Below are 132,015 nucleotides of genomic sequence, written 5' to 3'. Positions count from 1 at the left end.
GCGGATGCCAATATTTTAATGTTAAAATTTAATATTCGTCCTTTTTGTCTTGCAAAGAATGACAAATCTATAACTCTTTAGTCCTAAATGTATGAGTACGTCGTGGTCATGCATTCATAACAAACTGAGTGAGATGCCGGATACCCGGAGAGGAGAGTGTGGGTGGGGGGGGGGGGGGGGGGGGAGGTGGCAGCCTCATCTATGCAATGCCGGGAACTGACCACATCAGCAACCATCGGTATAGAAAGTACATGCCAGTATATATTTTCTCTAATACAGGCGCCAACATCGATTCCTTGTTTAAAGACTCTAAGCCAACTCTGATAAAATGGTTTTAAGTGATATTCCTGTCTGTACTACAGTTGACCTGGTGCTATATGTTATCACTGTGAATGTATAGCTGTCTATCATTTGGATTCTGTTATACCAAAAATATAGAAATATACCAGTATATAGAGGTTATCACGCGAGTGTGTTTGGGGATGGTAAATATCCACCATTAGGAATAAACATTGTATTTAGCGAGCCTTGACGAGCTAAATACATAGTGTTTATTCCTAATACAGGATATTTACCACCCCTAAACATACAAGCGTGATAACCTCTTTATCATATAATGTCATTCTTCAATTCTGTGCTTGAAAATCGCTTCCCATCACTCACAAACATCACCGAAACATTGCGAGTTTTCCTGGAATGCGCGCATTAATATTTATTACGTCACAGGGTTAAGTGATGTGTCAGTCGGACAGTGAACAGTAGCCAATATAGTTCTAAGTGTAATCTGTTTCTTATCAGAGGCGAACAACATATACGCAAAATAACAATTGTTTTTTACTTGCCTTTCGCGGCAATCCATCGGTCTGTCCGCTAGAGTAACTGCCCTTTGTCAAGGGAAGCTACTCTAACCCTAGTCTATGAGACGTCACGGCCACGTTCAGACGTTGTTGACAGTCGGCCTGTTCTGCCTTAACGTTAAGAAGTTCAGTCAGATGTACACACAGCGCCAAAACGAAACAAGGTAACAATTCATACATATTTCGCCTAAATCCAACTGTTTTTATTTGTGGAAAAGGTTTCAAGCCGAAGATGTCTACAAGCACAGATATGGCCTCTGATCCCGCTTTGCTAGGCCTAGTGCCCTCGCAAAATTGTTTCGAAATTTATATCTTCAATGTTGCCAAAACTTATAAAATGCCTTAGTTACCTCGCAGTTCGACACTGATTTTCAGTATATTAGACAGTTCTTTTGATAGTTGTAGAAATTATCCTGTAGTTTATCCAGATTCACGATAGTTAATTTATGACTCGATCGCCGAATGACAGTGCGACGCCATGTTTGTTTATAAACACTGAAAGTAGTCCCTACTTGACCTTTGATATTTGCATCTCTATCCGCATATGATCCCAACGGATATCGTTTTTATCCGTTGTCTTTATCCTGCCGAGAAACCTACCCATTATATGATAAATTTAAATATATGGACAGTATGCACGTGGACTTTGTATGCCTAGTTACAGCTTCTCGAGGCAAGGGAGTTAACTGTCTGTAAAACTGGGCTTTTATAGTGAGTTAACTCCCTTGGCCTCGGGAAGAAGACCGAGTTAGAATCTCGTCAACACTGAGGGCTGATTAGAGTGTTGTAACAATCCACAGTCTGCAATAACGTATTTTTTATTGGTATATTCAACCAGTTCAAACAAACCGCTATTTTATTGGCAACTAGATTTGTTTATGTAGCAGTAGGGCGTGATGTCTAGTTTTGTTCTGAATCCATTTTCTTTAAAACGGGAAGGGTTTGTGTTTTTTTAGTTTTAGCAGCAATGGCATGCCAGGTGTTGTTTTTTTCTCCGTTGAGTTGCTTTTAATTTGTAAAGAGATAAACTGATATATCTGCGCATGCGCACATTTCATTGGATCTCAAACTTGGGAAGAGAGGGTGGGGTCGAAGGGGAATGATGGAATTATGAGGCTGTGAATTCTGGGAAGTCGTTGGATTAAGAGGGCACCTGTCAGTTCAGAAAGCCAAATACTATTTTGATTTATCTGACCCATGGAAAGCATCTGAGACCAACGGGCATTTATCCAGTCTATTATTTTTGTTATTGTTTGCCTATTCGTTGTTATAGCTTTGTTTTCAGTTCGATTCCAAACACAGGACACATAACGTTTCTGTGGTAACTTACTGATACGCGAGATGGAGAGAGGACATCCTCGGTCACCAAGGGAATTATATCTACATTTCGGCTGCGTTTCGAAAGTGGCGTCACGATCAACCTGTCCCCTATCCAGCTTAACAGGAACCTCACGTCGCCCATGTGAGTTACTTGATTGGGTGGCAATCTTAAGCGTCGTGCAATCGTACTCACAATGAAGCTATGGAAGGTTTTATGGGTCCAAGGTTTTTATTCCAACGAAATGTAGATATAATACCCTTGACAACCGAGGATGCCGTTCGTCACATTTATCAAGTTGCTTAAATTTCTACAATCAAGAAGTCTTGAATATTGTACTTATATTTCTACTTTGTACATCCCTTGTTGTGGAGTTTGTTTGCACATATATACTTTTTCATCCTGTTATTCCAAAACGTATTTTAGTTTATACATGTTATTCATCTTTACCCACAATACTCCAGCATGACAAACATTTCACTTGTTGATTCAAACACACTCAGTACTTGCTTTTGTCTCAGTGTAGAATTGTTGTAACACCAGGTATGGTGCATATCTACCAAATTAGCCTATCAGGGACTGCTGAATATTGCAAGCATTGGTAAGTGTCCATGGTTAGTTGTTAAACCTGTTACTTTCTATGCATATTTACTCCTAGGAAAACTTCATACATTACATCATCCTACGATCACGTGTCACTTTACCAGGAGTTTTGACAAATGAATATGACTGGTCAATAATAGGTTTCAAGTAACATGTCTTTGGCAATGAGTTTATAAGTCTGTATCAGCTTAAGTCAGTGCCTGCCATTCACATACAGAAATACGGATAATCATCGTTACGACTCTCTTACTGCTTAGTTCGTTAAAGCGGTCGGCGGCACAGCATTAGAAATTGGCACTAGTCCTATAGTCCTTGACAAATTGCCCAATAGTTAAGGAATCATAAGGACAAGTAGAAATTTGCCAATTTAAGGGTTTTGCTATATGTTATATCATTCAAAGGAGTAGTGGAATAAAAATGTTAGTTTCTATTGCTGCCGCACCAATATCGAGCAAAACTAGGAATGTTCTACAGTAAACGTACCGAGTCTGCCATCTTGGTTTTGACCGATGGCCCGTAACACCCGGATGGCATATGTTCTCGTACGGAAAACAAACTCCGGACCTTACGGTTCTTGAGAACATTTTTGTTGGAATAGTTTGTCCTGATTGTTTATTCGGGGTGGGGTATAGAAGCATTAAGACCCATATCCTCGGTTTATCGGCCAATAAATCAACAGTTGCGTTTGTGAAATTTCGTCGCTAACACCTCGGAGGCACTAAGACGAGACATCTTCTCAAGGCAAGGCAGTTAACTGACTTTATAAACCTCCAGTGATGCATTTAAGTCAGATATAAACCTTCTCCTATGGCTATCCGTGAAAATAATGCACTCCAGCGCAGGAAAAGGGCTTTTCCTTTGCCGGACTGCATTATTTTCACGGATAGCCCGCGGAGGCGGTTTATATCTCATACATAAAAGTATATTTTATAGTCAGTTAACGCCCTTGCCTTGGGAAGATGCGACGAGACTGTGTGGGCATAGACCAATACGCCGAGTATTTGTATAACTCTTGATTAAAGTGACACGTGCATTCATATCTTCTTTGAAGTGAGCATGTATTGCCATCATGGACAAAATAAACGTGCCAGCATTAAACGGTCTCTTTGTTAGTGTTTTTTTTTTTACAGCATAAGATATTTGTATCGTCTTCATCGTGGTTTTCGATTCTTCCAGATTCACCTTACAAAATGTGGCCTGTTCGTCTTTTGTTGTCCGTCTCAATCAGCACTGTTCCTGCAATACCAAGCCGTCGAACAATAAATCGATTCCGGGCAAGACAAACCAGTGATTGTTATTATGATTTTTTGTTTGTTGTTTAACGCCGCACTCAACAATATTCCAGCTATTTGACGGCGATCTGTAAATAATCGAGTCTGGACCAGACAATCCAGTGATTGACATCATGAGCATCTATCCACGCAATTGGGATACGATGACATGCACCAACCAAGTCAGCGAGCCTGACCACTTCTTACGACAAGCAAAGTCGCCTTTTACGGCAAGCATGGGTTGCTGAAGACCTGTTCTACCCCGGATTATGAACAACACCACATGCCCCCCGAGACAAGCAATAGAGAGCTACGGATCTTATCTAACCCGGGTCTTGACGGGAGACAAGCAATAGAGAGCTACGGATCTTATCTAACCCGGGTCTTGACGGGAGACAAGCAATAGAGAGCTACGGATCTTATCTAACCCGGGTCTTGACGGGAGACAAGCTGTAGAGAGCTACGGATCTTATCTAACCCTGGTCTTGACGGGAGACAAGCAATAGAGAGCTACGGATCTTATCTAACCCGGATCTTGACGGGAGACAAGCAATAGAGAGCTACGGATCTTATCTAACCCGGATCTTGACGGGAGACAAGCAATAGAGAGCTACGGATCTTATCTAACCCGGATCTTGACGGGAGACAAGCAATAGAGAGCTATGGATCTTATCTAACCCGGGTCTTGACGGGAGACAAGCAATAGAGAGCTACGGATCTTATCTAACCCGGGTCTTGACGGGAGACAAGCAATAGAGAGCTACGGATCTTATCTAACCCGGATCTTGACGGGAGACAAGCAATAGAGAGCTACGGATCTTATCTAACCCGGATCTTGACGGGAGACAAGCAATAGAGAGCTACGGATCTTATCTAACCCGGATCTTGACGGGAGACAAGCAGTAGAGAGCTACGGATCTTATCTAACCCGGATCTTGACGGGAGACAAGCAATAGAGAGCTACGGATCTTATCTAACCCGGATCTTGACGGGAGACAAGCAATAGAGAGCTACGGATCTTATCTAACCCGGGTCTTGACGGGAGACAAGCAATAGAGAGCTACGGATCTTATCTAACCCGGATCTTGACGGGAGACAAGCAATAGAGAGCTACGGATCTTATCTAACCCGGATCTTGACGGGAGACAAGCAGTAGAGAGCTACGGATCTTATCTAACCGGGTCTTGAAGGGAGACGAGCAATAGGGAGCTACGGATCTTATCTAACCCGTGTCTTGACGGGAGACAAGCAGTAGAGAGCTACGGATCTTATCTAACCCGGGTCTTGAATGGAGACGAGCAATAGAGAGCTACGGATCTTATCTAACCCGTGTCTTGACGGGAGACAAGCAATAGAGAGCTACTGATCTGATCTAACCCGGGTCTTGACGGGAGACAAGCAATAGAGAGCTACGGATCTTATCTAACCCGGGTCTAGACGGGAGACAAGCAGTAGAGAGTTACGGATCTTATCTAACCCGGGTCTTGACGGGAGACGAGCAACAGAGAGCTACGGATCTTATCTAACCCGGATCTTGACGGGAGACAAGCAGTAGAGAGCTACGGATCTTATCTAACCCGGGTCTTGAATGGAGACGAGCAATAGAGAGCTACGGATCTTATCTAACCCGTGTCTTGACGGGAGACAAGCAATAGAGAGCTACTGATCTGATCTAACCCGGGTCTTGACGGGAGACAAGCAATAGAGAGCTACGGATCTTATCTAACCCGGGTCTAGACGGGAGACAAGCAGTAGAGAGTTACGGATCTTATCTAACCCGGGTCTTGACGGGAGACGAGCAACAGAGAGCTACGGATCTTATCTAACCCATGTCTTGACGGGAGACAAGCAGTAGAGAGCTGTGGACCTTATCTAACCGGGTCTTGACGGGAGACAAGCAATAGAGAGCTACGGATCTTATCTAACCGGGTCTTGACGGGAGACAAGCAATAGAGAGCTACGGATCTTATCTAACCGGGTCTTGACGGGAGACAAGCAGTAGAGAGCTACGGATCTTATCTAACCCGGGTCTTGACGGGAGACAAGCAAAAGAGAGCTGTGGACTTATCTAACCCGTGTCTTGACGGGAGACAAGCAGTAGAGAGCTATGGGGGCTTTATCTCACCATGGTCCACACGGGGGCACAGATGTCGATGAAAAAGAATAAATATAATGAACTACATGGTCTCCGTCTAGACAATATTATTTTGTAAAAGAATCGATAGAGGTATGAAATTTTAAATAAAGAGAGCACATTTAACAGCAGTTCCCATTGATTTTAGTGCCGACCTATGTTACCCGGGGCTACGTTACCTGTAGATGTAACCTGCTTAAATCAAGTGACGGCTCTGTCACCCGTTGTGAATACTGGGTTGTGTAGGCATTAGGTGAGTGAGTGAGTTGGTTTCACGCCGTTTCTTAGCGATGTTCCAGCAATATCACGACGGGGAACAGCAGAAATGGGTTTCACACATTGTACCCATGTCGGGAATAGAACCCGCGCTTTCGGCGTAACGCGCGAACGCTTTAACCATTAGGCTACCTCACCGCCACCGTACAGGTCAACACACACCAATAATACACGTCAAGCTTAAACATCATCAGTGTGTGTCCCTGTACTTTGGGGGGGAACCAAAATACTGGTACCTATCAATGAATTCCACCACAGCTCTTTTCTAAAATGGGTACAATGTGTGAAGCCCATTTCTGGTGTCCCCCGCCGTTTAATTCCTGGAATATTGCTAAAAGCGGCGTAAAACCATACTCACACACTCGTTGAGGTGGGGGAACACAAAGTGAGGCTGTAAATACTGTCCAGTCAAAGCCGCGATATGTTTGTTTGTTTGTTTGTTTGTTTGTTTGTTGTTTACTCCGCACTCAGCAATATTCCAGCTTTATGACGGCGGTCTGTAAATAATCGAGTCTGGACCAGACAATCCGGGGATTAACATCATGAGCAACGATCTTCGCAATTCGGATGCGATGACCTGCATCAACCAAGTCAGCGAGTCTGACCACCCGATCCCGTTAGTCGCCTCTTACAAGCATGTGCTGCTGAAGACCGATTCTAACCCGGATGCAAGGTTCTGCCGAGGCAGCGACCTCGGAGGACCATCGCTATTATTTATTGATTGGCGCATCGTATTAACGCTCAGTGGGTCATCGGAAGCATTCATGTAGATGAGTGTATCTTATATAATTACTGGAGTCAATGACTGTCTCAAACATATTTTACATCACTCGGAAAACCGCCTCTGTACTGAACCGCAAAAAAAAACATCGCTTCATGAAAGTTTCCCTTGAAATATCAAGACATTTTTGTTTGGAGGTGACATTTGTCTGTATCCAAATTTAATGTTAACGGCCAAAACGTGACACAAATATGCACATATGGGCCGCCAAAACGCAACTTAACAAAAGAGAATGGTACCAAGTCCCGAATGATTTCCATGAAAATAAAAAATTACTTGCGTTTTCTTGTGCCTTTTCTAATAAACGGCACCCCAACACGTGGATCCAACATTCTTGTATCGATACCAAGCCTGACGAAAATCAGAGAACCAGGCTTCAGGACGACTACACGAATGGTTGCCAATGCTTTTAATGTCCACGTGAGAACCATCTACAGATTACAGCAACCACACCAGGTCACCAACAACATGCAGACGTCATAAAGCCGTGTTTCTCTGATTCTTCGTAAGTCTTGGCATTAAACACGAAATGTAGGAAAACTGAGGAAGGCAGAAATTAGCAACGAACCTGGCTTCGTGAATACTCTTGGTTGCACCATAATTCAGAATAAAATACTACGTATTTCAGTTTTGTACAAATCATGCGAAAGCTAATTCAATGTCAAAGCTAAATTCTGATTTTAGAACCAGTACCATGAAGAGACATGCTTACGACAGTGATCACAAACTGTTGAGGCTCAAGACTAGTATAGGACTTCGGACGTTGTTGCTGGAATACATGTTACATCTGAGAAAGATGCCCTGCGAAACATGGTGCGTATTGCTAGCATCACTGGTTGATTGTGATTCTGCATCAATAACCTATATATGAGGTGAGGTGAAATGGGGTTTAACGTCGCGTCCAGGATTATTGCACTTATATAGAGACCTGCATGCACGTGAATATGTGTGCGTGTGGCTGCTTGTACTAGTCCGGACTGATGCCGATGTATAGTGCTAGCCCACTGAGATACCATGCCACAGTTTAACATGAATACCCCACTCAGACACAGTTAACTGACTCCGAACAGTCCTTGTTTTAGTCGAACTCCGGACCTTCCGCTCTCCGGGCGGACGCTCTACCATTAGACCACGGAGGCGGTCAACCTATATATGAACTCACAGTGTGTGTCCCCATAATTTTTGAAAATGACCCCATGTTTTTATGCTGCAGGGGTCCTTGTCCCCACTAGTTCAGTTTCTTGGCAGAACACTGCCGGATGTTCACGGTTCCGTGATATGATTGTTTATTTGCCTAGGGTGGGGTATAATTAAGTTATACCATGTACTGTGTATCAGCCACCAAGAGTTGCACAGTGTGTGGTTAACCCTTCAAAGGTCCAGACACAACACTCCTACATATCCAATTATACAAACACAACTCTGTGTGTGTGTGCGTGCGTGCGTGCGTGCGTGCGCGCGTGCGTCCGTCCTTGTCCGGACTGGTGCCGATTATATAGTGCCAGCCTTCTGAAATACCATCCACAGTTTAACATAAATACCCCACTCTGACACAGTATAAACATCATCAGTGTGTGTCCCTGTACTTTGGGGGGAACCAAAATACTGGTACCTATCAATTAATTCCACCACAGCTCTTTTCTAAAATGGGTACAATGTGTGAAGCCCATTTCTGGTGTCCCCCGCCGTGAAATTCCTGGAATATTGCTAAAAGCGGCGTAAAACCATACTCACACACTCGTTTCTTAAAATGTTGGAAACAATAACACTTACATTGATACATGTCATTTCATTGTTTCGTCATCTGTACATGAGGTGGGGGAACACAAAGTGAGGCTGTAAATACTGTCCAGTCAACGCCGCGATATGTTTGTTTGTTTGTTTGTTTGTTGTTTACTCCGCACTCAGCAATATTCCAGCTATATGACGGCGGTCTGTAAATAATCGAGTCTGGACCAGACAACCGGGGATTAACATCATGAGCAACGATCTTCGCAATTCGGATGCGATGACCTGCATCAACCAAGTCAGCGAGTCTGACCACCCGATCCCGTTAGTCGCCTCTTACAAGCATGTGCTGCTGAAGACCGATTCTAACCCGGATGCAAAGTTCTGCCGAGGCAGCGACCTCGGAGGACCATCGCTATTATTTATTGATTGGCACATCGTATTAACGCTCAGTGGGTCATCGGGAGCATTCATGTAGATGAGTATATTTTATATAATTATTGGAGTCAATGACTGTCTCAAACATATTTTACATCACTCGGAAAACAGCTTCTGTACTGAACCGCAAAAAAAAACGTCGCTTCATGATAGTTTCCCTTGAAATATCAAGACATTTTTGTTTGGAGGTGACATTTGTCTGTATCCAAATTTAATGTTAACGGCCAAAACGTGACACAAATATGCACATATGGGCCGCCAAAACGCAACTTAACAAAAGAGAATGGTACCAAGTCCCGAATGATTTCCATGAAAATCAAAAATTACTTGCGTTTTCTTGTGCCTTTTCTAATAAACGGCACCCCAACACGTGGATCCAACATTCTTGTATCGATACCAAGCCTGACGAAAATCAGAGAACCAGGCTTCAGGACGACTACACGAATGGTTGCCAATGCTTTTAATGTCCACGTGAGAACCATCTACAGATTACAGCAACCACACCAGGTCACCAACAACATGCAGACGTCATAAAGCCGGGTTTCTCTGATTCTTCGTAAGTCTTGGCATTGAACACGAAATGTAAGAAAACTGAGAAAGGCAGAAATTAGCAACGAACCTGGCTTCGTGAATACTCTTGGTTGCACCACAGTTCAGAAAGAAATACTACGTATTTCAGTTTTGTACAAATCATGCGAAAGCTAATTCAATGTCAAAGCTAAATTCTGATTTTAGAACCAGTACCATGAAGAGACATGCTTACGGCAGTGATCACAAACTGTTGAGGCTCAATACTAGTATAGGACTTCGGACGTTGTTGCTGCAATATATGTTACATCTGAGAAAGATGCCCTGCGAAACATGGTGCGTATTGCTAGCATCACTGGTTGATTGTGATTCTGCATCAATAACCTATATATGAGGTGAGGTGAAATGGGGTTTAACGTCGCGTCCAAGATTATTGCACTTATATAGAGACGTGCATGCACGTGAATATGTGTGCGTGTAGCCGCTTGTACTATTCCGGACTGATGCCGATGTATAGTGCTAGCCCACTGAGATACCATGCCGCAGTTTAACATGACTACCCCAATCAGACACAGTATACTGACTCCGAGCCGACCAGTCCTTGTTTTAGCCCCTTAATGTCGAGCGCCAGACAGGGTAAAAAGTACCATCTTTTAACGTCTTTTGGTATGACGCGGCTGGGGATCGAACCCCGAACCTTCCGCTCTCCGGGCGGACGCTCTACCATTAGACCACGGAGGCGGTCAACCTATATATGAACTCACAGTGTGTGTCCCCATAAGTTTTGAAAATGACCCCATGTTTTTATGCTGCAGGGGTCCTTGTCCCCACTATTTCAGTTTCTTGGCAGAACACTGCCGGATGTTCACGGTTCCGTTATATGATTGTTTATTTGCCTAGGGTGGGGTATAATTAAGTTATACCATGTATTCGTGTATCAGCCACCAAGAGTTGCACAGTGTGTGGTTAACTCTTCAAAGGTCCAGACACAAGACTCCTACATATCCAAGTATACAAACACAACTCTGTGCGTGCGTGCGTGCGTGCGTGCGTGCGTGCGTGCGCGCGTCCGTCCTTGTCCGGACTGGTGCCGATTATATAGTGCCAGCCGTCTGAAATACCATCCAGTTTAACATAAATACCCCACTCTGACACAGTATACTGACTCCGAGCCAGACTTTGATTCATCCCCTTAATGACGAAACCCGGGCAGGGAAACAACAGGTACCAGTACCATCTTTTAATGTCTTTTGGTATGACGTATTTGGGGATCGAACCACGACCTTCCGCTCTCCAGCAGACACTCTTTCCACTACATCATGGCGGCGGTCTACAATCAACAGTCAATAAAACTCTTACCTACACTCCCAGATAACAAGAAGTATTAAGTCAATCTGTTCGTGAATTGGTGTTTCTTCTACAGACAAAATGAACATTTAATTAACTTTCAATATTTTTTATTCCAAATATACACAACCTCCTGAAATACTGATTGTCTCATGGTCAAAGTCACATGGCCGACATCGATCTGTGACCACATGTATTTCAAACACTTCAGTCACTTGAAAAACTTATATCATCATAAGTGATTACTTATATTACCTTACACATGAATGTCACAGTCTCATTGGCTGAGACCCTTCTATTATTGTCAACGTACCCGCTATTACCTAAGGTACATTTCGTATTTTTCCTCGCTCGAATTTCCATTTTTTTTGCATTACATTTTCAACATACCAACTGCAATTCTGTGTCTCACATTACGGTGTTCGACATAATAAGCGACAAGGTCGCTCTCAAAATCAGAAACAGGGGGCTCTTATTAGAATGTTTTTTTGGTGAGAGAAAAAAACAGAGTTGAAAGATCATTTCGAGGTTAATGCTGACATCCTGAAATGTTTATAAACGACAGATATATTTTTCCAGAATTTAATTGCCCATAATTATGGGTGCATATAACACACGAGTGCGTATTATACACGAATATATGTCTTGTGTACATTGATCAATCGGAATGGGTGCTGATTGGGATTGTTCACTAGCCAATATATTAGCAAATATCGCTGTGGGCGCTTATTACGTCGAATACGGTAATCATATATATATATATATATATATATGACACCATCCTCTCAGGATATTTTTAACATTTTCCGAATGATGTAAATCGAGGGGGAATAACTCTAGGCTTGTCTTCTGTCAACGCCTACAAATGCCTAACTGTGATATTCTTACTGATTCAGACAATGTATGCATAAGACAAACCTGCAATATTATTAGGAGCGGGGTATGACAAATCATTGTCTACCTGTCCGGGCTCGGCAACATAAACTAACATAGAGGGTGTGTCAAGCCATGTCCCCTCCCCACAGCTTATAATTCATGATATATCGAAACAAAACAACAATGTATGCTCAACATGTTAATTTAATGCATTGTTGGATTAGGGTTGGGACGTGTAATTTGGGTACTCGGTCCGGTGGGTACTGAGTAGGACCCGTGTTCCCACATGACTACCCAGACCCATGGATATATTGTTTAATGACAAAAAATTATCTAGAACTCTACGGTTACACTATCAGTGACTAATGTTTGCATTTCTTTTTGACTATGCACACATTCCTTCTGACTTTATATGTATGAATATAGATAAAACTTCAGTCAACTTCAGTTTATGCATGACGTGTATCTAAATACATTTTGCCAGGGCTACGGTCGAACTATTCCCAGTCGAACATTTGGACCTATCTCTTGAGACCTACAGCGGGTACCCGTGTAGGGTCGGGTAATAGGGGGGTGGGTACCCGTGTAGGGTCGGGTAATAGGGGGGTGGGTACCCGTGTAGGGTCGGGTAATAGGGGGGTGGGTACCCGGGTAGGGTCGGGTAATAGGGGGGTGGGTACCCGGGTAGGGTCGGGTAATAGGGGGGTGGGTACCCGGGGAGGGTCGGGTAATAGGGTGGTGGGTACCCGGGTAGGGTCGGGGAATAGGGCCTTGGGTACCCGGGTAGGGCCGGGTTATAGGGTGGTGGGTACCCGGGTAGGGTCGGGTAATAGGGGGTTGGGTACCCGGGTAGTAAATGGACTGGTCCCAGCCCTGGTCCGGATGCAGCCAATGTGGGTTTCATCATGATGGGTCACTGGTTTTATTCAGCCACATCTTGATGCTGTCTGTTTCCGAGTCAGTTTTCTTCAGAACAGCATCCATCCTGCCATCGAACAGTCCGAACACCCCACCTGCAACATCAACACGGTGAGTGAGTGAGTGAGATGGGTTTAATGCTGGTTTAAACAGTACTTCTGACATATCATGTTGTGGGAAGAAAGCCTGAAGTGATGCAGATCTCTGACGTTTATCATCTTGGTGAAACCAACAAGCATGGATATGATGCCGACATATGTAGAAACATAATCAAGGTGAAGGGATTCGAACCCACAATTATAGATTTCTGGTACACCTAAGGGAAGCAACTCTGCACAGAGAAATTGCAGCGTGAGACGTCTGGGGCTTCCATGCCCCCAACAGTTTGAAGCAAAATATATATACTGAACAAATAAAGTAAGGGATCATGAATATTTCTGGGGATGATTTGTGAAAGTGTATGCTCAGTTTTCACTACACCACATGTCCCAAAACATTTACATGATCTTTTTTGTTTAATAAATGATACCGTATTTGACATAATAAGCGCCCAGGGCGCTCTCAAAATTAGAAATAGGGGGCTCTTATAAGAATATTATTTGAGTTAAAAGATCGTAAATTTCGTTGTTTATGCCGACAGCCTGAAATGATACAAAAGAAAAGTCTGTGCGTATTATACACGACAGATATATTTTCCAGAATTTTATTGCCCATAATTAAGTTGGTTGGTTGGTTTGTTGTTTAACGCCGTTCTCAGCAATATTCCAGCTATATGACGGCGGTCTGTAATCATCGAGTCTGGACCAGACAATCCAGTGATTAATATTATGAGCATCGATCCACGCAATTGGGATCGATGACATGCATCAACCAAGACCAGGGCGCTTATTATGTTGAATACGGTATGTAATTTTTAATGATTGCTATTTTCTTGATAACAGTGTTGGATGGACATCAATGGAAAATGCGTTTCACACTGTAAATGATCATTCACACAAACATTACAGCCAAATGAGAGAGTGTGTTAGGGAGTGAAGTTGGAGACTATGTTTTCAATCTAGAGAATGGTTACCTGTTAAAGTAACTGTGCTTAATTAAATTTGGAACGGAAAACACAGCATTGAATTTATATAAATATTAGATTGCACTGTGAGGCTTCTGTCCAATCGGGTATTTAAATCTGAGGTTGTTGTGATTTGGTACCTCTCAAAGACCAGTCAGATATTTCCAAATCCATGGTAGAATGTAACAAATGTTATATTTGGGATATCACTTTCCTAGTAAAGTACAAATTCTAGTACTTTTCTGGGTTGAGTCCCATCCGGGATTCGAACCCACACTCTCAGGGTGAGGCACACAAAGTCAGCAAACTAACCCACTCAGCCACAGAGGCCTCCACGCGGCAGAATGTTGTTAAACACAACAGTTGGCAATATTCAGTGGTAGAAACTAAATCATTTGTTTCTACTAGTCCTTATAATGATAATATAAAGTAAAAAAAAAAAAATGACAAATTTCTACTTGTCCTTATGATACCTTAACTACTGGGTAGTTTGGCAAGGACTACAGGACTAGTGCCAGTTTGTAACGCTGTGATATCTTAACTAATGGGTAGTTTGGCAAGGACTACAGGACTAGTGCCAGTTTCTAACGCTGTGATATCTTAACTAATGGGTAGTTTGGCAAGGACTACAGGACTAGTGCCAGTTTCTAACGCTGTGATACCTTAACTATTTGGTAGTTTTGCCATGACTACAGGACTAGTGCCAGTTTCTAACGCTGTGATACCTTAACTATTGGGCAGTTTGGCAAGGACTACAGGACTAGTGCCAGTTTCTACTTGTCCTTATGATACCTTAAATATTGGGCAGTTTGGCAAGGACTACAGGACTAGTGCCAGTTTCTACTTGTCCTTATGGTACCTTAACTATTGGGCAGTTTGGCCAGGACTACAGGACTAGTGCCAGTTTCTAACGCTGAATATTCCAGATTGATACTGATGGCATGTACTGATCAAGTTTGGACCAGACAAGCCTGTGACTGAAAGTATGGATTTATCATCAAAAACTGACTTTCATTAAGAAATTATGAGGAGAGACAGAGTTGTTTATCATACAATGAAACACTGCAAGGAGAATAAACCATGAGGCCACAGGCCCGAGTGATTTTTTCTCCCTCTGATATTTTATTGTACGATAAACGATTCCTTATGTGAGATATCAACATTATGTACAGCCTCTTTAGGATGTTTGTAAAAAGTACAAGCTTAAAAAATATTTACACAAATTATAATGATGGACTCCCTGAATAGAACTGACCTCAGAAATGTTGGACAAGTCCATTTTATGAACAAGTGGGTTAAGTTTGGAATTGCCCGCATATTCTCACAATCCTCAATTTTGGATGTGATCTCTCGGGCACTGCGTGTATCTGTGTAGCCAAGCTACATCTATGGCAAACAACTTCCTAGACACGCCCCTCTCAAAAATAACATCGTCCAGGATATCACGTCATCGAGCTGCGAGAACCTTTTCGAATCTCCAGAAATGATGTCATGATAGAACAATGTCTCATCGTGAAAGAAACAACGCTTCCTCCTTCATTGTTCTTTGCGATGTATTGCGTAGGTATCTTATTTTAAGAGATAATGCTTGTTCTTGGAGATGTCGCTGCAGAGAGATTGCATCACAATGCTTTGCAGGCCATTGTGCCATCATCAGTTACCATGAATCTCTCAGCCACTGAAGCTAAATGGCTGGACTTTTTACATTCAAGACACTGGTTATTACTTTTTACAAATGAAAAATGTTGGAAGAAAGATTTTTATGATAAATAGAATCTCACCCTTTTGTCTAAAGACTTTTGTCACTAAATGTCGATATATCTGATATCAAAAGACACTCTCATTGTAGGTCCAATCATCTTCAGAAAGAAACCGGAAGATATTGTAAAATTTCAAACAATCATGGATTATGTCAAGTTATGAAACTCAATTTGTAATGCCTCATTTACATAATGGAGGTCTATAACAATACATGTACTTATTCTATCATTTGCAACGGTGCTGACAACACACTCTGACAAGAAAAAACAGAAACAAGAGCCTGTCCTCCTTGAATTTACCTGTGTGAAGAAACAAGAGCCTGACCTCCTTGAATTTACCTGTGTGAAGAAACAAGACCCTGCCCCTCTTGAATTTACCTGTGTGAAGAAACAAGAGCCTGTCCCCTCTGAAGCGCTGTGGGTTGGCAGCGAGCTCCTGCACCATGCCGTAGGCCGCCTTCCCCGTGTACGTGGAGTCCAGCATGATGCCAGACTTAATGCTGACATCGGTGATGAAATCTGCAATGTGGATATTGTGTCGTCATCTGTACATGAGGTCGGGGAAAACAAAGTGATGCTCTAAATACTGTCCAGTCAACGCTGCGATATGTTTGTTTGTTTGTTTGTTTGTTGTTTAAGCCTCACTCAGCAATATTCCAGCTAAATGTCTGTAAATAATTGAGTCTGGACCAGATAATCCATTGATTGACACCATGAGCATCAATCCACGCAATTGGGATACGATGACATGCATCAACCAAGTCAGCGAGTCTGACCACCCCATCCCATAAGTCGCCTCCTCCAACAAGCATGGGTTGCTGAAGACAATAACCCGGATATTCACAGGAGTATTTGACTTTGTAGATATGCTAAGCATCTTGTGAGATAATGATGTGCAACTCAGTGGGCTCCAGTGTAAGATACACGACATGCCACACCCACCCAGCTCCTCCTCCGTGGAGATGGAATAGCCCTTCCCTTTGTACCCAGGAACGATGTCGACGATGTCTCGGGCGTTGACGTGGGGGAGGCCAACCTCCTCCAGCGTCTGCTGGATGTGATCGTAGAAATACACGTCATCGTCACAGACCAGGAACCCATGACATCTACAAGTGAAAATACAAAAAATAGATTACTTCCTAATTGAGGTGTACCAGAGTTTTGATAACCGATGTATTTACCGTATCTTCTTGAGTATAGTGCGCACCCATGTATAATGCGCACCCCCCTCTAGCGGGTTCAATATTTTGGAAAAAAAAGAAATTTGAATATTATGCGCAGAAAAAAATTACACCGTGCCCTTTCAGCGAAGTCCGGCAAACGAACGAGTGATGAGAAACTTCGTCAGTACAAATTCGAAATTTGAGATAAAAAATCACCAGACATGTTTATTTACCGTTTAAATATTATTTATTGTTCTGCTAGGCATTGTTTTATTACTCGGACTACATGAAGGGATAGAAATGTATTTTATTTTCCAGTGTACAAGGACACTACTGTAGATGTAACCAAGGCCATCACTGTCGGTCTAACCTGAGCGTGTTACCTGTCAGATAGTTTGCGATACTCAGTCCGGCCGCTGTGCCCCCACTGCCACACATAAACACAAGGTCATCACTGTCGGTCTTACCTGAGCGTGTTACCTGTCAGGTAGTTAGCGATACTGAGTCCGGCCGCTGTGCCCCCACTGCCACACATAAACACAAGGTCATCACTGTCGGTCTTACCTGAGCGTGTTACCTGTCAGGTAGTTAGCGATACTGAGTCCGGCCGCTGTGCCTCCACTGCCACATGTGAACACAAGGTCATCGAACTTCTCCAGTGCCCCCTGAATGTGATGTTAAAAGTGCAGTCAACATCGGTAAATGTTGGAGAGGAGGGAGGGGAGGAGAGAGAGTGTTTGGACCCTCTCTTCGCAACATCATTAGAAATAATTGGTTTTCATTGGTCAACCAATTGGACTGACAACAAGCCTCTCTTCCTCTTTAGCATTTGCACGTTTTGGACATTTGCGCGATGAATGAAAAATGTGATAGGTGAAATTGGTTTTTAACATCGCGTCCAAGATTATTGCACGTATATAGCGACGTGCATGCATGTGTGGGTGTTTGTGTGGCTGCTTGTACTAGTCCAGACTGATGCCGATGTTATAGTGCTAGCTCACTGAGATACCATGCCACAGTTTAACATGAATACCCCATTCAGACACAGTATACTGACTCCGAGCCGACCAGTCCTTGTTTTAGCCCCTCAATGCCAAGCGCCTGGCAGCATAACAACAAGTACCATCTCTTAACCACATTTTGGGTGTTTGCGGATGGGGATCTAAACCCTGACCACGGAGGCGGTCCAATATAAAAAAACAGATATCTGGATTCAGAACATTTCACTTGTACCTGCAGTACTGCGAGCTATCAGATTAGATAAAGAACTCAAAGAAATATAACAAAAAGTCCTAAAAGAGTGTTTTCAAGTACTTGCATCTTCTAAAAGCAGACCCCTTTACTGCCATTTCCTCAAAGCCCGAGAAATCAACATACCTACATACATGCATTTGTTGTTTCATGACTTAATTTGAATGTACATGTAGTCTAAAATTTTAACGTCGCACTCCTGGGTTATGAGTAAGTGAGTGAGTTTGGTTTAACGCCGCTTTTAACAGTATTCCAGTTATATCACGGCGTGTCAGCTTAATGTGGGAGGAAAGCCGGAAGTGATGCAGGTCTCAGACGTTTACCACTTCGGTGAAACCCACGAGCACGGGTATGGTGCTGACAAACCTAGAAACATAATTGGGGCGAACCAGGATTCGAACCCACAATCATAGGATTCTGGCGTGCCCAAGGGACGCAACTCTGCACAGCGAATCGCGGCGCCTTAGACGACTGGGCCACCCGTGCCCCCTCCTGGGTTTCGAAGAAGCAAGGTACAACAGATACAGGTCACTCCTATTGGTTCAATCAACGCTTGTGTGATAAGATGTCATACGTCACATTTAGATAAGGAAATGTCATACGTGGACATTAGGGCCACAAAGCTCTGTAGCTCACCTGAATTATGATCACAAGAATATTGTATTAGATCAGAAAGGTCAGACTAGGCAGGGATTCAAACTAAGTGCCCTTTTGAAGGCAAACTGGGAAAACTCAATTTCTTGTTTTCTCAAATTAGGAGGTATTTTAACATAGCATTCAATACATTGGTGTAAACTAAGCTCTAAGCCTTTCTAACCCTCTTTCCTGGACCTGTCATCAGTGAAATGCAAGCCACGTCTACAAAGCCGTAACACTGGTTATCATTGGTTTTAACTAGAAGGAACTCTGGCAGCTTTGGTACTGTACAGTTAGCTACGGTCATGTTGCATCTAACTGACGCCCAATGTACATACGAAAGAAAGTGACACATTGATATATCATAATGACTCTACGGACATATTTGCATATGGGGCGGTGGGGTAGCCTAGTTTGTTAAAGCGTTCACTCATCACGAGATAAAACCATACTCACTCACTCACCCTATCAGTCTTTTGCATACAGATTGGAAACGTATTGATTCAGTATTGTACCCAACCAGATGTAGCCTTAAGCTGCTGGAAAACAGTCAACGTTATCATAAGGTTTCAGTTGATGCATGTCACCGTATCCCAAATGCTCATGATGTCAATCACTGGATTGTCCTGTCGAGACTCAAATATTTACAGACCGACGTCATATAGCTGGAATATTGCTGAGTGCGGCGTTAAACAACAAACAAACAAACATGGCTGTTTGTCTTCAAGACTTAAAATATCCTTTTCCCGTTGCATGCTTGGACCTTGATTATTAACTGCATCCCACGTAGCCCAGCCAGGGATACATTGGTACACATTGGGTTGCAGAAGAAATTGAGGTTAATGAAAGCAAGAAGCTGGTACAAAGTTGTTTTATCTCAAGTAGTCCAGTAGATGATGTCAATCACTGGATTGTCTGGTCCAGACTCGTTTATTTTACAGACCGCTGTCATATAGCTAGAATATTGCTGAGTGCGGGGTTAAACAACAAACAAACAAAAAAAACAAAAAAGTACTCCAGTCAGTGACTGAAAGTAGGGATTTTACTGGCGCTTCCTACAATAACTAGCATGTTTTCCAAGACATGTATGCAAATCAATGAACAACCTTGAGAGTGAATTCCATTCCTTATTGAAACGTGTTATAGTACTATTCAGTTTTCCAACTATGCTTGATATTTCTTTTATATTTTCTGCTGACCAAGTCTTCAAGTATTAAACTCCTTACTTGTATATGGAGCGTAGGGGCGGTGGGGTAGACAAGTGGAAGCAAACCCAGGCCTTAGTGTGACGAGCGAACGCTTTAAGTACTAGGCTACCCTTCTCTGGACCTTTCTCTTGATGAGGGGACAAGGGAGGCCCACTCATCCAGGGTGGCACAATTCGCTGTGCAGAGTTACGTCCATTGGGCACGCCAGAAACCTATGATTGTGGGTTCGAATCCTGGTTCGCCCTGATTATGTCACCACCACACCTGTTCTCGAGGGTTTCACCAAAACGGTAAACATCTAACACCTGCATCACTGCAGGCTTTCTAAACCATTGTCTACCATTACTATCAATGTATATAAATTATGTAAAATTATGTAAAAATCTATCTTCAAAACACCTGCATCAAATTTATTTAAAAAAATAAAATTTCCAACCGACTTTTCATTTTGAGGAAATTAAAACATGAATTTGAACCAACAATATTTTTTTTTTTTAAATTCAAAAAGAAGTCTGTAGGAAGGAGAAATGCGTGGCAGGGGAAGACGGTACCTGTGCCTGGAGTTCCTGGAAGGCGGAGATGTAGCCGAACAGCCCCACTTTGTTGGACCCCCCGACTGGTATCAGGTAAGTCGACTCTCCAGTCTGCTTCCTGAAACATAATATTCACCTCAGCTTCTGTTTGTTTGTTGTTTAACTCAGCAATATTCTTCACTGACACCACTGCTGGCATCAACCTTGCCGTGCTTCAACATCACAGGATGAGGGGCTCCCAGGAGAATGAAAACAATGTTAAGACTCAGGTCAAATATATCATGAATCTCTGTCAGTCCCTCCTTTCTAGATACAATGTTCATGTGTGCCCCCCCTCCTCTGTACATGTGTGTCCCACACCCTCTCTACATGTGTCCCACCCCCTCTGTACATGTGTCCCACCCCCTCTGTACATGTGTGTCCCATCCCCTCTGTACATGTGTGTCCCACCCCCTCTGTACATGTGTGCCCCACCCCCTCTGTACATGTGTGCCCCACCCCCTCTGTACATGTGTGTCCCACCCCCTCTGTACATGTGTGTCCCACCCTCTGTACATGTGTCCCACCCTCTGTACATGTGTGTCCCACCCCCTCTGTACATGTGTGTCCCACCCTCTGTACATGTGTGTCCCACCCCTCTGTACATGTGTGTCCCACCCCCTCTGTACATGTGTGTCCCATCCCCTCTGTACATGTGTGTCCCACCCTCTGTACATGTGTGTCCCACCCCCTCTGTACATGTGTGTCCCACCCTCTGTACATGTGTGTCCCACCCCTCTGTACATGTGTGTCCCACCCCCTCTGTACATGTGTGTCCCATCCCCTCTGTACATGTGTGTCCCACCCTCTGTACATGTGTGTCCCACCCCTCTGTACATGTGTGTCCCACCCTCTCTGTACATGTGTGTCCCACCCTCTCTGTACATGTGTGCCCCACCCCCTCTGTACATGTGTGTCCCACCCCCTCTGTACATGTGTGTCCCACCCCCTCTGTACATGTGTGTCCCATCCCCTCTGTACATGTGTGTCCCACCCTCTGTACATGTGTGTCCCACCCCTCTGTACATGTGTGTCCCACCCCCTCTGTACATGTGTGCCCCACCCCTCTGTACATGTGTGCCCCACCCTCTGTACATGTGTGTCACACCCTCTCTGTACATGTGTGTCCCACCCCCTCTGTACATGTGTGTCCCATCCCCTCTGTACATGTGTGTCCCACCCTCTGTACATGTGTGTCCCACCCCTCTGTACATGTGTGTCCCACCCCCTCTGTACATGTGTGCCCCACCCTCTGTACATGTGTGTCACACCCTCTCTGTACATGTGTGTCCCACCCTCTGTACATGTGTGTCACACCCTCTCTGTACATGTGTGTCCCACCCCCTCTGTACATGTGTGTCCCATCCCCTCTGTACATGTGTGTCCCACCCTCTGTACATGTGTGTCCCACCCCTCTGTACATGTGTGTCCCACCCCCTCTGTACATGTGTGCCCCACCCCTCTGTACATGTGTGTCCCACCCCCTCTGTACATGTGTGCCCCACCCCTCTGTACATGTGTGTCCCACCCTCTCTGTACATGTGTCCTCGCCCTCTGTACATGTGTGTCCCACCCTCTCTGTACATGTGTGCCCCACCCCTCTGTACATGTGTGCCCCACCCCTCTGTACATGTGTGCCCCACCCCTCTGTACATGTGTGTCCCACCCCCTCTGTACATGTGTCACACCCCCTCTGTACATGTGTGTCCCACCCCCTCTGTACATGTGTGTCCCACCCCCTCTGTACATGTGTGCCCCACCCCCTCTGTACATGTGTGCCCCACCCTCTGTACATGTGTGTCCCACCCCCTCTGTACATGTGTGCCCCACCCCCTCTGTACATGTGTGTCACCCCCTCTGTACATGTGTGCCCCACCCTCTGTACATGTGTGTCACCCCCTCTGTACATGTGTGTCCCGCCCTCTGTACATGTGCCCAACCCTCTGTACATGTGTGCCCCGCCCTTCTGTACACTCACTTAATAATCTCTGCTAGTCTCTCCTGTCTGGGTCTCAGTTCAGGGAGATACGGCGACGCCCGGGGTACGACGTACATGTGTGCCCCACACATTCGGTTCAGCAGGACGTTCCCATCACAACCAATATCTGAGGCTGACTGAAATTTCAAACAATCAGAATCATGCCACAGCCACAGCACTGGCTATTATATAATTGTTATTCCTGGTGAGCCTGACACTTTAGACCGATGTCTAGCAGCATAATCTCATTAAGATTTGTTCATGGCATTAGCAAGAGTCATCAGATGACATCCTCCCCCCCCCCACCTCCCCGGTCTGGTGCAAGGGAATGGAGTTTGGCAACTTATTCCCCATGTCTGGTTCATTGCCACTGGATACCTTCAGTACAGTGAAAAAATAATGCTGTTCAATTTTTACAATGTTTTTCAAACCATCAAAAAGCACCAGTTCACCACTAGGTTGATCTGTATAGCCAGTTCATCTAGAAATACTGAACAGCTTTGGAGTTCTGCCCTGGAAACGAGCATGTCTCTCATTTTCAGTAAAGTCAAACTTATAGTCAAAATACCACAAAAAAACATAAAAATATCCCACATCATCAAAGGCACCAGTTCACAACTAGACTGATCTGTATAACAAGTTTCATCAAGAAATAGTCGAAGTTTTCTTAGTTCAGCTCCGGAAACGAGCACAACCCTTATTTTCAATATAAGTTCAACTTGTCCTCATGAAAAAAAATTAAAATATAACAAATACGTTGTAGTAATCAAAACACACCAAAAGGCACCAGTTCACGACTAGACTGATCTGTATAGCAAGTTTCAACAAGTAGTACCCGGTATTTAACAATTTAGGAGTTTTGCTCCAGAAACTGAAAACGGACCACTGAGGGACAGAAGGACATGCTGATCACTATATCCCCCCATTTTTTTAACCAGGGAGATAAAAACGAAAGTAAGTCAAATTGAGCAAAATCTTCTTTCAAGGAACCGCCCGGTCCAGGTTTTCGGCCTAACCACGAGGCTACCCCACCGCCCCTCAAAGCAGCACAGCACTAAATCATACAATTTGGTTTGTTGTGTAACGCCACACTCAGCAATATTCCAGCTATATGACGGCGGTCTGCAAATAATGAACCTGGACCACTCAATCCAGTGATTAATATCATGAGCATTGATCCACTCAATTGGGATTGATGACATGCATCAACCAAGTCAGCGAGCCTGACCACCCGATCCTGTTAGTTGCCTCTTTCGACAATACGAGAAACTCACTACAAACAGACTGAGCTGTTATCTGGAAGACTAGCAGCTCATACCTTGGCGGAGCTGCGTAGAATTAAATGTGGTACAAGACCGAGCTGCCGTGCGGCGACAGCCACGGCCCGACAGTGATTGGACTGAATCCCTCCCACAGTGCACACGTGCTTGCAGCCCTGATCGATGGCGTCGGCGAGGAGGAACTCCAGCTTCCGGACCTGGACAGAAACAGAAAAAGATAATTCAAGGCATCGATGTACATGAGTTGAGATGAGGTGAAATTGGGTTTAATGTCTCGTCCAAGATTATTGCACTAATATAGCGACGTGCATGTACGTGTGTGTGTGTGTGTGGCTGCTTGTACTAGTCCGGACTGATGCCGATTTATAGTGCTAGCACACTCAGATACCATGCCACAGTTTAACATGAATACCCCACTCAGACACAGTATACTGACTCCAAGCCGACCAGTCCTTGTTTTAGCCCCTTAATGCCGAGTGCCAGACAGGGTAACAACAAGTACCATCTTTTAACGTCTTTTGGTATGATACGGTCGGGGCTCGAACCCCGGACCTTCCGCTCTCCAGGCGGACGCTCTACCACTGGACCACGGAGGCGGTTTTGATGTGCATGAAGCATGTCAGGTGTTGATGGATGTGGTTCACATGACGCATGAATGTTTTAAAATACTTTTTTCGTCTGTCATGGGATCATAATTAATAACAATTTTGCATTGAGGTGGCAAGGTTGAAAATCTAATAATGGCCTGATACAGATGGACTCCACACCCTGCTACAATGACAAGGTAAGGATATCATCTGTGGGATGACTCCACACCCTGCTACACTGACAAGGTAAGGATATCATCTGTGGGATGACTCCACACCCTGCTACACTGACAAGGTAAGGGTGTCATCTGTGGGATGACTCCACACCCTGCTACACTGACAAGGTAAGGATGTCATCTGTGGGATGACTCCACGCCCTGCTACACTGACAAGGTAAGGATGTCATCTGTGGGATGACTCCACACCCTGCTACACTGACAAGGAAAGGATATCATCTGTGGGATGACTCCACACCCTGCTACACTGACAAGGTAAGGATGTCATCTGTGGGATGACTCCACACCCTGCTACACTGACAAGGTAAGGATGTCATCTGTGGGATGACTCCATGCCCTGCTACAGTGACAAGATAAGGATGTCATCTGTGGGATGAATCCACACCCTGCTACACTGACAAAGTAAGGATATCAAAGTAAGGACATCACATTCAAGATTATTTCACTTAACATGCTTACCACGTGTGTGTGGCTACCAGTTATATAGTGCTAGCCCACTGATAGCATAAATTCCCCACTCAGGACACAGCATACTGACTCCGGCCGACCTGTGTTTCATTGTTTGATGGCTGTGATTTTTCTTAAGTTAGAGTGGCAGTCGTAACAATGCCCTCATGGTGACACATCATAGTTCATGCATATACTCAAGTGATCTCGACTTCTAACCTTGTTCCCAGAAAGAGTACCTCCTGTCATGTCGTCCCGCTTGATGTGGATGCTGAAACGTTCTGGAACACCTGGAATATTCCACTTGTGAATAGGGGTGTTTGGTTGTGCCAGCTGAAAAATGCACAAACTGTTACCATGGTTACAGTTCTAAATGTAGAACTACTGTGGATGGAATCTTCAGGTTCCCCCTTCCCATGGTTCATGATATAGTTTGTTTGGTTCTGTTTTATTGATATATTCATACAAACCATTAAATTTCAAAACACATCATCTTTTCGTATTTCCAAACCAATACCTTTGCAGGCAATTGGGAAAAAATTGTAATTTTGTTCAAAATTAGATGTTCGTATTTGTCTAAATTCTCAGGAACTTGGACATTATTTATTCAAATTCAGTCATTTACTGGGGACCTGGGGGCGAATACTGGCCACTGAGCAGGTCTTGACAAATCTTGGTAATGGTTGGTTGGTTTGTTGTTTAACGCTGCACTCAGCAATATTCCAGCTATATGACGGCGGTCTGTAAATAATCGAGTCTGGACCAGACAATCTAGTGATTAACATCATGAGCATCGATCCACGCAATTGGGATCGATGACATGCATCAACCAAATCAGTGAGCCTGACCACCCGATTCTGTTAGTCGCCTCTTACAAGCACAGTCGCCTCTTACAAGCACAGTCGCCTCTTACAAGCACAGTCACCTCTTACAAGCAGTCGCCTCTTACAAGCACAGTCGCCTCTTACAAGCAGTCGCCTCTTACAAGCACAGTAGCCTCTTACAAGCACAGTCGCCTTTTACACCCTGTAATGTATCACAATAAACATTATAAAATAATACATTTTTAAATATTTTCTTTTAAACATAAAACATAAAAATCATTAATGCGTTGTCATGATTAAACAATAACAAATTAAACTTTATGAAAAAAAGGTAGACAGACATAAATTTTGTTCTATTGTGATCTATTTAAAGGGGGGCTATATGTTCTATGTTTAGACTGACAGAATGTCTCTGTGTAAAGAGAGTATGATTATTAACTGACAGAATGTCTCTGTGTAAAGAGAGTATGATTATTAACTGACAAAATGTCTCTGTGTAAAGAGAGTATGATTATTAACTGACAAAATGTCTCTGTGTGAAGAGAGTATGATTATTAACTGACAAAATGTCTCTGTGTAAACAGAGTATGATTATTAACTGACAAAATGTCTCTGTGTAAAGAGAGTATGATTATTAACTGACAAAATGTCTCTGTGTAAAGAGAGTATGATTATTAACTGACAAAATGTCTCTGTGTAAAGAGAGTATGATTATTAACTGACAGAATGTCTCTGTGTAAAGAGAGTATGATTATTAACTGACAAAATGTCTCTGTGTAAAGAGAGTATGATCATTAACTGACAGAATGTCTCTGTGTAAAGAGAGTATGATTATTAACTGACAGAATGTCTCTGTGTAAAGAGAGTATGATTATTAACTGACAAAATGTCTCTGTGTAAAGAGAGTATGATTATTAACTGACAGAATGTCTCTGTGTAAAGAAAGTATAATCATTAACTGATATATTGTCTAGTGTACTGATAATAATGATATACTGATAGATTAATATACATCAAACAACTTGAGCTGGCAAACAAAGACTTGAATCAAACTTGTTTCGGTTGCCAGTGTGCTTGTTTCTAATTTAATCTGTTACCTGTACTCGGAACTTGGGTGTAAATTTCAAATCTTTTGCCCATGATGGGGGGTCGTAGGGTTCAAGAAATGTTGTCATATTCTGAACTCTTTGATAAATGATCTGGGAAGATTCCAACTTCAACGTTTGAAAGCAACGATGGCTTGTCTGTGTCCCGACGAAGACAGCTACACTTGACCTCATTCCCTCAGTCTATACTGGTTGACCTTGATACAGAGATCACACAGATAGTGAAGATAGCAGGTTCCACATCAGGGTCAGGGCATTACAGATCAGTACAGCACTGTCGTAGTTGAAACAGCATGTTTATGTTAATTTAGTGAATACAGTGGGTCATGAATTTGTTCGGAATTGATTATTTTTTCAAATGTCCCATACATATATAGAGATGGTTAATGTCAATATGGACAGCTATTTTTCTGTTGATATGTGGAACACATTCAGCTCCATGATCGAATGAATCTATCTGTCATAACAGAGATATTTGTTGTAATCAAACAGACGATGTTTAGGAAACAGACGCCGTATACCATTTGTTACACTATTCGTGAAATATATCGCCAGATATGATTCAACTTACATCATACAGGAAACACTTTCAACAACCTTCTAACTCTCACTCTCAGCAAGATAACATCATGTTCGTGAAAGTTTAATTGATTATATTTAAGAAGTGTCACTGTTACCACATGCTGTAATGGGAATATCTAGGATATATTGCATATTTTAACGGCATTAAATAAAATCCAAAGTGAAACTTAAAAAGGCAGTTGCTCTGTGACAAAATGTGTAAAATAAGTGCGGTCTTCCAGGGGACGATAGTTTGAGAATTATCTGCCCTTGGATATTAAAAACATAGATTCCCAAACAACGAAATAGGAATATCGTAAGAGACAAAATATATGATTTCATAATTTAATGTTTACACGCGAATTTAAAAAAATATGTTTTGTATGTTATGTTTTTAAGAGTTATGTGATAACATAAAAACTATTTACAGTAATTTATACGGTGTTTATACTGGTTCCACTGTTAGTACGCACTGCAAACTTAGCGCTTTCAGCTGGACTGGTCACCTGCCTCTGTTGCGCCGGTTACACAAACTGTGTGCAGTCGGCGAGATGAGGCGAAGTCCTTGGGCAGGGGGTTTCCACCAATCTCATTAAAATCAGATCTGAGTTTTCGCTACCGCTAAACTTTGTTTAGCACAGGGAGAACTAAGATCTGATTTTAATGAGATTGGATTTCCACGAGCATCGCCTACTTTACGGATTACCTAGCTATTACTGATTGAGGAAGCCAAAGGTCACTTCACCTAAAAACGGGCATCGGATGAAATATCGTTCTGAAGTGACCTGTATAATGGGACATCCTAAGATCTTTGTTTTGGCAAAAAAAGTGGTAGGAATCTGTACCTTATCCGGTTTTAGGAGCGCATGCGTAACGTCCATATAATACCTTTGCCGGGTTATTTTTTTTTTATGCAGGTTATAAATTCCGAACGTTGTGCAATTCCACCACTTACTATAAAAAATAACGCAGGACTGTAGAATATCCGAGGATGGAAAATTAGATGCAAATATATATTAAAACAACTGATGAGGAAATCTTCGAGATTTTGTTATGCGTAAAAAAACCCAGCAAATTTCGCCACTTTTTTTTCGTACAGGGCTAAAAGTACTGTGCAACGACAGGTTTATGTAAACTGTGAACAAACAAAATAAAATCTAACATCTGAACGTTAGAATTGTATTTAAAATGGGTTTGAATGCTTATGTATAAAGCTCGATACCCGAAATAACAAGCAAGACATGACGATAATTTCCGATATGACGTCAAAAGACGACTGAGAGATATATCCTAACTGAAAAAGTAACTGTGAATTTACTCGCACATATAGTAATTGTATGTGAACAGCACACAATGTTTGTTTAGCTATCAGGTGATCATAAAAGCACTTTTGTTTAACTGTAAATGACCGTCTCCGTGGTCTAGTGGTAGAGCGTCCGCCCGGAGAGCGGAAGGTCCGGGGTTCGATCGTTAAAAGATGGTACTTGTTGTTACCCTGTATGGCGCTCGGCATTAAGGGGCTAAAACAAGGACTGGTCGGCTCGGAGTCAGTTTACTGTGTCTGAGTGGGGTATTCATGTTAAACTGCGGCATGGTATCGCAGTGTGCTAGCACTACAAATCGGCATCAGTCTGGACTAGCACAAGCAGCCACACACACACACGTACATGCACGTCGCTATATAAGTGCAATAATCTTGGACGCGACGTTAAACCCCTTTTCACCTCACCTTTAACTGTAAATAACGCTTACGCAATGTTAATTACGCAATTTGCAGCAAGCCGTAAATCAACGGCTACGCGCCTTAGGTATGCTGCAAACAGGAATAGCGCAAAACGAAATTGCCAGAAATTTTAATGTTCATCGAAACAATATCATCTCTTTGGAGACGTTATCTACAGAAGGGCGACACTCATGACTTCGTCCACGTGTGACGTCACAAGACAACCATATTCGGTCGGTGCATCTAAGGAATCGACACCAAACTGCACGGACAGTTCCAGGGTTGAGACCAATTAATGGAGCACCACATCCAGCCCCGTCGTCCAGCGATACACCCACTTGTGCTTCGGCGTCACCGTCAGGCACGTAGAGTGAGTGAGTGAGTATGGTTTTACGCCGCTTTTAGCAATATTCCAGCAATATCACGGCGGGGGACACCAGAAATGGGCTTCACACATTGTACCCATATCGGGAATCGAACCCGGGTCTTCGGCGTGACGATCGAGCGCTTTAACCACTAGGCTCCCCGACTGCCCCTCAGGCACGTATGGCTTGAGACATGGACAGTATACCGTTCATAGAGTCCAGGTTTCGTCAGGACACCGCGACACCTCTAACAGCCCTGCCAGGGTCTACATGCATACAGGGCAACACTGATCGTTTGCAAAGTTTACGAACCAGTTAGTACCTTACTCGTTAGTGAATTTCAATGTCCACCCAGGCACCAACATGTTAGTTGACTTTACTAATCAATTAGTATTTTTTCAGTAGGTGGCCTATCGCCACTAACTAAAAAGGGTTAAGTAACAATCAGATATACTTTCATTGTCAGCTTCCTGTATGAGAGAAATACTATACACACCGCCCAAAGAAACGCGAATACTATAAAAATTGGTTAATATATGTAATAATTACTCATATTCAAGAGATTTTGGATTGGTTCGATGCACTGCTTACTGTTATGTGATGTGAACCGAAGCTCATGAACGCATCACATGTGACGTCATAGATCCATGATTTTGATGTGCACCATTTGTCTCGTGCTGGATTAGCGTGTAGAGTTTGGAAATCATGTGCAGCATATCGTGATGAGAATAAAGACGCTCTTCAGTGACACGTGACTGATTGTTAGTTTTGTCATTAATTGGTACACATAAGAAACATCTCTTCTTAACGTACAGAGGCGGTCGGGTAACCTATTGTTAAATCACTCGTAGTGTCCCCCGCCGTGATATTGATGGAATTTTGCGGAAGCGGCGTAAAATCATACTCACTCATTCATAATATACACACTTCACCAATTTCCACCCTTGCCGAACTAGGCTGCAATTATGGACTTACATTTTGGCTGGACTTACGAGTCTATGCATCGTCCAATCAAAATCGCTCAACGAACAAGACATCCGGTTCCTAAACAAAATGGATTTCAAGTGGAGATTTCGGTCGACTGCAGGACTTGCAAACCATGTATATCATCAACTGGGCGTCGACAGATATTTTCCAAATTATTTCCCCCAGGCTGTATTCATTGCTGTGCCGCTGCGTCACCTGTACTGACGCAAATGGTGATTACACCACACATTGAATCCATAAAGGGCGTGTCGCTGTCTCCTGTTACCAGGCAGTATGATATTGCTGTACTGCCACGGCTGGCTGCTGCTCCAGACCTCTCCCTTACAGAACATGCCTGGGATGGGATTAAACGACGCATACGACAGGACCAGAACTAGCCGGTAACGCAAGCTCATCTGGGCCAATCTTTGGTGGACATTTGAAACAACATCCCCCCAGACTGTTCAATCATCTGGTGTCTTCAATGCGCCTCCGCTGCCTTGCCTGTATGAACGCAAATTGTGGTCACGACCGATATTGAGTTGTTTTACCACCCCACTTTTAGGTCGTGTCGCTCTGTCTCTTGTTACCAGGTATGGAGTTTGTCAATGAATTTGTTTTGATAAAACTTTGATTAGACTAATGACCAAATATTGTGTTTTTATTTTCATTGACAATACATTTACACCACTTTATACGAAGCACAGTTACTTTTTACCGTTGGTATATCTGATGCTGATTCGAAGAATTCAGTTACCAAAGCATCAGATTACGGGTATCTAAACTGTCACCTATAACCTTAGAATTCTTCAGTATGTTTCGTCTAAGGAGCCGCGATTCGCTGTGCAGAGCTGCGTCCCTTGGGCACGCCAGAAACTTATGATTGTGGGTTCGAATCCCGGGGCGCGCCGATTAAGTTTCTAGGTTTGTCAGCACAATACCCGTGCTCGTGGGTTTCACCGAAGTGGTAAACGTCGGAGACCTGCATCACTTCGGGCTTTCCTCCCACATTAAGCTGGCACGCCGTGATATAACTGGAATACTGTTAAAAGCGGCGTTAACTCCAACTCACTCACTCACTTTCCATCTTGGCAGAGTCCATTGTATTCACTTTATCGCGAGCATGTGTTTATGAATCACTATCAAACAGTGATGATACAAAGGAATGCCCCCAACATGTCCACCATGAATGTTGTTACCTTGATCAAACAACCTCTGAGCAAGAGTCGTATGACGCTCTTTGGCCATTCATCTGAAGGACATTCCTCAGGTTCTTCTTCACTTTGGGCCCATTCCAGATGAACACATCCAATTCCAGATTTTGCATTTTCTGCTATTTTGAGAGATCTCTTCGTCTATTTGTCGCATACATGCACTGGGTCATCCTATTCAGAATGTGTATGGGAAGAATATCGTAGGCAGAATTAAGGGACTGAAAATAGGTACATTACAATGATTTTGTAACACAAACAAAATTGCCAAAGTCCCGCGTGGCGCCATGATAGTGAGTGAGTATGGTTTTATGCCGCTTTTAGCAACATTCCAGCAGTATCACGGCGGGGGACACCAGAAATGGGCTTCACACATTGTACCCATGTCGGGAATCGAACCCGGGTCTTCGGCGTGACGAGCGAACGCTTTAACCACTAGGCTACCCGACCGCCCGGCGCCATAATAATGCCACATAGAAAAGAGAGAGATCGCAGTGCGTGACATTAACCACCTTCCCGTGGCAAGGGAGTTAACAGACTATAAAAGTCCAGTTTTCACCCTTGCCGAACTGGGCTGGAATTCCTGGGCTCGATCGTAGCGCCACCAGTGGCTATTACGAGTTATGTCCCTTCTATGCCTCTCCTATGGACCAATCAGATTCCACCTCTCGTATCACTTGCATTTGTTTCGATCAAAATTGCGGCACCCAGTCAAGACGATCTGATCGATAATCAATATCTATATTGCGTTCCTTATAAGTGTGGAATGGACTTTTATAGTCCGGTAACTCTCTTGCCTCTTGAGATAGCATGAAAGGAACAGCCATATTCTAATAACACACATTTACGTCCGATATTAAAAATATATATTTGTTTCTACGGAATGTGTTTAAGTATTTGAGTTATTTGATAAAGATCCCTTGTCAGTTTAATATAAACGAACAACCTATATAATTTTTTTTATCGATGCAAGACATTTTTTACATGGAATAAAATGTAATGTGATGTTTAGATATATAGCAAAAACAAAGTAACAAATTCTTCATATGCGAATTACTTTCGCTTATTCATGGAGTTCATCAGCGCATAAATATGACGTCATCATAATGTGAATAAAAAAAACTTGGAGTAAATTAGGAGATAAACATACTGTGTTTTCAATGTAGAGCTAGGTTACTTGTAGATTTAACCGAGCTAAATTGAATTTGGAACCGAACGCGCAGCGTGAGGTTTCAAGTGTTAAATTTAGCGCGGTTAAATCTACAGGTAACCTAGCTCTACATTGAAAACACAGTATGTTTATCTCCATTCTACCATGACTAAATAAAACGCGAACTCTTTGGTGTCAGCAAATATACTGAGTGAAGCGGCATGGGTTGAGTCCAATGTTTTGAGTTGGTTCTCGATCTGAATTACGGAATCACCGAACAAAATAAGGTGCTGTATATACTCAAGCAGTTTGTTTACACCGTAATACTTCACTCGAACATATGACAGGCATTGAAAGCATATAAGCACGGCAACTTGGTAAGCTAACATGAGGTGGGCACCCTAAAGAAAACAAAGCAAGCTTTGCAAGGCTTTCCCTCTACATCGCGCGTCACCATTATGACGTCATATCGCTCATTGTGACGCAAAAGATATGACGTCACAGTCGTATATAGAAAAGCGCCAAAATTCCAAGCTCTCTGTTGTCTCCAAAACGTAAATACATTCCCTTTGTTGATTTCTGTCGTGTTTTTCTGCACGAAATGTATTGCCACACATCCTTTGAATATTGTAGTAACCTCATCTTTGCATTTTGTAACCTGGAATTGTATATATAATTATTTAAATATGCCTACCGACAATGACTGAAAATAGTACTTTTCTATGAATATTAGCTTCCGCGGTGATGCGGCCGTCAAACCAGCTGTTTCAATCAGAGGGGGTTTATTGTGATTTAATAGCCTCTGATTGACCAATCAGAATCGAGTAAATTCCAAATTCATGGTAGAATAATCCTTATGCGAGCGCTTTCAGCTACAACGAGCCTCTGACAGATAATGCTTTGCTGTGTGTGACGTCATAATATCACAGAACAATGACGTCACATACCATTCTACCATCAATTTGGAATTACTCGAATCTGCATGGTCATTCAGAGGTTGTCAATTCTTAAATTCTTTTGTATCACTATTTGGTACCTCAAAGGATCTAGATCTATACGCAATATTTAGTACGTGTGACTTCATGTTTACACTAACAGCCATACAACAACCAGCTTTATCGCGGAATATTTTAGTTCCTCAAAACGAGAGGTGACAGGAACGTATGTATGCTCAACATGCTCTACAGGAACAATTTTTGTGGTTTCTTTACAACAAACATTGTATGAACGTTATCGCAAGCTCCGACGTTCATACAGATTGGCCCTCAGTTTATGATGTTGATGTTTATTGTTGAACGCCGCACTCAGCAATATTCCAGCTATATGACGGCGGTCTGTACATAATCGAGTCTGGACCAGACAATCCAGTTATTGACATCATGAGCATCGATCCAGGCAATTGGGATACGATGACATGCATCAACCAAGACAGCGAGCCTGACCACCCGATCCCATTAGTCGCCTCTTACGACATAGGTTGCTGAAGACCTATTCTACCCCGGATCTTCACGGGTCCCTCAGTTTATGAAGGTTCATACTCCAATGAACTCACACAAACTGAAAGTCAATATTTAAATATGCTCTCTCTGACTGAAACAGGTGGTTTGGCGGCCGCATCACAGGGGAAGCTAATATTCATATAGAATAGTTCTTTTTCACTCATTGTCAATAGGCACATTTAAATGGGGCGGTCGGGTAGCCTAGTGGTTAAAGCGTTCGCTCGTCACGCCTAAGACCCGGGTTCGATTCCCGACATGGGTACAATGTGTGAAGCCCATTTCTGGTGTCCCCCGCCGTGATATTGCTGGAATATTGCTAAAAGCGGCGTAAAACCATACTCACTCACTCACTCACATTTAAATAATTATATCTACAATTACAGGTTACAAAATGCAAATAAAAAGTTGCCGTTACTAAAATATTCAAATGATACATTTCGTGCAGAAAACACGATAGAAGTCTACATGAAACATAATACGTATTTAGCAGAGAGCTTATGCATGGACGCTTTTCTATATATACGACTGTGACATCATATTCTTTGCATCTTCTTTAGGAGTGCCCACCTCATGTTAGCTTACCAAGTTTCCGTGCTTCTATGCTTTCAATTGTTTGAGTGAAGTATTACGGTGTAAACAAATTGCTTGAGCATTGAGCGGCTGTTGTCGGTGATTCCGTAATTCAGATTAATAACCCACTCAAAACATTAGACTCAACTCAGGCCACTTCACTCAGTATATTTGCTAACACCAAAGAGTTCGCGTTTAATTAGTCATGGTAGAATGGGATAAACATGCTGTGTTTTCAATGTGGAGCGATGCTACCTGTAGATTTATCCGCCCTAAATTTAACATTTGAAACCTCACGCTACGTGTCCGGTTCCAAATTCAATTTAATGCGTTTTAAATCTACAGGTTGCCTAGCTCTACAATGAAAACACCGTGTTTATCTCCTAAATCTTATAAGGGAACGAGTGAATAACTATGACGCTTTCTACTCCAGAATGTACTTCGACGAAAACAGTGTAATGAACCTGTTTTCCTTACTTCCTAACAGCTTATCGTTGTCAAAATTTGTCAAAGTGTGTTGAGTAGAAAAACTGCAAACTGCTATTCTTGGAATGATTGCAGATGAGTTGTTTGTAGACAGTCAAGGCCCCGTTACACAAAACGACCTTAGCTAAGATTAAACTTAACCACTAAGTTTAGCACTAAGGTTCACTTAGTCTGAAGTTACGCCCATGTCACAAAGGAACGGTGACTTGATCTTAACTCTGTCAGTTCTCAGCGCTAAGGTTGCGATCGTAAGTCTAGGACATCGCCCACTGAAACCATTACTTGTTGTGCTGTTAAAACACGACTATTTAGGATTTCTTTGGCTGTTTTTTACACAATTTCTGAGTGCCAGTGTTTTAGTCCGATGTACATAATCGTCAAATGTAATATCTAAACACCAACAGTTACGAATTAAATTGTCGCTATCTCCCATTACATTGTAACTTACCTTTCTTATAGCATGAGGGGCGGTCGGGTAGCCTAGTGGTTAAAGCGTTCGCTCGTCACGCCGAAGACCCGGGTTCGATTCCCGACTTGGGTACAATGTGTGAAGCCTATTTCTGGTGTCCCCCGCCGTGATATTGGTGGAATATTGCTAAAAGCGGCGTAAAACCATACTCAATCACTCACTCTTATAGACCCGCGAAGATCCGGGGTAGAATAGGTCCACAGCAACCCATGCTTGCCGTAAAAGGTGACTATGCTTGTTGTAAAAGGCGACTAACGGGATCGGGTGGTCAGGCTCGCTGACTTGCTTGATGCATGTCATCGTATATCCCAATTGCGTGGATCGATGCTCATGATGTCAATCACTGGATTGTCTGGTCCAAACTCGATTATTTACAGACCGCCGTCATATAGCTGGAATATTGCTGAGTGCGGCGTTAAACAACAAACAAACAAACAAATAAACACTCTTATAGCATGCCGGCCTATAGTGTTGTTGGAAATCCATGTGTGGGCTGTATTTTACTAATCCTAAGTAAGATCATATAGCACAACGATTTCTGGATGAACAAGTTAAACTTAATCCAATAGCGGAAATAATCTGAAGACAAAAAGAGACATATGTTCGGCAGTTTATCTGAATGATCATAACACAGTTCTTCCTAGTGTCAATTTTCTGTGTATAAAGCAGATCAGGGGAGACAATTCTCAAATACGGGCAGCAAAACCGGCTGTCACTACGTGGGTACTACGAACATGTACAATCAGTCTTCTCTCACTGATATTTCCTTTGATCTTATTCAGATATTAGCAGTAAATTCACTTGCATAAACACTTTTTAAAGGCACAGCCTTTGTATGTGAATTATTGAATACCGATTGGGGGAGGGGTGTGGGGAATTGGTCACCTCCAAAACAAGGTATAAAGTTCGCTTCACAGGAAGTTTTAAAAATATAATATTGTATAATTCTAAGGTTTCGCTCAAAGAATTGTTTTTCAAGCAACCTGTCATTCAAGTTTTGTCAAAACACATGCCTCTGACATTTATAAGCAGGTGAAAAACTATCCGTTGGTGACATTGCAGACCAAACAACTCCCCTGCTCAAGTGTTAGAAGGTATACCCAAAAAATACATTTCCTGATATAATGAAATAACTGCTTTGTTGCCAAAAAACTTTCCTTAAATTTGTTAAGATTTTCATTCGACACAGAGGACCAATGGATGCGATGTTTTGTGTCGTCCAATCGTAGCCTACGACAAATCGGTCACCGGCTGTCTCAGGTAGTAGGGATCCCAGTCAACCACAGGACCTCTGACAAGATGGCGGGAAAGTACGAAAAGCTCTGTCTGCTCGGATCTGGCAGTTTTGGCCAAGCATGGCTTGTCACAAATAAAGATCAATTGAAAAGTGTCCTGAAAGAAATCAAATTGACGTCACTATCAGAAAAAGAAGTTGACCAAGCGTTGGTTGAAGTGACTGTTCTTGCTAAGTGTCGACATGTGAATGTTGTGAAGTATCGAGAAACATTTGTGGAAGAAAAATGCCTCAAGATAGTGATGGAGTATGCCGATGGAGGTTAGTTCACGCTTGTAGGGTGGTGAGTTTTACGGGAAGCACTTTCGCACATGTCATTTAGCGCCTGGTGTGGCTGAGTTAGCCGAGAGCCGCGACGGCGTCCTGACACATGGCGGCAGTCAATACATTGGCCTGCAAAAGGCTGCATCACGCGTTGCTGTGTAACGACTTGACGGTCAGTCAACACATCGGCTGTGGTTGAGGCAGAACTAACCTGTGTGGCTCCAGTAGCTTCATGTAATGCACGCAATCGGAGGCTCTTACAGATTGTGTTCGCCACTGTTTCCATTTCAAGATTCATGGGTTAAGCGTAGAAATGGGCGTAACCTGTTCTACACAACTAGCCTAACCCTATAGAAAGATAAAAAATTGAGATCAGTTGAGATAAAAAATAGTTTTTCTTGAGATATGATATTATTTTTGAAGTGGCATTTTGATTGTGATATGATGAACAAGAGAGATAGTTCAATGGAAATACTTTATTATATTAACGCACACGTTTGAAGATTCCGGGGTAGAATAGGTCTTCAACAACCCATGCATGTTGTAAGAGACGACTAACGGGATCAGGAACACAGGCTCACTGACTTGGTTGATGCATGTCATCGATCCCAAATACGAAGATCAATGCTCATGATGTCAATAACTGGATTGTCTGGTTCAGAATTGATTATATACAGAACGCGGCCATATAGCTGTAATATTGCATAGTCTGGCATTAAACAACAAACAAACAATAAATGCAACATTTGTGTAGATACTAACACTGTTATCATTGTAATAAAGAAGTTGTAATTCCATTGAACCATCTCCCTTGTCTATATTTTGATATTTTTGGGTGGTGAACAGATTCTTTCATGCCGGAGTTCATGCTTGGATGCATCCAGTATGCATCATTGACTGATTGTTCTATAATCCAAAAAAAGTTTATATTGGCGTAGTGCACTTGACCTAGGGGTCCTATTTCATTTGGCATGTTTACCGTATTTTCTTGAGTATAGTGCGCACTTTTTTTCCAAAAAACACAGCTGTGTAGAAGGGGGTGTGCATTATACACGAAATAATGAGTTTTGATGGTTTTTTCCCCATGGAAAGATATTACCGTGAGCACGTAACACCGGTAATACCATCTCAACAAATCCATACTGACGTATGCAAATTTATCATGTAATTACACTGTCTGGCTATAAAAAGTGTTCTTTGTATATCTGGTCTTATGTATGTAACTTAGTTCATTAATTTTATTCAAAATTCCTTTTAATATTGTTTGAATTAATTTCGACGAAATTGTGTGTGAAGCGATCAGAAGATTGCCTAACTCATCGTTATTAACAGCAACCACGGTCAGATTACCGCTATTGAGTCAGAGGCCTTTCAAATTTGTACTGACCAAGTTTTTCATCACCCGTTCGTTTGCCGGAATTCGCTGAAGGGGTAGATGAACGGTGTATTTTTCTTCTGTGCTTGACATTCGAATTCTTTTTCTCCAAAATACTGAATCCGCTAGAGGGGAGTGCGCATTATACATGAGTGCGCACTATACTAAAATACGGTAGTGTAAATTGTACACTAACCCTATGTTGAGAATTGCTAGACCACATAGAGGTGATGAAAGCCAGTGGATCTGTCATAACCCAACTGTTATAAGTGAAGCAGTCGGGGGTCCCTATATTAAACTAGAGACACAACATAGGTGGATTCAGAGGGGGGGTTCCAGGGGGTATGGACCTGACTTGGGTGATGCATGTCATCATATCCCAATTAGTGGATCGATGCTCAAGTCAATCACTGGATTGTCTGGTCCAGACTCAATTATTTACAGACTGCCTTCATATAGCAGGAATATTGTTGAGTGTGGCATTAAACAACAAACACACAAAACTTGGCCAAACCACTTGTTCTACTAGGTAATACGGTCATATTATTCGTATCAGACTGTCAACAGAATATGGGGACCATCACATACCCTACCCTATTCATCAGCCTTGATGTAGTGTATCTATTTAACAATGTTCCAATAGGTCCTGCGGTTTCTTTGCTACAGTATTTTGATCCATGGAGCTATTTGTTCTGACAAAAGTCTTTGATAGACATTTAGAAGTTGGGGGGCACGGGTGGCCCAGTCGTCTAAGGCGCTGCGATTCACTGTGCAGAGTTGTGTCCCTTTGGCACACCAGAAACCTATGATTGTGGGTTCGAATCCCAGTTTGCCCCAATTATGTTGTTAGGTTTGTCAGCACCATACCTGTGCTCGTGTGTTTCACCGAAGTGGTAAATTCCCGAGACCTGCTGCATCACTTCGGGCTTTCCTCCCACATTAAGCTGACACGCTGTGATGTAACTCAAATACTCTTAAAAGCGGCTTTAACCCCAACTCACTCACTCACTCGGGGTGGTCGTGTAGCCTAGTGGTTAAAGCGTTTGCTCGTCACGCCAAAGACCCGGGTTCGATTCCAGACATGGGTACAATGAAGGCCATTTCTGGTGTCCACCGCCGTGATATTGCAGGAATATTGCTAAAAGCGGCGTAAAACCATACTCCCCTCACTCACTCACTCACTGTAATGATGTTTCAGGGCTGCTTCTTTCCCCTTGTCGCTCTGATGAAGGGATGAAGTTACTCTGAAATGTCATCACAAACAATATAGACGTTGTTATCCAAAGTTTATTCTTCAAGTTGAAGTCAACTTAATCCTGTCCTTTTTTCATTTTCATCTCACGAAAACTTGCATCGTTGAGTTTTATTTGTTTCAGGAGACCTACAAAAGAAAATACAAGATCAAAAAGGAATTCATTTCTCCAAAGAAGTAAGTGCCTGGATAACAATAAGTTTTGATGATCACTTCTGAAGATTTCCCAAGTAACCAAATGCCAAATTAACGTCAATTTCATCTAGGTCCTTTAGATTGATACTTAGAACAAGGTTTTTTAATTTGATAGGAGTCACAGCTGGCCCAGTCATCTAAGGCGCCGCGATTCGCTGTGAAGAGTTGCGTCCCTTGGGCACACCAGAAACCTATCATCGTGGGTTTGAATCCCGGTTCGCCCCGATTATATTTCTAGGTTTGTCAGCACCATACCCGTGCTCGTTGGTTTTACCGAAGTGGTATCCGTCTGAGACCTGCATCACATCAGGTTTTCCTCTCACGTTAAGCTGACACGCCGTGATATAACTGGAAACTTGAATACTGTTAAAAGCAGCGTTAAACCCAGCTCACTCATGTAGAAGGTCCTTGTAAAGATCTGTGTTGGAATTGGTCTTCAGCATTCCATGCATGTCGGAAGCTTCAGGCTCAGTGACTTGGCTGAATGCGTGTCAGCGTTCCCTGACGGTGTGGATCGTTGCTACAGTATCAATCACTGTATTGTCTGGTCCAGACCTGTTTATTTCCAGATTGCCATCATATAGCTTGAATATTGCGTGGCATTTAACAAACAAACCATTTGAAAGACCGATCTAAGACGTATGGTTGATTGCTTTACATGTCATAATCATGTTTAATTAGATACAAATTATATTCTGTTTCAGATTGTGTTTGATTGGTTTGTTCAGATCGCTTTTGCTCTGAAGTACATTCATGGGAAGAATATTCTCCATCGAGGTGAGCACAAACCGTCATGGAAGACCTGCCTCAAACTGTGTTTTCACATTGGTTATTGAGGCCAGACTTTTTTTAATACTTTGTTTGTGAACCTGCAACACCTGAAAATTGAAATGTTCAAAATTAAGATTTAGTTAGAATTTAAAGCAGTGGATTTTTTATTCCACCAACCAGAAATAAGTAAAATGATAACAAATAAAAATAAATAAATTGAAGGGCATCTTGTCTGCTGTCTGTGCTTGTGTAAGTTTTGAAGAAGTGGAAACAGTAGATTTTGGAAAGTGTAGATTCAAGAATCTATTACCGTATTCGATGTAATAAGCGCCCCGCTCTAATAAGCGCCCAAGGCGATATTTGCTAATATATTGGCTAGCACCCCTTCCAACTGATCAATGTACACAGACTTCTTCATTCTTGTATAATACACACTCGTGTGTTATATGCACCCTTAATTATGGGCAATTAAATTCTGGAAAAATATATCTTTCGTATATAAACATTTCAGGCTGTCAGCACAAACCACGAAATTTATGATCTTTTAACTCAATTGTTCTCTTCTGTTTTTTCCCCTCCTTCAAAACATTTTGAGGAAACCAAAAAAAGTATATGAAATTGAATTTATGTAATTTTAAATTCTGACCGAACGACCTGAATGTTTAGACACAAAATCCGTAACTGAGAGCGAAAGAAAGTTTAGCTAACTTTTGAAATACAAACTTGTTATTTCAAACTTATACGTCAGTGTTATAACAACCGAGCTGATTTTCTTCATGCTTGTAACAGCTGACTAAAATGTGAATCGGGTACTCAATATACAAGTCCGGGTGGTGAGGTAGCCTAGAGGTTAAAGTGTTCACTCTTCGCGCCGAAGACCCGGGTTCGATTCCTGACATGGGTACAATGTGTGGAGCCCATTTCTGGTGTCCCTCGCCGTGATATTGCTGTAATATTGCTAAAAGTGGTGTAAAACAATACTCACTCACTGAACAGAAGTCAAGGTTAAGCCCTGCTTACTAACGTTGCAGTGTGTCACACACACTGAGGGGATTCTGGGTTAGACGTTGTCATTAGTAACCTATGCTTGTCGCAAGACGATTTTATGGACTTAGTTTATTGCGTGTCATTGTAACCAGGGATGAGAATCTTCCACAGATCTGCAAATTTTAGTGAACACAAATTTGTTAAATTCCGATGAACACCCTATAAACACCCTAAAATTATGGACCACGCTCTTTTGAAAAGACATTTCAGCTGAAAAGGAAAATAACCCATTCCCATCCCTGTGTAACTCAACAGTGTAAAGAATTGATCACAATATCAACCACTGGATTGTCTGGTTTGGACTCCGGTATAAGCTGGAATATTGCTGAGTGCGGCATTAAACAACAAGCAAGCATACTAGGCCGCAAAATTATGAAGAAATAGTTTCTTTGTGTGTCGTGTAACTGTGGGAATATGGAGTATGGAGTGTCATAGCTTCTCTAATCTTCCTTGACAGACCTGAAACCGCAGAACGTGTTCCTGACCAGCCAGAACATCGTGAAGCTTGGTGACTTCGGCATCTCCCGCATCCTGCAGAATACCATGGACCACGCCGTGACCACGATCGGCACGCCTTTCTACCTCAGCCCCGAGATCTGTCAGAAACGACCGTATCCTTCTAAAACAAAACCGGGCAATAACTCTGCCTGACAATAACTCTGCCTGACAATAACTTGTACGTTCACCAGCCCCCACACATCATTTTCAGTTAATTTGCCTCCTACATTCCAAGGGACATTTAACAAGGGCTACATGGTTCAAGCATTGATTGCTACCCAGATATTCCATCTTCAATCTTCCATCTGTAAGAGTTCAGTTTCCACCCTTGCCGAGACTAGGCTGGAATTATTATGCTTGATCGTAGCGCCACCAGTGGCTATTAGGAGTTCTGTCCCTGCTATTTCCCGCCATGTGGAACTCAGGTTGTGACTAGGTCACAAACCCATGCTTGTACGAGATCTATGATATGGCTAACCACAGTGTAAGACAACATTCACTCACCTGCATTGTTTTGTGGTTAAAATGGGATCATGCCCAGGGTTAGATCTAAACACTAGCCCGCTGGCCAGGGTTAGAACTAAACACTAGCCCGCTGGCCAGTGTTAGAACTAAACACTAGCCCACTGGCCAGGGATAGAACTAGACACTAGCCTGCTGGCCGGGCGCTAGTACAAATTCAAGTGGGCTAGTACAAATGTCCTTATTTCCCCATGAAGTTTACATTACAAGGGCATTTTATCTTTACCTGGGCTAGTAAGGCTTTAGTTCTAACCCTGCATATTGCCAAGTCCTGGGTTTGAATCCCAAACTGGGTACAATGTTTGAATCCGCGTAGTACGTCTGTGTTATGATGGGTCCCCGGTAACCTCTGCTGTCATGAGGATCAGGTGGTTAGACTCAATGACTAGACTGATAGCATGTCAAAGTGTCTAATGGCGTGAATCTCTGCTTTAGAATATCACTGAATTGCCTGGTCCAGACTTGATTATTTACAGACCGTCGTCATAGAACTGGAATATTGCTGAGTGGGGCGTTAAGCAACAAATAATAACTGAAGTTATCCTTGGAACTCCATGACTTGATATGGCGGGGAATTTAACTAATTAGTTGCCATGGTTACCAACATCTCTAATTGTTTCCTGACCCACCTCCAGCTACAATCACAAGAGTGACCTGTGGGCCCTTGGCTGTATCCTGTACGAGCTCTGCTGTCTGCGAGTGCCATTTGATGCCCCCAACCTCACGTCCCTCGTCTTGAAAATTGTGGAGGCAAAATATCAGCCAGTTCCCACGTATGTATCAGGGTGTACTCGTACGTATCAGGGTGTACTCGTACGTATCAGGGTTTACACGTTGGTATCAGGGTTTACACGTACATATCAGGGTCTACAGGTACGTATCAGGGTCTACACGTACGTATCAGGGTGTACTCGTACATATCAGGGTTTACACGTACATATCAGGGTCTACACGTACGTATCAGGGTGTACTCGTACATATCAGGGTTTACACGTTCGTATCAGGGTCTACACGTACGTATCAGGGTGTACACGTACGTATCAGGGTTTACACGTTCGTATCAGGGTTTACACGTACGTATCAGGGTCTACACGTACGTATCAGGGTCTACACGTACGTATCAGGGTGTACTCGTACATATCAGGGTTTACACGTACATATCAGGGTCTACACGTACGTATCAGGGTGTACTCGTACATATCAGGGTTTACACGTTCGTATCAGGGTCTACACGTACGTATCAGGGTGTACACGTACGTATCAGGGTGTACTCGTACATATCAGGGTTTACACGTTCGTATCAAGGTGTTGTAGACAGGAGCTGCCATTGTCTGAAATTAACATCTTGACAGTGAATGCTGGATTTGACTTGTGAAGATCTGGGGTCGAATAGGCCTACATGTTGTCATATCCCAATTGCATGGATTGATGCTCAATGTGTCAATCACTGGATTGTCTGGTCCAGATTTGATTTATATAATACAAATTGCCATCATAGCTTAAATATTAACTGAGTGCGTCGTTAACAACAAACAAACAAAACATGCTGGACTTGATGGACAAATGTAAAGAAAATGTTTTCTTAAAACATCAAGTCTACACTGACTGTCAATGAATACAAAGTGATGCATTTTTTAATTAGATGATCAGGCAGGTTGGAATAAATTTTGTCTATCCTGACGGTAATTTTACAAATCAGTTGATAATTTCAGACACTGGATGCCAGGACATGTCAGTATTTCAGAAACATTTACAGTGAGAACCTGAAAATAGAATGGTAACAACTTGGAATACCAATGGTAATATGTCCTGACGACAGGGATCAACTGGTATGACTTCTAGATTTTCATATTTTATTTTACCACAACCTTTTAGCATCTACCATGAAATGGAAAAGTTGAAAAGTGGGATTAAGTCTATCACATCACAACAGACGGAACATTCATATTTCATCTTTGTTTAGTTCATTGTCGATGTTAGAAAACAACTGTTAGGATCTGTCGATTTAGCTTGTCCTTATTATACCTTTTTCTGAAAGTTTCAATGTACTTATAGTGCATTGTCCAATAGTTTTTGAAATATTCAGTACGGTTGATGTCCTTTGATTTCTTTTTAAGGCACTACGGCCCCCTGATTGAAGACCTGGTCAGCGTTCTGCTCAGCCCCAATCCTGACAAGCGTCCGTCTGCTGAACAGCTGTTGACCGTACCTAACCTCCAGCCCTACATTGAGCAACTTCTCAAAGGTCATATCGAAAGAAAACGCAGCATTACTGAATCCACCCCTGAGTGTGATCCTCCTCTGCCCAAATCCTGCAAGGACAAAGTCGATCCTCCAAGTGTACCCAGAAACATTGAAAAGCCATGTCGTATGGAGAAAAAAATGGAGGGAGTTGTCTCCCCTTTGATACGGGTTGGTCTGAGGCGAGATTCAATACCGAAGGTCAAGGTCAGAGTGACGGGCAGGAGAGCGTCTGCTCCAGCTATATCACATTTCTCTGATATGCGTGCTTCAAGTTGTCACCCTGCTCGAATCTTTAACGGCAGAGTTATTTCCCCTTGCATAATGGAGGAAACAAGTAGCCCAGAAGCAAAAACACCGGAGAAAAATCCACCAAAGTCGAAACATGCAGACCGTATTCCTGTTTATAATAAACCAGATCAAAAAAAGATTATTTTAGAAAATAAGGTGAGGACTGTTCATTCCATGGTAACCATATTAACCCTATAACTTTCTTGATCCTGCAAATCTTGTTGCAGGACTACCAACCTATCCTATCCTTTCTCTTCGGCCTTGATATCTTTGGACAAGTCTGTCAGCCATGTAGCCTTGTGATTAAAGTCTTAGCTGAATCGCAACATGGTACAGTGTGCGGAGCCCCTTTCTGGTGTCTCCTGGGGCACGGGTGGCCCAGTCGCCTAAGGAGCCGCGATCTGCTGTGCAGTGTTGTCCCTTGGGCACGCCAGAAACCTATGATTGTGGGTTCGAATCCCGGTTCGCCCCGATTATGTTTCCATGTTTGTCAGCACCATACCCGTGCTCGTGGGTTTTTACCGAAGTGGTAAACATCTGAGACCTGCATCACTTCGGGCTTTTCTCCCACATTAAGCTGACAGGCCACGATATAACTGGAATACTGTTAAAAGCAGCGTTAAACCCAACTCACTCACTCACTCTCTCTCTCTCTCTCTCTCTCTCTCTCTCTCTCTCTCTCTCACTCGTCTCCCCTTTCTGGCGTCGCCCATCGTAAGACATTGTGCTAGACCTCATGGCCCAAGTGGGGTTCTGGGTACGGTCCCTATCACCGTGTTGTATGACTGTTGTCATTGTTGTAAACAAGTGTGTGATGTTACTGTTTGGCTTAGAAGGCATTTCATATTTAATCTTTCAATGTGACATTTCAGTTTTGGCAAGTGTTGAAAGTATAAGGACGTTGAGATCATGTCAGCTCTGTCTTCAATGACACTACTGGTTCTATAGGTTGCTTAAACCCACAGCCAGCAACCCATGCTTGCCGTAAAAGACAACTAACGGGTGGTCAGTCTCGCTGACTTGGTAGATGTCACTGTATCCCAATTGCATGGATTGATGCTCATGATGTCAATCACAGGATTGTCTGGTCCTGACTCAATTATTTACAGACCGCCGCCATATAGTTTGAATATTGCTGAGTGCGGCGTAAAACAACAAACCAAAGCAACCAATTAGATTTACATAAGTCATCTGGTCTAGTCTGAACTAAACACAAACTTCTCAGGCTGATTTAGAAATATGGAAAATGTTTCATTAGTTGTCTCCTCCCCAGGAGAACATCCCGTCGATGTACAAGGGGGGCCGCGTCTTGCGGCGCCACTCCCTCTTCACTCCCGCCATCAACTCCCTCGTCAAGACGCAGAGGGAGATCATGTCCTGTCAGGTTCCGAAACGCGTCCCCAAGGCAAAGAACGTGAGTACCACTTAGACCAAACAGTAGCGGACCCTTGCTGTCCATGGAGCTCTTCCCGGTCACTGGGGGCATGGATGGCCCAGTCATCTAAGGTGCCGCGTTTGGCTGTGCAGAGTTGCGTCCCATGGGCACGCCAGAAACCTATGATCGTAGGTTTGAATCCCGGTTTGCCCTGATTATGTTTCTAGGTTTGTCAGCACCATACCCGTGTTCGTGGGTTTCACAGAAGTGGTTAACGTCTGAGACCTGCATCACTTCGGGCTTTCCTCCCACATTAAGCTGACACGCCGTGATATAACTGGAATACTGTTCAAAGTGGCATTAAACCTCACTCACTCACTCACTCACTCACTGTAATCCTTGCTGGCTGACACCCAGGCAGGTTTGAAATTTGCTTGTATTATTTATAACTAATCAAAACTATCGATTATTGCATAGGCAGTACTATTGGTATTTCTTAATTCTCATCGATATTGTACATATTGTAGAGCAAACAACTACAATACATCAATAGCTTGATATATAGTTACACTCCTACTTGTATTGGTACCAGTAGACCTGTGAAGATCTACACTGTGGACCACTTTCCCTCTGATCAACAATCCCCGTGAAGATCCGGGTAAGAATTGGTATTCAGCAACCCATGCTTGTTGTAAGAGGCCACTAACGGGATCGGGTGGTCAGGCTTGCTGACTCAGATGATGCATGTTATTGTATTCCAATTGCATGTATCGATGCTCATAATGTCAATCACTGTATTGTCTTGTCCCCCATTATTTACAGACTGCTGTCATATAGCTGGAATATTGCTGAGTGCGGAGTTAAACAACAAACAAACAAAACTATTTCAGAACACATAAAATTAAGTAAAACACACAGACAACTTATGTCAGGGCCACGTCATCAACAATTCCAATTTACATTTAGAGGTATCAAATCTACAGTTAGACTACCTCAAATTTCAAATTACAGTTGGTTTATCTCTTAATTAACCCAATTCATTCAGTGGGTAGCATGTCCATCTCTTCACAGGGCCCGCCACCGACAATGAACCTGTACCGAGTTTACCTGAACTCCCAGTCTGAGTGTGAGTCTCCCGCGACTGCAGCATCGTCCGTCAGCTACACCACCGACGACGACGTGTTTGACTCCGGGCACACCCCTATGAGTGTCTGCTCCAGCAGGCCCACCAGCTCCATCAGCTCGCTCACCTACAAGATAGACAGCATGACGGTGGCCGAGACTCCTCCACAGGGTGTGCACTTTCTTCATACACAGGGGGGAGGGGGGACACGGGTGTCCCAGTTGTCTAAGGCGCCGTGATTCGCTGTGTATAGTTGTGTCCCCTGATTATGTTTCTGGATTTGTCAGCACCATATCCGTGCTCGTGGGTTTCACCAAAGTGGTAAACGTCTTGAGACCTGCATTGCTCATACTCAGGGACCAGTTCAAAAGTTTGATGGTGGATAAAAACTTCATTTAAGTTTTGAGACAAACCCCCAAACTTTTTTAGTTTAGTGGCCTCTGTGACACATTCACATGTTTTGCCCTGCTTTAACAGAAGTTATTTACTTGGTGCTGAAAATCATTTGTAGAGTTTTATCAAATCTGCCATTCTATATCATGTATATTACACACTGTACTGGAGGGAGTTGAAACTAAAGTACCTGGGTCATTTTGGCTTAGTTTAAGCAAATAATGATCATCATATTGCTGGAATATTGCAAGAAACAAATATTGTAATTCAGTTAATTTTTGATCCTGTAATATGCAATTTGTGTTTGCAGGGTAATATAAAAAAAATTAATTTAAATTTAATTTTCACTTGTCCTTTAAACTGATCTGCTAGGATGACATGGTGACACTGACAGAGTTGCACCCCTTGGGCATGCCAGGATATATATGTATATTTCTTGCTCTGTCCGCACCAAACTTGTGCTCATGGGTTTCACACAAGTGGTAATTGTCCAAGACCTGTATCACTTCAGACTCCCTCTCCCTTTCTCCTCTCCCCCTCTCCCCCATCAAACTGACACGCTGTCATATAAAAACTCACTCTCTCAATACTTGTCTCAGCCTTTGACTCACGTTGTGTTTTCAGACTCTCCGACATCAGCTGTTTCCAGCTCCTCCATGAAACAACTTCAAGTCCTGTACGAGTCCGTCATCGCCAATCATGGTAGCACACGCAAAGCTGTGGTGACCTTGACCTCCTACCTGCAGGAACAGCTGGGGGCCCAGTCGTTCCAGCACTTGTACAGTCTCGTGTTGGACAGCGCCAAGTCAGCCACTGACTTCAAGGTCTTGAGGGAGAAGGCAGGAAAGAAGATCCTGTACATGCCGATGGTCATTCAGCTGCTGCAGCTGGAGAACGCTCTGGGATAGAGGCGCGATACGACTTGGACATCTGTGATAAATGTCTTTGATATTGTTTCAGGAACTGTGTATCTCAACACAGTACCTGGTAGATTTTGACAAATTGTTTGGTTTCCACACTTGAGATTATTGTAAGTGATGCAGTGCTGTTAAGGTTGTGAATGAAGTCTGGTGTTGACTGGATGTGATACAGTGTGCAGATGTGTGTTATTGAAACCTCTTCTGTGACTTGATTGAAACCTGCTGACTCCATGAAACATGGTGTGCAAGTCCATGAAACATGGTGTGCAAGTCCATGAAACATGGTGTGCAAGTCCATGAAACGTGGTATGCAAGTCCATGAAACGTGATGTGCAAGTGCATGAAACATGGTGTGCAAGTCCATGAAACGTGGTATGCAAGTCCAAGAAACATGGTATACAAGTCCATCGTGGTATGCAAGTCCATGAAACATGGTGTGCAAGTCCATTGTGGTATGCAAGTCCATGAAACATGGTGTGCAAGTCCATCGTGGTATGCAAGTCCATGAAACATGGTTTGAGAGTCCATGAAACATGGTGTGCAAGTCCATGAAACATGGTGCTAGTCAATGACAGTAGCTATCTGTTGATAAGAATCCTAAAGCCTTATGGTATTATTTAGAAAAGGGCATATAGACGTGTTCAGCCAGCTTTTGGAAGATTATTGCCATTGAGACCTGTGATAAACCCTGTGCTATGTTCATAGTTATTATATTTATGTACGAGATTATTACTATATTTATACGGACATGTCCTTTATATGAATATATTGTACAAATATGAAGAAGTATATACACATCTGTGCTACAACAAAAATATATTTTTTTCAGTCTCCATTAAATGCTGCAGCCAAAATATTTTAGTGTTGTCATTAGCTCAACTGGACAAAAGTCAGTGAAGCTGTTTCCAGTCGAGTTCTTCTGAAATTAGCACTTTAATGAGGTCATATATACAACTGAAAAGAATTTAAAGAACACCCAATTATCATATGACTGCAGTAAATCTGTCTAATATAGTCATATGAAAAATGGTCTGTTTTTAACTTCTTTTGCGTAGCACATAAATGTTCATGTTTGACAGCTAGACATCAGATCACATGGTACACATCTAAGAACTTCCACTCAACTCTGTATATACGCATAAAAGTTGGCAACTGTTGACTCCAAATTACAGAGACATTGTCTTAGTTTGTCCCACATGACACTAACTAGTGTCTTCAACTCATGACGCATATTCCATAGTCCCTCTTGAAAATAAGTGACCACCTCCGTGGTCTAGTGCATTGAGCGTCTGCCCAAATAGCGGAAGGTTGGGGGTTTGATTCCTGGCCTCGTCATATCAAAAGACGTTATAAGATGGTACTTTTTGTTTCCCACCCCAGCGCTCAGGATTAAGTGGCTAAAACAAGGATTCGTCGACTTGGAGAAAGTATACTGTGTCTTAGTGGGGTTTAACTGCGGCATGATATCTCAGTCGAGTAAAATTATATCCGACATTAGTCCCAACTATAGATTAACCTCTAGTCTCTCAAATGAACATATTTTAGAGAAGAAAACGGTTGTTAAATTATAGAAATTACATTAATAAAAAGGAGGCCAGAGACTCTTTGTTATCAGATACTGCAGTAATCTGGACTTACCAAATGTTTGTTTGTTTTTTGTTGTTTAACGCCACACTCACCAATCTACCAGCTATATGCGACGGTCTGTAAATAATCGAGTCTGGACCAGACAATCCAGTGATTGACATCATGAGCCTCGATACACGCAATTGGGATATGACATGCATCAACCAAGTCAGCGAGTCTGACCACCCGATCCCGTTAGTCGCCTCTTACGACAAGCATAGTCGTCTTTTACGGCAAGCATCAAAATCAATTGTGCCGAATTGAACATTGACCACATGATCCAGTGATCAACATCATGAGCATCGAAACATAAATATGTACCCATGCCCCATCAGTAAATGTAAACAGATGATTTTATCAGTTTGATTAAAGAATGAAATACCTGATTCTTCACATTTCTTTTTATAAATTCGGAGGAACATCAGATAATAAGTTTCTTGTGGCCTTGCGTGAAATGGGTCCGTCTTAAGAATTGAGAACGAAGCGCTTGTAAAATCCGTCATGCCTGGGGGACAACAGTTACCTGACCCTGCTCGTAGACTCCACGCAGCGAATCCCACTCTGAACTCCTTTCAGCGCGCCCACATTAATATATACTATCCCGGTATACGCTTAGGCAGCTAACGACATTGTAGGGAACTGAACAGTGCCGAGAGTACATTGTCGCCCCGCCCATATCCGATCGGCTGATCAGGAAGGCACAGATTGATGCAAGGTCGTCGCTATTTTACACACTTTTCGAGACCGCGGAAGCGTACCGCTTTTATCGAGTGGTATAGCTCTTCGTATCTCGCGTACAACTCAGTTTGACTGTTATTCTATGTGCGTTCGGCTGATACATGTGCGCTGTTATCGCTCTGTCGCCTGGCAAACAAGAAATGTTATAATACATGGATGCGGTGAATTCGTAGACACCGCCATCTCGAAGACAAACCGGGAGAGAATTTGATCGAATGATGATAAGTAATCTTAGCAATATTATTATTATCACTTATCGGCATACCTGTCTCGTTTATGTTTCTGAGTGTTTCGTTTGCATGTTGTTGTTTTTTTTTAATTTAAAAGTGTTAAATAAAAGATATGGTAAGGCCGCTTTGTAAATAAATTAATAATCCGTAAGTGGTGAGTAGGGGATAACCGTACTTTTGTTTTGAAAGCATTAGCAGTATCCTTTGTAAATAGGTACATACATGTATATCCAAGCAGAGAGGGACAAGATGATAGCAATAATATTTATTGTCTTTTAAAACTTACTATTTTGAAATACATTTGCCACATCATAATTCAATATCTGTATGTAATAAATCAATAGTTGAGTATATTTCCCTACCATATGTCTTTTGTCTACGAGTTCCCTGAATTTTGTCTTCGATTTTGGCGTGTCTAGGAATTCTCCTTGTTCCCAATTAGTGTGGTGAGGAATATCTATGTCAGAATTTTAATGTGTATATTTAGAGGCTAGAAATATGTTTATTGTTTCGCAATTTTATGTCAAGTTGCATATTTAGGACGTTTTTGTTATTTCATTCTTATTTAAGATAGTACAATATTTCCCAATATCATTAACAACCAATAAAATATAATTTATTTTCATCATACACATTTTCACCCTGCTTTATGGAAAAAACCCATTCTAATAGGAGGGTCCGACTTTCTTTCAACGCAATATTTTCACCACATCCAACACGTCCTTTAATCATTATTTTGTGTGTAGAAGTTGAGGCAATTGTTTTTTAAGTATTTCCTAGTACAAATTGTAATCTTATAAGATTACCGTGGTTACACCTCTTATCTTACCCACAGTGGACGTCTCTACATTTTCATTTCCCAATATGCCATACATGTGTACCACCATTCTTTCTCCGACTAGTCCCCATTCAAGGGTGACAATGTATTCAATGAACACCATGTCATCTTACAGTGTCAGTTCACCCACGGTGAGTGAGTTGGGTTTAACGCCGCTTGTAATGTCAGCTTAATGTTGGAGGAAATCGCGAAGTGATGCAGGTCTCAGACGTTTACCACTTCGGTGAAACCCACGAGCACGGGTATGGTGCTGACAAAACTAGAAACATAATGGAGGAGTCGAACCCACAATCATAGGTTTCTGGCGTGCCCAAGGGGCGCAACTCTGCACAGCGAATCCCGGCGCCTAAGACGACAGGGCCACCCGTGCCCCCATTCGCCCACGACATATACGTATTGGCCATTATATGCTGTTATAATAAAATATATAAAATATGTATTTTACTAAATTTTTATTTATATATACATAATAGAAAGGAGCTAATTTTCCACATGTTCGTATATTCTTTTGTCAGGGTCTGTATGTGACACTATTTAAATAGTCAGACTTTCAGATGCCATTTTCATACCACTTCTAAAACCATCTAATAAGGCTGAATAAGGCCATCAAAGAATAAATTATGTCGTAGAGTAATATTCCAATTGTGGAAATATGATGAAACAAATTCCGACAACGCGTTTCGTGATCGTGGTGGTCATTAGCAATAACACACCGACCATACCCTCCAACAATCCTCAAGCTCCGAGGCTCACGACTCCGTGCTTTAAATGTGGTTAACCATGCATTCAGACACCCTAGACTGCATGAGAATTCTACTTCCAAACATACCTTTAATCATGAATCTAACATAGCTGCCATCCCATGTGACCTAGGACTTAAATCAAAGACTCCAAAATATCATGCATTCCCTGGACTATTTGTCAACAACACGTTAAATCAGTTTTAATTAATTAATTTATAAATATTAGGCTTAAATCTTCAGACCTTTGAGTCTGTATATAACCCACAAGGGCATCGAACATTGAGAGAAATCGGACAACTACCTCAAGAGTCACAGATGGCTGAAAAATGGTGTATTAGAGCTGAAAAAACAGTTTTTGATCCTGGAACAGATCGCAGAAACACAGCTTAAAAGGTCACAGGTCAAAAGGTTCATATACCTTTTAAGTAGTCCGACATCTTAATAGTTCTAAAAAAGATAGAAAGTGACAATATACCACGGTTTAACACCTGTTTTCCAAAGCGCCCACGCTCTATATAAATATCACCAACCTACTTTTCGAGACATACTTACTTTTCGAGACCAAAATGGCCGTCATCAAAAGACGTTTGGAGACGATTTTTCAAAGCTTTTTAACAATGAATTTAGACGAGACAAGGGTTCTTTCGGCGATAAAAGTGTAAATGGACATCTTAATAGTTCTAAAAAAGATAGAAAGTGACAATATACCACGTTTAAACACCTGTTTTTGCAAAGCACCCAAGCCCTATATAAATATCACCAACCTACTTTTCGAGACATACATACTTTTGGAGACAAACATGGCCGCCATCAACAGATGTTTGGAGACGATTTTTCAAAGCTTTTTAACTATGAATTTAGACGAGACAGAAGGGTACTTTCGGCGATAAAAATGTAAATGGACATCTTAATAGTTCTAAAAAAAGATAGAAAGTAACAATATACCACGGTAAAACACCTGTTTTCCAAAGCGCCCACGCCCTATATAAATATCACCAACCTACTTTTCAAGACCAACCTACGTTTAGAGACCAACATGGCCGCCCCCATGCAACACACTTTTGGAGACCAACATGGCCGCCCCCATGCAACACACTTTTGGAGACCAACATGGCCGCCCCCATGCAACACACTTTTGGAGACCAACATGGCCGCCCCCATGGAACACACGTTTGGAGACTGTTTTTTTCCGCTTTTCAACAATGAATTTAGACGAGACAGAAGGGTACTTTCGGCGATAAAAGTGTAGATGGACATCTTAATAGTTCTAAAAAAGATAGAAAGTGACAATATACCAATGTAAAACACCTGTTTTCCAAAGCGCCCACGCCCTATATAAATATCACCAACCTACTTTTCAAGACCAACCTACGTTTAGAGACAAACATGGCCGCCCCCATGCAACACACTTTTGGAGACCAACACGGCCGCCCCCATGCAACACACGTTTGGAGACCAACATGGCCGCCCCCATGCAACACACTTTTGGAGACCAACATGGCCGCCCCCATGCAACACACGTTTGGAGACCAACATGGCCGCCCCCATGCAACACACGTTTGGAGACCAACATGGCCGCCCCCATGCAACACACGTTTGGAGACCAACATGGCCGCCCCCATGCAACACACCTGTTTTCCAAAGCGCCCACGCCCTATATAAATATCACCAACCTACTTTTCAAGACCAACCTACGTTTAGAGACCAACATGGCCGCCCCCATGCAACACACTTTTGGAGACCAACATGGCCGCCCCCATGCAACACACTTTTGGAGACCAACATGGCCGCCCCCATGCAACACACTTTTGGAGACCAACATGGCCGCCCCCATGCAACACACGTTTGGAGACCAACATGGCCGCCCCCATGCAACACACGTTTGGAGACCAACATGGCCGCCCCCATGCAACACACTTTTGGAGACTGTTTTTTACCGCTTTTCAACAATGAATTTAGACGAGACAGAAGGGTACTTTCGGCGATAAAAGTGTAGATGGACATCTTAATAGTTCTAAAAAAGATAGAAAGTGACAATATACCAATGTAAAACACCTGTTTTCCAAAGCGCCCACGCCCTCTATAAATATCACCAACCTACTTTTCAAGACCAACCTACGTTTAGAGACAAACATGGCCGCCCCCATGCAACACACTTTTGGAGACCAACATGGCCGCCCCCATGCAACACACGTTTGGAGACCAACATGGCCGCCCCCATGCCACACACGTTTGGAGACCAACATGGCCGCCCCCATGCAACACACGTTTGGAGACCAACATGGCCGCCCCCATGCAACACACGTTTGGAGACTGTTTTTTACCGCTTTTCAACAATGAATTTAGACGAGACAGAAGGGTAATTTCGGCGATAAAAGTGTATATGGACATCTTAATAGTTCTAAAAAAGATAGCAAGTGACAAGATACCACTATAAAACACCTGTTTTCCAAAGCGCCCACGCTCTATATAAATATCACCAACCTACTTTTCGAGACAAACATGGCCGCCCCCACGTTTGGAGACGATTTTTCAAAGCTTTTTAACAATGAATTTAGACGAGACAGAAGGGAACTTTCGGCGATAAAAGTGTAGATGGACATCTTAATAGTTCTAAAAAAGATAGAAAGTAACAATATACCACGGTAAAACACCTGTTTTCCAAAGCGCCCACGCCCTATATAAATATCACCAACCTACTTTTCAAGACCAACCTACGTTTAGAGACAAACATGGCCGCCCCCATGCAACACACTTTTGGAGACCAACATGGCCGCCCCCATGCAACACACTTTTGGAGACCAACATGGCCGCCCCCATGGAACACACGTTTGGAGACCAACATGGCCGCCCCCATGCAACACACGTTTGGAGACCAACATGGCCGCCCCCATGCAACACACGTTTGGAGACTGTTTTTTACCGCTTTTCAACAATGAATTTAGACGAGACAGAAGGGTACTTTCGGCGATAAAAGTGTAGATGGACATCTTAATAGTTCTAAAAAAGATAGAAAGTGACAATATACCAATGTAAAACACCTGTTTTCCAAAGCGCCCACGCCCTATATAAATATCACTTACCTACTTTTCAAGACCAACCTACGTTTAGAGACCAACATGGCCGCCCCCATGCAACACACTTTTGGAGACCAACATGGCCGCCCCCATGCAACACACTTTTGGAGACCAACATGGCCGCCCCCATGCAACACACGTTTGGAGACCAACATGGCCGCCCCCATGCAACACACGTTTGGAGACCAACATGGCCGCCCCCATGCAACACACGTTTGGAGACTGTTTTTTACCGCTTTTCAACAATGAATTTAGACGAGACAGAAGGGTAATTTCGGCGATAAAAGTGTATATGGACATCTTAATAGTTCTAAAAAAGATAGCAAGTGACAAGATACCACTATAAAACACCTGTTTTCCAAAGCGCCCACGCTCTATATAAATATCACCAACCTACTTTTCGAGACAAACATGGCCGCCCCCACGTTTGGAGACGATTTTTCAAAGCTTTTTAACAATGAATTTAGACGAGACAGAAGGGAACTTTCGGCGATAAAAGTGTAGATGGACATCTTAATAGTTCTAAAAAAGATAGAAAGTAACAATATACCACGGTAAAACACCTGTTTTCCAAAGCGCCCACGCCCTATATAAATATCACCAACCTACTTTTCAAGACCATAATGCTCGCCTTCTATAAACATCACCAACAGACTTTTGGAGACCATTTTTCAACGATTTTTAAAAATTAATTTAGACAAGATTGAAAGATACTTTCTGCGACAAAAGTGTAGATTGATATCTTAATAATTAAAACAAAAATAGAAAGTGACAAGATACCCAAGTGTAGCACCTTTCCGTTCCTGTTTTCCAAACCCTCCACGCCCTATATAAATATCACCAACCTACATTTCGAGACCATAATGCTCGCCTTCTATAAATATCACCAACAGACTTTTGGAGACCATTTTTCAACGATTTTTAAAAATTAATTTAGACAAGATAGAAGGATACTTTCTGCGACAAAAGTGTAGATGGACATCTTAATAACTCTATAAAAAATAGAAAGTGACAATATACCCCAGTTTAGCACCTTTCCGGTCCTGTTTACCAAACCCTCCACGCCCTATATAAATATCACCAACCTACTTTTCGAGACCATAATGCTCGCCTTCTATAAATATCACCAACAGACTTTTGGAGACCATTTTTCAACGATTTTTAAAAATTAATTTAGACAAGATAGAAGCATACTTTCTGCGACAAAAGTGTAGATGAACATCTTAATAACTCTATAAAAAATAGAAAGTGACAATATACCCCAGTTTAGCACCTTTCCGGTCCTGTTTACCAAACCCTCCACGCCCTATATAAATATCACCAACCTACTTTTCAAAACCATAATGCTCGCCTTCTATAAACATCACCAACAGACTTTTGGAGACCATTTTTCAAAGATTTTTAAAAATTAAGTTAGACAGGATAGAAAGATACTTTCTGCGACAAAAGTGTAGATGGACATCTTAATAGTTCTAAAAAAGATAGAAAGTGACAATATACCAATGTAAAACACCTGTTTTCCAAAGCGCCCACGCCCTATATAAATATCACCAACCTACTTTTCAAGACCAACCTACGTTTAGAGACAAACATGGCCGCCCCCATGCAACACACTTTTGGAGACCAACATGGCCGCCCCCATGCAACACACTTTTGGAGACCAACATGGCCGCCCCCATGGAACACACGTTTGGAGACTGTTTTTTTCCGCTTTTCAACAATGAATTTAGACGAGACAGAAGGGTACTTTCGGCGATAAAAGTGTAGATGGACATCTTAATAGTTCTAAAAAAGATAGAAAGTGACAATATACCAATGTAAAACACCTGTTTTCCAAAGCGCCCACGCCCTATATAAATATCACCAACCTACTTTTCAAGACCAACCTACGTTTAGAGACCAACATGGCCGCCCCCATGCAACACACTTTTGGAGACCAACATGGCCGCCCCCATGCAACACACTTTTGGAGACCAACATGGCCGCCCCCATGCAACACACGTTTGGAGACCAACATGGCCGCCCCCATGCAACACACGTTTGGAGACTGTTTTTTACCGCTTTTCAACAATGAATTTAGACGAGACAGAAGGGTAATTTCGGCGATAAAAGTGTATATGGACATCTTAATAGTTCTAAAAAAGATAGCAAGTGACAAGATACCACTATAAAACACCTGTTTTCCAAAGCGCCCACGCTCTATATAAATATCACCAACCTACTTTTCGAGACAAACATGGCCGCCCCCACGTTTGGAGACGATTTTTCAAAGCTTTTTAACAATGAATTTAGACGAGACAGAAGGGAACTTTCGGCGATAAAAGTGTAGATGGACATCTTAATAGTTCTAAAAAAGATAGAAAGTAACAATATACCACGGTAAAACACCTGTTTTCCAAAGCGCCCACGCCCTATATAAATATCACCAACCTACTTTTCAAGACCAACCTACGTTTAGAGACCAACATGGCCGCCCCCATGCAACACACTTTTGGAGACCAACATGGCCGCCCCCATGCAACACACTTTTGGAGACCAACATGGCCGCCCCCATGGAACACACGTTTGGAGACCAACATGGCCGCCCCCATGCAACACACGTTTGGAGACCAACATGGCCGCCCCCATGCAACACACGTTTGGAGACTGTTTTTTACCGCTTTTCAACAATGAATTTAGACGAGACAGAAGGGTACTTTCGGCGATAAAAGTGTAGATGGACATCTTAATAGTTCTAAAAAAGATAGAAAGTGACAATATACCAATGTAAAACACCTGTTTTCCAAAGCGCCCACGCCCTATATAAATATCACTTACCTACTTTTCAAGACCAACCTACGTTTAGAGACCAACATGGCCGCCCCCATGCAACACACTTTTGGAGACCAACATGGCCGCCCCCATGCAACACACTTTTGGAGACCAACATGGCCGCCCCCATGCAACACACGTTTGGAGACCAACATGGCCGCCCCCATGCAACACACGTTTGGAGACTGTTTTTTACCGCTTTTCAACAATGAATTTAGACGAGACAGAAGGGTAATTTCGGCGATAAAAGTGTATATGGACATCTTAATAGTTCTAAAAAAGATAGCAAGTGACAAGATACCACTATAAAACACCTGTTTTCCAAAGCGCCCACGCTCTATATAAATATCACCAACCTACTTTTCGAGACAAACATGGCCGCCCCCACGTTTGGAGACGATTTTTCAAAGCTTTTTAACAATGAATTTAGACGAGACAGAAGGGAACTTTCGGCGATAAAAGTGTAGATGGACATCTTAATAGTTCTAAAAAAGATAGAAAGTAACAATATACCACGGTAAAACACCTGTTTTCCAAAGCGCCCACGCCCTATATAAATATCACCAACCTACTTTTCAAGACCATAATGCTCGCCTTCTATAAACATCACCAACAGACTTTTGGAGACCATTTTTCAACGATTTTTAAAAATTAATTTAGACAAGATTGAAAGATACTTTCTGCGACAAAAGTGTAGATTGATATCTTAATAATTAAAACAAAAATAGAAAGTGACAAGATACCCAAGTGTAGCACCTTTCCGTTCCTGTTTTCCAAACCCTCCACGCCCTATATAAATATCACCAACCTACATTTCGAGACCATAATGCTCGCCTTCTATAAATATCACCAACAGACTTTTGGAGACCATTTTTCAACGATTTTTAAAAATTAATTTAGACAAGATAGAAGGATACTTTCTGCGACAAAAGTGTAGATGGACATCTTAATAACTCTATAAAAAATAGAAAGTGACAATATACCCCAGTTTAGCACCTTTCCGGTCCTGTTTACCAAACCCTCCACGCCCTATATAAATATCACCAACCTACTTTTCGAGACCATAATGCTCGCCTTCTATAAATATCACCAACAGACTTTTGGAGACCATTTTTCAACGATTTTTAAAAATTAATTTAGACAAGATAGAAGCATACTTTCTGCGACAAAAGTGTAGATGAACATCTTAATAACTCTATAAAAAATAGAAAGTGACAATATACCCCAGTTTAGCACCTTTCCGGTCCTGTTTACCAAACCCTCCACGCCCTATATAAATATCACCAACCTACTTTTCAAAACCATAATGCTCGCCTTCTATAAACATCACCAACAGACTTTTGGAGACCATTTTTCAAAGATTTTTAAAAATTAAGTTAGACAGGATAGAAAGATACTTTCTGCGACAAAAGTGTAGATGGACATCTTAATAGTTCTAAAAAAGATAGAAAGTGACAATATACCAATGTAAAACACCTGTTTTCCAAAGCGCCCACGCCCTATATAAATATCACCAACCTACTTTTCAAGACCAACCTACGTTTAGAGACAAACATGGCCGCCCCCATGCAACACACTTTTGGAGACCAACATGGCCGCCCCCATGCAACACACTTTTGGAGACCAACATGGCCGCCCCCATGGAACACACGTTTGGAGACTGTTTTTTTCCGCTTTTCAACAATGAATTTAGACGAGACAGAAGGGTACTTTCGGCGATAAAAGTGTAGATGGACATCTTAATAGTTCTAAAAAAGATAGAAAGTGACAATATACCAATGTAAAACACCTGTTTTCCAAAGCGCCCACGCCCTATATAAATATCACCAACCTACTTTTCAAGACCAACCTACGTTTAGAGACCAACATGGCCGCCCCCATGCAACACACTTTTGGAGACCAACATGGCCGCCCCCATGCAACACACTTTTGGAGACCAACATGGCCGCCCCCATGCAACACACGTTTGGAGACCAACATGGCCGCCCCCATGCAACACACGTTTGGAGACTGTTTTTTACCGCTTTTCAACAATGAATTTAGACGAGACAGAAGGGTAATTTCGGCGATAAAAGTGTATATGGACATCTTAATAGTTCTAAAAAAGATAGCAAGTGACAAGATACCACTATAAAACACCTGTTTTCCAAAGCGCCCACGCTCTATATAAATATCACCAACCTACTTTTCGAGACAAACATGGCCGCCCCCACGTTTGGAGACGATTTTTCAAAGCTTTTTAACAATGAATTTAGACGAGACAGAAGGGAACTTTCGGCGATAAAAGTGTAGATGGACATCTTAATAGTTCTAAAAAAGATAGAAAGTAACAATATACCACGGTAAAACACCTGTTTTCCAAAGCGCCCACGCCCTATATAAATATCACCAACCTACTTTTCAAGACCAACCTACGTTTAGAGACCAACATGGCCGCCCCCATGCAACACACTTTTGGAGACCAACATGGCCGCCCCCATGCAACACACTTTTGGAGACCAACATGGCCGCCCCCATGGAACACACGTTTGGAGACCAACATGGCCGCCCCCATGCAACACACGTTTGGAGACCAACATGGCCGCCCCCATGCAACACACGTTTGGAGACTGTTTTTTACCGCTTTTCAACAATGAATTTAGACGAGACAGAAGGGTACTTTCGGCGATAAAAGTGTAGATGGACATCTTAATAGTTCTAAAAAAGATAGAAAGTGACAATATACCAATGTAAAACACCTGTTTTCCAAAGCGCCCACGCCCTATATAAATATCACTTACCTACTTTTCAAGACCAACCTACGTTTAGAGACCAACATGGCCGCCCCCATGCAACACACTTTTGGAGACCAACATGGCCGCCCCCATGCAACACACTTTTGGAGACCAACATGGCCGCCCCCATGCAACACACGTTTGGAGACCAACATGGCCGCCCCCATGCAACACACGTTTGGAGACCAACATGGCCGCCCCCATGCAACACACGTTTGGAGACTGTTTTTTACCGCTTTTCAACAATGAATTTAGACGAGACAGAAGGGTAATTTCGGCGATAAAAGTGTATATGGACATCTTAATAGTTCTAAAAAAGATAGCAAGTGACAAGATACCACTATAAAACACCTGTTTTCCAAAGCGCCCACGCTCTATATAAATATCACCAACCTACTTTTCGAGACAAACATGGCCGCCCCCACGTTTGGAGACGATTTTTCAAAGCTTTTTAACAATGAATTTAGACGAGACAGAAGGGAACTTTCGGCGATAAAAGTGTAGATGGACATCTTAATAGTTCTAAAAAAGATAGAAAGTAACAATATACCACGGTAAAACACCTTTTTTCCAAAGCGCCCACGCCCTATATAAATATCACCAACCTACTTTTCAAGACCATAATGCTCGCCTTCTATAAACATCACCAACAGACTTTTGGAGACCATTTTTCAACGATTTTTAAAAATTAATTTAGACAAGATTGAAAGATACTTTCTGCGACAAAAGTGTAGATTGATATCTTAATAATTAAAACAAAAATAGAAAGTGACAAGATACCCAAGTGTAGCACCTTTCCGTTCCTGTTTTCCAAACCCTCCACGCCCTATATAAATATCACCAACCTACATTTCGAGACCATAATGCTCGCCTTCTATAAATATCACCAACAGACTTTTGGAGACCATTTTTCAACGATTTTTAAAAATTAATTTAGACAAGATAGAAGGATACTTTCTGCGACAAAAGTGTAGATGGACATCTTAATAACTCTATAAAAAATAGAAAGTGACAATATACCCCAGTTTAGCACCTTTCCGGTCCTGTTTACCAAACCCTCCACGCCCTATATAAATATCACCAACCTACTTTTCGAGACCATAATGCTCGCCTTCTATAAATATCACCAACAGACTTTTGGAGACCATTTTTCAACGATTTTTAAAAATTAATTTAGACAAGATAGAAGCATACTTTCTGCGACAAAAGTGTAGATGAACATCTTAATAACTCTATAAAAAATAGAAAGTGACAATATACCCCAGTTTAGCACCTTTCCGGTCCTGTTTACCAAACCCTCCACGCCCTATATAAATATCACCAACCTACTTTTCAAAACCATAATGCTCGCCTTCTATAAACATCACCAACAGACTTTTGGAGACCATTTTTCAAAGATTTTTAAAAATTAAGTTAGACAGGATAGAAAGATACTTTCTGCGACAAAAGTGTAGATGGACATCTTAATAGTTCTAAAAAAGATAGAAAGTGACAATATACCAATGTAAAACACCTGTTTTCCAAAGCGCCCACGCCCTATATAAATATCACCAACCTACTTTTCAAGACCAACCTACGTTTAGAGACAAACATGGCCGCCCCCATGCAACACACTTTTGGAGACCAACATGGCCGCCCCCATGCAACACACTTTTGGAGACCAACATGGCCGCCCCCATGGAACACACGTTTGGAGACTGTTTTTTTCCGCTTTTCAACAATGAATTTAGACGAGACAGAAGGGTACTTTCGGCGATAAAAGTGTAGATGGACATCTTAATAGTTCTAAAAAAGATAGAAAGTGACAATATACCAATGTAAAACACCTGTTTTCCAAAGCGCCCACGCCCTATATAAATATCACCAACCTACTTTTCAAGACCAACCTACGTTTAGAGACCAACATGGCCGCCCCCATGCAACACACTTTTGGAGACCAACATGGCCGCCCCCATGCAACACACTTTTGGAGACCAACATGGCCGCCCCCATGCAACACACGTTTGGAGACCAACATGGCCGCCCCCATGCAACACACGTTTGGAGACTGTTTTTTACCGCTTTTCAACAATGAATTTAGACGAGACAGAAGGGTAATTTCGGCGATAAAAGTGTATATGGACATCTTAATAGTTCTAAAAAAGATAGCAAGTGACAAGATACCACTATAAAACACCTGTTTTCCAAAGCGCCCACGCTCTATATAAATATCACCAACCTACTTTTCGAGACAAACATGGCCGCCCCCACGTTTGGAGACGATTTTTCAAAGCTTTTTAACAATGAATTTAGACGAGACAGAAGGGAACTTTCGGCGATAAAAGTGTAGATGGACATCTTAATAGTTCTAAAAAAGATAGAAAGTAACAATATACCACGGTAAAACACCTGTTTTCCAAAGCGCCCACGCCCTATATAAATATCACCAACCTACTTTTCAAGACCAACCTACGTTTAGAGACCAACATGGCCGCCCCCATGCAACACACTTTTGGAGACCAACATGGCCGCCCCCATGCAACACACTTTTGGAGACCAACATGGCCGCCCCCATGGAACACACGTTTGGAGACCAACATGGCCGCCCCCATGCAACACACGTTTGGAGACCAACATGGCCGCCCCCATGCAACACACGTTTGGAGACTGTTTTTTACCGCTTTTCAACAATGAATTTAGACGAGACAGAAGGGTACTTTCGGCGATAAAAGTGTAGATGGACATCTTAATAGTTCTAAAAAAGATAGAAAGTGACAATATACCAATGTAAAACACCTGTTTTCCAAAGCGCCCACGCCCTATATAAATATCACTTACCTACTTTTCAAGACCAACCTACGTTTAGAGACCAACATGGCCGCCCCCATGCAACACACTTTTGGAGACCAACATGGCCGCCCCCATGCAACACACTTTTGGAGACCAACATGGCCGCCCCCATGCAACACACGTTTGGAGACCAACATGGCCGCCCCCATGCAACACACGTTTGGAGACCAACATGGCCGCCCCCATGCAACACACGTTTGGAGACTGTTTTTTACCGCTTTTCAACAATGAATTTAGACGAGACAGAAGGGTAATTTCGGCGATAAAAGTGTATATGGACATCTTAATAGTTCTAAAAAAGATAGCAAGTGACAAGATACCACTATAAAACACCTGTTTTCCAAAGCGCCCACGCTCTATATAAATATCACCAACCTACTTTTCGAGACAAACATGGCCGCCCCCACGTTTGGAGACGATTTTTCAAAGCTTTTTAACAATGAATTTAGACGAGACAGAAGGGAACTTTCGGCGATAAAAGTGTAGATGGACATCTTAATAGTTCTAAAAAAGATAGAAAGTAACAATATACCACGGTAAAACACCTGTTTTCCAAAGCGCCCACGCCCTATATAAATATCACCAACCTACTTTTCAAGACCATAATGCTCGCCTTCTATAAATATCACCAACAGACTTTTGGAGACCATTTTTCAACGATTTTTAAAAATTAATTTAGACAAGATTGAAAGATACTTTCTGCGACAAAAGTGTAGATTGATATCTTAATAATTAAAACAAAAATAGAAAGTGACAAGATACCCAAGTGTAGCACCTTTCCGTTCCTGTTTTCCAAACCCTCCACGCCCTATATAAATATCACCAACCTACATTTCGAGACCATAATGCTCGCCTTCTATAAATATCACCAACAGACTTTTGGAGACCATTTTTCAACGATTTTTAAAAATTAATTTAGACAAGATAGAAGGATACTTTCTGCGACAAAAGTGTAGATGGACATCTTAATAACTCTATAAAAAATAGAAAGTGACAATATACCCCAGTTTAGCACCTTTCCGGTCCTGTTTACCAAACCCTCCACGCCCTATATGAATATCACCAACCTACTTTTCGAGACCATAATGCTCGCCTTCTATAAATATCACCAACAGACTTTTGGAGACCATTTTTCAACGATTTTTAAAAATTAATTTAGACAAGATAGAAGCATACTTTCTGCGACAAAAGTGTAGATGAACATCTTAATAACTCTATAAAAAATAGAAAGTGACAATATACCCCAGTTTAGCACCTTTCCGGTCCTGTTTACCAAACCCTCCACGCCCTATATAAATATCACCAACCTACTTTTCAAAACCATAATGCTCGCCTTCTATAAACATCACCAACAGACTTTTGGAGACCATTTTTCAAAGATTTTTAAAAATTAAGTTAGACAGGATAGAAAGATACTTTCTGCGACAAAAGTGTAGATGGACATCTTAATAGTTCTAAAAAAGATAGAAAGTGACAATATACCAATGTAAAACACCTGTTTTCCAAAGCGCCCACGCCCTATATAAATATCACCAACCTACTTTTCAAGACCAACCTACGTTTAGAGACCAACATGGCCGCCCCCATGCAACACACTTTTGGAGACCAACATGGCCGCCCCCATGCAACACACTTTTGGAGACCAACATGGCCGCCCCCATGGAACACACGTTTGGAGACCAACATGGCTGCCCCCATGCAACACACGTTTGGAGACCAACATGGCCACCCCCATGCTACACACGTTTGGAGACTGTTTTTTACCGCTTTTCAACAATGAATTTAGACGAGACAGAAGGGTACATTAGGCGATAAAAGTGTAGATAGGCATCTTAATAGTTCTAAAAAAGATAGAAAGTGACAATATACCAATGTAAAACACCTGTTTTCCAAAGCGCCCACGCCCTATATAAATATCACCAACCTACTTTTCAAGACCATAATGGCCGCCTTCTATAAATATCACCAACAGACTTTTGGAGACTATTTTTCAACGATTTTTAAAAATTAAGTTAGACAGGATAGAAAGATACTTTCTGCGACAAAAGTGTAGATGGACATCTTAATAACTCTATAAAAAATAGAAAGTGACAATATACCCCAGTTTAGCACCTTTCCGGTCCTGTTTTCCAAACCCTCCACGCCCTATATAAATATCACCAACCTACTTTTCAAGACCATAATGCTCGCCTTCTATAAATATCACCAACAGACTTTTGGAGACCATTTTTCAACGATTTTTTAAAATTAATTTAGACAAGATTGAAAGATACTTTCTGCGACAAAAGTGTAGATTGATATCTTAATACTTAAAACAAAAATAGAAAGTGACAAGATACCCCGGTGTAGCACCTTTCCGTTCCTGTTTTCCAAACCCTCCACGCCCTATATAAATATCACCAACCTACTTTTCGAGACCATAATGGCCGCCTTCTATAAATATCACCAACAGACTTTTGGAGACTATTTTTCAACGATTTTTAAAAATCAATGTGGACAAGCTAGAAAGATACTTTCTGCGACAAGAGTGTAGATGGACATCTTAATAACTCTATAAAAAATAGAAAGTGACAATATATCCTGGTTTAGCACCTTTCCGTTCCTGTTTTCCAAACCCTCCACGCCCTATATAAATATCACTCTATAAAAAATAGAAAGTGACAATATACCCCAGTTTAGAACCTTTCCGGTCCTGTTTACCAAACCCTCCACGCCCTATATGAATATCACCAACCTACTTTTCGAGACCATAATGGCCGCCTTCTATAAATATCACCAACAGACTTTTGGAGACCATTTTTCAAAGATTTTTAAAAATTAATTTAGACAACATAGAAGGATACTTTCTGCGACAAAAGTGTAGATGGACATCTTAATAACTCTATAAAAAATAGAAAGTGACAATATACCCCAGTTTAGCACCTTTCCGTTCCTGTTTACCAAACCCTCCACGCCCTATATAAATATCACCAACCTACTTTTCGAGACCATAATGCTCGCCTTCTATAAATATCACCAACACACTTTTGGAGACCAACATGGCCGCCCCCATGCAACACACGTTTGGAGACCAACATGGCCGCCCCCATGCAACACACGTTTGGAGACCAACATGGCCGCCCCCATGCAACACACGTTTGGAGACTGTTTTTTTCCGCTTTTCAACAATGAATTTAGATGAGACAGAAGGGTACTTTCGGCGATAAAAGTGTAGATGGACATCTTAATAGTTCTAAAAAAGATAGAAAGTGACAATATACCAATGTAAAACACCTGTTTTCCAAAGCGCCCACGCCCTATATAAATATCACCAACCTACTTTTCAAGACCAACCTACGTTTAGAGACAAACATGGCCGCCCCCATGCAACACACTTTTGGAGACCAACATGGCCGCCCCCATGCAACACACGTTTGGAGACCAACATGGCCGCCCCCATGCAACACACGTTTGGAGACTGTTTTTTTCCGCTTTTCAACAATGAATTTAGACGAGACAGAAGGGTACTTTCGGCGATAAAAGTGTAGATGGACATCTTAATAGTTCTAAAAAAGATAGAAAGTAACAATATATCACGGTAAAACACCTGTTTTCCAAAGCGCCCACGCCCTATATAAATATCACCAACCTACTTTTCGAGACCATAATGGCCGCCTTCTATAAACATCACCAACAGACTTTTGGAGACCATTTTTCAACGGTTTTTAAAAATTAATTTAGACAAGATAGAAGGATACTTTCTGCGACAAAAGTGTAGATGGACATCTTAATAACTCTATAAAAAATAGAAAGTGACAATATACCCCAGTTTAGCACCTTTCCGGTCCTGTTTACCAAACCCTCCACGCCCTATATGAATATCACCAACCTACTTTTCGAGACCATAATGCTCGCCTTCTATAAATATCACCAACACACTTTTGGAGACCAACATGGCCGCCCCCATGCAACACACGTTTGGAGACCAACATGGCCGCCCCCATGGAACACACGTTTGGAGACCAACATGGCCGCCCCCATGCAACACACGTTTGGAGACTGTTTTTTACCGCTTTTCAACAATGAATTTAGACGAGACAGAAGGGTACTTTCGGCGATAAAAGTGTAGATGGACATCTTAATAGTTCTAAAAAAGATAGAAAGTGACAATATACCAATGTAAAACACCTGTTTTCCAAAGCGCCCACGCCCTATATAAATATCACCAACCTACTTTTCAAGACCATAATGGCCGCCTTCTATAAATATCACCAACAGACTTTTGGAGACTATTTTTCAACGATTTTTAAAAATTAAGTTAGACAGGATAGAAAGATACTTTCTGCGACAAAAGTGTAGATGGACATCTTAATAACTCTATAAAAAATAGAAAGTGACAATATACCCCAGTTTAGCACCTTTCCGGTCCTGTTTACCAAACCCTCCACGCCCTATATAAATATCACCAACCTACTTTTCGAGACCATAATGCTCGCCTTCTATAAATATCACCAACAGACTTTTGGAGACCATTTTTCAACGATTTTTAAAAATTAATTTAGACAAGATAGAAGGATACTTTCTGCGACAAAAGTGTAGATGGACATCTTAATAACTCTATAAAAAATAGAAAGTGACAATATACCCCAGTTCAGCACCTTTCCGTTCCTGTTTACCAAACCCTCCACGCCCTATATAAATATCACCAACCTACTTTTCGAGACCATAATGCTCGCCTTCTATAAATATCACCTTCTGTGTTCTGTAAGTACAATTAGTCACACAGCAACAACACATAACACAACACTTTATTTAATACCCGGCGTGATATAGGAACCCATACCTGCAACCTCTTGATTTGTAGTCCGGCACGCTACCACATGTGGTACGGAGATCAAATGTCAACTTTTATGTTAGCTTATCTCTTTATCTCACCATTGTCTTAGCTTGATTTATTTGAACATTATTTTGTTTATATTGGACCAAGTTCGTTGTAAATTCTGATGGTATATGTGTTATGTAAGTGCCTGTGAATCTAATTGGCACATCTGATTTCAATACATATCATACATATTTTCCATATTTGACTTATTGCCAAATGATATGTACTTTATTTAAACAAGTTTAGATTATTTGGATAAACACAATTATGTGGACTTTTACGTAAACAAGTTTACATTATAAACATACTTAAATAAGAAACATGCTTACATTTTGGAGATGCTGTGTTCAGGTGGTGTTTAGGCTGTGAGACGATAGCGGGTTCTGTGTGTTTAGACCCAAGACTAAATGTTATCCCGTTCAGGATTTAAACACGATCCTAAACATGTTTAGATCTAAATATGGCTTGAATATATTTACGTCCTAAACACAAATTTGTAGTGTATAACGGATGGTTATGTTTCTGTTACAATATATTATTCCAGGAAGAACCACCAGCTGAACACCAATATGCCAGGAAAAGAACCAGGGAGCGACTGTTCACGACACCAAAACTGGACTGTGGCGCAAAACTGCATGTCAGAGAGATGCTGTGTTTTCCATATGCAAAGGTGACACTGCAAATCCACATGTAGGATTGTAAAGTATAACAAAGTCGGTTCATGAATATTTCAGGTGCATACATTTGTCAACTTGGTCCTAAAAACATATTTGCATCCGAACCTTGATACACAATCGTATGGCAGTTATAGGCATATGTTATTAATTAGAGAATGATAAAATCATGAGCGACTTATGATATGACAGAATCGTCTATATGTTATATATATATTTGGAGAAAATTACAACAGGGGATTCGGATGAAATGAAAGCAGTTGGTGTTTTTTGTACTGTACACTTTCCAGCTGATACAGTAAACAGCACTGTGCTTATCATAACATTAAATAAAAACTATAAAATAATCTCAATTAATTTAAGAAAATTCTACTAATTGCAGAGTCAATTGTCCGATTCGAACTATATCATAAGCATATGCATAAGAATCACTATCAAATAGACTAAATCATGAAATGAGGTGTTCGCGAATGAGCGCAACGCCCTACCTGTGGCATCGTCACAAACATATGCAAAGGCAAGTCAATTGTTCACATGGAAAATCACGGGAACAAATGGCACAAGTCAAAATCGTGAATCGTATTAGACTATCACTTCCAACATATATCATCATTTTTTAATGTCTTTATTATATACAGGCCGAAAAAGGTGACAGACGGAAAAGACGGAAATACGCAGCTGATTTACATAAAGCATTGGGCGAGGGAAGACTGACCGAACATCAGTTTGAACGGCGCTTTATTGTTTCATTTCCGAGACCTGAAGACCATTTAGAACACCCCACTGGCGAGGTATAGTAAAATGTCATTTTATGTTATTCACCCATAAGAGAAACTCAGGCATCACTGACAGGATACGAACGTTAAGTATCGAAAAGTTACTGTATCGTTGTTAGGCAATGTCTTTTTCTAATCTAAAAATACTATTACGCATATTTATGTTTTGTTTGGATAATAATGTTTGTCCTGAGGTTTGGCGGCACATTTTTTTTATCCAATAACAAAATCAGATACGGATCCACGTGATCCGTTAGGTTAACTTAAATTTCTTTATTATCAATACCTTGAAAAATTTACGCTGATATTTTAACTACACGCTTTTCTAAATGGCTAGAATCAAATCATTTATTAGCAGAGGAACAAAACGGCTTTCGGCGTAAGAGAAGTACAACGGATCATATTTATACCATATATTCTATTATCAAAAACAGGAAATCCGTGAATCGCTCAACCTGTGTGTGTTATATCGATGCAATGAAAGCTTCCAATCGAGTGAATCGCGATTATGTTTGGTACAAGCTATTCAAATTGGGAGTAACTGGAAGTTCTTTTGGGCGGTTAAATCATCATATGAAATTAATCGCTCGCAGGTATTTGTAAAATGGTAAAATGACAGACAGTTTCGCTGTACTTAGTGGTGTAAAACAGGGCTGCGTTTTGTCACCTACACAATTTTCGGTTTTCATTAATGACTACTTTGGATACTCGTATTTGTAAACACTGTAATACAAATAGTATTGAAGACGAGAAACACTTTTTGATAAATTGAAATCTCTACTTGGACCTAAGAACTTGTGTTTGGAACCGTGCCTCGTCTTTGAATCAAAATTTCAGATCTTGGTCACCTACAGACCAAATGAAAATTAATATCTGATGCAGAGCGAGGATTTGTCAACCCATGTAGTCGCACTGATTAACAATATGTTTAAGCGTAGACGCTAAAATAAATAATGTTTACTTTTGCTTTTTGTGTAGCTCGGACTCCCTGCATTTACTCTCATCCTTTAACACAGGGTATTTGTATCATTTTAGCACTGTAAGTGGTTTTATTATTATTGACCGTTTAGCGGTAACTGGTGTCTAATATGCCCTAGCTGGCCGGGCCTCGTATAACATTGTGATCTGTTGATGATGTGTTTATGGTGGTTTTAAAATGCGTACACGCTAGACACCTGAATATAATATTTTTCTCTCGTAACAGTACATGTCAATCTCATGTTAATCCCTCTCAAGTATTATAATTGTTGTTACGTTCATTAGTCTGTCTTGCTTGACAACGGTATAAGAATCTATACCGGAACGTCGTTATTACAGTATTATACAGTGGTTGTTATCCATAGAACATTTTTGTCTACTTTTTCACCCGTCAACTTCTACGAAATGCCTATCAAACATGAAATATTTCTGTTGCGATGAGCGATCGATGTACATCTAAGTTTGTTAATGTCCTTAAACGTAACTTACATTTATTGCAATGATTAATTTATATCAACGTTCAGCAGTCCGCAGTATTTATGTAGGTATGGGCCTGAAAACTATGGGCGGTTCCAGGTAGTGTGGGCCTCCCCCTACAACTCTTCATTCTTGGAGGTGAGGTTTTGATCGATGTTTATTATAGAAAATAATAATTTGCAGGAGAGCGGTGGCACAAACAGGGTTGACAACATTGTGATTTACAAAATACATGAAGTCGTGGAAACTGGTGAAAGGCGGCCCAGAGAAGTTGGAGCGAGGGTAGAGGAATTCATGAAGGAGTTTATGCCATCAGAACCAAATTCAACGAATCGGCAGTTCAGTCCAACCAAGAAGGATTTATACAACCACATTCACACAGCTGTACGAAACAACAGGTGATGTCGTTAACTGCTGCGTATACATATAAGTAAATAACACTGCACAGGTTTCAAGACTGATATGTGATAAGTTGACTGACGATTTACCCAATGTGTTTTCAATTCAAAGAGAAATTGTTTTCAAATATTTGATTTTAACAGTACATTTGAGACAGTTGTAGAAAATGACCAACAGGAGTACCATTTGTTCATCTCACTGTAGTGTTTTATAATTAAACCCAATTATTCCAATTCTACGATATAAATGATCGCATAAACTCTACTCTACTAAATGGATGACGATTCAACAAACATGCACGTTTTTATTTCAAATTCGCTCAACAAATGTTTCTATTTAAAATCATACTGAATTTCAGAAATTCCGAAGAGGAACAAGGAGTCATCTCAGACTTACTGGAAAAACTGAAAAGAGATGAGACAGACTCACGTTTAGACAGCTGCTGGTTTCGACCAAGAAAGTAAGGAAATACTAGTATTCGTTTGAAAATAATGAATACAATGTAAGGTAAAAAAACTTAATTCATAAGCAGTTAATATATACCCCTAAGCCCAGAAAACATAATTGTGAAGCTATTGTGTCTATTCGCTTCTACTCCATAATCATCTATAAAATTGGTGCTGCAAAAAAGCCTTTGGATGTGACAAGTTTGCGCTGAACCCGTTTGTATACACACAAATGAGTGTGCTGTTCTGCATTTTAAACAAATAAGAATTAAAACTGTGTATATTACATAGAACTTGTGATGTCAGCGATATACAATATTCACCACACACTCGTGTATTCATTCATATGGTGCAATTGTGGTGAGGCGAGGTGATTATTGCACTTATATAGCGACGTGCATGCACGTGTGTGTGGCAGCTTGTACTCGTCTGGACTGATGCTGATTTATAGTGCCAGCTCACAAGGAATTTTGAGCAAAAGAATTGTGTTTAGTGATAAAACTGTCAGCATCTTATCAGCAGTCACGAGCTCATGGTCATCAGACATGCCGATGTCCACTCCCCATGGTACAAGTCTCTTACTATAAACAAACAGCCGCAAGGTGCTGATTAGCCCTGCTCCACGTCTGTACTGAATGATACATCCGTGGATGTGTAGTCATTTTATCTTTATAACAATGCAGACAAGCTAACAGTACACCGATCTTTTATTGGGACAACGTGTTCTTTTTAAGAATTATTCTCCATGAATGGAATAAGCGTTATGAGTGAGTGAGTGAGTGAGTTTGGTTTAACGCCTCTTTTAACAGTATTCCAGTTATAACGAGGCTTGTCAGCTTAATGTGGGAGGAAATCGCGAAGTGATGCAGGTCTCAGACGTTTACCACTTCGGTGAAACCCTTAAGCACGGGTATGGTGCTGACGAACCTAGAAACATAATCGGACAACCGGGATTCGAACCCACAATCATAGGTTTCTGGCGTGTCCAAGGGATGTAACTCTGCACAGCGAACCGCGACGCCTTAGCGACTGGGCCATTCGCAAACCCCAATAATCGTTATGTTAAAACTGAAGACATTCAAAACATTTTAAGTGATGTTACATGTGACCCATATATGGATAGATGCACCTTTCACTTGAATATATTTAAAAAGATTTAACAGTACACATTTTGATTCATACATTCGTTTTTACTTGTAATGCCAAGCATCTAGATTCACTTTCAGCAAAATCATTTTGATAATGAGCTATTGAGAATAATATCATCTTCCTGTTACTATAACCCGGACCAATTATTTCATATACTGACTGACTTGCAATGAAAAACGACCTGATTCACCTCCCGCTACAATGCAAGGAGTACTTCTACACAAATGAAGAATTTTAGTACATTTTTAGAACTATAATAGTGCTGCAAGCATATATCTTTCTTAACTGTGTTTGGTACAGCGAAGTTTGTTTGTATATCTAAAAATTTGTTGTTTCAACCTGTAAAAATCTAGACCAGACAATCAAGTGACTGACATCATGAGCATTGATTCACTCAATTGGGATACAATGACATGCATCAATGTTCCAATGTGCCTTAATAAAACCAATACCATGCAGCCTTTGTTAAATTGATATTTGTAAAGATATTTGTGTATAAAGATATCTTGCCATTTCAGCGACACCTCAGGTGACACCTTCTTACTTGTCATGTCAACACACTGGCAAAGGACTATGCTTGAAAAGTTTGGCAGTGCTGTTTTACTGGATGCGACATACAACACTAACAAGTACAACCTACCTCTGTATCAACTGGCAGTACGGACAGATTCAGTGTATGTTCCAGTAGGTTTCATCATAACAGAAGACCAGACCACTGATAGTCTACAGGAGGGCATGGAGAAGTTTGCTTCCTTACATAAGGAGTGGAAGCCAGACATATTTATAATTGATGATGACCAGAGGGAAAAAAATGTCATCCAAAAGATTTTTCCAGGTAGTTATTGTGTCAAATTGTCCACCTACATCATCACTCATGCATGCACACGCACACACTACCTATTTGAAATTTTGCAGCTTTTACATTTCTTTAATCATGGCTTTTACTGGTAGCACTGACACTATTTCTTATACCAGATTTCAACCACTTATGAAATACTAGCAAATGCTTATTGTTAAAGAATGTATTCACTTATGTAAGTTATTGTGATAAAGTACATGTTGTTGTTGCAGCATTTACAAATGGAACAAAGATGACAAAGTAGACAAAATTTATAGATAAGCACTTCTTAGTTATGCTTTAATAGCTTTACAATAAAAAAGTTGGTATTCATAAAATTTGGTCTAATTTGTCATCTGTCAACTTCTCAGATATGCCCTTCAAAAAAAAGAGGATCAAATTTCATGATAGAGAAATAACTTTAGAAAGTACACACGATGAAGATTTCTGTTTGCAGAAAGCAGTTTTTACATCTGCCATTTCCATGTAAAGCAAGCCTGGAAAAGATGGCTGCAAAGGATACCATCAAGGACAGATCGGGAAGCAATATTGTCAGAGTATGTTCCTGTGCTACTTTCTGTGTAATGAGTCAACAGAACTTTATTAAGTATTAACAATAGTTTGAAAACACACTATCATAACAATACAACATATACCCTGAATGTTTCATTACTACTGAGATGAATTTATGTTACAAACAGAAAAAACAAGCATATTTTTTTATTTAAATGTTTTTATTTTCACAAACATATGAAAAAATAATGGTAAACAAGCGAATTGCTTTTGTTAATACTGCTCCATGACGCATAATACAAGAAGCAATTATGATATCACATAAGGTTCAATGTAATAAATTAATTATACCTGCCAAGCTAGACGTGTACATATGATAAATATATGTACAGTTGATTCATTTACTAGTACTTCATTGAAAATCTGTCAGTTTTTAATATGATGTTTTAAATAGAATATAATATTTGGGTTTAATATTCCTTACTCAAATTCAAATTATTGTATAGCACTGTTTGGGAAAATACATTTCATATGAATGTGGGCAACATTGAGTAGGTGGGAAATAACCCCCTAGTCCTCAGCAAGCCTGTCCCCAAAACCAAGTCTACTCTTCCACCAACGAGTTTGAAGTTTTAACATTACAGAACTGACAGCTATCGTTCACTTGCGTTTCAGCTGCCGATACCTTTGGATTATGGGTCTGTATGGAGGTTTCACTCAAACACTAATGCTGTGATGGCTGTAGTAGATGGACATAAACTGACGGGAAGAAGCTTTGGAGCACTGAAACCAGGGCATGAAGTTACAGATGAGGTACGTTCATAATAACCAATTATTTTCAAATCTGATGAGGCACTAATTATTTGGCATATGATACATCTATTGATATCTTTTTTGTTTTGGTAATTCTGATGTTCATGTCACTGATACCAAGTTGCAGCTTCCCCGAAATTATTATGCTTAGTCTGTCATGACCCTTAAGACATGGCTTTCTTGGAAGAATATTAGTTTGGGCTTTACTGACAGGAAAAGCAATTACACCATTGCCATGATAACTTAGCTGAACCAGTGTTCAATGCAACATTAACCATTCAATTACATCAAAATATCAGAAAGCATGAAAGCAAAAATGGTTGTTTCTTGTTTCAATGCTGCACTCTGTTTATAACAGTGGTCCGTCAATAATCACATCTGGAACAGACAATCCAGTAATAAATTATGTGAATGCAACACATGTATTATAGTTTGAATGCATTGCTTTCTAATTTTACAGGTACTCAATGCATACTGCGGGGCTAAATGTCGAGATCGAGATGATGTATACCTGATGGATTGCCTTGTTGCCACACACGTTATTCTTAATCATGGACAACCACCATTATTCAGGAATGTAAGGAATACAATGATTGTCAAAAGTTTGTAATGGTTCTAAAATCAGAGCAAATATGAGCATTACAATTCATGACAAATCCTTTCCTCTAACAACAGTGAAACATTCTACTCCCTCCAAGGGACATGTGAAGCAAGATTTAATGTAGAAGACTTATGTACATGTGACATATACACCTGTTATATCTGTACATCTAACATTATCTACACCTGCGGGGGATTACAGTTGACTTGCTATTTAAAGAGTGTATAACTGACTTAGCAAAACTGACTTCAGAAAGAACACATCTTCCTGCTCATTCATCAATACATTGAATATATATATAAGTAAAAAAGATGGTCATAGCAAAGAATAATGTTTAAAAGACTGAATTTATTTCTTGAACAGGTGGATCTGCTTCTGAAAGAAATGATCCTAGCTCCATATGTCACAGGAAAGCACTGGCACATGTTTGTGGTGTTCCCACAAAGAAATGAGATTTTATACTTAAATCCTTTGGGTGAAGATACATCTTATAAAAGTAAAGAAGCAATTTTGTCAGCTTGGAGGAGAATACTCCAAGTGAGAAGTGAAAAGGGCCTCCTCGACAAGGAAATATTAAAGAAACGATGGAGGCTAATAACAGCAAATCACCAATTGCAACAAGATTCCACAAGCTGTGGAATATTTGTGATGAAGGTAGGACACATACTTGACAGCTAATTACTGCTAAATGACCTTAGTAACAGATATTAACCTTTTTCAAGCTGTTCAATATAGAGAAATGGCAATGCATAATTTTTGTTAGTAATATTCAAACTGATAAACGCTAGTTTACCCTTACTGATAACTTGAAATTTCAGTTTGTTGACTTCCTTCTTGATGGGAAGAACATGTCCACCCAATTTGACACAGATGAATTCAGGACACACATAGCATCATATTTGCTGCAAAACTCTGGTAGGTACAGATTCCTGAAATTAATCATGAGCAAACAGAAACATACCACTCTTTATAACCCAAAGGGTTAGAAATAACAGAATTCATAAAATTTGCATGTGCACAAGGGCAAATATTACTTCCCATACACCAGAATATGGTTTACATCATTCGGACATCATTGTTTACTTCCTTACGAAATAAGGTTAGAATGACATTACACTAGAACTGACGGAAATGATGGAATACACATCAAATATCATATAATACTCTCTATAAATGTTAACTGGTTGATAGGCATTATCACTTAAGAATATAGAGTGAGTTAATGACACCACTGACATGGAGGTACACCATTGAAAAAATTAAGAAAAGTAATTAAATGCAATGAATATTTCTAAAGAAATTGGAACATGAGAATGTACTGTTTCAGATTTACCAGCAATGGCTGACATCTGTAGAGGCTGCTCAATGCATACACAAGTGGATACCACTGGCAAATGTGTCAAGACAACACAAGGAACCAAACAGAGGGAACAAGATTGGGTAAGAATTCTTGACCAGTTACAACACAAAGTACTCAGGAAATTAGGGCTGGGACGGGTAACTCGGGTACTCAGGTCGGCTGGGTACTGAGTAGGACCCGGGTACCCACGGAACTACCCGGACCCGAGTTTAGTCACATAATTATATATATATATATCGTTTAATGGCAAAACTTATCTAGAACTCTATGGTTACACTATAAGTGACAAATAGTCACATTTCTTTCTGACTATATATGTAAACATACCTTCTGGCTTTATATGTTTGCATAAAGATAAAACTTCAGTCAACTTCAGTGTATGCATGACCAGATCAGTTTATACATGTATCTAAATGCATGGTGACAGGTGTATGGTCAAACGTTTCCCAATCGGACATTTTGTGCCAATCTCTTGAGGCCTACAGCGGGCAGCCGGGTAGGGTCGGATAATAGGGGGGTGGGTACCCGGGTAGTAAATTTGGACTCGTCCCAGCCCTACAGGAAATAATGATTAAATGAATCACATAAGTGAACATGTTTTAGCAAGCTTATAAAGTAGCACAACGAAAAATATAAGCATGAATAATGATATGTTTGACTGTGAGGAAAAAAAACAACTGAAATGAAATAACAAACAATAGAAATAACAATTTTGTATTGCACATGTTGCAGGTGCAGTGTGAGAGCTGCAGGTATTGGTATCACTTTGAATGCTCTGGCAGCAATGCATCATTTAGAACACTGCAAAAGGAAACCTTTGTGTGCAAAGTGTGCCAGGTAGATGAAGACTATGTGGGCAATAGACCACCAACTTCAAGTGTAGTTCTGAGAAAAGGCACACAACCAAACAAATCATCAATGAATAATCCTCACAGATATCAAACTAGGTTTGGTGGGCACACAGAGAACAACTTCCAGTTGATCGCTTTAAATGGTCGCATAAAGAAATGCCAAGAATGCAAAACTAAATTCATTCATACACCGAGGGCACCATTTGACATGGTAGTGAGGCATCTGGAATTAAGACACTTTTTCAGCCATTGGGCAAATAAGCAACAGGCATTTTGGACAAATTGTCATTACCACTGCAGGGCTCAGCGCATTCTGACAAATAATCAACATTTCACACTTAGTAGGCTAGTAATTGATCCAACCCTAATATTAACAGATGACCATATACAACATTTGGAACAAAATGGCATAGACATTATGCAAGTTATAAATTCAAAAGTACCATATTTCTAAACAAACATATTTAACAAAGTCAAGAAAAGAAGCTGAAATGAACCGTAACTCTCCACAACACTCAACCTAGAACAGATGCCAGAAAGTCAGGATAACATGACAACCAAGACCTTCACAGCAGCCCTCAAACCAGTTAGGATAACATGACAATCAAGACCCTCACAGCAGCCCTCAACCCAGTCAGGATAACATGACAATCAAGACCCTCACAGCAGCCCTCAACTAAGTCAGGATAACATGACAACCAAGATCCTCAGAGAAGCCCTAAACCTAGAACAAATGCCAGAAAGTCAGGATAACATGACAACCAAGACCCTCACAGAAGCCCTCAACCCAGTCAGGATAACATGACAACCAAGACCCTCACAGAACCCTCGACCCAGAACAGATGCCAGAAAGTCAGGATTACATGACAATCAAGACCCTAACAGAAGCCCTCTACCCACAACAGATGCCAGAAAGTCAGGATAACATGACAATCAAGACCCTCACAGAAGCCCTTCTGCCAGAAAGTCAGGATAACATGACAATCAAGACCCTCACAGCAGCCCTCAACCCAGTCAGGATAACATGACAATCAAAACCCTCACAGAAGCCCTAAACCTAGAACAGATGCCAGAAAGTCAGGATAACATGACAACCAACACCCTCACAGCAGCCCTCAGCCCAGAACAGATGCCAGAAAGTCAGGATAACATGACAATCAAGACCCTCACAGCAGCCCTCAACCCAGTCAGGATAACATGACAACCAAGACCCTCACAGCAGCCCTAAACCTAGAACAGATGCCAGAAAGTCAGGATAACATGACAACCAAGACCCTCACAGCAGCCCTCAACCCAGAACAGATGCCAGAAAGTCAGGATAACATGACAATCAAGACCCTCACAGAAGCCCTCTACCCACAACAGATGCCAGAAAGTCAGGATAACATGACAGTGAAGAAAATTTCACACTAATACTTTTGGGGTATATGTTGCTGTTGTAATCAATATGGCACATTAATGATCTATAGAAGAAACAGTAAGACTTTACTAAGGTATTGTTTTTTTTAAACTGTTTTTTTGGGCCAGATACCCTGGGCCTCCACGCGGCCTGGCCTGGAAACTATCCCATTCATCTGTGAAATGCTGACACCATTACAGGTGAATGGGATAGGCTAACACAGGGTGATTCAGTTCCCTTACAATAATATACTAACAGAAAAATTGTAAAGGGAATTCATAACAATATTCAGAGAAATGTTTACTTCTGTGTTTAAGAAAAAGAAATGTAAATATGCATATGCAACATTTCCAAAACAGTTAAAGCATAACCATACTATATTTCATATATCAGGAATTCCCTTGCATCTTTCTATCAGTATAGTCATTACTTATAACATTGAAAGTAAATTCTATTGCTTCATGCAACAGTTCATTTTAATAAGAGTGACTGAGTGACTGAGAGCAATGTTTCACTATATTACAAAACACATTTAACAGCCACATTATCACCAAGTACCAAATGAGCGAGATAAAGTGGAATGAGTTGGGTTTAATGCCACTTTGAACAGTATTCCAGTTATATCACGGCATGAAACCCACGAACACAAAAATGCTGACAAACTAAGGAACATAATCAGAGAGAACACCAGGATCCCAACCCAACAATCATAGGTTTTTTGGCACACTTTTGGTGATGGGAAACACTGATGGGTAAACACTGATGGGGAAACACTGATGGAGAAACACTGATCGGGAAACACTGATCGGGAAACACTGATCGGGAAACACTGATGGAGAAACACTGATGGAGAAACACTGATGAGGAAACACTGTTGGGGAAACACTGATGGAGAAACACTGATGGGAAACACTGATGGAGAAACACTGATTGAGAAACACTGATGGGAAACACTGATGGGGAAACACTGATGGGGAAACACTAATGGGGAAACACTGATGGAGAAACACTGATGGAGAAACACTGATGGGGAAACACTGATGGAGAAACACTGATGGGGAAACACTGATGGAGAAACACTGATGGGGAAACACTGATGGGAAACACTGATGGAGAAACACTGATGGGGAAACACTGATGGGGAAACACTGATGGAGAAACACTGATGGAGAAACACTGATGGGGAAACACTGATTGGGAAAAACATGGGAATTAATGAGCAACTATACTCATCCAATGATGAACCTCACGGTGAAACTAGCAAAATATAAGCCAAAATCAAGACACCAATACTGGGTAAGTGAGTGAGTTTTACTCCACTTTTAGCAATATTCTAGCAATATAACAGCAGGGGACACACTAAATGAGTTTCAAACCCAAGTCTTTAAGCAACCCCACCACCTGACAACAAGACTGAGTAATTCAATTGCTGACAGTTTGAAAAATAACCATTGAAATGCATGAACTTTCCTAAATACCCATTTTCTGTTGATTTCTTTAAATATTTATCAACAGATGTGGGTATATGGGTATAAATTTTGACTGCCAATTTCAATACCTAACTTTAAATAAATGCTTAGGACATATGAAATCAACACAATTGAAAAAACAACATTTGGCATAACAATTCATTCCAATCAAACTGCATGCATTCCTGTATAAGTGAACATGAGAGACTAATGTGTTATATTATATATATATGAAATCAATTAGACAGGCCAGGCTTATTATTTTTCACTGATTTTGAAAAGACTTTTCATACTGTCTCCAAACCATTCACTATAGTTTTTTTTGGAAAAATACGACCTAAGGGCTAATATACTCAAATATATGTTTCTTTTGCCAAATAATAGAGGTTGTGTAGGTGATCCAGTGTCACCTTATCTCTTCTTCTTGGTAGCATGTTCTCGAATTAATGATCGAATTAATGGAATAAAGCTTAATAATGAAGAGTATAAACTTGAACAATAATAGAATAAGCAGTTAGTCTGTTTAGCACTAACAACATTTGTATATAATTGAATAATATTAGAATATAATCAAATTATGCAAAATATTCCTAAATCATCGAAAATAATAATAAGAGAGAAACATTGAATATTAATAACCAAAGTGTCAACACAAGTGTATGGCATATTTATGATAAACTTATTACCACAGCAAAACAGCAAAAAAGCCAGTGTATTGTGAAAAATGGTAAAGAAAGTTAAGCTCAAAATAGACTTAGAGTACAGATTCAATTATAAAGTTATATACTGTAAATGTTGAAATTAACGTGAATTTGTTTGCATTGATGAAACTTGAAAATATGATGATAGGTGAAATACCAACTTGAATATAAACACAAACACAGTTTTTGAGCAGCATTTTCAAATACATAAAATTGTTATTAAAAGAAACAGGAATTACACAATAGGCATCCGTTGAGTTATCATTGCTTGGGTCAAGAGTTTTACGCACTTGTGTCCAACTAGGCATCACTGACCACTCCAGCAGTCAAAGACGGACGCCACCCAGACAGACACTCCGTCTAGGGACTGCATGACCTAACGCGCACCGATAGGCTTCACCTCACTCCTCAGCCTTTGTCACATGCCTCAAGTTTGTTGACACCTTCTCTGCAGTCCAATCAGTGAACAGTTGTTGGTTCAATTATATTATTGCCTTTGAACTTCCTTAATGCCAGTCAACAGGAATATACATAAAAACTGTGTGTTGTTTTTAGGAAAACACTGTTGTTTTTATGGAAGTGCTCTCCTCAGTGCCAATAAGCAGTTACTAGTATATTCGCTGTTTGACTGGATTAAGGTAAGGTTGGAATAAGGTAAGGATATGTTTCATTTCACTGGGGATGGGGGGGGGGGGGGATTTGGAGATGCATTAATTTCAATATTTACAGTATGCTAAAAGACAACTGTTGAAAATGAAGTAAGTTTGTGAGGACATTTGCTCTTTTAAATTGTGGAACTGTATCTGTGAGTTTACGTAATGTATATTCATGATATTTAGAATATAGACATTTCGAAGAAGAAAGAAGAAAATGGAAATATTAACCTTCCATAACCCCAAGCAGTTTATTTTAAAATCCTATGATTCATATGGCCAAACAATAGGACAGGCAGACAGACATACAGATATAGTTAAACATGTTAAACATCGAACCATATTTTGGCTGATGAGACACTACATATTGATGACATTTTGCAGGGTAAAATACTATTTACAATGATATCATCGTCATAAATTGATGTAGGACAATAAACAATGCAAGTATCAATAATTGTCGTCTTAAAAACATGTTTGTTATTATAGAAGCAATGCATTTGAAATAATTTCATGCACTTAGGATTATTTTCAGAAAAAGTAAAAAAAATAAATGTGGGTTACGCACTTTAGAACAGTAACAAGATAAATTAATGCTGTATCTTAGGTCGTTATAAAAATTACCCTCTGTTTTGTTTGTTTGTTGGTTGGTTGTTTAACACTGCACTCAGCAATATTCCAGCTATATGACGGCAGTCTGTAAATAATCATGTCTGGACCAGACAATCCAGTGATTGACATCATGAACATCGATCCATGCAATTGGGATCGAGGACATGCATTAACCAAGTCAGCTAGCCTGACAACCCGATACCTTTAGTCGCCTGTTATGACAAGCATAGTCGCCTTTACGGCAAGCATGGGTTGCTGAAGACCTGTTCTACATCTTCATGGGTCAATTAAGGAAATGAACTTCATTTTCCTGTTTCTTACACAAATAACAAGTTCTGAGCTCTAAGGGATGGGGGTGCATTGTGCCGACCTATCTCAACTTGTAGGGTGAGACTTCCAAACATAGTCTGGGGAGATATTTTCTGAGATTCATGGACATAAAAGTTTGCAAGTTAAGTTCGGGGACAAGATCTTTTTTTTAAACATGTGGTAGCTGAGTAGCATATTTCCATGCTGAGGATTTGATGTATCATTCCAGAGTTGTTCAAACCAAGTACATGTATATCCATCTACTGTCTTGAGTTTTTCATTTATAAGAGACGCCACATACTGAGTTGAGCCTGGCATAAATATCAAGTCATGGTTATCCAGCTGCTTGCTTATATTAATGACAGTGTGAACGATATTCTTCTTTTTTTCTTCTTTTGCCATATTATAAAATTCCGTGTGGCAGTCTATCACTTTCCCTTCTATTGACTATTTGACAGTGATCGACATAAAGACCTTTTTTGCCATAGCTGAGATTAATAAAGATGTGAACAGCAACTTAAGGTTATAACATGAGCATTACCCTATTTCATGATGAGGCACAAAGTGAAACAGATGGTAGATGTTCACAAAGCGTGGTAGTGCATAGACTTTATTATAACAATGATGAGACCTCAATAAAATATTGAAAGGAGTTTAAGTATAACAGCAGAGTTATGCAATGATCGTATTCATTGCCTTTGGGGGCACATTTGATAGGCATTCAAACAGTTAACAGAATGACAATGTTCAATTTATGTAATTATGAAATTACATTGAAAACATAATATGCTGCCATACAAATGTTATGTACATCCAAAGTGTCATATACTCTGTGAAGAATGAAGAATGCAATAAGATCTGCTCAGAAATATAAATAGAATTGGTCCTATTTGACTGTTAATTTTTAACTGTCATATATAAGCCTGTTGTTTTATTATGGATTAACTGCCACTTTTGGCAGTACTTCAATTTCAAAGAAGTTTGAAAAACTGTTATTTAACAATTATGAGTCAGGTGGCAGTCTTGTAGTTTACAGGAAGTACTTCTCTGAAAGATATTACAAATCTTTCAATTCCCATCCAATTTGACCAACGACAGAGCCTGCCTCATTTACAACAGATAAAGACATATAATATTTGTGACCTGAGGCAGCGGAGGTGAGGTGAAACAGGGTTAAAGGTCGGATTCAAGATTATTGTACTTATATAGCAACATGTATGTGGCTGCTTGTACCAGTTCAGACATTACATAGTGTAAAGAGTAGAGTTCGTGCCCACCGAGTTACCATGCTGCAGTGTAACATGATGGATACCCCATTCAGACACATCATATGGACTCCAAGACAACAAGTGCCCGTTTTACTCCCCATATGCCAAATGCCAACCACCCATCGCACTACCAACCTACACACATAGAAAAGACCATAATTACAATAACTGGCCACCTGGATAGTTTCCATGGGAATGGTACACCCAATAACAAAGCTTCACTGTGCTGCTGTAATCCATTTATAAAACACACAATTGGTAATTAGATTAAATAAGTTAAAGCTAAGTCTGTATGTATTGTAACATTTATATTCCAGAAACAAACGTCATGGCAGTACTATACTATACACAAGACACCCAAGGCCTGCAAAGGTGGTGCTTGATACTATATATAAAGAAATAAAGCAAAGTTGATATATTCCAGAAACAAACGTCATAGCAGTACTATACTATACACAAGACATCCAAGGCCTGCAAAGGTGGTGCTTGATACTATATGTAAAGAAATAAAGCAAAGTTGATGTTGTCTGTGTTATAAGCTCAACTCAGTATATAGTGAGTTTGCCTAAGCTGGATATTGTAAACTAGTAACCTATTTTCTGTTTACACACATTTGATGTCTTAATGCAGTCTTTCTTTGAAGTGTCCAATAATCATGATAATAAGTAACTTGAAGAAACTTTCAAATTGAAACAAAATAGATAGGCCTATAACTACTGTTTAATAATACCTAACCTAGGATAAAAGTCTCCATATAATTTTTATGTGGAACATTATGATATAAATCTGAAGTAATATTCAAAATATCAATCAAGAACTCAACCCCAAAAAGTACAAGAATCTGTACTTTACTAAGAAAGTGTTATCCCAAATATAACATTTGTTACAATCAAATAGAAGCTAGATCTAATTTTGTACTTATAAACCCACTTATTGTCTAACATTATGGGGTTTTAACATTACATTAGGCCATGGCGATGTTTACTGTGTATGAAGATACATTATAATTGCTCATATCATATTAACTGTCAGTACAAGATGCTAGATCTATGTGATATCTGATTAAAACTTTCTCAATCACAACTTTGTAAACTTGACGTAAAGGGGGAAAAATCAGAACTGTGAAGCATATCAAGGTAAAATCAACCATTCTTTGCTGAACGAGCAACCATTTGATTTCTAAAAAAACAATGAAGCCTATTTTAATGAAACAAAATTTGGGAAAACAAAATATGCAAATATGGGAATACAAGTGTTCAAAGAACATGGGCGGTAATATCGATAACATTAGGGTAGCTGGGTTCTGTCTACAAATGTCAGACAAACTTATCGCATGACTACCGTCTGAATACAATATATGACGCCCGCCACGCCTAACATAAACATATAAACGACATGATCACTCAACTGACGATATATGCGCTGATTAATATCGGAAAACTGATGACATGTCCTTGTATCCAAGTGTCATAAGCAGTCGTAAAACACGCGAACTTTCTGACTTTAATTGGTTTGTAACATTAGACGCGAATTGGACAGTTGCGATGAGTTGTCTCCCTTGAAAAGTGCGATAGTCGATAAAACTAACGCATACACACGGTCTCGAAAAGTATGTAAAATAGCGACGACCTTGATGCAAGTTTAACATGCGGTGACGAGCCAGCAGGTCAAAGATTAGTTCGTTTTCGATAAGAACACTGACAAGCAGAGCAGCTTCACATGCCGAACACTAAATTCGTGGATTTATTGGACAGTTTCCTTGAAAGTAAGAACATTTGAGTTAAATTTCCACTCAGTCATTGCAGTTGTTTTAGAGTTGGCAGTTGTAAAGAATATGGCTACTAAAGTTATTCGTGGTTTAGTTACTTCTTAATATGTCTTATTGTATTAGTTATGATTTGTTGTCAGACGTTTTCGATGAAAAATATTGCGTCAATCGGAAAGCGGTATTTGGATAACTGTTTTGTCATGCGTTTCGGTCACTAAATGGCCTCAGTGTTAAAGGGGCACTGATCTAACGCAATTCCCCGGGACTGGTTGTTGCCTTTGTTATTGTTTTTTCCCAGTGAGTACCCGGATGTAGAGCAGAAATCTAGACTAGCTCGCGACCACTGTTGCGCCATTCGTAAGCGCATTAGTCACTTTTATGGATACCGGTAGTAATAAGAGCGTATGGTCACATTGATCAACAAAATGAAATACAGTTTTCGAGATAATAAGGAAATGTAGGTATTTTTGTGGGTAGCATCGGTAATGGTGACGAAGTTTTGATAAGTCACTTGCTTGGTAATTTTGAGATTTTCGTTTACACTATTTTGACTTGCAACACAAAGTAAATATTTCATCTGAGCATTGCTTTTTTTATAGTGTGTATATTTTTTTACTGTCAAAATGTGTAACATATTTATTAAACGTATAAATATTCAGTTATTTTACAAAGTGACTGAAAAACATTTCCATCTGTATTATTATGATAACGAATTCCAAACATTTTGATGTTTAATGTCATCACCAAGAGACTGAAAATGTTACGTTGAAAAGTACATTTCTATGTTGTTTGGCTTCTAATCCTACATAATAATCTGTTGTGATGTTTGTAGGCCCTTTTGATCGTCTTAATCAATCTGGACAGATTTTTTAGTCAAAGTGACTGAAATATTTACACATTTTATAAATTGTCTGAGAGAATCACTGTTTACAAATTGACGGTAATCTCTACACGCTTACAAAGGAAATGACCTGTGAAAACAACGTCTATCGCGCATTGAAGAATTTCCCAACCAAGACGTAGAGAAACAAGAACGAATCGGTTCAAATGAAGGAAAACAAAATGCAAATACCATAATTACAACTAACCAAATTTATGTGTATAAATAAGCAGCTTCCTTGTTCGAGGAATGTATCCGTGAATATCCACACAAAGGAATAATGTCCTACTCATCTGCAGCTATACAAAATAACTTATTCGATGTCACGTGTCTCTGTAACTATCAAATATTCTAAAAGATATATATTGTTTCGGGATATTATCACCAGTGTTCGTTTCTCAACTGATCACTTGGATTGTTTCAGGTGTTTCACATAGGTGTCAAGTCTCAAGGGTTGGCTGAGAAAGGCCACGTGACAACTATTTTCATAACGTCCACGGTTCCTAAAAAATCCACTGAGTTTGATAACAATGAGCAACCAATCAACGTATTATCAGTTAACCCTTTGAACAAAGTATGTTGTTTTTACATCGGCACTTCACGCCATGATATGAGTGTATTCCCTTTGTTTTAGTAAACCTAGACATGTAAACACTCACTTTTGACATATCCACTGGTGCAAGATAACAGTGATTAATCAATCAACGTATTTTCTGTTAATCCTTTGATGACTAGGAACGATCCGTTGATTTACCTAAAAAAGTAAATCAACTGATCATTCATCTCTTGCTGGGCTGCCACGTGAATATTACATAACGCACATTTCACCTCACTTCAAACCTGGATTTAGATTGAATAATTACCCCAGACACAATAAATGCCAAATGAGAACCTTTGTCAGGTGATCTAAGTGGTGCTACCACTAATTGTACCTGTAATAAATTCATTAACTGAGCATCAAGTGAATGACGACAAATACACAAGTGTAGGTTTATACGAGAAAACGTGGATGACAACAAGGGAGTAGTAATCGTATTATCGACGCAATCCGAAATCCGAAAATGCTTTCACTGCATAGATACTTTTTTTTAGTATTACACTATAACCATCTGGGGTATTTCCAAATGACGACTTCCGATGAGCTCCGCCGTTCTTTTTGTCTGTTTGTTTAGGCTGAAGAAATTAATTAACATGCGCCCTTTGTCGAATCTTTATAGATCACATTTAACCAATCAGTGTTTATTCAAAAATGCGTAAAACAAATATTGCCTCCAGCCTCCAAGTTTATTTAGCTGTCCTTGCAGACGGTAGCCCAGTCTCTGGTCACGCTCAGTTGCGTTGCGTATCATCCGGGTACTCACGGGGGAAAAAACAATAACAAAGGCAACAACCAGTCCGGGAAATGGCGTTAGATCAGTGCCCCTTTAAGTTCACTGAACCACATCAATTCGTGGCGGCATGTAAATAAACATGTTTATTATTGACCCATATTCGAATTCGTATGATCATATATGAGTCAATAAAAAATATGTTTTTATTTGTGCACAGCTATGAATTCCTGTGATAGATCATTGACACGTGTTCTGATTTCTCCGATGTGTTATTTAAGTCAACGAATAATGTTCATATGACATTTACGATCTAATGTCAACTGGTAAAGTGTCATGGAGATACATTGTAGAGAAATACACCTAAGGGTCTTATATATATGGGGATCATTTGTGTGTATTTTATTATTTGTGAGACAGCTGGTGTATTTAATGATTTTTAATATTGTTAATATTATGAATGGAGTTATTTTGTTGTATAGAGCATAGTGATGTCACACAGGAATATTTGTGATGTGAAACTTATATCTCGAGGAAAAATGATACATTAATTCAGAGCTGGGGTTATTATTCTCACCCGCAATGAAGTGGAAGGGAGACATAGGAGTGAGTGTTGTCCGTCCGTCCGTCGTGTTTTATTTCCTGAGCAGAACGAAAAAACATAAGAGATATCTCAACCAAACTTTGCACATAGTGGTGAACTGGTGCCTTTTGATAGTATCTTATCTATTTTGTATGTAGAGAATTCATTTTCTGATCATGGTACCGTATTCGACATAATAAGCGCCCAGGGCGCTCTCAAAATTAGAAATAGGGGGCTCTTATTAGAATATAATTTTGGTGAAAAGCAACAGAGTTGAAAGATCGTAAATTTCGTGGTTTATGCTGACAGCCTGAAATGTTTATATATACAACAGATATATTTTTCCAGAATTTAATTTCCATAATTAAGGATGCATATAACACACGTATTATACACGAATAAATAAGTCTTGTGTACATTGATCAATCGGAAAGGGTGCTAATTGGGATTGTTCACTAGCCAAAATATTAGCAAATATTGCCGTGGGCGCCTATAAGAGCGGGGCGCTTATTACGCCAAAGACGGTTATCACAAAAATTGGATATTTTTAACCATGAGATAATTATGATTTCATGTATAATCCGTCAGTTTGCCCAACAGGTGGCCCAGTCACCTAAGGGGGGCTCACTTCACTGTATGGAGTTTGGTCTCTTGGGTACGTCCAAACCTATGATTGTGGGTTTGGATCCCGGTTTGCCATGATTATGTTTCTATGTTTGTCAGTACCATACCCGTGCTAACCAAAGTGATACACGTCACTTCAGGCTTTCCTCCCGAATCAAACTGACACGCTGTCATATAAATGGAATACTGTTCAAAGCAGCATCAAATCAATCAGTATGTTCAGATACCTATTTGTTATAAAAAGTTCAGCCCTGTTAACTGATTTTTCACTAATTTCTAAACACAATAAACACCGCATATATTGTTTTGACATAAACAGTTGATGTGTAGTACATTTAAAAAAAGACGATGAGTGGGAGTTGTTTATCATACAATAAAACACTGCATGGAGAATAAACCATGAGTGGCGCAGCCCCGTATAGTTTATTTTTCCTGCAGTGTTTTATTTTACAATAAACAACTCCAATTCATCATTTATTTCTTACATGAGATATCAACATTATTTAAGCCTTTTTAAGGATTAGATGATAAAATATACAAACTTTAAAAATATTTACCCATATTTCATAATGATGACTCCCAAAATGGAATTCGGCCCTTGCAATGGCAGACAAGTCCATTTTATACACAGGGGTCTATTTCCTCCATATTCTCTCACTCCTCACGTCATATTACCTGTACCTTCTCTCCCATGCCGATTGTCATATTCCTCCCGTTATCATACCTCCATGTCAGAATGATGAGATCTGATTGGTCCACGTGATCTTGATAAATATTATGTAACCTGCCTTGGAGGGTAATACATTTCTCAGTGGGGCCATAAATCTCTTATACCCCGCCATGAGCAAATCAGGCTGCACGTGGATTTCTGAGAGACAAATAAATCACTTATAACCAGTTCAAAGCAAAAAAATGCACGCCATTTCCCGAGTCAATGTAATTCACGTTACATAGAACAAGTCAACCTTAGCCAAATGAACAGCTGTTTTCTATCAATTTTGAATTTGTTTGAATTCTTTTACAATGTCATTTCTTAAACATGTCGGTAAGATAAATTCATTGTAGCAGGATCACTCAGGGTGCACAGAGTTTTATGTGTACCTCGATGAGTTTTATACCACGAAGCTTTGTTCTTTATTGTTCTTTTGGATTTATCATGTAGCTGTGTTATATAAAAGTTTAAAACATCAAGTTTGAAACTTTAATCGACTTGAGTTGATACGTCTGATTTCAAAAGACACAAGGTTAAGATTCTATATATTATCCAAAACCATTCCTCCTACAGTAATAACCAGTGTTTGTGAAAAGTACATCCAGCTTCAGTTCAAATGGTTCTAATGTCATAGTAACCAATGATGTCACAATGGCCGCCAAAGCAATGTAATGCAATTTTATTGCAGCAATATCTCCTGTGGAAGACAGTTTTGGATGATAAATTGTATGCTCAGGTTTATTTTTAATATTTCCGAGCACAGCTATCAGAATTTATAGCTACTTACTTTTGTAATTCACATTATATCTCTGAGCCCAGGTACAAATTAGGCCCCCGGGAAAAGTCCCAGTATGATAGTTTAAAACCTGTTTTTCTGTTGCATCTGAGCTTGTCAACGTGACTTGTGCATGGCTGGGATGATAGGCACACACTCTGTGGCCCCGACTGATTAATATTCACCAGCACTACAAGCAGGGTGCGGCTTTGTTGCCATGGAAACATTACATCTTTTAACATTCCTGTCACATTTTACAAAAATGCTTAATAATTTCATACTTTAAAGTTTACACTGTTTTGTTCATGCTGTTTGGCTGAATGGGTAGTCACGTGATCTGATATTTGGAATTCACGCTCCTGTGAATGGACAGAAAAGTTCACACGATGTGAACAATTTTTTGTGAAATTGATCGTGTGAACTTTTGCTGGAACTTCTTTCTGGGGTTTCCCGAATTTTCGATCGGTGTTTACATTCAACTCATTTTTCTATTTTCTGTTTAATCCCTGAATTCATCAGGAATATAATTAATTTACTATTTTTGTCTGGTCTTGTAACATTAGCACCAAGACAACAGCGAATGAAAACAATGATGTACCCCGCTTGGATGTGGCCGCCGACACACAGCTCAAAGCGACTGCTCCTGATCAATCCCAAATTAAAACCTGATTCACTGTCGAAAGTAAGGAAAGAAACTTAAATTTAAAAAAACAGACAACATGCCAGCCTGTTTTACTGATTGGTCATCGGAGACAAGAAAATACCCGTAGATGGAATTACTACATTTGTATTCCGGTTTCTGAGTTGGCCGACCTTCTCCATGCATTCTAGGCTGAGAAGCGGCGGCACATGAGGAATGACGGGGCACTGAAATGAAGCTGGCATCCCAAACTCCAAATATAACACACCCTCACACAAAACACACAAGTTTCAGAGCACATGGTCTGAATTGGTTTGCAATTATCCAAACACAAGCCACACATTCATAAATCGGTGATATTCCCAATTTGCTGGTGCCGTGGGAGGGTTCAGGCGTCGGGGTGTTTTCCGTAACTGTTCCATAAACTTCATTTTCAACAGCAGTAAGTATGAATTTCATCCTCATGCTCCCGTCCGACTCAAAATTCACCTCTTTACAAACTTTTGTGACGCCATTTATAAATCCTCGCTTGAAGGTTGACCTCTCCTCGGTGCATCGAGGTCATGTTTATGTTTATATTACCTTTCCTGTCACCTTTTTTTGAAGATAAGATTAATCCAAACATTATTTGTCCATTTGTTCAGAGAATAAAATTATGTTGATGTTGACATATTTTCGGCTTATGTTGTATATAGTTAAAGAACTATTTTTCTTTGCGTAACTGAGTATGAGTGGGTAAGAATATTTCACCGGGAGCCGGCAAATACCAACAAAGTAACATTGTTGCAATACGAAACCAGAGAACTTGAAAGTACACAATCATTGTGTTCCAAAGTATGAAATTATAAGAATTGAAAGTTTGGTTAAACTGTGTGAACCTCCGAGCTCACGAGGAGGATGACACGAAAGTTTAACCAGCGCTTTTAAATCGTTCACACTTCAATGAACCCATCCAAACTGATGTTCAATTCTTAAATGAATAGACATCCCATGTTTGCCGTAAAAGGATACTATGCTTGTCGTAAGAGGTGACTAACGGGATCGGGTGGTCAGGCTCGCTGACTTGGTTGATGTATGTCATCGATCCCAATTGCATGTATTGATGCTCATGATAGTAATCACTGGATTGTCTGGTCCAGACTCGATTTTTTACAGACCGCCATCATATAGCTGGAATATTGCTGAGTGTGGCGTTAAAAAAAACAACAACTCAAATGAATAATTGAAAATTTAAACAATAGTCACTCATCTGACCCTAGCATATTACAATGGTTCTCAATAAAATGGAAGAGTGTATTTTATTATATCTGTATCATGACCCCATCGCAGCTATGAAGATATAAACCTGCCTAGCCGGTCTTGAACCATGTTTTCATGATGGCTGTGGCCATTTTATCTACGACTTGTGATTACTTTCCCTGAACGCTTGTCACGCCGAAGACTTGGGTTTGATTCCCCACATGGGTACAATGTGTACAAACAGTTAAAAGTTGGTGCTTGTTGTTACCCTGCCTGGTGCTCAGCATTAAGCGGATAAAACAGGGATTGGCCAGCTTGGAGTCCGTTTACAGTGCTTCAGTGGGGTATCCATGTTAAACTGTGGCATGGTATCTCAGCTGGCTAGCACTATAGACACGGTATTAGTCCTAACCAGTACAAGCAGACGCGCACACACACACACACACACACACACACACACACACACACACACACACACACACACACACACACACACAAACTGCTATATAAGTGCAATTACCTTGCACACAAAGTTAAACCGCATTTCCCCTCACCTCAAGAAACAAATCAAATTGTATTTAATTCTGTGATTATTTTTGTTCAGCCCATCGGAAATACTATAAGTGGTTTAGCCCTGGTTAGACATGGCCTTGTAATGAAGGTAATTACTTTTTATCATACCCCCAGGGTAGTTCTTACAGAAAGGTAATCTGTATATAAGCCTGGGCTGGGACAAGCACCTGCTGCTCAGTGATGCAGTGTCCTAGTCTTCACAGGTAACCAAGAGGTAATCATACTAAGTCACTTGCTAAGGTGCAAGTCTCCTGGGTTTCCACAACTTAGCAGATTGGGTTCATGTCCTTTAGTTACAAAATTCATGTTAAGAGCTATGGCTCATTTTTGTTGTTGTGAATGTTTTGTTTATTCGTTTTTTAATGCTGCAATCATCAATATTTTATCTTGTTTGTTTGTTTGTTTGTTGTTTAACGCCGCACTCAGCAATATTCCAGCTATATGACGCGGTCTGTAAAATAATCGAGTCTGGGCCAGACAATCCAGTGATGACATCATGAGTATCGATCTATGCAATTGGGATCGATGACATGCATCGAACAAGTCAGCGAGCCTGACCACCCGATCCCGTTAGTCGCCTTTTACGACAAGCATAGTCGCCTTTTACGGCAAGTATGGGTTGCTGAAGACCTATTCTACCCTGGAATCTTCACGGGTCCAATATTCTATCTGCACTCACTCATGGAAGACCTCACTACCTCCCTCACTCCCTAACCCCTTAACTGCTTAACTCACTCACTCACTCACTCACTCACTCACTCACTCACTCACTCAGCCACCCACCAACCCACCCACCCACTCACTCACTCACTCACTCTCCAGTAGACAGGTCGGCCTGCAGGTCAAGGGTCACCAGATTGTGTACATGTTAAGTGACCATGTGCAGGCCATGTGACAGCATCATGGAGATTAGATACACACTCCATAACAATGTGTTGATAAGAAGACCAGATGGATACATTCATTGTTCAACAAAACTGAGAAACTTTAGGTGGACTTCCTGTTGATTAAAAATTGGGCTCTAACGTGTTAGGACAAGGCAGCCTTTAAAATTCACGCTAGTCCGCTAGCCCCAGTCAGCCAAATTGTACTGAGGACAGGTAAATATCGAACGACGGTAGTCCTTATTGACTAGCAGCAGTTGAGGGCTATTAGTCTGTACCAGTTCTCAATGCCGCAATTTTGCTTCAAATTGGAACTCAATAAAATTGACAGAATATGTAAACAAAGTAAACATTCGTGTCTTGTTCAAGCATCTAGGACCAGTAAATTAAGGTTTACTCTCATCCTCTGGTCCTCTAGTCTTAAAAGAAACAATTTCCTAAGACTGCAAGGTATGGCAAGTCATGTTTATGCTGTTGAAATGTTGGTTGGTTTGTTGGTTTGTTGTTTAACGCCACACTCAGCAATATTCCAGCTATATGACGGCGGTCTGTATATAATCGAGTCTGGACCAGACAATCCAGTGATTAATATCATGTGCATCAACCCACGCAATTGGGATCGATGACATGCATCAACCAAGTCAGCGAGTCTGACCACCCGATCCCGTTAGTCGCCTTTTATGACAAGCATAGTCGCCTTTTACGGCAAGCATGGGTTGCTGAAGAACTATTCTACCCCGGAATCTATTGAAATGTATTTAGTGTGGTGCATTGTATGAATCTTAGGTTTAGAAATCATATAGGATGTTATCAGTTTAGATGTTAAAAAGGATTGAAACTTTCTAATTTACAACATCTGTGTTGGTGTCCTGTGGCATACTTGAAAACAAAGACATTTCTATTCTGCATTGTCTTGTCACCTAATATACAAGATTATTACATGCCAGGCATGGCTGAGTCGTCATGATATTGCTGAAATACTGGTAATACGTTAAAGTAAAAGCGTTAAACCCAACTCACTCACTCATACAAGTACAGCTTGTACCAGGTGAGCTATGGTTGTATTTATAGTTATCCATGAAGAGACGTTCACTGACCCACAGTGATGTACAGTTGTCTCCCCTTGATGTTACAGGATCTCAGGTAGCATGCAAGGAGCATAACAACCACGATGGGGGAGGACAACGTGACGGCTGATGCTGCTCAGTACATCTTGGCCTTGGACGTTGGGACGACCACACTACGAGGTCACATCTACGACAAGAATGGAGTCATTAGGGGAACAAGCAGCAAAAAGGTGGGAATCTGTCACATCACCATTTGTCTTCCAAGGCTAGTCATTTTTTAGTTGGCCCCCTAATACAGGTAGGTAGGTCTAAATGTTTCTTTTAATAATCTATTTTCATGCTGTTGTTTGTTTTTTGTTTCCTCTCACGATTTATCCTAGTTTGCATTTTTTAAGGATCAATTTTCAACAGATTTTAAGTATAGTATTTTATATAATTTATCTATATTGATAGCGACCGTAAATATGTTGGGTGTTTTACTTATTTTTGGTTGATGAAATTATGAAAACACTGATTTTCAAATTTAAATTTAAGTTGCTGTCATTGACCAGAAATTGACCCGAAATTGACCCAAACTTATATTGTCTAAAATGCAAGTCCTTATTTTATTACATTCAAGATATTTTTTGCTTTCAATGCAGTAATGTAATACCTTTTGTCTCTTTATTGCTACTTATATCAGTGGGGGACACGGGGGGCCCAGTCGTCTAAGGCGCCGCGATTCGCTGTGCAGAGTTGCGTCCCTCGGGCACGCCAGAAACTTAAGATTGTGGGTCGAATCCCGGTTCGCCCCAATTATGTTTCTAGGTTTGTCAGCGCCATACCCGTGCTCGTGGGTTTCACCGAAGTGGTAAACGTCTGAGACCTGCATCACTTTGGGCTTTCCTCCCACATTAAGCTGACACACCGTGATATAACTGGAATACTGTTAAAAGCACTCACTCATTCACTCACTCACTCACTCACTCACTCACTCACTCACTCACTCACTCACTCACTTATATCAGTGTAATAATAAAACTCTCGGGGTAAATTGTAATACTAGGGCTTCAGTCCTGCCCCACACTGAAGCACATGTCGCACATGTGGTGTCTCCTTAGGCACAAGACTTTGTTCGGAATATGCCTCTGTTCACCCAGCAGTACAAATGGGTACCCGGAAGGATAAGATGGTAATGACTGGTCCATTGACCAGGGTAATAATGTCATCACTTTGAGCACACGAGCCTTGTGTATAGTTACTAGTGCAATGAAGTGCACACTTTATACAGCCAAGTCCCATTAATCTGACATGGTTGGTTGCATATGATTATGTCGGATAAATGAAATTAAGTAGAATCAACCCAGCCGACATGTCACGCGGGGAGATGAGCACGGAGTACGCTGATCACTGTGTCAGGTTAACGAGACTGATTAGGAGTGATTTCGGTAATTCCTTGCAAATTAGCTGTGTCGGAGTCAGAGAGTGAGACTCTCAGATTAATAGGTTGAATTAGCACTGATTGAATCGGATTTAGTGTCGGATAAAACCGATTGTGGATTAACAAGGCTTGACTGTATTATTATTAATTGGACATTTTGCTGTAGACATGGGTGAGTGAGTGAGTATGGTTTTACGCCGCTTTTAGCAATATTCCAGCAATATCACGGCGGGGGACACCAGAAATGGGCTTCACACATTGTACCCATGTCGGGAATCGAACCTGGGTCTTCGGCGTGATGAGCGAACACTTTAACCACTAAGCTACCCGACTGCCCTAATGATTGTGAAATCTCAACACTTGACATGTGGTCGTAAATATATCCTGAACAATTAATGTTGTTTGTCAGATTGACATACTGCATCCGAAGACGGGGTGGGCTGAGATGGACCCCGACGTCCTCTTCCACCAGGTCAAGCAGGTGATGCGGGAGAGTATCGGAGGTAAGGACCCGCACACACTTGTGTCATTGATTATACACCAGATTCAATCAGGGTGGCCCAGGGGGTAGTGCCATAAGCTGCTTTGCAAAACTGCCCATTCTCAAGGAATCAGGGCCATAAAAGGAGGAAGACTGAAGAATGACAGGTTCCGCGTAAGTCAGTGGTGGTCCCATGGTTGAAGGTGCCATAATTCATAATTCGTTTGTGACGTCACAGGAAACAGCTGATCACATGTTTTTGCAAATGGCGAACGGAATAACTCGCCGATACAGTTGTGTATTTGCCTCTTTCAATAAAGGTAGACACTTGTTCACTTTCAATTTATGAACTTTGCAAAACGTACGTAATAGCTATTGGCAATTTCATCTGGGGATTATATATTATAGCTGTGAATTACATATATTGTTACATGTAAAGATTGTGGAGTTTACGAAGAACGATAAACTTTGAACATTCAATTGAAAACTTCTTATCGGAATTAGTAACATGCATAACATTTTTTTAATAATGACAACATTGGTGTATAATAATAATTTTATTGATAATTTATAACAATAATGGCTCTAGTCGTGGCAACTTCCAAACTTTCGGGAAGTTGTGATCTATCGGACCGTCATTCAGGCGATGTTTCTGACAGATCACGATCTGAAAAATACTATCATGAAAGTGTATCCCGTGGATAAGCCGACCCCTTTCTACAGAATCTTTTTTCTGGTCCTCAAAATTGGGCTTATACGCGGTCATATACGGTACATTCATTACATGAGGAAAAGAGCTATATACAATGTCTATACAATAGAACAAATATGTCTTTAGCTCAGTCTTGAATTATGTTAGAAAGGGTGCTTACTTTAGTTCGAGTGGGGGTAGGTTTCATATTCCAGCACCATAATATTAAACGATCTGTGTCCAAATGACTTAGGTTTGTCACAATATTGTTGAGGAGGATCTTACTCGTCTTACTGTCAGAGTGACGACTCCTAGTGGGAGTGTACATTGAGATGTCTGGGAGGTATGCCTGTCTGTTGCATGTTTTCAAGTTCATGACTTAAGGAAGGTGAGCCCCAGTGCCTTTAGCTGTGTCTCCTGTTGTGTTCCAGCGGCCGGCATCACGGTCCAACAGGTCAAGTGTATGGGCATGGCCACTCAGAGGGCGACCTTCATGACGTGGGACAGGTCGGTACACGCCCAGTGTCTCTTGTAGATGTACCTATGTTACCCTCTGGGACAGTGGGGTAGCCTAGTGGTTAAAGCGTTTGCTCATCACTCCAAAGATCCGGGTTCCATTCCCTACATGGGTACATTGGGTGCCGCCCATTTCTGGTGTTGCCCGCCACCTTGATAGTGCTGGAATATTGCTAAAGGGGCGTAAATCATCATATCCCAACTGCATAGATCGATGCTCATGATGTCAATCACTAGATTGTCTGGTCCATACTCGATTATTTACAGACCACGAGGGGTGGTCGGGTAGCCTAGTGGTTAAAGCGTTCGCTCGTCATGCCGAAGACCCAGGTTCGATTCCCGACATGGGTACAATGTGTGAAGCCCATTTCTGGTGTTCCCCAGCCGTGATATTGCTGGAATATTGCTAAAAGCGGCGTAAAACCATACTCACACACTCACACTACAGACCACCATCGTATTGCTGGAATATTGCTAAATGTGGCGTTAAAATACAAAAGAAACAAACAAGACGCACTGGCAACAGCTAGTATTCTTTTGAAAAGTTGTGATAAGATATTTTTGAACTTTTTCTGCATTACTTAATGCATATACTGCTGTTCTCGACAGAAATATGAGCTGTGTGAGGTCCTGTTGAAGAAGAAGTTATTCCAACTGGTTGTGTGGCTAATCCCATCACACAGTTCCCACGTGGCCACGGAAGTAATGACGTCACAAATCATAACTTCTTATTCAGCAAGACCTCACACAACTTTTCTTTCTGTCAAGAAGCAGTAAACGCATGAAGGAGTAATGCAGGATAAGTATACAAATATAAAACATATCTAGGATTTTACTCTTTTTGATAGCTTCTTTCTTTACCCAGGGAGACGGGTCGACCTTTCCACAACCTTATCACGTGGCAGGACCTCCGGGGGGCTCATTATGTAAGACTGTGGAACCAGTCCTACACTCTCAAGGTACGCGGACACTAGACATGTAGTCATGTCATTTAATTGTGACGTCACTGTGTCACATGGCAGGACCTCCGGGGGGCTCATTATGTCAGACTGTGGAACCAGTCCTACATTAGCCAATCAGAAGACAGCTTTCTTGTGCTTTACAGCACTAATTTCATATTGGCACCTACACTTTGAAACATATTTTTGACAAATTCTCGATTAAAAATTTGAAACCTGAACAAAAGAACATTCTGGAATGGCTAATAGATGGTCGAGATTGTATGGATTCAGTTGTTGAGCCCGTAACTATCGTTCAGGATCTGCCGCGTTAAAGTTTTTTGAGGTTGCAGGATTAGAAATCACATTCTGACTGTCACTTTCATGATCTGTTAAGCGACGCTCTGATTGGTCGGATGAAAGGTCGTTCTGATGTGGGATGTCTTTGTTTAGCAGTTGTGAGAAGTAAGATCTGATTTTAATGAGATTGGGTCTTACACAAAGAGCTAAGTTGAAAATAAGAATTTCGGACAGATTTCACTTCTGGTAAATATCAATAGGAATGATGGGTCCAGCTTGGAAAATTGCTAACTTCATTAATCGTCAATGTAAATGTTAATACTGCTATAAAAAACATTACTAGACGTGATTATTCACAAATAGCATTTTTTATTATGCCTGTCTGTACCATGTTCAGACTAAAGTTCTTCAGTGCTTGATCCTTCTTCTCTCAGGCTTGTGCTTCTCTATGGAACTCCCTTCCCTTCAGACTCTAAAGTGAACCTAGTATGGCTATGTTTAAGTCTGGACTCAAAACACAACTGTTTGAACACTACAACTACATGTGTATACTTTGACTACCTGTATCTCACTGTCCACCCTCTGTTGTATATATGTACATATGCTGAATTTGTGCATTGAGCATGTCCCTCAGTGATGTGGATTTTCCGCTATACAAATAGCCTAATGATGATGATGATGATGATGATGATGATGACGACGACTATGATGACTACGATGATAATAACGACGACGATGATGATGATGATAATGGTGATGATGATGATGATGATGATGAAAACGACGATGATGAAAACGACGATAATGATGATGATGATGATGGCGATGATGATGATGATGATGATGATGATGATGCATGTTTTATAGTCAGCGGGGGAGGAGACAGTGTGACAGCCATTGTTTTTGTGTTCCAGGCTCTCAACTCGGGCTCCAAGTTTCTCCATGTATTCACCAGGAAGAACAGGTTCCTGGCCGCTAGTGTCCTCAAGTTCATGAGCAAACAGGTGCTGGGCTTTGTCCCCCTTACGTTGTGTAATAAATAAGTTATTTTGTTTTCATGGAAAGGTTACAATAATCATTCTCTTTCATGACCTGTAGGTTTCTGCAAACAAATAGACTATATTTGTCAATAAACAAAGATTCACCCCTGTGTGGTAGGATTCTACTGTGGAAAGGCCTTGAATTTAAATCTATTGTGGAAAGGCCTTGAATTTAAATCTGTTAAAAGGCCTTGAATTTAAATCTACTGTAAAAAGGCCTTGACTTAAAATTGACTGTAAAAAGGTTTTGACTTTAATTTGACTGTTAAAGGCCTTGAATTTAAATCTGTAAAAAGGCCTTGACTTTAAATCTACTGTAAAAAGGCCTTGACTTTAAATTGACTGTTAAAAGGCCTTGAATTTAACTCGACTGTAAAAAGGTTTTGACTTTAAATTGACTGTTAAAAGGCCTTTAATTTAACTCGACTGTAAAAAGGCCTTGGATTTAAATCTACTGTGAAAAGGCCTTGAATTTAAATCTGTTAAAAGGCCTTGGATTTAAATCTGTTAAAAGGCCTTGAATTTAAATCTGTTAAAGGCCTTTGATTTAAATCTGTTAAAAGGCCTTGAATTTAAATCTACAGTGAAAAGGCCTTAAATTTGAGACTTCTTTGAAAGGCCTTACAATCTGATTACTGCCTTGCAAAGGGTTTGAATTTAGCAACCAAAATCTGTTTCATTGGACACGGGACTTACCCTTGGTGTGATCAGTGCCCAGTAAAATAAAGGCCTTAAGGGACTCAAGTTTTGTATGAACCATGTATGATATGTACTAGATGTGGAATATCACCATGTGTAGAAGGAGGGTTATATACAAAATGTGGAATGTCTCCATGTGTAGAAGGAGGGTTGTATACAAAATGTGGAATGTCTCCATGTGTAGAAGGAGGGTTATATACAAAATGTGGAATGTCTCTATGTGTAGAAGAAGGGTAATGTCTCCATGTGTAGAAGGAGGGCTATTGCTGACAACTTGATTGGCAATTTAGAATTTCCAATTGTATTTGAAATCAAGAAAACCTTGTTTATCAGGTAGTCAACCTGAAGGTGGGGTTTCTGGATTAGCAGGGTCTGGACTAAGAAGGTTTTACTGTAATAACATTGGCACAATCCACAATTAACCCAAGCCCTGTACGATTGTGAAGTACGTGTGACTTGTTTCTCCATCATTCATTGTATATTGTTGCTAGGTTACCATGAGGTTGCTATGGGTCCTTGACAACTATCCGGAGGTAAGACATCACCAATTCTAATATTCTTTCCACATCTTGATTGCTGATTTTAACAAACTTTAATTGTTTTTTCATAAAAAACCTGAAAACCTATTTAATATGATCTGTTATTTAACTGAATAATTTATTTTAATTCAAATGACAATATATGTATTAGTTATTGTAGAGTTTTGATCGATTCAAAAAGCACAAGCGTACAATAATTTCGAAAATAAAAATTTGTAATTGACATCTTGAAATTAAAAATTCAAAGGATTATTGTCTTTTTCGTCAATGGTCAACCTATCATTGTTTTCTCTTTCGTTGTTATGGGTTTGTATGTTTGCTATTCTCCAGCTGCGGAAGAGGGCCTTCGAGGGTCAGGTGATGTTCGGGTGCATCGACACGTGGTTGTTGTACTGTCTGACAGGGCAGAAGGTCCACGCCACAGACTACTCCAACGCCAGCTGTACAGGACTTTATGATCCATTCCAGGTCAGTGTCACCGTGGCTGTCATGTCCCCGTGTGTGTTGGCTGTAGGGCATCTTCCCGAGGCAAGTGAGTTAACTGACTATAAAAGTCCAGTTTCCACCCTTGCCGAACTAGGCTGGTATTATGGAGTTACATTTTGGCTAGACTAACGAGTCTATGCATAGTTCAATCAATATCGCGCGGTTTGTAAACTGTCGTGCAGATTTCGGTCGATTGCAGCATTTGCAAAGCATGTGCACCTCCAACAGATATTTTCCAAATGTTTTCATGTTTTTAATCAAGGTGCTCACGTGATTTGATGCCCTTCATGATGTAAGACTCGTTTTATCACAATATAGATCTTGATTATCGATCAGATCGTCTTGACTGGGCACCATCATTTTGTTTGATACGAGAGGTGGAATCTGATTGGTCCATAGGAGAAGCATAGAGGGGACATAACTGGTAATAGCCACTGGTGGTGCTACGATCGAGCCCAGGAATTCCAGCCTAGTTCGGCAAAGGGTAGAAAGTCAGTTAACTCTCTTGCCTCGGGAAGATGGCTGGTGGGATGCACAGCAGACTCTAGTCACTTGCATCCCTGGTAGGGATTTGGGTCCCGAAAATTCTGTTTTATACATATAGGTATGATAATATACAAAATCAACTGTAACAAAAATATTCAAAACGAACAGTCTCGATTGACTAGTTAAATTAGAAATTTACAGTTTATAACAAAACACTTTCAAGAGAATAATAAATGTCATGAAGCGATGTATTTTACCTTGTCAATGTGGAATGAACGTAAAAAGGAAGTCAACAGTTTGTGTATGGTCTAGACACTTACGATGAAGGGAGACAATTTGAGGGGAAGTGACTCTTGTTTGACAATTAATAGTTGTGTCAAAGTGTTATGTTCACTGTAGTGAAGTATCAAGTGTTATGTTCACAGCAGTGAAATATCAAGTGTTATGTTCACAGCAGTGAAATATCAAGTGTTATGTTCACAGCAGTGAAATATCAAGTGTTATGTTCACTGTAGTGAAGTATCAAGTGTTATGTCTACTGTAGTGAAATATCAAGTGTTATGTTCACTGTAGTGAAGTATCAAGTGTTATGTCTACTGTAGTGAAATATCAAGTGTTATGTTCACTGTAGTGAAGTATCAAGTGTTATGTTCACTGTAGTGAAGTATCAAGTGTTATGTTCACTGTAGTGAAATATCAAGTGTTATGTTCACTGTAGTGAAATATCAAGTGTTATGTCTACTGTAGTGAAATATCAAGTGTTATGTTCACTGCAGTGAAATATCAAGTGTTATGTTCACTGTAGTGAAGTATCAAGTGTTATGTTCACTGCAGTGAAATATCAAGTGTTATGTTCACTGTAGTGAAGTATCAAGTGTTATGTTCACTGCAGTGAAGTATCAAGTGTTATGTTCACTGTAGTGAAGTATCAAGTGTTATGTTTACAGCAGTGAAAATATCACTTTACTCAACTTCGGAAAACACAGTTTAAGTTTTTCGGGCTGACTGTTTTATGACCTTGACCTTGACCTTGCTAGTTGCTACAACAATTTGACCTTGAAGATTTTATGTCGTTTTTTTCATTTGGTGACGCAGACACACTTTTGAATAAACTTAAGCATTGCTAAACCAGAGACGTGTTTATTTACAGGTGGAGTGGAGCAAGATCGTCTGTAACATGGTCAACATCCCCATGTCGATGTTCCCCGAGGTGAAGGACACAAGGTGAGGGCACATGCACTTATGGGCTGTGTCACAAGTTTTATGAATCTTTTATTTGAGTTTTTTTTAAAGGGCATTATATTTATTTTTATTTTGACCCCTACAACACCCTCAGAACACCCCCTCAGCACATGGGGCTCACAATGACAGTCAAGGGCAGTGGTTAAAGCGTTTAATTGTCACGCCGAAGGCCCGAGTTCGATTCCCCACGTGTACAATGTCTAAAGTCTGTGTCCCTCACCATGATGTTGCTGGAATATCATCATACTCACTCACTCACTCTCCAATTAGGGCGGTCGGGTAGCCTAGTGGTTAAAGCGTTCGCTCGTCACGCCGAAGACCCGGGATCGATTCCAGATGTGGGTACAATGTGTGAAGCCCATTTCTGGTGTCCCCCGCTGTGATATTGCTGGAATATTGCTAAAAGCGGCGTAAAACCTCACTTACTCACTCTCTCACTCACTCTCCAATTACAATCAGCTACAGTCCACTCTAGTCTGAATGCCAAGTCTAGTAGAACTTTTCCAGCATGCCTAGAAGCTTGTCTAGTTTAGTCCCACAAAGCAACACAATACAACTACTGAGTGAGGGAGTGAGTGAGTGAGTGAGTTGGGTTTAACGCCGCTTTTAACAGTATTCCAGTTATATCACGGCGTGTCAGCTTAATGTTGGAGGAAAGCCTGAAATGATGCAGGTCTCAGGAGTTCACCATTTCGGTGAAACCTACGAGCACAGGTATTGTGCTGACAAACCTAGAAACACAATTGGGGCAAACCTGGATTCGAACCCCCAATCTTAGGTTTCTGGCGTTCCCAAGGGAGGCATCTCTGCACAGCGTATCGCACTGCCAAAAACGTCCGGGCCGTCCGGGCCCCCATACAACTGCTGAGACAAGTTTGAGTCACTATATCTGTGCAGTAATATTGAACACAACAGTAACGGCCAACCATTAAGATTTTGACATAGGAGTTCTGATTTTTAAGCCTGAAATTACCCTGTAGTGCTTGTCCTCAAATTGAGCAAATTGTTAATGAAGCGTTCTACAGAAAGACTAGACATGCTTTCAAGTCACATAATGTTTTAAATATCCATTACTCAGTGATATGAGGTCTCTGATTGGTTATTATGTTAATACACGCTCTTGTCATTTTATCGTTCGATGTTTGTGGGATTTACTTGCTTATACTCAGATATTGCTTGGAACTCGAACATGGTCTTTTGACATTATGCTTTTTACGTGATATTTCTCTTTTTGACACCAAAGATTCAATCAGGTTTGGCATGTCTTCATAATACCCCATTTCACCACACCTGCCTTGTCTTTTCAGGTTTATCAAATTTTGAGGAAACCTCGCACCCTGGATGTTGTATATATATATATTTTATGTTATTTTTATTTTTTATTTATTAATTTTAACCCTTCTCTGTTTAGTGGCATGTTTGGTCAAGTCCATCCCGATATTCTGGGTGCATCCATTCCAATAACATCCTCAGTAAGTTGAACATTGGGGATATTTTGTGGGGAACTATGATCCAATGATAATTCTTGGTATTGTGAATGTTTTACTTAATCCTAAATGTGAATGTTTTGAAAAGATTTATTTTGATAATCTGTCCAGAAAAAATGTTTTCAATTTTAATCTACCACTTGATTATGTTTGATATGATTTGGTGGATTTATGTAAAACCTGAATTTTTTTTATGTATACCATATTTTCTTGAGTATAGTGCGCACTTTTTTTGGAAAAAACACAGCTTTGTAGAAGGGGGTGCGCATTATACACGAATTATGAGTTTGGATGTTTTTTCCCCCCATGGAAAGACATTACCGTGAGCACGTAACACCGGAAATACCATGTCAACAAATCCATACTGAAGTACCCAAAATAATCATGTAATTACACTGTCTGGCTATAAAAAAGTGTTCTTTGTATATCTGGACTTATGTTTGTAACTCACTTCCTTAATTTTATTCAAAATTCCTTTTAATATTGTTTTTATCAATTTCGGCGAAATCGTGTGTGAAGCGATCGGAAGATTGCACAACTCACCGTTATTAACAGCAACCACGGTCAGAATACCGCTATTGACGCCTTGAAACCAACTTTAGTTGACAGAGAATGGATACATTTATCATAAATGACATACTTTGACTCGTTAAAAGTCATATTTGTTTTTCGTTTGACGATTCTATGTCAACATGAAATTCTCGCGATCACGTGTTCACGTGCGCGTGAGCCTTAACGGTGACTGGTCAGACATGTTCCATGTAAAAAATAATACCAGGGAATAGCGATCAGCTGCTTTGCTTAGGGTTATTATTATTTTAAATATGTTTAGTAAAGGCTGCATATAATTAAGAAAATAACGGAATATATTATTCCTGATAAATAAAATAGTTTCAGATGCAATTGTTGCCGATTCTTGCATTAAAAATCCTATAAAGTTATATCATTGGGTGTGTCTTGACCGAATCACCGGTCGATTCCAAGAAAACGTGTGTACAGCTGATTGCTGTTTCCGGCTTAGTTTACGAGAAAATACACAAGGTAATCTTAATCCCTAGATATAAAACAATGCCTAGCAGAACAATAAATACTATTTAAACGGTAAATAAACATGTATTCGAATTTGTACTGACGAAGTTTCTCAGCACCCGTTCGTTTGCCGGACTTCGCTGAAAGGGTCCGGTGTAAATTTTTTCTGCGCACAATATTCAAATTTCTTTTTTTCCAAAATATTGAACCCGCTAGAGGGGGTGAGCATTATACATGGGTACACACTATACTCAAGAAAATACGGTAACTCTGTAAAGTTAATAACTAGAGTCATGCCTGCATGTCCAAACTACCTTGTTTTCTAGTTCTAATTAGGGCTGTATTGGGAGGGTTTTGATGGGCCCTCCCACCAACAACACAGGGAAAATGGAAAAAAAAAATGAAATGAATATTATTAGTGATATAAGACATTTTTATCACTGCCGTCCTGACTTTGCTATCAAAAGTTGCTACCTTGCAGAAGGAATCGCTTCTGAAATGATTTCCCTGACAATGCTGTGTCAGGGGCAGTAACTCCAGCTATATACTGAACCATGCCTTTTCATGTCCAAATTATATGTTTTAATTAAACAAAAACAAAACAAATACCAAAATTATTTTTTAAGGATACAACTGTAAACCAGTTAAAAAGAAATTTAAATCTTTTATTAGTATTTTTCATCTTAGAAGTAAAATTCACATTTTGCATCAACTTCATCAGTCGAATGACTATCATATCAGATCCCTGTAGGATTCCGTGTAAGAATTAGGTCCAAATAGATCGGGAGGTCAGACTCGGTGAATTGGCCGATTCCGTATCATCATACCCCAGCAGTGGGGTTCGATGCTCGCAATATCAATCACTGGATTGTCTTGTCCAGACTTGATTATATACAGGCCGCTGTCATATAGCTGGAATGTTGAGTGAGTGCAGCGTTAAACAACAAACAAACATACAAAACTTATCATAGTGATCATAGGATTCATCCCTCGTCTTCTCAACAGGGTGATGGAGAAGTCGCGGTAGTCGTAGTTGTGTTTTCGGTTACCCAGGAGTGAAGACCATTGTAGCTGGTCCCAGTCTTAGACATTTTTGTGAGAGGCAACTAACGGGATGGGGTGGTCAGGCTCGCTGACTTGGTTGATGCATGTCATTTTATCCCAGTTGCTTGGATTGTTTCTCATGACATCAATCACTGGATTGTCTGATCCAGACTTGATTTTTTTTCAGACTGCCACCATATAGCTGGAAAATTGCTGAGTGCGGCGTTAAACAACAAACCAATTTTTTTTTGTCTTTTTAAGACTTGTCCAGAGGGCTCACATAATCCTTAGTTCACTATGCCTCAGAGTATATACCTAGTCCTACGGTTGGGTAGCCTAGTGGTCAAAGCGTTCGCTCGTCACGCCAAAGACCCGGGTTCGATTCCCGACATGGGTACAATGTGTGAAGCCCATTTCTGGTGTCCCCCGCAGTGATATTGCTGGAATATTGCTAAAAGCGGCGTAAAACCATACTCACTCACTTATCACGAAGATAGGGTAACAAATACGAACATTACATTCACAAATAAAGGATAACAAATATGAATATTAAATCACGAATACAATAACAAGTCAGCAGTTGATGTATTATTTGTTATATTCAGTGAAGCAATAACAACATTAATTATTTGACATGGTTTGTTAATTGTTAACATATTATACATTTATATACTGCACTTATCCAGGTAGTATCTGCTCAGATCCGACAAAGACCAGTGACCACAATACTGTCAAATTAAATATAATAAGAGTGTTGTTTTTGAAGAAATCTATGATTATAATACAGTAAAATACGTTTATAACGAACACGCTTATAACGAACTGACGGATATAACAAACTTTATTTTTGGTCCTGGCCATTTGCTGTATAGATGTCGTATATATGCTTATAACGAACTATGGTTATAACAAACTAAAATTAGTGGTCCCTTAGAGTTCGTTATAACTGTAGTTTACTGTATGTTCTTACGGATATTTTTAGGTACAGGGTATGTAAATGCACATGATTGCATATTCATAAATATTTGATTCAAGTGGCCACGAATACGAATTCAATTCATGAATAGATACGGTTTTATTCACTGAAAACGCTTGTGAATCGTAACAGGCCTAGTGTTTACATGGTCTGTCTGTTTTATTCTCCTCCAATTTTTGCAGCGAAATTGAAGCATTGAGAACTGGTTTAGAGTGATAGTTTTCAAAAGCTACTTGTCAATGAGGACTACCATCATTGGATTTTGACTTGACCTCTACACACTTTAGTAGTCTCTGGCTAACGGCCTGGCATGGAGTATAAAGTCTGTGTGTCCTGTGAGAATGTTTGTTTGTAAAGTTGATGTAAGAACTCACTCACTCACTCACTCACTCACTCACTCACTCACTCACTCACTCACTCACTCACTCACTCACTCACTCACTCACTCACTCACTCACCCCAGGTGGCGGACCAACAGGGCGCCATGTTTGGTCAGTGCTGTTACGACGTCGGCGACATCAAGTGCACCATGGGAACGGGGACGTTCATTGACCTCAACACTGGGAACAAGCCACACGCCTCTGTCGCAGGTACTCACAGCTCTCTCATGGTTTTGATCCTTTTGCTAAATTGGCTTAGTCAACACAGATTCTGTACAGAGCTTCATCACTGTATGTTTCTGTAGTAATAAGATATTTTTCTTGATAACTTGATAACAGCTCATTTTGTGATGTGGACTCCTCTCCACTCCACTCCGCTCCACTCCACTCCTCTCCACTCCGCTCCACTCCACTCCACTCCAGTCCAGTCCACACCGCTCCTCTCCTCTCCACTCCACTCCACTCCACTCCAGTCCAGTCCACTCCACTCCAGTCCACTCCACTCCACTCCACTCCAGTCCAGTCCACTCCACTCCAGTCCACTCCACTCCACTCCAGTCCAGTCCAGTCCACACCGCTCCTCTCCACTCCACTCCACTCCACTCCACTCCACTCCACTCCACTCCACTCCAGTCCAGTCCAGTCCAGTCCACACCGCTCCTCTCCTCTCCACTCCACTCCACTCCAGTTCAGTCCAGTCCAGTCCACTCCAGTCCACTCCACTCCACTCCAGTCCAGTCCAGTCCACACCGCTCCTCTCCTCTCCACTCCACTCCACTCCACTCCACTCCACTCCACTCCACTCCAGTCCAGTCCACTCCAGTCCAGTCCACTCCACTCCACTCCACTCCACTCCACTCCACTCCACTCCACTCCACTCCACTCCACTCCACTCCAGTCCAGTCCACACCGCTCCTCTCCTCTCCACTCCTCTCCACTCCACTCCACTCCACTCCACTCCACTCCACTCCACACCGCTCCTCTCCTCTCCACTCCACTCCACTCCACTCCAGTCCACTCCACTCCACTCCACTCCACTCCACTCCACTCCAGTCCACACCGCTCCTCTCCTCTCCACTCCACTCCACTCCAGTTCAGTCCACTCCACTCCACTCCACTCCACTCCACTCCAGTCCACACCGCTCCTCTCCTCTCCACTCCACTCCACTCCACTCCACTCCACTCCACTCCACTCCAGTCCAGTCCAGTCCAGTCCAGTCCGTTCCGCTCCACTCCACTCCACTCCACTCCACTCCACTCCACTCCACTCCACTCCACTCCACTCCACTCCACACCGCTCCTCTCCTCTCCACTCCTGTCCACTCCACTCCACCCCACTCCACTCCTGTCCAGTCAACACCACTCCACTCCACTCCACTCCACTCCACTCCACTCCACTCCACTCCACTCCACTCCACTCCACTCCACTCCACTCCACCTCACCTCCAATCCAATCCAATCCAATCCAATCCAATCCAATCTGCTCACTTTGTCTGGGTTGATTGTATTATTATTTTTAAGTCACAAATGATGGTAAATATATTCAATTTTCTATTAAATACAGAATTTGTTATGTTTTCAGCCCTTTTTTTTACTTTTCTAAAATATAGGGTAGACTCAAATATACAATACGAAATACTCTGGTAATAGCAGGAGCATGATGAATGAACAGACACGGAACTGAGACACGATACAACAGATGAAAAAGAGGCTGCGGGAGATTTAGAAGCAAAGCGTTATTAATATTGTCCTTCTATTATGGAGTACGAGAGTTGTAGAAATATAATCACTTGCTGTATACTTCAGGCCTGTACCCCATCATCGGGTGGAAGATCAAGGACGAGATCACGTACCTGGCCGAGGGTCTGGCGGCCGACACGGGGATCACGCTGGAGTGGGCCAAGTCTCTAGGTACAGTCTTAGAGTTGCTTCATGGCGACCTATGCTGGGGGGGGGGCAAGTCTCTAGGTACAGTGTTAGAGTTGCTTTATGATGACCTATGCTGGGGGGGCCAAGTCTCTAGGTACAGTCTTAGAGTTGCTTCATGGCGACCTGTGCTGGGGGGGGGGGGGGGGGGGGGGCCAAGTCTCTAGGTACAGTGTTAGAGTTGCTTCATGACGACCTATGCTGGGGGGGGGGGCCAAGTCTCTAGGTACAGTGTTAGAGTTGCTTTATGACAACCTATGCTGAAGTACAATGAAATATGGTTACATAGGCACTCTGTCCGTCTGAACTAGTACAGTGGAGTCAGGAACCATGCTCGTCCATATATATGAAGTGTTTATGTCACATGAGAGTGGTTAGTACCTCCATACAACACTCTGCTACTGGAGATATTGACATAATGTTTAGTATTCTTGCCATTTTGTTCTCTGTTTTCACATAAATCTTACTTTATAATCAAGCAATTGGTTAATCTGGTTGATGTCGCATGGAATGGCGTTGCACTGTAATGGGGTGGGGTGGGATGGGGGGCGGCGGGGTGGCCTAGTGGTTAAAGTGTTTGCTGATCACGCCCAAGGCCTGGGTTTAATTTCAGGTACAATGTGTGAGGCCAATTTCTGGTGTTTCAAGCTGTAATATGGCTTGAATATTGTTAAAAGCAGGGTAAAAACTCACTCACTCACTCACTCACTCACTCACTCACTAATTCCGCACTTGGGTAAAACGAGTGAAGACAACTTCTTGTGTCCCCCGCCATGATATGGCTTACACATTGCTAAAAGTGGAGTAAAACCTCCTCACTCACATGCTTTTGTTGTTTCAAGGTTTCTTTGAAGACGTAACAGAGACGGCCAATATCGCCAACACTGTGGAAGGTATGTTCTGTGTGTGTCCTCATTCTTCTGGGGTGGCCGAGTAGGGAGAGTCACTACTTACGAAGGATTTTAATATGAATGAGAACTTGAGCTGAAGTCTGATTATTTGAAAAACATTTTTTGGTGGCATTGTATCACGTTTTTTCACTATGACTTTTTTATATATGAAAATTTTTTTTTTTTCCCAATGCAAATTTTGATATAAATGTGCCATTTGGCTCAGCAAAGTCTTTACCATGTTAATTAAAAATTAAGTTGAATCAATGTTTATCAGAACAACTTTGATTTTTCTCACGTTCAATAAGTACTGTGAAATATCAAATAATAGTTTTCATTGTGTATAATTCTAAGAATACTACCCCTATTAAATTATAGCCATCACACTTTAAAAATTCAATAGATTTTCAACAGACGTCCACTTGACTGTTAGATGTCCCAACCAGTTGTTAGGTAAACTGTACCTTGTGTAAAAGCCTCTGAACAGGGTGGGATTCGTCACCTCTTTCCTGTGTGCAAGTTACAAGACCGAAATTTTTCAGTCTACTCTTGCACACGTTTTTGGCTTAAATCACTGCCAAAGTTAATTCTAAATTTTAAAAAGACAAATATGTATGTTAATTAAGGGAATATTGGATTTTGGAGTCGGTATAAACATACTATTTACCTTAAGAGAACATTCACATTTTGTTTTTCAGACTCTGCAGGTGTGTGCTTCGTCCCTGCGTTCAGTGGGCTGCAGGTACTGATTCGTTATCGTCCCATTCGTTATCATTTACCTCAACATGTACCAATGCATGTTCTAGCATACAGACAATATTTCTTGGAATACTTCAAATTACCAACTCTTAAATTGCCTCAGTATATACTGCGGATACTCATAAGAATCTGGCATGACATATTAACTATAGTAATATTAAATAATCGGGTGTTCTTCAACTTCTTTTGAGTAGTATATGAAGAAGATTTCACGGGGTGCAGACCACGGGCACTGTCAACCTTCGAACCTGCATGGAAGCCAACGTTGTGTATTCTCAATGTTGGCAGGGGGCACGGGTGGCCCAGTCCTTTAAGGCGCCGCGATTCACTGTGCAGAGTTGCGTCCCTTGGGCACACCAGAAACCTATGATTGTGGGTTCGAATCCCGGTTTGCCCCGATTATGTTTCTAGGTTTGTCAGCACCATACCCGTGCTCGTGGGTTTCACCGAAGTGGTAAACGTCTGAGACCTGCATCACTTCAGGCTTTCCTCCCACATTGAGCTGACACGCTGTGATATAACCGGAATACTGTTAAAAGCGGTGTTAAACCCAACTCACTCACTCACTCAATTTTGGCTAATGGCACCTCCCCAAAGTCTACAGGATTGCTCTTAAACATGACAGGCACCAATTAACGATGACCGTGCCACGACCTCGCTTATCGGACTGACGCCCAACACAACCAAGGCCCACATCGTCCGAGCCATACTGGAGTCCCTGGCATTCAGGTTCAAGGTCCTGTACGAGACGATGTTGATAGAGACCAAGATCCCCCTGTCGTACGTCAGGTCAGTATGTAGTTCGGGGCCCTGAATGTGTGTACGGTGTGAATATATATGCGGTTTGATTCTCATTGCCCTAAGTATGTATACGATGTTGTGATCACTGCCATGTACTTTATGTCAGCAAGAGATATTTTGGTTCATGGAAAGTATGTTCGAAACAACATTGTTGATGAATGTTTTCTTTTGGTTTATGGGGGCACTGGTGGCCCAGTCGTCTAAGTCGCCGCGATTCGCTGTGCAGAGTTGCGTCACTTGGACACGCCAGAAACCTGTGATTGTGGGTTCGAATCCCGGTTCACCCCGATTATGTTTCTAGGTTTGTCAGCACCATACCTGTGCTCGTGGGTTTCACTGAAGAGGTAAACGTCTGAGACCTGCATCACTTTGGGCTTTCCTCCCACATTAAACTGACATGCCACGATATAACTGGAATAATGTTAAAAGCGGCATTTAACCCAACTCACTCACTCACTCTTTCAGTTTATAACCTGGGTGTAAATTTATGAGTCTGCCTTCTCTGATTTTGCTCTTCCCCAGCTTGCAAGACCTCGGAGTCAGTTTTTACCCTTATGGTTGTGCCACAATTTATGACAGGTGAACTTTTGACCTTGTACAGAGCGGACGGCGGCGTGTGCAGCAACGACTTCATCATGCAGTTGATGTCCAGTCTCATCAACACCAGCATCGACCGCTCCGAGCAGCCGGACATGACGAGTCTCGGGGCCGCCTTCCTGGCGGGACTTGCTGCAGGTAACCTTGAACCTCCCTCGCTCTCTCTCTCTCACTCACTCTCTCTCACTCACTCACTCACTCACTCTCACTCGCTCTCTCTCACTCGCTCTCTCTCTCTCATTCACTTCCCTTACTCACTCACTAACTTGCTTGTTTAGACAGCTGCTTGTCATAAGAGACATCTTAGTGGACATTGCTCACATTATCAACCACTGGTTTGTCTGGTCTAGATTCGATTGTTTTAAGGTTGCCAACATATAGCGTGAATATTGCTGAGTAATCTCTCCCCTCTTTCAAAATGTTCAAATGTTGAGTGCAGTTTTATTAAAAAATTATTGCAAACATTTTCGAGAAAAATGCCAACCTATTGAATTACCAGCTCTGTCATTATAAAATATAATTCAACATGACCATCCTCGTTAGTCCAGTGTGTTGTATGTCTAAAGACCATGCTATTAGGTTGATACTTTGGACATAACTTCAGCCAACTCGGTGGTCGAACTGACAGCATCTGCCTGGAAGTCAGTGGTTCAAACCCCGGACATGTCATACCAAGAGATGTTGAAAGATGGTACTTGTTGTTACCTTGCCTGGCACTCGGCACTAAGGGGCAGATTCAGTATAATGTGTCAAGTGTTTTTAAACCGGCATTAGGCCAGACTTGTAGAAACAGACATGCATCCACCCATTTCACCTCAACATTTGCCCCAACCACCCAATTTGACTGTGTTCGGTGGTTGGACTCTGTGAGTCATGGAGTGTAGTTGGATGGGTGACTGTGTTCGGTGGTTGGACTCCGTTAGTCAGGGAGTGTAGTTGGATGGGTGACTGTGTTCGGTGGTTGGACACCGTTAGTCAAGGAGTGTAGTTGGATGGGTGACTGTTCGGTGGTTGGACACCGTTAGTCAGGGAGTGTAGTTGGATGGGTGACTGTGTTCGGTGGTTGGACACCGTTAGTCAGGGAGTGTAGTTGGATGGGTGACTGTTCGGTGGTTGGACACCGTTAGTCATGGAGTGTAGTTGGATGGGTGACTGTGTTCGGTGGTTGGACACTGTTAGTCATGGAGTGTAGTTGGATGGGTGACTGTGTTCGGTGGTTGGACACTGTTAGTCATGGAGTGTAGTTGGATGGGTGACTGTGTTCGGTGGTTGGACTCTGTGAGTCATGGAGTGTAGTTGGATGGGTGACTGTGTTCGGTGGTTGGACACCGTTAGTCATGGAGTGTAGCTGGATGGATTACTGTGTTCGGTGGTTGGACACCGTTAGTCGTAGAGTGTAGTTGGATGGGTGACTGTGTTCGGTGGTTGGACTCCGTGAGTCATAGAGTGTAGCTGGATGGGTGACTGTGTTCGGTGGTTGGACTCCGTGAGTCATAGAGTGTAGTTGGATGGGTGACTGTGTTCGGTGGTTGGACTCCGTGAGTCATAGAGTGTAGTTGGATGGGTGACTGTGTTCGGTGGTTGGACTCCGTGAGTCATGGAGTGTAGATGGATGGGTGACTGTGTTCGGTGGTTGGACTCCGTTAGTCATAGAGTGTAGTTGGATGGATGACTGTGTTCGGTGGTTGGACTCCGTGAGTCATAGAGTGTAGTTGGATGGGTGACTGTGTTCGGTGGTTGGACTCCGTTAGTCATGGAGTGTAGCTGGATGGGTGGCTGTGTTCGGTGTTTGGACTCCGTTAGTCATGGAGCGTAGTTGGATGGGTGACTGTGTTCGGTGGTTGGACACCGTTAGTCAGGGAGTGTAGTTGGATGGGTGACTGTGTTCGGTGGTTGGACTCCGTTAGTCATGGAGTGTAGTTGGATGGGTGACTGTGTTCGGTGGTTGGACTCCGTTAGTCAGGGAGTGTAGTTGGATGGGTGACTGTGTTCGGTGGTTGGACTCCGTTAGTCATGAAGTGTAGCTGGATGGGTGACTGTGTTTGGTGGTTGGACTCCGTTAGTCATGGAGTGTAGTTGGATGGGCTGAGAATGAAATTGACTGCACACTGATGCCTTGACCAGCGTAATAATGTTGTATTTTGAGCGCGCTTTTGGGTGTGGTTTTTGCATATTATTATTATTATTATTATTATTATTATTATTATTATTATAGGTGTGTGGGAAAGCAAGGACCAGTTGCGCCATATCCGGAAGTCTGACCGAGTGTTCGAGCCCCAGTCAGTCTGGCCTCAATACAAGGACATTTATCGACAGTGGGAGCGAGCCGTGACGAGATCTCTGCAGTGGTACCGGGAACCCGATAGCTGACAGAAACTGCATCGCCAGGAACCATGGCGATCACTAACAGAATCCTCAGCATTATATAACAGTCAGCAATCTGGTATTTTATCAACCATGATCATCTTTGGTATATTGGGCAGTTTGATATTAGCAGTTGTGTGGAGATTAGCATATTCGGGGATCTAGCGGTCGTGTGGAGAGTAGCATTTTCGGGGGATCTAGCGGTCATGTGGAGAGTACCATAATCGGGGATCTAGCGGTCGTTTGGAGATTAGCATATTAGGGGATCTAGCGGTCGTGTTGAGATAAGCATATTCGGGGATCTAGCGGTCGTGTTGAGATAAGCATATTCGGGGATCTAGCGGTCATGTGGAGATTAGCATATTTGGGGATCTAGCGGTCGTGTGGAGATTAGCATGTTCGGGGATCTAGCGGTCGTTTGGAGATTAGCATATTCGGGGATCTAGCGGTCGTTTGGAGATTAGCATATTCGGGGATCTAGCGGTCGTGTGGAGAGTAGCATATTGAGGAATCTAGAATAAAATGGTCTTGTTGGCAGGGGTGTTCACACTAATTGAGATATTACACAATCATATGTTGTTCAACTGTATTTAGGAATATCTTGGGAGTCTGCAATGTATTCTTCAGTTGATAATATATGCTGCGCAAGAGACTTTAAAAAAACACCCTATGTTTGCAGGTTACTGTGGGTAACTGGCTGGTGGGTATGGCAACACGCAGCCTTCCAACTGCAGGTGTTCCTTAATATGTTTTGAGTAGTATACATGAGTTCTGGTATGGCCGAGGTAGCTACAGCTCTAGGAGTCACTGGTGGCCCAGACGTCTAATGCGCCACAATTCGCTGTGCAGAATTACATCCCTTGTTAGCATGATACCTGTGTACGTGGGTTTCACCGAAGTAGTAAACGTCTGAGACCTGCATCACTCCTCCTTTCCTCCCACATTAGGCTGACACGCCGGGATATAACTGGAATACTGTTAAATGGATGCTGAACCAAACTCACTCACTCACTGCAACTCGGAGTGCAGAGTTACATGCCTTACCTGTACCAGGATGTGCTGCTGATCTGGAGTTTGTCAGAACCATACATGTGCTCATGGGTTTCATGGAAGTGGTATACATCTAGGACCTGCATCGCTGGTAAACTGTTCACAAGTATCATCGCAACTCACTCAGATGCTCCACAATCCAAAACCACTCGTCACAATGACTTAAGTGTAGAGTATGTAAACATTTCAAGGTTGTCTAAATGTTGGTTGAATTTGATTGATGAACCTTAACTATGGTTGAGTAGTATGCTTGGTAAACCCTCATGAACCACGTTCATCATAATTATAGAGGCATTATGTTCTATATTTAAACCTGATTTGTACATTATGAAAGCAATATTCAAAGTCAGTGAACCTGACCTGATGTATGAGTGAGTGAGTGAGTGAGTGAGCGAGTGAGCGAGCCAGTAATACTGATATATTCTGTCTGTACTTGTCGTGCCTTTGTGCCTGTACCAAAAGTGCCTTCCACGTACGTGCGGGACATGTCTGTGAACCAATATTCTGAACAGTTGCTCACACTTGCATTCACCAATGCCTTCTTTTCCTACCGGGTACCCCTTTACTGCTGATTGTAAATTGTGGGAGTTCTGTAGAGTTTTCACTTGTCTTGCAGATGACAAATCACATACAGAATTCACATCCTACCGGGTACCCCTTTACTGCTGATTGTAAATTGTGGGAGTTCTGTAGAGTTTTCACTTGTCTTACAGATGACAAATCACATACAGAATTTACATCCTACCGGGTACCCCTTTACTACTTGAGTAATCAACCATATGGTATCAGTCATATTAAAATTTGAAAGGGGGTTTCAGGGACAGAGTAAGAGACATACTTTCTTTGAGTGTCTGTACCATGACAAATCTAGATTATGAAAAAGAAAGTCTTGCCGACTCAAGAAGTTAGAGAGAAATAATTTGTGTAATAAAATATTTCATAGACCATTGCCAAACTTTCTCTTTATCCAACACTTTCTTGCACAAATTATTTTTCCCCGAAGTCCTGAAACATTGTCTTGTAAGGTGACCCGAGTTGACCTTTCTTAAAGATTGGAAAGGGTCGAAGTTTGAAACAAGATGGCAGATTCTGTATCACGTCCAACATTCTGATTGGACAACATTATTTGATTGTTGCAGGAAACTGTTCCCTTATTTTACTGCAAGAGTATATGTTGTCTGTAACAACAGGTATTTCTGTGGTGTGGTTATGACGTCGGAGAATGAAAAGGGGCGTGATGTTATCATTCAAACTCCTCATGTCATGATATGAATTGAGTGAGCTGCCAGTGTCTGAAATGACCATTTTGACAGTGAATGCTGGATTTGACCCGTGAAGATACGGTGTAGAATAGGTCTTCACCAACCCATGCTTGTCGTAAGAGGCGACTAACAGGATCATGTTGTCAGGCTCGCTGACTTGGTTGATGCATGTCATCGTATCCCAATTGTGTGGATCGATGCTTATTGCTGAATGCGGCGTTTAACAACAAAAACAAACAAAAACAAACAAAAATCAAATGCACATCTTTTGTAAATTGTTTGATAGGCATTACTTAGAAGTTGACGGATGACAAGATAGACACAATTTTTATGGATAACAACTTCTTTAATACTGTGAAAAGCGACGTTTCGGTATAGATCCTTATACTGTTGTCAGTCTTGCTTGACAACAGTATAAGGATCTATACCAAAACGTTGCTTTTCACAGTATTAAAGAAGTTGTTATCCATAAAAATTGTGTCTATCTTGTCACATCTTTTGTTATGGCACTTACTGTTTTAAGTGAAGTTAATACTTTTATATTTTGTTATATTGTTGATGATGTTACGAGTTTGTGTGACATTCCTGCAAGGTGAATATTCCAGAAATAGTTCTTGAATAAAAATACTTCATTTCACACGTGTGACGTCATTTGACGTTTATCACGCTTTGAAAGACCCTTTTACAAGAACTAGTCAAAGCCACATGTGCATGTTTTCTGAAAGCTCAACTAAGTACTTTTTAATCGTTTTTTGTAGCCTATGTCTATATGAATATGAGATGTCAATATGTCATCCAGAAAAATTAAACAAATATGGAAAATTTAACATTGTGATGTCATTTTATTATTTTGGTAATAATGAATGACTTGTTGTCAAGGAAGGATATATACATGATATAGTTTAGATGTTTCAATTAACATGTTGCCATAATATTTTAGTTTAGACATAAAATATAACTTCATTTAGTCTTTGTCCATCGATATTTATTTTTCTAATATTTATATCCATATTAATTTGTATGCCTGTTTCTTTTTAATTGGTAGTTTTGCATTAGTATTAGACGCATAAGGCACTGTAGCTCACTTGAATTGGCTAGAATGTTTGTTGATCATGGATCATCTTATGTTGATTAAGACAACAAGGATCATCTCCGAGTCATGAATCAGCAATAAATTCTTTGTTAGATTTTTATCAATTTGTTTTTTAAATGCAAGACAAGAGGTAATAATTTTTTTTTTTTTTTAAACAAACTGTTCACGGCATTTGTGTACGTTACCTGTCAACTGGTATGATTATTTATGCAGTGTGTACGTTACCTGTATGATTATTTATGCAGTGTGTACGTTACCTGTATGATTATTTATGCAGTGTGTACGTTACCTGTATGATTATTTATGCAGTGTGTACGTTACCTGTATGATTATTTATGCAGTGTGTACGTTACCTGTATGATTATTTATGCAGTGTGTACGTTACCTGTATGATTATTTATGCAGTGTGTACGTTACCTGTATGATTATTTATGCAGTGTGTACGTTACCTGTATGATTATTTATGCAGTGTGTACGTTACCTGTATGATTATTTATGCAGTGTGTACGTTACCTGTATGATTATTTATGCAGTGTGTACGTTACCTGTATGATTATTTGTGCGGTGTGTACAACAATGAAGAAACTAAAGCACACCTGTTTATTCATGTTACTATGGTTAATCTTTCATGTCTTAATCAGTCATGGCATGACAGATTAACTGTAGTAATGTGACAGAATTGGGTGTCCTTTAACTTCTTTTGAGTAGTATATGTCATCAGTAGAGAAGCAAGGGAACACATGAAGTAATATTCTACGTCTGTAGCATTTCGTGGGCCAGCCTAGTAGGGCTGGGGTGGGGCGGTCGGGTAACCTAGTGGTTAAAGCGTTCGCACATCACGCTGAAGACCTGGGTTCGATTCCCGACATGGGTACAATGTGTGAAGCCCATTTCTGGTGTCCCCCGCATGATATTGCTGGAATATTGCTAAAAGCGGCGTAAAACCATACTCACTCACTAGTAGGGCTGGGACGATACACCAACTGTACGTACCTATACGTATCACGATACCTTACTCTGATATGTATCACGATACTTGCATGTGCTCTTATCTGTGGCTCGTAAGCCATCTTTTCATAGGCCAAATACCTGGCATACTGACGATTTACAGTTGGCAGTGTCAAAGTATGGCACAACAAATGAAAATATTTGTTTTCACTATTAACTTTCACTACTGATTAGTGTTTGGTGGAACAGTTATGAAAGCAAACATTTAAGGTCAAACTCGATATTTTTTACTGAGTGGGAAACTGATCGATACTTGTATCAAGAAGTAAAAAAATGGCGATGCATCGTCCCCCCACTAAAGCCAAGTGGGTAAAGCGTTCACTTGTCACGCTGAAGACCTGGTTTGATTTTCCACAAGGGTACAATGTGTGAAGCCCATTTCTGGTGTCCCCTGCCATGATATTGCTGGAATATTGCTAAAATGATGTTTAGTTGTGAGAGTAGGTGGGGTTGAAAAGTGAGAATGAATGCATTATGGCCTTGAAAATGGAAAACTGATGGTGTGTTTACACTGGGTGTTTACAGACCAGTGGTTGGAGTATTTTACTGCAGGAGTTGTTTCATTGTGTTTGTCGACTTGATGCAATGATGTCTGTCCACTTTGATAAGCACAGAATTATGTTTTCACACACTTTTGTAAAATTGAATGAATAAAAAAGTCTATTCTATTGATTTGGAGTTGTACAGATGGCAAGCAATGAAAAGCTCACAGTAACTCGAAACAGTTATGAGCGAGGAGACGATTCTGTGTATGACTTGAGGAATCTTTGTTTATGCTGCTTTTGTGTCCATGGCTACATGCTCTGCAGAGTTGCATCCCTTAGCCAAGCCAGGATCTGAGGAATGTTGGTTTAAGTCCCATGCTGGTTCCATCAGCCTGTATCGGTGCTTGCGGTCTACACCACAGTTGTAGACTTGCATCACTTGCTGTGATGTGTCGAGAACGAGAGTGCTTTGGAAGGCAGCGTGATACACAATGCACCCGTTTGCTTGAATTCAATTTGGTCAGCCACTGTCCATTGGTCCCCATCAACAGATGCTGGTTGTACGAGGCGATCAGGGATCAGGTGGTCAGGCTCGATGACTCGGTTGATGGCAGGTGAAGTACCCCGATGGCATGGATCATTGGTCATAACATCACCCACTGGATTGTCTGGTCCAGGCTTGATTATGTACAGGTCATGTAGGTGGAATATTGCTGAGTGCGGCATTTAAGAAACATGCACACACACGCACACACACACACACACACACACCCAGGTCGCCGTCATGTAGGTGGAATATTGCTGAGTGCAGCATTTAAGAAACATGCACACACACAGGTCGCTGTCATGTAGGTGGAATATTGCTGAGTGTGGCATTTAAAAAACATGCACGCACACGCACACACACACACACACACACAGGTCGCTGTCATTGCTGAGTGCAGCATTTAAAAAAACGCGCTCACGCACACACAGGTCGATGTCATGTAGGTGGAATATTGCTGAGTGTGGCATTTAAAAAACATGCACACATGCACACATGCACACACACACACACACAGGTCGCTGTCATTGCTGAGTGCAGCATTTAAAACAAGCGTATAGTTGACAAAGTCATCTATATCCCCCACCCATTTTAACACGTTATGGTCCCAAACCAGGTAACTGACCCAACATTTCTCTTAGCCCATGTCAAAATAGCTGCAATGGAAATTCTAAAATAAACATTTCTAAAACTCCTTAATATCAAATGGCACTAGTTCAGTATGCGCTTTATATATAGCCATGCAATGTTTGGCAAGGAAATATTTAACAGTTTATTTGTTATACTACTTAAATAAACCAATTGGTCTACATGGATTGTTTATGTCAACATGACCGACTAATGGGATTAACTGGATTAACGCTTGAAAAGGTAAGAATTTATGGCTAACCCTTGCCCAAAGCCAGCTGACCCTAATGACCGAAAAGAAGTTTTGGATCGTAAAGACGTGTAAGTTTCCCTAAGACCGAAAACGGGTGTTGGATCGTTAAGACGTGTAAGTTTCCCTAAGACCGAAAAACGGGTGTTTGATCGTAAAGATGTGTAAGTTTCCCTAAGACCGAAAACGGGTGTTGGGCCGTGAAGCGAGAGTCACCAGAGCGCGAGGCACGGTAACGGGACAGCGGTGGCACTATAGCGTGGTAATTGAGCGGATGGTAGAGCTCGGGCTGCGCCCGGTAAACTGCATTGTTGCCGCGTCGATGATGGAGGAGGTGAAGTCTCGGCTCCGGCAGGAGCTACGGGCTGAGCATTCCCCGTTGTCGGCGCCGGGCGCAGCTTCGAGACCTTGTGTTATGCCCTGTCGTCGGCCGAGGCAGGCCACTTGGTCTCGGGGACGATCCGAGACCGGGCTTCGGCTCCAGCTCGAGGTCGCTCCCCAGCAGAGCGGCGGCGGGCGCCGGTCCTTGCACTACCGACGCACAATTTTCCCTAGCGGAGTCAGACGCCTCGTCCGAGGCCAAGGATTCCACTAGTGGATCCTTAGCCCAGAGCCAAGTGGGTTCCCTTGAAACCCCGGCACCTCGGGACCGGGACTCGGCTTCGGGCCGGGTGCAGGACTCTGAGACCTCGCGGACGTTTTCCTTCGTTTCCTCGTGGAGGCACGTACAGGACAAGATTGTCCAGGTACTGCCTCAGGTGGCTGCGCCCATGCCCGAGTCGGATACAACTGAGTTCCGCCTTCCGGGGGACGCCTTCGCTCCTAGCAAGGCGACCCATGTGCGGCTCCATGTTCTATCCTACCTGGTGCATGAAGGATAGTGACTTTGAGGTGCCAGTGGTCGATGAATGCGTTTGGAATTCGGTTACCCTGGGGGGGTATTCGACCCCAAACTTGACTAAGGACAAGCAGGCCCGGCGGTTTCCCCCCTTTCCCGCGTGCGGTGCAGAGTTGAAGGCTGCTTACGTATGCTTCCAGGAGCAATATCGTAATGCATGCCAACAGCTCCAGGTGTCCGTACACCCCGAGTTCAAGAAATACCTCAGGTTTTCTTTCGACGGTAGGTGTTATCAGTTCAGGGTTCTACCATTTGGGATCTCCACGGCCCCGAGGGTGTTCACCAAGCTGATGTTGATTCCTGCCCAAGTGGCCAGGTCGAAAGGTCAGTTCTGCCAGTTCTCGACGACTAGTTACTAAGAGCTCTATCGCAATCCCTGAGTCAGATAGCTACACAAGAAGTGATAGACATTCTGATCACTCTAGGGTGGATAGTCAATCTCAAGAAGTCAGATCTGAGACCTGTGCGGCTGATCAGTCCCCTTTTGGACTTGTCAATCGTTCTTGATTGGCTGTCTGGTCTTTCCTTTTGGGATCTGTCGTTTCTCTCTCTTCAGCTGTTGAGCTGGAAGACGGTGTTCCTTGTGTAACTTCTGGCAGATGGGGAGGCAACATTCATGCTATGTCAGCCGATCCCGAACTAACTGTCTTCCACCGGAACAGAGTCAGTATTCGACTACCGGACTCTTACCGTCCTAAGGTCGCACACGCCTTCCACGTGACGGCACCTATCAAGCTACCTGCTCTTTCACAGCCTTTTTCGTCGGGACTACTGCAAGACATGTTCATGTCTTGGATGTCCGCAGGAACCTCAAGGCCTATATCAGCAGAACTAAGGGTATCCGTGAGGATAACCAATTATTTTGCTGTTACGGCGGTAGGAAGGCTGGCTCACCTGCGAGCAAACAATCTATCTCGAGGTTGATAGTTTCAACCATTTGCATAGTCCTGCACCATGACCGTGGAATATATTTATTTTATGAAAAAATAATAATCTAGAAATGCATACAAAAGCAAGTCTAGCAAGCTCAAGCTAGCTCTATTCCACAGCAGAGGGGATTTTTTTTATTTTTAGAGTCAAGAAGGATATTGTGTAATATAAGATTTCAGAGACTAAATGTTAGTCTACCATTTGCACAGCATATACGCTTACAGGCAGGGACCCCCCTACCGGGTTGAAAGCTCATTCGGTTAGAGCAGTGGCTACGTCACAAGCGTACGCCGCGGCTCTGCCCATTGAGAAGATTTGCTTCGAGGCTATTTGGAGCCAGCCGAGCACGTTCATCAAACATTACCAACTTGACAAACACTCAAGTGAGTGTGCTGGGTTTGGTCAGTCAGTTCTCCGAACTGGGAAAAGTTCTAATCTCTAGCCGATTGCGCCTTCGATATTTTAGACAGTCCTCCGGTTAAACTGCTCAGTAATGGTCCGGATTTTATCTTCTGCGGTCGATAAATATCAGTCCTTACTACTCGAGTAGTCTATTTATATATATATAGGTCCACTGTTTCAGTTATATCACTATCCTGCTTCAGGGGCCTGTGAGCGGGTACCCGGGTAGGGTCGGGTAATATAGGTGGATGGGTACCCGGGTAGGGTCGGGTAATATAGGTGGATGGGTACCCGGGTAGGCTCGGGTAATATAGGTGGATGGGTACCCGGGTAGGCTCGGGTAATAGGGGTGGATGGGTACCCGGGTAGTAAATTTGGACTCGTCCCAGCCCTAATCGTGGGTTTGAATCCCAAGTAGCCCTTATTATGTTTCTAGGTTTGTCAGCACCATACCCGTGCTCGTGGGCTTCACCGAAGTGGTAAACGTCTGAGACCTGCATCACTTCGGGATTTCCTCCCACATTAAACTGACACGCGGCGATTTCACTGGAATACTGGTAAATCCAATTCACTCACTCATTACAACATACAAGGAAGTAAATGTCTGTCGAAGGTAAATTAATTCGAACCCAGACAAGGCCCTATCAACATTCGTTCGCAAAAACTAAAATTAAGTCATTCAACATCCGCCAAAGTAAAATGAAAGAGTAAATAATTTGCTGGAACGGTGTTAAAATAGACCATCTGGGATGATATATGATCGATCCTTTATCTCCAACTATTTATGACATTGTGTCAAACGACAAAATACATAATAAATTGGCGAGATATTAAGGAACATTTCACCTATATTCGTGCCTCTAAGTTAATATTTAATCATTGGTTTCGACTCAAAGTATCGTACTGCTTACTGTTACTAGTTCCGTCAGAGTATTTTTGTTTAATCCTGCTTACTGGGCCAGCTGATATCAATTCAAATTATTTATATTAATCACTTTGGATAATCAATCATAAACATTATAAAGCATTTAATTTGATAATGTTATGAAATATACACATGAGCAAAGTTGACACGAATCGTTTTCAATGTATTATATGACGACCAGAGAAGATCCGGGTTAGAATAGGTCTTCAGCTACCCATGCTTGTTGTCATCTTCCCGAGGCAAGTGAGTTAACTGACTATAAAAGTCCAGTTTCCAGCCAAAATATAACTCCATAATTCGAGGCTAGCTTGGTAAGGGTGAAACTGGACTTTTATAGTCGAGTAACTCCCTTGTGTCAGGAAGATGCATTAAACCCCATTTCACCTCTACCTGCATGATAAAGGACTGGGGGCGGTCGGGTAGCCTAGTGGTTAAAGCGTTTGCGTTCGCCGTGATATTGCTAGAATATTGCTAAAATAAAGCCATACTCACTCACTCACTGATAAAGGACCTTCCTCCCACATTGTGCAGACACACCGTTAATAGCTTAACTGCTCTTCCAAGCAGAGCTAACTCACACAGTTATTGTGGATTACCAATAGATGTCTCCCTGCACTCAGTGTATCAGAAGGTCACAATGGACAGCAGCAAATGACCACTAGGCAGGACTTCCATGGTAATTCACTGACCAACGGCCTGACCATGATATAACTGTGATATTTCCCATGGAATATATACCATTTACTCACGGACTGATCCATTGATACAAACCAAGGCCAAGCCATTACACAGCTAAACCGGTTTAAAATGATGCTCATGATGTCAATCACTGGATTGTCTGGGCCAGACTCGATTATTTACAGACCGCCGTCATATAGCTGGAATATTGCTGAGTGCGGCGTCAAACAACAAACCAACCAACCAACCAAATCATAGTCATGCTGAAGCAGGCTTTGAACCCTTGGACGTTAGAGTCAAAACCTCCTCACAAGATCACAGTGGAAACAAACAACATTAAAGGATGCACATATAACAACAAACAAATTGTGTACTTCTTTCATTTTATTGTTTGGGGCTACACACTGACCAAACAGGTAGAGCAACACGCCCACACTGAGGGCTCTGAATACGACATGTGCACAGGCAGTTCTCAGAGTGCTATACATATCACCTTAAATAGATACTGGCATATTGCAGGTACCAGGAGCTGCATCTATTGAAGCTTTATGTTAACCATATAATCACAGCTAATAATACATCTGGCATATTAAATACAAGGTAGATAAGAGTTCCCAGGACAGGTGCCAACATTAATATTGTCAGTGACATATATGATACATATTGCAGCTGGACTTCAATCCATGGTTATTATCAGATTATTTTTGTAATTATTTCCCATGCAGGAAAGTGTGGTGCATCAGAGATGTCACACATATGGACATAAAACCTTCTTTAAGAATAACTGATTAGTACGAGGGGACTGTTCGGTAAGTTTTAGATTTGATGCCAACCATTCCTCTGTGAAGTTATTTACACTGATTACGGTATTGGTAATAGGTATATGTGCAGGTACATTCATAGTGTGATCTCACACCTTCAATTACAATAAGCTGTTGCCACCACAATCTTCCATTTGGAAATGAGTGAGTACGGTCTATCACCGCTTTTACCAAAATTCCTGCCATATCACAGAGAGAGCGCCAAAATTGGAACTACATCAATTTTACCCATGTCGGATTCAAACTCAGGACTAAAGTGTGCTGGCGAACGCTTCAACCACTAAGCTACCCAAATGCCACCTATATGATAGCAGTCTGTAAATATTTGAGTCTGGGCCAGGCAATCCTGTGATTGACATGAGCATTGATCCACGCAATTGGGAAACGACATGCATCAACCAAGTCAGCGAGCCTGACCACCCGTCTCCTCAACAAGCATAGTCGCCTTTTACAGCAAGCATGGGTTGCTGAAGACCTAAAAAATATTCCTAAAACAACACTGACACTTATAAGCATATCAAAATGAAGGATTCTCATGTAAGCAAACAGGGATTATGATAAAGGAGAGGGCACAGCACTATATTCATTTGTACAAACACTAACTACGTCACACCTCTTACTTGGGAAGGATATTACTTAATTCATATTTCTGAAGAAATCAGAAACAATGGACTACGAACCTGAAGTTACAAACTTTCTTGAAATCACACAGCAAAAAAGAGGTTAAAACGGTATTGGAATTCATACAAAATGTACCCTGTCAAGGGTATACATATCGACCCACATAAGAACATACAATACTTGAGTTGCCATTTAACAGAAATACAACGTAAACGTTGCAGTGATGAGACATATCGAGACCCACAGTAATGGAATGCTGTGTGGAGCACATCCTGCTTTCATCAAAGAAACAAGACCAGGGTCCATGATCTTAGCGCTAAGACTGTCGTAGGTCTGTGTACATGTTTGAGTACAATCATACAAGTGCTACGATTACTTCATGGAAAAGCCTAGTGCTCTGTCACGGTAATCGTAGCTTACGATTACCTCTACTCCGAAAACCGTGACCTTGACAGTCATAGATCAGTTCGTGGAATAGCCCGGTGCTCTATCAAGGTGATCGTAGCTTACAATTACCTCTACTCCCAGACCGTGCTCTGATTACTTCATGGAATAGCCCAGTGCTCTGTCACGGTAATCGTAGCTTACGATTACCTCTACTGCGAAAACCGTGACCTTGACAGTCATAGATCAGTTCGTGGAATAGCCCTGTGCTCTATCGAGGTGATCGTAGCTTACGATTACCTCTACTCCCAGACCGTGCTCTGATTACTTCATGGATTAGCCCAGTGCTCTGTCAGGGTGATCGTAGCTTACAATTACCTCTACTCCCAGACCGTGCTCTGATTACTTCATGGAATAGCCCAGTGCTCTGTCACGGTAATCGTAGCTTACGATTACCTCTACTGCGAAAACCGTGACCTTGACAGTCATAGATCAGTTCGTGGAATAGCCCTGTGCTCTATCGAGGTGATCGTAGCTTACAATTACCTCTACTCCCAGACCGTGCTCTGATTACTTCATGGAATAGCCCAGTGCTCTGTCAGGGTGAACGTAGCTTACGATTACCTCTACTCCCAGACCGTGCTCTGATTACATCATGGAATAGCCCAGTGCTCTGTCAGGGTGATCATGGCTTACGATTACCTCTACTCCCACACTGGACCTAGACAGTCGTAGTTCTAAGATCGGTTCAAGGAATAACTCTGTCAAGATGATCGTACCTTACGATTACTGCAACTTCAAGACTTACAAAGGTCTCAACTTCACTGTAACAACTGTCACAGGAGAATCCTTATTGGCACTGTGTCTTAAAATTTGTGCCAATCTCAAAGTACCGAGGATATTATATCATTTTGATGGTCATGAGGACTTGGGAGAACATCATAGAACTTAAATGAATATTAACAAAAATAAAGTGAAACAATATTTAACTTCCGGAAGAACCGTCATCAGTGAAACTTTGTAATATCCAAGGTTAGGCAATAATATCGGCAACAATAGTTGCAGTTGTCTGTTGTGTTAATCATGATGTTTCTCAGAATAAACAAGTTTCACTCTCAACCCTAGAACTGCAACTAAACTCTCAACTGAACTCAAGGTTTGGAAACAAACTTGGATAAACATGATAAAGATAGTCACACGCAGTTTCAAAGAAATCAATGTACAACTGAACATATATACATATTTACACAAATAAACATACAAAATTCAAATTAATGTTATTGGCTGACTCAAAGATGAGCGTATGACAATAC

General features: G+C 41.3%; 3 protein-coding genes across 4 annotated transcripts; 2 read left to right on the top strand and 1 right to left on the bottom strand.

The window, feature by feature from the left end:
- Positions 1 to 12,936: 12,936 nt before the first annotated feature.
- LOC139448156 (uncharacterized) lies at positions 12,937 to 27,796 on the bottom strand. Its single transcript, XM_071229674.1, has 10 exons — positions 27,758 to 27,796; positions 27,178 to 27,383; positions 25,476 to 25,589; positions 24,025 to 24,183; positions 22,707 to 22,843; positions 20,708 to 20,807; positions 17,626 to 17,726; positions 16,841 to 17,004; positions 16,277 to 16,417; positions 12,937 to 13,170 (listed from the first exon to the last, which is right to left on the bottom strand). The coding sequence occupies exons 2-10, from the start codon at positions 27,358 to 27,360 to the stop codon at positions 13,061 to 13,063; spliced, it is 1,209 nt and encodes a 402-aa protein (XP_071085775.1). The 5' UTR covers positions 27,361 to 27,383; positions 27,758 to 27,796; the 3' UTR covers positions 12,937 to 13,060.
- Positions 27,797 to 37,485: 9,689 nt separating this feature from the next.
- Positions 37,486 to 49,735, top strand: LOC139447141 (uncharacterized). Its single transcript, XM_071228324.1, has 9 exons — positions 37,486 to 37,741; positions 40,496 to 40,548; positions 41,271 to 41,343; positions 42,842 to 42,995; positions 44,040 to 44,177; positions 45,522 to 46,092; positions 47,210 to 47,350; positions 48,383 to 48,605; positions 49,452 to 49,735. Exons 1-9 carry the CDS (start codon positions 37,486 to 37,488, stop codon positions 49,733 to 49,735), a joined length of 1,893 nt encoding a protein of 630 aa, XP_071084425.1.
- Positions 49,736 to 52,014: 2,279 nt separating this feature from the next.
- On the top strand, positions 52,015 to 121,378 carry LOC139447581 (glycerol kinase 5-like). Of its 2 annotated transcripts, none has more exons than XM_071228989.1 (18): positions 52,015 to 52,088; positions 88,201 to 88,325; positions 97,702 to 97,863; positions 99,463 to 99,556; positions 100,657 to 100,732; positions 101,607 to 101,700; positions 102,894 to 102,983; positions 104,210 to 104,251; positions 104,588 to 104,725; positions 106,380 to 106,453; positions 107,883 to 107,943; positions 111,471 to 111,597; positions 113,194 to 113,298; positions 114,156 to 114,206; positions 114,902 to 114,945; positions 115,588 to 115,751; positions 116,365 to 116,498; positions 118,576 to 121,378. In XM_071228989.1, exons 3-18 carry the CDS (start codon positions 97,738 to 97,740, stop codon positions 118,728 to 118,730), a joined length of 1,575 nt encoding a protein of 524 aa, XP_071085090.1. In that variant the 5' UTR covers positions 52,015 to 52,088; positions 88,201 to 88,325; positions 97,702 to 97,737; the 3' UTR covers positions 118,731 to 121,378. The 2 variants fall into 2 exon arrangements, with proteins under 2 accessions (XP_071085090.1, XP_071085089.1); XM_071228988.1 differs by having other exon boundaries at positions 100,597 to 100,732.
- The last annotated feature ends 10,637 nt before the right edge of the window (positions 121,379 to 132,015 follow it).

Source organism: Haliotis cracherodii, unplaced genomic scaffold, assembly GCF_022045235.1.
Source record: "Haliotis cracherodii isolate W230 unplaced genomic scaffold, xgHalCrac1.p SCAF_7, whole genome shotgun sequence".
NCBI classification, from domain to species: Eukaryota; Metazoa; Mollusca; class Gastropoda; order Lepetellida; family Haliotidae; genus Haliotis; species Haliotis cracherodii.
This window is presented reverse-complemented; position numbering and strand designations above follow the sequence as displayed.

What these genes read in the sequence shown, in the direction of transcription:
- LOC139448156 (XM_071229674.1), bottom strand. Translation starts at nt 27,360, where the DNA reads ATGAGGTCAAGTGTAGCTGTCTTCGTCGGGACACAGACAAGCCATCGT. An exon ending in CACCCAAGTTCCGAGTACAG is followed by an intron (nt 25,590 to 27,177) that starts GTAACAGATTAA and finishes TGCATTTTTCAG; the next exon opens with CTGGCACAACCAAACACCCC. An exon ending in AGACTAGCAGAGATTATTAA is followed by an intron (nt 20,808 to 22,706) that starts GTGAGTGTACAG and finishes ATTATGTTTCAG; the next exon opens with GAAGCAGACTGGAGAGTCGA.
- LOC139447141 (XM_071228324.1), top strand. Translation starts at nt 37,486, where the DNA reads ATGGCGGGAAAGTACGAAAAGCTCTGTCTGCTCGGATCTGGCAGTTTT. An exon ending in GAATTCATTTCTCCAAAGAA is followed by an intron (nt 40,549 to 41,270) that starts GTAAGTGCCTGG and finishes ATTCTGTTTCAG; the next exon opens with ATTGTGTTTGATTGGTTTGT. An exon ending in GCGTCCCCAAGGCAAAGAAC is followed by an intron (nt 47,351 to 48,382) that starts GTGAGTACCACT and finishes ATCTCTTCACAG; the next exon opens with GGCCCGCCACCGACAATGAA.
- LOC139447581 (XM_071228988.1), top strand. Translation starts at nt 97,738, where the DNA reads ATGGGGGAGGACAACGTGACGGCTGATGCTGCTCAGTACATCTTGGCC. An exon ending in GGGGAACAAGCAGCAAAAAG is followed by an intron (nt 97,864 to 99,462) that starts GTGGGAATCTGT and finishes GTTGTTTGTCAG; the next exon opens with ATTGACATACTGCATCCGAA. An exon ending in GATGCGGGAGAGTATCGGAG is followed by an intron (nt 99,557 to 100,596) that starts GTAAGGACCCGC and finishes CATGTTTTCAAG; the next exon opens with TTCATGACTTAAGGAAGGTG.